At 40.3% G+C, this 139095-nt stretch overlaps 14 protein-coding genes, 1 long non-coding RNA gene and 1 pseudogene across 19 annotated transcripts in view; 9 read left to right on the top strand and 7 right to left on the bottom strand.

Annotated features, from left to right (window-relative positions):
* Positions 1-3118, top strand: part of LOC115664366 (D-aminoacyl-tRNA deacylase-like) — a 3866-nt gene extending 748 nt beyond the window's left edge. Inside the window, exons 4-9 of the mRNA XM_030586304.2 lie at positions 115-178; positions 1000-1052; positions 1739-1794; positions 2101-2175; positions 2368-2556; positions 2788-3118. Of these exons, the coding sequence (XP_030442164.2) occupies positions 115-178; positions 1000-1052; positions 1739-1794; positions 2101-2175; positions 2368-2556; positions 2788-2875 (525 nt within the window). The 3' untranslated portion in view covers positions 2876-3118. The remainder of the gene's footprint in view (positions 1-114; positions 179-999; positions 1053-1738; positions 1795-2100; positions 2176-2367; positions 2557-2787) is intronic.
* An 8516-nt stretch (positions 3119-11634) lies between these two features.
* Positions 11635-15489, top strand: LOC115671843 (D-aminoacyl-tRNA deacylase-like). The gene is made up of 7 exons (XM_056310035.1): positions 11635-11899; positions 12009-12450; positions 12594-12657; positions 13481-13533; positions 14057-14112; positions 14419-14777; positions 15015-15489. The coding sequence occupies exons 2-6, from the start codon at positions 12337-12339 to the stop codon at positions 14495-14497; spliced, it is 366 nt and encodes a 121-aa protein (XP_056166010.1). The 5' UTR covers positions 11635-11899; positions 12009-12336; the 3' UTR covers positions 14498-14777; positions 15015-15489.
* A 2914-nt stretch (positions 15490-18403) lies between these two features.
* On the bottom strand, positions 18404-19500 carry LOC115671844 (bifunctional protein FolD 4, chloroplastic-like). The gene is made up of 3 exons (XM_030593496.1): positions 19447-19500; positions 18858-19196; positions 18404-18538 (listed from the first exon to the last, which is right to left on the bottom strand). The coding sequence occupies exons 1-3, from the start codon at positions 19498-19500 to the stop codon at positions 18404-18406; spliced, it is 528 nt and encodes a 175-aa protein (XP_030449356.1).
* Positions 19501-24922: 5422 nt separating this feature from the next.
* Positions 24923-28631, top strand: LOC115666414 (uncharacterized; annotated as a pseudogene).
* Positions 28632-34458: 5827 nt separating this feature from the next.
* LOC115666024 (uncharacterized) lies at positions 34459-37335 on the top strand. 2 transcript variants are annotated; one of them, XM_056310238.1, is made up of 5 exons: positions 34459-34627; positions 34746-34813; positions 34913-34973; positions 36932-37092; positions 37180-37335. In XM_056310238.1, exons 1-5 carry the CDS (start codon positions 34516-34518, stop codon positions 37258-37260), a joined length of 483 nt encoding a protein of 160 aa, XP_056166213.1. In that variant the 5' UTR covers positions 34459-34515; the 3' UTR covers positions 37261-37335. The 2 variants fall into 2 exon arrangements, with proteins under 2 accessions (XP_056166213.1, XP_056166214.1); XM_056310239.1 differs by having other exon boundaries at positions 36932-37335.
* A 7899-nt stretch (positions 37336-45234) lies between these two features.
* Positions 45235-47028, bottom strand: LOC115672010 (uncharacterized protein At3g28850-like). The gene is made up of 2 exons (XM_030593744.2): positions 46788-47028; positions 45235-46718 (listed from the first exon to the last, which is right to left on the bottom strand). The coding sequence occupies exon 2, from the start codon at positions 46651-46653 to the stop codon at positions 45418-45420; it is 1236 nt and encodes a 411-aa protein (XP_030449604.1). The 5' UTR covers positions 46654-46718; positions 46788-47028; the 3' UTR covers positions 45235-45417.
* A 9593-nt stretch (positions 47029-56621) lies between these two features.
* Positions 56622-62088, top strand: LOC115672009 (uncharacterized). 2 transcript variants are annotated; one of them, XM_030593740.2, is made up of 8 exons: positions 56622-56754; positions 57337-57484; positions 58283-59086; positions 59231-59374; positions 60774-60877; positions 60987-61055; positions 61188-61552; positions 61636-62088. In XM_030593740.2, exons 2-8 carry the CDS (start codon positions 57352-57354, stop codon positions 61685-61687), a joined length of 1671 nt encoding a protein of 556 aa, XP_030449600.2. In that variant the 5' UTR covers positions 56622-56754; positions 57337-57351; the 3' UTR covers positions 61688-62088. The 2 variants fall into 2 exon arrangements, with proteins under 2 accessions (XP_030449600.2, XP_030449601.1); XM_030593741.2 differs by lacking the exon at positions 61636-62088 and having other exon boundaries at positions 61225-61548.
* A 137-nt stretch (positions 62089-62225) lies between these two features.
* LOC115672008 (uncharacterized) lies at positions 62226-72164 on the top strand. The gene is made up of 13 exons (XM_056309394.1): positions 62226-63029; positions 63680-63840; positions 65120-65342; positions 65417-65562; positions 65681-65886; positions 66033-66167; positions 68106-68234; positions 69206-69621; positions 70120-70336; positions 70796-70989; positions 71078-71422; positions 71521-71568; positions 71747-72164. Exons 1-11 carry the CDS (start codon positions 62662-62664, stop codon positions 71271-71273), a joined length of 2391 nt encoding a protein of 796 aa, XP_056165369.1. The 5' UTR covers positions 62226-62661; the 3' UTR covers positions 71274-71422; positions 71521-71568; positions 71747-72164.
* A 3086-nt stretch (positions 72165-75250) lies between these two features.
* LOC115672012 (transcription factor BIM2) lies at positions 75251-79393 on the bottom strand. Of its 2 annotated transcripts, XM_030593749.2 has the most exons (8): positions 79010-79385; positions 78545-78626; positions 78096-78165; positions 77917-78012; positions 76998-77201; positions 76801-76916; positions 75757-75889; positions 75251-75590 (listed from the first exon to the last, which is right to left on the bottom strand). In XM_030593749.2, the coding sequence occupies exons 1-8, from the start codon at positions 79125-79127 to the stop codon at positions 75489-75491; spliced, it is 921 nt and encodes a 306-aa protein (XP_030449609.1). In that variant the 5' UTR covers positions 79128-79385; the 3' UTR covers positions 75251-75488. The 2 variants fall into 2 exon arrangements, with proteins under 2 accessions (XP_030449609.1, XP_030449608.1); XM_030593748.2 differs by having other exon boundaries at positions 76801-77201; positions 79010-79393.
* A 1267-nt stretch (positions 79394-80660) lies between these two features.
* Positions 80661-83154, bottom strand: LOC115672013 (uncharacterized). Its single transcript, XM_030593751.2, has 5 exons — positions 82725-83154; positions 81659-81716; positions 81488-81571; positions 81228-81369; positions 80661-81123 (listed from the first exon to the last, which is right to left on the bottom strand). Exons 1-5 carry the CDS (start codon positions 83116-83118, stop codon positions 80845-80847), a joined length of 957 nt encoding a protein of 318 aa, XP_030449611.1. The 5' UTR covers positions 83119-83154; the 3' UTR covers positions 80661-80844.
* A 7349-nt stretch (positions 83155-90503) lies between these two features.
* LOC115671710 (uncharacterized) lies at positions 90504-93427 on the top strand. The gene is made up of 6 exons (XM_030593333.2): positions 90504-91113; positions 91236-91272; positions 91676-91912; positions 92027-92074; positions 92484-92932; positions 93048-93427. The coding sequence occupies exons 1-6, from the start codon at positions 90812-90814 to the stop codon at positions 93118-93120; spliced, it is 1146 nt and encodes a 381-aa protein (XP_030449193.1). The 5' UTR covers positions 90504-90811; the 3' UTR covers positions 93121-93427.
* A 1338-nt stretch (positions 93428-94765) lies between these two features.
* On the top strand, positions 94766-103101 carry LOC115671918 (heat shock protein 90-5, chloroplastic). The gene is made up of 19 exons (XM_030593616.2): positions 94766-95166; positions 95587-95660; positions 95793-95918; positions 96012-96105; positions 96214-96297; positions 96420-96563; positions 97267-97383; positions 98790-98837; positions 98921-99001; positions 99176-99280; positions 99355-99495; positions 100068-100160; positions 100427-100504; positions 100590-100844; positions 101533-101635; positions 101752-101926; positions 102005-102110; positions 102364-102453; positions 102548-103101. Exons 1-19 carry the CDS (start codon positions 94894-94896, stop codon positions 102761-102763), a joined length of 2403 nt encoding a protein of 800 aa, XP_030449476.1. The 5' UTR covers positions 94766-94893; the 3' UTR covers positions 102764-103101.
* Positions 103102-104452: 1351 nt separating this feature from the next.
* LOC115671943 (DNA-directed RNA polymerase 1B, mitochondrial) lies at positions 104453-116257 on the top strand. Its single transcript, XM_030593643.2, has 19 exons — positions 104453-105350; positions 105917-106144; positions 106240-106373; positions 106509-106575; positions 106701-106759; positions 106999-107116; positions 107362-107475; positions 107568-107699; positions 107794-108210; positions 109938-109988; positions 110687-110757; positions 111568-111652; positions 112396-112548; positions 112624-112698; positions 113300-113389; positions 113479-113526; positions 113796-113910; positions 113994-114097; positions 115372-116257. Exons 1-19 carry the CDS (start codon positions 104457-104459, stop codon positions 115480-115482), a joined length of 3066 nt encoding a protein of 1021 aa, XP_030449503.2. The 5' UTR covers positions 104453-104456; the 3' UTR covers positions 115483-116257.
* Positions 116258-117787: 1530 nt separating this feature from the next.
* Positions 117788-121514, bottom strand: LOC115671868 (putative pentatricopeptide repeat-containing protein At1g68930). The gene is made up of 2 exons (XM_056310128.1): positions 118816-121514; positions 117788-118739 (listed from the first exon to the last, which is right to left on the bottom strand). The coding sequence occupies exon 1, from the start codon at positions 121296-121298 to the stop codon at positions 119067-119069; it is 2232 nt and encodes a 743-aa protein (XP_056166103.1). The 5' UTR covers positions 121299-121514; the 3' UTR covers positions 117788-118739; positions 118816-119066.
* A 921-nt stretch (positions 121515-122435) lies between these two features.
* On the bottom strand, positions 122436-123622 carry LOC130137807 (uncharacterized). Its single transcript, XR_008816248.1, has 2 exons — positions 123385-123622; positions 122436-123086 (listed from the first exon to the last, which is right to left on the bottom strand). It is a non-coding gene; the product is annotated as an uncharacterized LOC130137807 (long non-coding RNA).
* Positions 123623-126577: 2955 nt separating this feature from the next.
* On the bottom strand, positions 126578-131290 carry LOC115671869 (transcription factor bHLH49). 2 transcript variants are annotated; one of them, XM_030593527.2, is made up of 9 exons: positions 131063-131290; positions 129298-130402; positions 128989-129216; positions 128836-128901; positions 128656-128724; positions 128303-128374; positions 127992-128192; positions 127238-127352; positions 126578-127151 (listed from the first exon to the last, which is right to left on the bottom strand). In XM_030593527.2, the coding sequence occupies exons 2-9, from the start codon at positions 130222-130224 to the stop codon at positions 127111-127113; spliced, it is 1719 nt and encodes a 572-aa protein (XP_030449387.1). In that variant the 5' UTR covers positions 130225-130402; positions 131063-131290; the 3' UTR covers positions 126578-127110. The 2 variants fall into 2 exon arrangements, with proteins under 2 accessions (XP_030449387.1, XP_030449388.1); XM_030593528.2 differs by lacking the exon at positions 131063-131290 and adding an exon at positions 130810-130952.
* Between the last annotated feature and the right edge of the window lie 7805 nt (positions 131291-139095).

Raw genomic sequence — 139095 nt, 5'->3', positions numbered from 1 at the left:
ATGATGTTTTGTTCGTCGATATGTTGGGTCTATTTCGTGGCATGTCGTTGCATTGTAAGAGATGGTTCTGGATATGGTTATTGATGTTTGTTTGTTTTCACGGATTATGAGTAGATTACCTTGGAGGGCACTCATCATGGACCGGTGACCGACAAGCTGGCGATGTTTGTGGAGATTGGTATATCCAACTCTCTTTTTATTTCATTCTCCGATTGTATTGTTCAAACTAGATCATCGTTGTCCCTGTTGCTGATTATTTGCTTTAGTGTTATTTCAATCCACATTGGAAGCCTATGGGAATGATTCGATTGAGTTCCTCCAATATGGAAAGAACAGCATTTTTCTCATATTTCAATTTCCACGTGATGAACACTGGTTATGTCCTGTTAACTGAAGACGGTTGTACTTTCACCGTCTACACTTTTCATGTATTTGCCTTTGGTCATCTGTCAATTAATGACTTGCCATCATGTATAAAACCTTCTCTGTCAAAGTTACTGAGATTTAAGTAAAATGAAATCTTTTTGTACCATCCCATTCCATAATGAATTAAGTTTAATAGTGCGAAAGTATCTAACGTGCAAAAGCTTGTCGTTCATATGACTGCTATATCATTGTAGAGTTGCCCCTCCCCTAAAAGATGATCTGATTGTGTTTTCGGAAGTCTAGTTTCTCTGAACTGTCCTATTCCATATGACAACACTATCCATTTGATTTCCACGTCATATCAAGCAACCAAGCTTACGGCAAATAGCTCCTTTCTTTTTTGGGGAACAAATAGCTGTAATTACTTGACAGTATGTATGTTCTTTCTGCTTTCCTTTAACTAATTCTTTTTGTAGATTGCCTTGCAAATGCTCATGGAATCTTGTGGTCGAGTTTAGCTTAGAATGTGGACTTTGTAGTCTGTGTGCTGCGCTCTTTCGTTGCCTATAAGATTGTGTACTTAGCTGTGAGAAATAGATATGATCCACAGTGGTGTTTTTGTGCTTGATTTAGGGAGTACCGAAGAATACTGGAAGAGGCTGGATGCTGCTAAAGTCGTTGCTCAAGTTGAGTTCACAGCTTTTTATGTATAGAGTACTCTTGAGTGGCATGTCCCTGCTTTTAATTTGCCTCTTGTAGTGTTTCGTTTGCACATTCCCGTATGTCATTGCAGTTATCAAGGTGGATATGGTGCAATAGTGGTTTGACTGTATGCAAGATGGATTTTTCTTTTCTAGAGTAAATCATGACGACAAGCGCCTTCATCATACTGAAGTTATACTAAATGAAATATTGGCTGCGGATCTGTATGAACAATCCTATGACAACCCTTCCTTTCGTAACTCTCTCACAGAATTAGTTCTTCTTGGTGAGGCGAAATTCTGTGTTGATCGTATAGCACTGGACAAACAATCGGTACATCATTTCAAACTTTAGGAAGAATAAGTGTACACTGGGGTATCGGGGGTGTTATTATTCATTCCTTCTGTAGTTGTGTAAAAGTACTGATCTTCTTGCCCCTGAATATCAGAGCAAAAAACTATCACTGGCTCCTGAGTTCATGGGGACTTTAATTTACTTAAAATGAACTTCTTTTCACAGGATAACTTTCCTGTAAAACTTCTAGGTCACCTCTTTTAAATGTTTGAAAATATTTTTTACCGTGTGATGAGATGGCAGTCTGGAATCTGATCCTTTTTTTAGATTTTTTTTTTTAATTCTTTAGTCTGACATATCACTTGTTCCGGTGAAGTTGGTTTGGGAAGGTCTTGGGCTTGGAGGAGAGCCTGCAGTTGGGAACTGGAGCAGGTATTCACTCATGCTTTAACTGACGTTATAAGAAATTACCCTTTCTTTGGCAATATCATTTCTAGGCTATTTGTATGACTTTGTGACTGAATTCAACACTCTGTAGATGTGTTTTTTCCCCTTCCAAAGACTATTGGGGAAGCAGTATAACTTCTGTGTTTCTTTACAAAAGATATTCACCTTCGTCGTAGATGTGAAATGCTTAGTACAGGAAACTGAGACAGCACAAGTGCTCGTGACTGTAAATATTAGTCCTTTCTTGCTCTGGACCATGGAATTATATATTTGCCTCTGATGCTGTCTCAGGGATGTTGCTAAGAAAAAAGTCTTGCTTGGGATAGGTGGCGGACATTACGCGCCTCGGCATATGGACATTGTCCAGTAAGACGTCTTTTAACTTTTTTATCCTCCTTAATGCTACAATCTCATGTCTTTTCGTGTGGTTGATATCCATGAATATGCTACCTGTTCTGATTAGAGTTATAGACAGAAGAAAGATAACGATCTTTTCAAGTTGGAACATCAAGTTTATTAGGTGCTCGAAGTTACATAGCATTTTCACGATAATTTCAGGAAAGATGATGTGTGGGTCGGGCACCTGCTTTCCGGATATTGCTTACCCATGGAAGATCCTAGCCAGTCAAAAGCAGAAGCTAATAGGGCAGTTATCGGGGGGGCCTGGAAGCAAGCGATCGAAGTGGCATTCAAGACTACAAAGTCGGCTTTCCCCGGTGGCGACATTATGGCGCACCTTGATCATAAGTAAGTCATCCAAACAGACATACAAGTCAAAGTTCAAACAGCCTATTTTTCAGCTTCCTAATGTGCGCAGATTAAGCGATATAGCTAGGGGGCACAGAGCATCAGGCTATTTTAAAAGCATTGACCTATACACCAAAATCCTGAAAGGATTAAAGCGATAGACTTAGTTCTAGCAAAGCTCTGGTAACATTCAAGCCGTGAGTTGACCATTGCTTATAATATTGTCTGCAGGAGTTTCAAGAGCTGGCAGAAAAATGCGATCACGGCATTCTTAGCTGAACAGAACATCAAAATTGGCAGGCCAAATCACTTCTTGTAATTTGAAATTTTGAATTATTATCTCGGTGTCTCGCTGGACGTCCATGCCTTAGTAAGCCTCTTGACTCTTGAGAACTCGGTAGAATGCTCCGAGTTCTAGAAGATAGAATTTATTTACAATTTACAGATCTTAGCTCCAGAAACTTTCACCGGATGCTGATTTAACCCGAGTGAATTTTTGTAAGGGGTAAAAATAGGACTCGCTATTGTCGAAATAATGAAAGCATTGCGCTGTTGCCGACAATTTTGTGCAATTTTTGCTTGTTTTGCATAAGAAAGAATTCTGGAAGTTCTGATATTACTTTAGTTTTATGAAGTTGTGTTCTGTTCTGTCCTAACTAAACAAATTCTCATGTTCGTCGAGACGGACTGATGAGGCGAAACAAATGTCCGAAAAAAGGGAATGAAAAGGCCAAGTTGACCAAGGCAAACGTGCAAGTGCAGGCCCGAATCATGCCAGCCCAAAATTCGTTATTGGCAGCTTTTAAGTTTTTAATTATTATAAAATGTGCAAAAAAAAAAAATATCACATCGGTCAATCCTAAACTTATCGGATGCCAATTCAGTTCCGATACAATTTTGGGTGTACGGAAATTTCTAATGTTAGTAAGTACGAGGAAGGAGTCGACTAAGCTGTTCGTGAGTAAGCATGAGTATCGAGGACGGGGACCTAAAATAAAATGATTACTTTTGGATATCATCGTCTTTGACTCCATTATTTTGCCCCTAACTTCATTGAATAAAAAAGATGGGCTTACCTAATTATGTGGAAGAACAATTCACGATGTACCCCGTCTAACATTTAATATTGAAAAGATAAAGTAATAGATTGATTTCAGCCTCGGAGCACCATGCCGAACCCCTCTACCATTTCCTTCTGTTCCAATCATCTTCCTCGGAAATGTGGTTTAGTATCATATTCGACAGACTAGACATTTTTCACTAGCTGGCCAATAGGGTATTTTCACTACTTTTGCCGGTTAATGGGTGGACAGGGCGTAGCGTCTTTACTAGATATTTCTTTTGAACATTTTCAGAAGTTCTTAGATGCACACCGCTTTGCCAAGGGTTTGCGTTTTTCTCTGCTTTGCCTTCACTAATTTTTTCTTTTCAGGGCTGACTGCGGAGAGTACCGCTGATAGAAGGAATCAAGATAAGGGGATCTTTTCGGATGTTTGGCATGGCGGAATTGAACGAAAAACGATTCAAGAATGAAATCTCATGGGAATTGTCCATATCCCGTTCATCCTTCGGAACTATATCACATCCCGGATATGATGAAATAGGATGAATTGAGACGTTATCTTGTAAATATGTAATTATCTTGAACAGGGCGGTCTCATCCATAGTGATTCCAATGCCTTTGGTATGCTTTACTTCTTTATGAGTGTCCCGGTGCCGTTGGCTTGTTCAAGCTATGGATCGACTATAGAAAATGAGTGTGAAAGCTAGATACTTTGTTGGGATAAAGTGCACCGAAAGTCTTAAATATCTTGACACGAAAGTGCAACTGAATCCTAAACCTTGCAAAAAGTGCAATTAAGTCATAAAAATTTGTAAAATTTATCCAATCGAGTCCATCCATTAACTCCGTCCAACTTGGCTGACGGAAAATGCAAATACGACTTTTTTTTTTATAATTTTCTCTATCCTACGTAGCAATGATGTAGCTAAAATAACGTCATTTTGATTCAAATCTATTTTTTGATATAATTTTTATTTAATTTAAATTAAAAATAAGCTATATATATAAATAGGGGGGCTTTGAAACCAAACACTCGCCGCTGCCACCCCACCATCGCCGAGAAGGGTCAGCGAGGGTGGTGATGGCCAGCAGGGTCGTCGAGCCTCAACCAGTGACTGGCAAGCCTCACCAACCGTAGACAAGGGCTTAGATGTAACACCCCAGAACGTCACACGCAACACGTGTCTCTTGTTATTATTACTTATATTATTCTTTAAGTATGTGGAGGCATAATCAAACATGCAAATTTACTATATCGTCCAAACAAATACAAAATACCAAAGTTCTGGAAAAGGTCGGGATCACCTATCTCCAACACTACTCCTATGCCCCAAAGGACTGCCTATACAAAGGTCAAGATCGGTGCTATCGACAACCTTGCCCATCGACAGGTTATCGTCACCGTCGAAACCCCTCAACGGGCCAACCAACTCACAAGCGAGGTTCAAGTACCAAGTAACAAACCAATGGGGAATCCACTCCATGAACCCCACGTCAGCCCATACAGGAGAAGAACATTTAGTATATACGGTATCCGATTCAGGTATAAGCACACTTTCATAAACATGCATGGGAGCTCCATAAAGCATTGGTGGTGGATGATCCATCCTACACATCTGAAAAATAAAGGAGTGAGCCGAAGTTCGGTAAATGAAATATGTAGGTTTAAGTTAGAGGATCACCTTACCACTCAACCCGGTACAAAATAACATGAATGCATAACAAACTAGCATGTATGCCAAGTGCATGAATAAATGTTTTACCTTTCCAATTTTGATACGCCAAAGTAATATAATAACAACATTGCATCATATGGCAAAACATATTTTGATGCATGGTAACCACCAATTAGTTCATTCAATGGCATGAGTACTTATATGCATTCATATATGCACATACACATGCATTAGGTTTGTTAATTCTCCTCCCGAACACTCCCAGGGCATCCTGACGTACGGGGTATCTCAACTCTCGAGGCATCCAGACACACGGGGTATCGTCACCATTAATATGTATAGCTAGCGGAAACATATTATTCTCATGCAAGTCATAATAATAAATAATAACATGTATTTCAACACATGTATCTTCCTTCTTATTTCATCACACATTCATAACACAATGAAATCCATTAGTCCAACCATCACGTGAGAAACATGTGGTCATACTCATAAGCGGATATAAGTAGCAAGTGATGATGATAAGATGAATATGAGCAGTAGTAGGTAATATTCAGCAAGTGAATATACTCAATAAGTAAGTATACTCAAGCAAGTATATATGCTCAGGCAAGTGGTATACTCAATACGTGATTATATGATTATAGTTAGGAAGTGGATATATCCAGTGTGATGCCCTAGAACGTCACGTGCGACATGTGTAATTACCGCTTATAATTCATAATTATAATAACGCATGCGGAAGCTCAATAAAATTTCTCCAACAAAATCTTGTACAAGAAAATCGCACGAGTTAAACATGGATATTATCTTTATTTATATTAAATATCAGTTTTACAATTTTACTACATCATCCAAGCAAAATATAAAACAACAAAGTCCTAGGAAGAAGGTCAGGTCAACTAGCACCACTACTCTCATATTAACTCAAAAGCGAACCATCATCCAATTCAAGAGTTGATGGCTTCAGACATCATCATGTCCCCTTCATTGTCATGTCCGGAGGATCATCCTACAAACTGAAAAATAAAGGAATAAGTCGAAACCTAGCAAACGAAATCTCTAGTTTTAAATTAGAAGAATCATCTTACCACTTCATCCGGTATCAACAAACAACAACTGCATCAGAAAATCAATAACATTTCATAAAATTATTCACTCAAATGCAAACAAATGACATATTGTTTCATGATGTATAGATGCCACATAATAAATCACCAATACATACATGTGAAATCATACTTGTCTTTGGCTAGGACCATATAAATTCACAAGGCATCTCGACTAACGAGGTATTGTCACCACCAATTCATGAGAGACGGAATCATTCATAGCCTTTGCCATGCCTTAGCCCATTCATCACATGTGTCATTTACATTAGCGAGGATAAATACACCAGTGTACATCCGCATGATAATGACTTTTTCTTAGCACCATACCACGACTATAAAAGTCATGTCATACCATGGTTATAAAAATCATGCCATACCTTGGCTACGAAAGCCAAGTCATTCCATGACTACGTAAGTCAAGTCATAATATGATTTCATGTCATCTCAATCTTGTAGAGAACCATTATAAACGGTAAAACATATAGCTAACTCCAGAGTCTTATCCACATACTCATACAAGAGAATTCACTCGGTGGCAAATAAGCCATGGTAAAGGTCTTAATCAAATCATTAGCATGCAATTCATAACAATCGCCATATTCATCACAATAATCTGTTATTTCTCATGCAAATAATGATAAACAATCAATTACATGCACTTCCATACATGTACACTTCTTTTCTTCTTATTTGGTCACACATTTATCAACATAATGAAGTACATTAGTCACTCAATCACATAAAGAAACATGCGGTTGCACTCACTAAATTATATACTCATAAGATAAGTGAATAACTTCATATTCAGAAATTAAATATACTTGGGTTCATAATATAAACATATTCAGATTTAGAAAATAAACTCTACTCAGGTTCAAAAGTAAGTATATTCAGATTTGGAAAGTAAAATCCACTTGGATTCAAAAGTAAGTATGTTCAAATTTAGAAAGTAAAATCTATTCGGGTTCAAAAGTAAGTATATTCAGATTCAGAAAGTAAAATCTACTCAGGCTCAGAAGTAAGTATCTTCATATTCAAAAAGTAAAATTTACTCGGGTTCATAAGTAAATATATTCAGATTTAGAGAGTAAAATCTACTCGTGTTCAAAATGAAATATATCCAGATTCAAAAAGTAAAATCTACTCGATTTCAAGAGTAAATCTACTCAGGTTCAGATTTATCATTTATGCTTACCAAATATACAACACTTAAAGAAAGCCAATCACACAACTTTTAAACATGTACAAAACTAGCAAAACGAATCCAACAATCGCCATATCCACAATATCATAGCACATCAAAATGGCATATTTCAACCAACCAAGCTTAAAAGTGTTTAGTAGATTGAACTAACTTAACATTTAGAGTTTTCATTTACCTCTTAAATAAAATCTTGAACAATCGGATGCCCTAACCACCTTCTTGCTCGTGAAAAATAGAACTGAAAGAAGAATCTGCTTCTGAGAATGGAAAATAGAGTGATACCGCTGGGTAGACTTTGAGTCTAAATTACCAAGATTAAAACGATGACCATGGGTAACTATTAGATGGAAGGTTGCATGTAACTCACATGTGGCCATGTCTCACTTAGTTGATGGCCAAATGGGAGAGGAATTTGATGACTAATGCCTTATGGTGATGACACTTAGTGTTTAGGTGTCAAGTTAGCATGAGGTCTCACTTTGAAAGAGACACATGGCTTTGCATGTATCCTTAGAAGGGCATGTGAGTATTATGAGTCATAATTAACATTAAGACCTCAATCTAAAAGAACACATGGCCTTACATGCATTATTAAAAGAACAAGTGGCTTATGGTTAGGTGTCAAATTAATGCAAGAGGTTGAGTTTAAGAGTGGCATGTGGCCATGCATGTAGTCTCCAAATGCCATGTGAGTTTTAGGTGTCTTAAGAGAAGTTTTTGTAAGAAATCATAATGAAAATAGAATTCCATCTCTCTTTAACACCATATTGTAAATAATAAATTATTATCACTAATTATCTAACATTTAAACCAATAATATCACCCATACTAAGACGACGGTAAGTTAATTAGCACCGCTCTACTATCCATGTATACATCGATGTTTATAAATTTTAAATTTTCAATACGTCGGATTCGGAACGATTACGTTCACTTAAATCATCCTCCACGTTCTCCGTACTTAACGGTCCACTAAGTTTTTACGTGTCAACCCCAATTATTAACTACATAATATTTAGCGTTATAACCTAGGCATTATTATTAGACGCCGAAAATTCTAATGTTACATAAATATTATTATGAAAAATCAGGATGTCACACTCAGATAAATGAATATACTCGGTAAGTGAATATAATCATGAAGTGGATATACTTAGACAAGTGAATATACTCAGGCAAATAAATAAACTTAGGAAGTGGATATACTCGGGGAAGTGAATATGAGCAATAAGTGGTCATATTCAAAAAGTGGATATGATCGGCGGATATAAGGTAAATATGATATGCGGATATAAGGTAAATATGATCAACAGGTGAGTATGCCCGGTAAGAGTCAACATTACGAAAATAACACTTTCAAGCCTAATTTCATCATTTTCACATTCAACATGTTACCACACCTCAAGAAAATCCATTAAACACATCTTAACATGGAAGAACTCATCAGTGCAAATCAAATCATCACAAAATCTCAACATACCACTATTTAATATGCTCACACTTATCATCAAATTTTACTAAAACTAAAATTTACACACATCAATCACTCAAGTTCAAAATACTAAGTAGATCGTCCTAACTTAACTCCAGTTTTCACTTACCTCGAACGAGACTTTGCATGTACATGTGCCAAAGTTTTATTTAATCTATGGCTAAGTGGAAGAAGGGTTGATGACTAATGCTTATGATAATGATGGCTTAATTTAGGTGTCAAGAGTAACATATGTGTCTCAATTTGCAATAGGCTTAACATGCAACTCTTAAAATGAGGAGTGATTAATATGTGGCTTAATATAAATAGCAAGAGGGTGATCATGATGAGAAAAAACCCTTCACTTCGGCCAAGTGGGTGGGTCATTTCTTAGTTTAAGTAAATCATTATTAATATTAATTAACTAAGTTTAAATTAGATAATATGATCCATTTCAATGTGGATATTTTGTCAAAACACCAAGATATCTAAAAAATTAATATGTGAAAAAGAAAACTAGTGTTCGTTCTAAATATTGATAAATTCAAAAATATTTTGAATATACTAAATTTATTGATAAATAATACCGGATGCTAGGAAAATTTCGATTTTGTAAATCTAAAACTCGATAATCATTTAAACATATCTTTCGAAGAATATCGATCCCCATCAACAACTATGACGACGGTAAATTAATTACCGTTAGTCTACACCATCAACGTATACGTTAACATTTATTAATTTAATTTCAACACTTCGAACTTGGGATGATTACAGTCACAAAAATCATCCCCCGCATTTTCATACCTCGTAAGATTAACGACTCAATTAAGATTTCTACGTGTCAATCAGAATTATAAGTTAAATAATACTTAGATTTATAACTTATATATTATTATTGGTTACGGAAAATTCCGAATGTCACACTAGGTCCTCACCCAGGTCGCGGTCCTCCCCCAGATCGAGCGAGGATCACCGATCCTCCCCCAAATCCGACCAAGGGCCTCCATTGGCAATCGACCACCTCCAATGGCTGTCCTCGGCCATATCGGTGAGGGATGCAACCTGGGATGGCCCAAGCCCTCGCTTGCGATTGGTGACGCTTACCGACCACTAACAAGGTCCACTGACCCTCGCCAACCCTTTCCCGTGATGGCAGGGCGGCAACGGCAAGGAGCATGGTTTCAAAACCTCCTCTAATGGCACCTTTGGCCATCGCCGGCCATCCCTCACTATCGTCGGCCCTTCCCAACTATGGTGGGGCGGCGACAGTGCCCTCACCGCCCGATTTCATACCCCCTCATCTTCTTTTAAATAAATTTAGCTTATAATTAAGTTCATTTGAATAAAATTTACATTAAAAGTTAAATTTAGACCAAAACGACGTCGTTTTAGTCAAATCATTGCCACGTAGATTAAAAAAATAATAGAACAAAGTCACGTATGTATTTTTCGTCAACCAAGTTAGACGAAGTTAACGAAAAGATTCGATTGCATCATTTTGATAAATTTTGTGCCTTAATTGCACATTTTACAAGTTTTAAAACTAAATTGCACTTTCGTAACAAGTTTTAAAACTTCCAATGTACTTAATTCTACTTTTTTTAATACTTCTTGCTTGCTAGAAGCTACAGCATCCCGTCGGTCCTATCCAAAAGGGTGAGTTGAAGTCTGGCTATCTTAATTGACTCTATGTCTTGCCTTCCTCCCGGCTTGGTAACACTATTCCGGAAATCTCTTATTTTGTTGGTTGGTCTCTCTCTATCTCTATCTCTCGACTTTCCGATTAGCAGGTAAATTAATACCAATTTGATGGTTGGTGGCTTGACTTTGGCCGTCAATTCATCTATCCATTCACATATCGAATCAGATTCATTGAAAGATATTATATGTTTGTCAAATATGCTAATTTAACTATTGGAGTTTGCCTCAGTAGCCACCCTTCCTACTTGGGAATGGGGAGGTGGGGAGTTTGATTTCTCACCTTCTCAGGAGGGCAAGGGGTTCCTAGGGGGGCTAGATGTGGTGACGTTTAATTTTAGATGTGGATTTTAACTCTCACACTCTACAAAGAGGCAAGGCAAAAGACTGAAATTGAGTTGAGAGTTAGAGTAGAACAGACAAAAAAAATATATGCTAATTCAAATTTGTATCGATATGCATAATTCAAAAATAATAAAATATTATTAAAAATTATTCACATCAATGCCGGCCCGTGCTACGTAGGACGTCTGATGTTTACATCAGTAATTTTCGATTAAAATTGATCGGATAACCTTAATTGACAAAATATAAAAATATTTAAAATTTAATTGGCACAATTAAAAATTTTATCAACGAATTGAGTGTACTGACGAAGAAAACGAAGAGACGTTGAGAGCAAGAGTGAGAGAGTAACGAAGGACAGGGAAAGAATTTGAAAAGTGGACCCACTCAGACACTTGGCAGGCAATGAATGGAGGGAGTGACGCACGGGCAAGACCCCTCCGGGTCCCCAACCTAATATTTATTCAGGAGAAGAAGCTGCAGTCGCCGACTGAAAGTGAAGCTGCCCACAACGTTTGGCGGATCGCTTGCTTGACGAAATTCCCATGCTTCATTGATTTTCGTTGCACTTGCGGAGATCGAATTTCGTCGAGCACAGCGCAGGCAATAAAGAAGGAGAAGAAAAGAAGAAGAAGAAGAAGAAGGAATAAGGAAAGAGCGAGAGAGATGGTGATCCTTTTGGTGGCCACTACCACCGACCCTGCGTCCATCAATCCCGCCAATGCCCTCTTGGCCATGCCCGGCTGGACCCCTGGTCCCTCCCTTCAGGTCATCCACGCCTCCATTGATATCGTGTTGAACAGCAGCGTTTGATCTGAGTGGTTTTTTTCTTCTTCTTGGGCCGATGTTCTGATGTTCTGCGAAATGGGTTTTGAAGGGTATAAAAAGTTTCGCCAATCAACAAGTGAGGCTGCTGCAACATGACAAAGGCATCTTGGAAGAAGAACATCTCGACGTGCGTTGGGAAGAAGCCACCGGCGAGGTGGTGGACGAGATCATCTTCTTCAGCAAGCGCACTCGCGTCACCAGTCGCCCTTCTCTCACTGTCCACCCAGCTTGTAATTTTGTTCTGCTTTTCGTTTTCGAGTTTCGAAGCTGGCGGACGTTAAATTTTTGCGTTTGGGAGAGATAGTTCTGTGATCTTGACTTCTCTTGGTGTGTGCGCGTGTGGTGTTGTTGTAGACGGACCTCAAAGCGAAGTTCCAATGCAACGACGAGGGAAGCCGACGTGGGTTCCGCCGCCGCATCCAAGAGTAGTGCCCTGGCTGGAATTGTTGAACAAGATTGCTCAGTCCTATAATTTGGTTCCTGAGTTTGAGGTACGTTCTTGTTTCTTGGGGTCCCCTGTATTATGTCTCGTTCGTCAGTATGTTGGGTCTATTTCACGGCATGCCGTTGCATTGTAAGAGATGACTCTGGATATGTTTATTGATGGCTGTTTGTTTTCATGGATTATGAGTAGATTATCGCGACGGGCACTGATCATAAACCGGAGACCAACACGCTGGCAATGTTTGTGACGATTGGTATATCCAACTCCCTTTTCATTTCATTCTTCAATTGTATTGTTCAAACTAGATCAGCACTGTCCCTGTTGCTGATGATTTGCTTTAGTGTTATTCAATCCACATTGGAAGCCTATGGGAATGATTCGATTGAGTTCCTCCAATATGGAAAGACCAGCATTTTACTCATATTCCAATTTCCACATGATGGACACTGGTTATGTCCTGTTAACGAAAGATGGTTGCGCTTTCACCGTCTACACTTCTCGTGGATTTGCCTTTGGTCATCCATCAATTAATGACTTGCCATCATGTATAAAACCTTCTTTGTCAAAGTTGCTGAGATTTAACTAAGTAAAATGAAATCTTTTTGTACCATCCCATTCCATAATGACTTAAGTTCAATAGTAGGAAAGTATCTAACGTGCAAAAGCTTGTCGTTCATATGCTTGCTATATCATTGTAAAGTTGCCCCTCACCTAAAAGATGATCTGATTGTGTTTCCTGAAGTCTAGTTTCTCTGAACTGTCCTATTCCATATGACAACACTATTGACTTGATTTCCACGTCATATCAAGCAACCAAGCGTACAGCAAATAGCTCCTTTCTTTCTTAGGGTACAAATAGCTGTAATTACTTGACAGTATGTATATTCTTTCTGCTTTCCTTTAACTAATTCTTTTTGTAGATTGCCGTGCAAATGCTCATGGAATCTTATGGTCGAGTTTAGCTCAGAATGTGGATTTTGTAGTCTGTGTGCTGCACTCTTTCGTTGCCTATAGTTTATGTACTTGGCTGTGAGAAATAGATATGATCCACGGTGGTGTTTTTGTGCTTGATTTAGGGAGTACCGAAGAATACTGGATGAGGCTGGATGCTGCTAAAGTCATTGCTCAAGTTGAGTTCGCAGCTTTATATATATAGAGTACTATTTAGTGGCATGCCCCTGCTTTTAATTTGCCTCTTGTAGTGATTAGTTTGCGCATTCTGGTATGTTAATTGCAGTTATCACGGTGGATATGGTGCAATAGTGGTTTGACCGTATGCAAGATGGATTTTTTTTTCTAGAGTGAATCACGACGACAACTGCCTTCATCATACTGATATTATACTAATTGATATATTGTTTGCGGATTTGTATGAACAAATCCTACGACAACCCCTCTTTTTGTAACTCTTGCACAAAATCAGTTCTTCTTGGCGAGTCGAAATTCTGTGTTGATCCTTTAACACTGGAAAAAACAATCGGTGCATCATTTCAAACTTTAGGAAGAATAAGTGTACAATGGGGTTTCGGGGGGTGTTACTATTAATTCCTTCTGTAGTTGTGTAAAAGTACTGATCTTCTTACTCCTAAATCTGATCCTTTTTTTAGATTTTTTTAATTCCTTAGTCTGACATATGACTTGTTCCGATGAAGTTGGTTTGGGAAGGTCTTGGGCTTGGGGGAGAGCCTGCAGTTGGTAGCTGGAGCAGGTATTCACTCATGCTTTAACTGATATTATAAGAAATTAGCCTTTCTTTGGCAATATCATTTCTAGGCTATTTGTATGACTTTGTGACTGAATTCAACACTCTGTAGATGTGTTTTTTCCCCTTCCAAAGACTATTGGGGAAGCAGTATAACTTTTGTGTTTCTTTACAAAAGATATTCACCTTCGTCGTAGATGTGAAATGCTGAGTACAGGAAACTGAGACAGCACAAGTGCTCTTGACTGTAAATATTAGTCCTTTATTGCTCAAGACCATGGAATTATATTTTTGCCTCTGATACTGTATCAGGGCTGTGGCTAAGAAAAAAGTCTTGCTTGGGATAGGTGACGGACATTACGCGACTTGGCATATGTACATTGTCCAATAAGACGTCTTTTAACTTTTTAATCCTCCTTAATGCTATAAGTCTTTTCGTGTGGTTGATATCCAATGCTACCTGTTCTGATTAGAGATATAGACAGAAGAAAGATAAGATCTTTTCAAGTTGGAACATCCCAAGCTTATTAGGTGCTCTTGAGGTGTTCGAAGTTACATAGCATTTTCACGATAATTTCAGGAACGATCCCTGGGGAGCATACGTTAATACGACAGTGCCTGCAGAGTTGCCTTTCCCCAGTGGCGACATTGGTGGGGCATCTTGATCATAAGTAAGTCATCCGAACAGACATATATGTCAAACGTTCGAGTAGCCTATTGTACAGATTCTTAATGTGCGTAGATTAAACGATATAGCTAGGGGGCGCGCACAGAGCATCAACCAATTTTAAAAGCATTTGACCTATGCACCAAAATCCTGGAAGGATTAAAGCGACAGACTTAGTTCTAGCAAAGTTCTGGTAACATTTAAGCCGTGAGTTGACCATTGCTTATAATGTTGTCTGCAGGAGTTTCAAGAGCTGGCAGAAAAAAATGCTATCACGGCATTCTTAGCTGACCAGAACATCGAAGCCGGCAAGCCAAATGACTTATTTTAATTATAGATATTCGAATCATTGAATTATTTAGAGTACAGAGATGTTAGCTCCAGAAGCTGTCACTGGATGCTGAACTAACCAGGGTGACTTATGTAAGGGTTGAAGATAGGACTCACTCATGGTATTCATGAGCCATCAGTGATTTTAAGGACAAGACGGAACTCGCATTTATGAACTCTTAACAAGTTCTCGTGATCGAAGTGATGGACTAACGAGGAGAAAGGAAAAATGACAACAATGGTTCTTGAATTCTGGCCCATTGTACAATTTCATTCCCAAACTTTTAATTTGTTATTACTAAATGAGTAATATAGTCCGTAGATTAGACGAAAGTGTTTAATGTCGTCCTTCCGTTGATTCAAGTCAATGAGAGAAGGACAATGAAAGTGCCAAAAGTTGTGTACGGCGCTCACTTCAGTGCCAATGCCAAAAGTTTTTTTTGGATCATTTAAGTCACATTTAAAAAAAAACGATCACTTAAGTGCCAACTCCGATTTAGATAGTCGGAAATCCGACGTGACCATATTTTATTAATTTCTCAGTCCTACGTGGCTCGTCGGCGTGCTCAATCAGCATATAACCCTTAAACGACGTCGTCTAAAAGTTATAAATAGTAATCATTTGAGTGCCAATTTTTTTTTAAAGTGATCACTTTAATGCTAGTTATTGTTAAAAAATGATCGCTTCAGTGCCAATCGTCGTTAAAAAGTGATCATTTCTGTGCCAAGCGCACACAAGCACAAATATCACATTAATGTTGCTTCACTCTCGATCTGTCACCCTGACTTGTAATTGTTTGTCGCAACCTACACTCGCAGTGCACCACCTAGGGGGTTCAGCTAAGGTTCAGCTAATGGATTATTAAGCTTAGACTTAACTCGGGCTCTCTCAAGTCCTTATCAATTTGCAACTTAGGTTCAAGTTCTTAACATACAAGATCATTTCAATTAGGAGTCACCACTAATCTATTGTTAGTGGGTTGATTAGAAACCCAAATAAAGTATCAGGAGAATTACAAACCAGAGATTATGGATTTGGGGACTTTGTTACACTAGATTACTCTAATGCCCTTTTGATACTTTTTCTCTTTTATTTGCAAAAATATTTTGACAGGCAACTTAGATTCATTTTAACTAAGCCACTAACATGTGAGGCGATCATGCGGGTGCGCAACTATTAATGTAACACTCAATAATCAAAGCAATGAATAAATTGCAAGGAAATGGAGATACACTTACCTTGAAGCAACGAAAGCATATGCAATGTTAGTAGAAAATCACATTAACACCCTAGTATGATTTATAATTAACACGCAATTTCACTCAATGTATTTTTTGGAGTTTTCTCTTATTTAGTGAAAATTAAACTATATGCATTGCATGCTGCTAGTCTAACATGACATGCAACATACGATTTACCTAAATGTCCTAATTATAATGACGATTAAATTGACTATCTCTAATATGGCACGCAATGAACCTAGACATGAGATTTCTAATGACGAGCAAAATTAATATGCAACTATTTTAACATTACACACAATTTCATGAACCTAACATACATTCACTAAATGACAGTTAAGCAATGACCCGGGAAGTTATGATGACGTGGCAAGATGGCAATGTGACATAGCATACGTGACACGTAGTAATAACGTGGCAGTGATGATGCAAGCATGAGACAATTAATCTATATGACATGGGGATGATACTTTTTTTTTTGTTTTTTCAACTAAATTTCGAAATTATAAAATAATGAAAATTTATATCTAGTGCAAGATATTGTCCAATTCATTTTAGATAAACCCTATCTTAGCATGCAATCCATCTAGAGAGGAAAGATTCTAACCTATATTCTACTTAATTTTAAAAGTTTATCTAAAATCTATTTAAACATGCAATGTTATATATTAAAATTTACCTTGATCCTATATAATCTTTTTGGGATTTTTTTAACAGAGAATCAAATCAAAACTGTGATCAATACAAAATCAAAGATAGCATCCATTTACCCAAGATATCATCCATATCCATTTAAAATTGGAAAATAAATTGACAAATCATATCCCGTGCATGAGGATCGGATTGGCCAATTTTCCGTACAATCGCAAATCATATCTCGAGCATGAGATCGGATTGACGACCATTTTTCTATGCAATCGCGAATCGTATCTCAGGCGGGAGATCAGATTGATGATTTTTTGTGCGATCGCGAGTCGTATTTTGGGCATGAAATGGGATTGGCGATTATATGCACTTTGTGAAATTAGGAAAGGATCCTAATTCATGAATTTTGAAAAGATTTTTGGATATGACAATATCGATACAACATCTAATTGAGATCACAATAAACTCAAATTAGACGTCGAAATTAAATCGGATGACAGATTACCTAATTCGAAATATTGCACGAATGACGTTTCCAAATTTGAACGACTGATGGCTCGGGATTGACGATGCTTCACGGTGACCGGCTCACAGACGGCGGCTGGTGGCTGGGGGTCGTTGGAACTTGGTCTCAATGGCTAGCTCGCGGTGTGGAATCAGTGAGGGAGCTTGCGGCTAGCGATCTCGAAGGAACGCTTGCGTAGAACTTGGTAGAGGATGCCTATGGCAGCCATTGAGGATGCCAATCAAACAGAGTGCAACCCATGCAAACGTGTACTTCCTTAGTTCACTTTCCTCAAGATCCACCACTTCTTTATATTTTTCCTTTTGTTTCTTTCGATGTTTCCTCTTTGTTGACCGAAGTATATACACCAATATATGCTCATGATCAAAATAATCTTCCCATCTCTCACACACGAGCCTGGTTATTGCTTAAGCTCTCAAAGTTTTGGTAATGTAGTAGCTTAATTGATTTTTCTAAATTGACCACTCCACGTGTATATTACACGTGTAATTTGGCCAACATGTGTGAAGCGCGAGGTAATTTTCAGCCATGGGCTTGGTTCAATCAATTCAATTAAGCTCAAAACCATTCGCTCGAATCCATCCGCCACCGGTCTGATAAATATGCAAACTATATATGCTTAATTAACTATTAATGAAAATGCTCCTAATATCTATATGCGGTTTAATTATTATTTTTGCTAGGGGTCGGGATTGACCCCTAATTTGTCTATGCAATATATACCTAAGTGGATCGCTAAAATTTAGGTGTCAACATTGTTCTTTTCATTTTTCCCTATTAGGTTCATTCATAAAACGGGGTTCAAAATTATTGAATCAAAACAAATACGTTAAGTGCTTGCCTCTTGTGCAAGTAAAATTGTCTTGCGAATGCCATGACAATAGCATTCAGCCTTTTGGAGTGCAGGGCACAAACAAGGGCTCTCTACCCATCATAGCAAGTTGACCAATGTTCAATGGGTGAAATCCGTCCACATCTTTCTCGATAGTTACTGCATTTAGGATTCTCTGTAAATTCATATGCTGGCAGAGGAACAATTTAGTTGTTAATATTCTAAAAAGAACAAGAAGATGCCATTTAGTTAATACGGCAGATAGGGCCAAGAGGCTTTATTCCTCAGAGTCCAATGACCGCCTTATAGGAAGTTGGTTTTCAGCAAGATTCTATGAAGTATAAAAACTCATATCTGAGGACAAAGGTCGTCATAACTCCTACGTGATCATCAAAATTCACCTTTTTCAACGAATGCTCCACTCATGAGATTAAAGATCGAACCCGAGAAACATAATTTGAGAAGTCTACGTCAATTAATTGGGGAAGAAAGTGCATTTAGATACATACTGAAGGCAGTGGTAACTGAACAAGAATGCCATGAACCGAAGGATCATCATTGAATCCTGAGATAAACTCGAGCACATCTTCTTCTTTTGAATCTGTGAGCAAATGCACTTCAAAGGAGTTAATCCCCACAGACTCACAAGCCTTTTTCTTGTTGCGTACATATGGAGCATAATCCTTCCTGTCGCCGACAAGAACCACCGCTAACCCCGGTACAACCCCAATCGCCTCCTTCATTCTAGATGCTTCAGCTGAAATCTCGTCTCTGATTTGCTTTGCAATGTATTTTCCATCAATCACTTTGGCACAAGCCTCGATCGCAACTGAAGCTTCACAAGCACACTAAATCAATCAACTTCAAATAATTAAGACACGCTTCAAATATGCATCTTCCAAATGCACATAAACCCCCTCCAAAAGAGCTCAAATTGCAGTCCATAACGATGCACACAACAGAAGCATGAAACAGAAAGCAAACACAGCTTACATCCTCAAGGAAACAAAGTTTAATCTATATGTATGCAGTGTGCACGGAAAGCAGAATTCTTCCATTCATTCGATCCAAGTAAAATTGTGTTGCCTCCAGCCTCACCAACTGAAGCATTTTGTCGAACATGCGGCAGGTGGCCATCCTGAATGCCGCCATCGTGAACACCCGCCCCCAAATTCATATCTTCAATGATTAATACTCTTACTTATGTGTTATATGTTCATTTATTTGTATATTCTTGATAACCACGCAAATGAGCACCGATATGATTCCGAGTTTACCGAAATTTCTAGTGTAAGTATGATTCGACTAAATTGTTTACGAGACCACATCACTAATCTTTAATCAAGCACGTGTGTCGAAGTTCGGGACTCAAAACAAAAGGGTTGCGATGGACATAATCATCTCAACATCATTATTTCGTCCTCTAACTCCAATGGAATAAATAAGATGGACTTGATTTATCGTACGAGTTAAGAATAATGATGCAGAATATAAGAATATAGGAATTTTGTGTATATTTCAATATATTTTAAGAGTGCATCAGTCTATCAATAGGTTTTATGAAATAGACTATCCAAGATAACATGTATCGATCAAGATATGCACAGTCAAAAATAGATATACTCGTCAAATATCTCTAACACACAAAATTATCTTAGAACAATCCCTAATTATCTCTAACTATGTGAAAGAACAATCCGGGGGTACCCATCCGACACCTACGTTGAACAAATAAAAGGAACTAATTGATTTTAGCATTATATCACAAATAAGCACGGTAACTCCTCTGCCGGTTCGCATATCAGATTCGAGCCTTTGAAAGATATTATATTTCTATCAAATATGCTAATGAAGTAATTTTACTTTAGAGTATCTATCAAATATCGGCTCTTATAGATATGTAATAAGTTCGTAAAAAGAAAGGAGAGATTGGAAAGGAAAAGGGACTAATTGTGAGAGAGATGGAAAATTTCCCTAGGATGTTATCGAGACATGAGACTAGCGGGTTAATTATACGGAGATGGTTGATCTTGTGGGACTTGCACAAGAAGCGGAGGGGAGACCCACATGATCAACGGTCGCGATGCATTTGTAGTAGTGAACCCACGTCGACTAATCGGGCTAAGTGACATTCCCTTGCACGAATCGAGCCCTTCGCACTCCGTCCTAGTTGCCATTACTTTTTCCGGCCAACGTAAAGTCACTCTCCTATTGCAGGGCACCAAATACAATTACTCTTTACCCTCTTGCCTACTTCATTCACATGGCTCTGCTTCTGCTACATTTAGGGCTCGTTTGGTAACGTGCCAAACAGTGAAAATTTCTGTTCTTTTGTTCCCAGAAATAGTTTGGGAACAGAAATGCGTTTGGTAAACTTTTTGTTCCCGGGCACATTTTTGCAAATATTTGTGCCGAGAAACAGTTTTGGAAGAGAAACAAGAAGTAAAAAAAAGTTGCTTCTTGTTTCTCGGCACAATTTTGAGAATCAGTTTCTTTTTTTTCTTTTCTTCTTTTTGTGTTGCTCTTCTTGGGTTGTGGCCGGTCGCCGGCGATCGGCCACAGCCCAGGGCCGGCGAGGGCGTCACGGCCCTCGCCGGCCGCCCGGCGGAGCGAGGGTCCCCCTGCCGGCGAGGGCGAGGGCCGGACCCTCGTCGCTGGGCAAGGCGGCTCGCCGTCGGTCATGGCGAGGTCGGCCTCGCCCGGATCTGGCGAGGCCGAGCCTCGCCGTCGCGACCCACGGTGGGCGAGGCCGAGCCTCGCCGTCACGACCCACGGCGAGGCTCGGCCTCGCCAGATCTGGGCGAGGCCGACCTCGCCATGACCGACGGCGAGCCGCCTCGCCCGGGCGGCGAGGTCCGACCCTCGCCCTCGCCGGCAGGGGACCCTCGCCCCCCCTCCCGGCGGCCGACGAGGGCCGTGACGCCCTCACCGGCCCTGGGCTGTGGCCGGTCGCCGGCAACCGGCCATGGCCTGGGTAGAAAGAAAAAAAAATTAAACAATTCAAAATATTATTAATAAAAAGAAATTTGTGTGTAGTTACCAAACGCATTTCTGTTCTTTTCTATTCCAGGAATAGAAATTTTGGACAGTTTACCAAACGCCTTCAAATGCACAGAAATTGTTTCCGGGCATAGAATCAAAAAAAATCATGTCTGTTCAAAAATAGTTCACGGGCACAGAATGGTTGTCATGCGAACCCTTAGGGTGCGAATGGTAACCATTCTGCTCCAGAAATCAAATTCTTGCGGAAATTGATTTACGGAATTCTTGCCGAAATTGATTTACGGAGGAGAAATCTGTTTGGTAAAACATGACTAATTCTGCTCCAGAAATTGATTTCTGGAGCAGAAATTGATTTCTGGAACAGAAATCTGTTTTGATTTGTTATTTTTTTTGCACCTAAAAAAATTTAAATTTTACTCAAAGTGGGTGGCCACATGTATTATAAGCCATTCCGTAAAGTTTTGAAATTTTTGATTTTTTTAATTTTTTTGGGCACCTAAAATAATTTAAATTTCACTCAAAATGGGTGGCCACAGGTATTCTAAGCCATTTTGTGAAGTTTTGAATTTTTTTATTTTTTTATTTTTTTGGGCACCTCAAAAAATTTAAATTTTACTCAAAGTGGGTGGCTACAGATATTCTAAGCCATTCTGTGAAATTTTTTATTTTTTTTTAATTTTTTTGGGCATCTCAAAAAATTTAAATTTCACTCAAAGTGGGTGGCCACAGATATTTTAAGCCATTTTGTGAAGTTTTGAAAGTTTTAATTTATTATTATTTTTCTTTTTTTTGGGCACCTCAAAAAATTTAAATTTCACTCAAAGTAAGTGGCCACGGGTATTTTAAGCAATTTTGTGAAGTTTTGAAATTTTTGATTTTTTTTTGGCATCTCAAAAAATTTAAATTTCACTCAAAGTGGATGGTCACATGTGTTTTAAGCTATTCTGTGAAGTTTTGAAATTTTTGATTTTTTTTATTTTTTTTAAAAAAATTCACCAAATTTCATATTTTCCCGAAATTTGACTTTTTTTTATTTTCTGGAAATTTTTATGAATTTTTCAATTTTTATGCATTTTCTGAAAAAAAAATTGTGAGAAAATAGGGAGAATGCATTTCGGAATCAAGAAGCTACAAAAAGTAGCTTCTCTTTTTCTTGCCAAAAACTCATTCCGGAATCAAGAATGCATTCTGGAATCAAGTATTTTTAACAAACGCATTTTTATTCCAGAATGCAAAAATCGCTCCAGAATGCATTCCAGAAATTTTTTAACAAAAGCCATTCTGTTCCGGAATACATTCCGGAACAGAATTTTTATTCCGGAATGCATTCCATGCGCACCCTTAGGGTGCGAATGGTAACCATTCTGTTCCAGAAATTAAATTCTTGCCAGAAATTGATTTCTGGAGGAGAAATCTGTTTGGTAAAACATGACTAATTCTGCTCCAGAAATTGATTTCTGGAACAGAAATTTGTTTTGATTTGTTGATTTTTTTTGCACCTAAAAAAATTTAAATTTTACTCAAAGTGGGTGGCCACATGTATTATAAGCCATTCTGTAAAGTTTTGAAATTTTTAATTTTTTTTTATTTTTTTGGCACCTAAAAAAATTTAAATTTCACTCAAAGTGGATGGCCACATGTATTCTAAGCCATTTTGTGAAGTTTTGAATTTTTTTATTTTTTTATTTTTTTGGGCACCTCAAAAAATTTAAATTTTACTCAAAGTGGGTGGCTACAGATATTCTAAGCCATTCTGTGAAGTTTTGAAATTTTTTATTTATTTTTTAATTTTTTGGACACCTCAAAAAAATTAAATTTCACTCAAAGTGGGTGGCCACAGGTATTTTAAGCCATTTTGTGAAGTTTTGAAAATTTTTATTTTTTTATTATTTTTCTTTTTTTTTGGCACCTCAAAAAATTAAAATTTCACTCAAAGTAGGTGGCTATAGGTATTTTAAGCCATTTTGTGAAGTTTTGAAATTTTTGATTTTTTTTGGGCACCTCAAAAAATTTAAATTTCACTCAAAGTAGGTGGCCACATGTATTTTAAGCTATTATGTGAAGTTTTGAATTTTTTGATTTTTTTTTATTTTTAAAAAAAAATTCACCAAATTTCATATTTTCCCGAAATTTGACTTTTTTTTATTTTCTGGAAATTTTTATGAATTTTTCTAGAATTTTTCAATTTTTATGCATTTTCTGAAAAAAAAAAATTTGTGAGAAAATAGGGAAAATGCATTCCGGAATCAAGAAGCTACAAAAACTAGCTTCTTTTTTTTGGCCCAAAACACATTCTGGAAGCAAAAACTCATTCTGGAACCAAAAAAAGAATGTATTTTTACCAAACGCATTTTTGCTCCAGAATGCAAAAATTCCTCCGGAATGCATTTCGGAAATTTTTTAACAAACGCATTTCTGTTCCGGAATGCATTCTGGAGCAGAAATTTTGCTCCAGAATGGATTCCATGCGCGCCCTTACTTTCTCTCGATTGACGTCCGAGAGAGAGAGAGAGAGAATCATATGCCTGTAGATAACCATTAATGGCCACAGAAAGAAGGAAAATGAAGAACTGACCGTCATGAAATATGAACGTGCTCCGCCTCTCTGTCTCTCTCTGATGTTTCTGTCGTGGAACTAATGGATTGAAGGGTCAACGCCCTTGGTGGTTCTGTTGGGGGGAAATAATTCTCTGGAAAAGAGGAAGTAATCAATATCAACAGAACCCCACTTCAAAATGGCACTTCCACCGGCCAATGAAATGATGATTGGCGCTTAATCTTGGGCGCTGTGATTGAGACAGCTGGGAAAATCCGATATGAGGAGGGGAACCATGAAACGGGATTGGCATGGAAAGTGACAAAAATGGACGGTGAAGTTTTGAGAACACAAGCAAGGGGGGAACGAAAAGGTGAAGGGAGGAAATGGTGGGTGACAAATTACATAAAGCTGTGAACTTTCCATGCACCAATAAACAAAGATAGCTCCCATTTTGGCCACTTACCGGGGAGATAGATTGGTCCTAAGTATAATTTTAAATTGTTTCGTTGAGGCTTCATGCGAATCTCGGCATCCCTTGAACGTTAAGCAACAAAAGATATTCCCCATTTCTAAGGAAGACAAAGATACAGGAAATTAAGGATGCGAGACGTGCGCGCACTGACACGTTAAAATAAGGAACGCATCTGTGGAGCCTGCTATCTCTGCATTACCAACGGACAGGCCGCGGTGGCCCTCATAGGAAGCTTGTTCCCCTTGTGTGGTGCGGTAACCCCTTAACTATGCCAAAGATCTACAGGATCCCCTGGTTAAGGGTTAAGGTAACCCAGACAGAGAGAGGACATAGCCGGATAATCTGTTGTTTTGTTGGGTTCACTGTAATTTCAATTCCATTAGACAATAGGAGAAGAAGAAGAAGCCCTGTTGACTTTCTAGAATATAAGCAGCGTCTCCATGCGCTTATTAAACAAATCTTCTCGTCAACTTTTTAAATATCGAAACAAATCTCCATAAACTTACTTTAATAAGTTACGGGCGGCGCCTGTTAAGAAGAGCTGTTGCTTATTCATGAGAAGTTCTTTGCTTGGGGAAAGATTATTTGACAACTAGCCAATCTATCTTTTGGGCATTTAATACTTCGTCTCTAAACCACTTCCTCTTTCTAGGTGGTGTGCACACTCTCTGCTTTGTCTCTCATCACCGCCATTCTCTCTCTCTCCTCCATGCCGCAAGAACAGCCCAGAATCACGTAGAAGATGGATCAGAGAACATCAAACAAAGAGCCATCTCTCGGTCAAATCAAATCCTCCCTCGGTGGATCATCAATCAGCATGTCTCCTCTTCCTTCTAAGGTCTCTCTCGCTCTCTCTGCATCCACGTTTTGGTTTCTTCTTGGTTTCTGGGTTAATATGTTCTGGCTTAATTTTTCGTGGGTTGCATATTTTGAGGATTAAGAACACATAGGACCCAGGAAAGAAATGAAAAAAATGGAAGAGGAAAAGGAAAAGGGGAAGATATGATTTGCATCGATATTGGATCTCATCATTCAGATATCTGAATCATCAGATTCTGCTTGTCCTGGAGCTTTCTTTGTACTCATTCTACTTCATATTTTCAACGAAAATATTGTACTTGTGGACTAAAATCGGAGGATGGCTGTTGGGTCAATTTTTCCTTTCGGCAAATCAGTACAAAGTCCTTAATTATGCTCTTTGAAAAGTTCGTTTGTGGATAGCTTTTGAACTCTGTTTTCCATTTCATTCTTTTTTGACCCGCTTAGGTTGCTTTCGAGAAAGCTCCCAAACTCATTATTCCTTTGTCCTGTTGAAGTCTAAAAAACCAGTTTAGTCTACAAACTTGGATTGAGGCATCACAGTTTGATTTGTAATGGTGATGATAAGTTTAAGCCCTAATATTCCTTTAACCACCACTGAATTTTCAGGGTAATGGATCCCTTTTTAAGTTTATTTCTTTCTGACATTTTCGCTGGAAATTGGTTGGACCAACACCCCCCCCCCCCCCCCCTCCCCCCCTCTTCTTCTTTTTTGCTTTTTTTGAAAGTCTCCCTGCAATCTGCCTTTTTCTAATACACCAATTATTTAGGGTCAACCTGCACGATCCAAAGGATGGCTTCAGGACTTGGCATTATCTACTTATTTGCAATTGAAACAATGAATTCCTGCACGTCGTGTGTTCTTTTTTGAACATAGATAGTATTCTAACATACTTAATTCAACAGTGCCTTTTGTTGGTTTCGAAAGTTCACCTAATTTACGGCCCCTATTGCTGTAACCTGCCTTCATGGTTGGTCAACGGAGTCGCAATATCTTTTGATGCTCTGCAAAATTGTTCCTGAATTTCATTGTCTATTTGAACCATGAAGTTTGTTGTTTTACTTTGTTCATTCTTGCTCTGGTTTTGTTTTTTCTGCATTGTCCATTGTCTAAGATCGACACCCTCTTACTCAATGCGTTACTGATATTGGCATCTCAATTCATTCTGAAAATGACGTGTTGTGCTGCATCCAGTTGGCCTTCTCTTGAGAGCCTGATTTTTTGGTTAATTTCCCATCATTTTAATTCTTTTCTGGGGCATTTGGCATATTGGACTGTGTTTTAAAGTTGATTGCATTTGCAGATGGTGATGATATGGGGCGTTTCACTTTTCGCCATACTTAAATAGTCCGGACCACCACTCGACTCCACAGAATGAAGTCTTCAACAACAATACTGAAAACAAGATGAGCCAGGAAAAGAAAATCACGATGGCAAGCCCTCGAGAAGTCCCACATGATGTCGAGGGCAGTGCAAGTTCCGGTTTGTCGAGTATTGAGAGCAACGGGTATGGCTTCTGGTCGGTGTTGAAATCTAGTGACTCAGAGCAACTTGACATCCTAAATAGGAGTGGGCTGAGTGGCCCTTCCTTTGCAGAAACAAGGTTGGCGAAGAAGGACATGGATCATCTCGTGGATAGAAATGATGCAGATTTACGAGTTCCTGAGTTGGTGATCTGCTACAGAGAGAGCTCTTTCCTCGAAGTCAAGGACATCTGCATTGATGAAGGCATGAATTCTCATGAAAATGTCTTGTTTGAAACTGAAAGGGACCAAGGCCCAGGAACCAATTTTCTCGGTGGCAAGGATGAAGAGAGCAATTTATCATATGGAAGGATGGACGATCATTTCTCCGCTGCAAGTTGTTTGAACTGTTCAGAATATCATTACTTTAAGGATGCTGTTAAGCCACATGTTCGTGCAAATTTAGTACCGACTGAAACGAAGGCAGATGACGCTGCAGATGCCAAGTCCAAAGTGAAAGATGTAGCCTCGGAAGTTCTATTCTGCGATTCATCTGATAATGCCTGCAACAGAACTACACAATCTTCTTCTAAGGTATGTATTCCTGCACTCCTCGGAGGAAACTACTGCAGTATCTTCACTGATAGTGCTCGGATGTGAAGACTATTTGCAAGGCAAAATAAAGACATTCACAAGACTATCACTTGCTACTCTTATTATTCTGGTCCGACCATGCGGTGTAATCGCCGCTCTTCTGCTAAAATATTTATACTTTCTCAGGCTTGGGCGTATGGCTACCACTGATCGGATCATTAGATAGAACCTTCCTTTGAGTATCTCAGCATCAGAAATTTTTCAATGCGGAAGCCTGTTCAACTCCGATGTGACTTTTTTGTATGTTGTGTTATGATAATCTAGTGGTAGGTTTATGTGGAAGGCATGATCTCTAAATCCTGATACCGAGAATCAGCACCTTACCTTTTAGTTATAGTTGCCCTATGTCGAGTGATCTAATCATAACAGTTTGGCCGGCGCTTCTGCAGGAGTCAAACTCGGAACAGATCACAGATGCCGCCGCTCTGGCATCGGCAAGTGAAGGAATTCACGGTAGCTTGGAAGATGCAAGTGCAACCTCTGAAGAACCCTCTTCAGCTTCTTATTCTGATGATTCTCCAAACCAAAGCCACATCGAGAAACTGCCTGAAAATTGCGAGGCAGACAAAGTGGCATGCCCGCCTGTTTTCAGAGGAACCATCAAGGATGCTCCCGACACTAGCAAGGCAGAATGTAGAAGCACTGCCTCCAACTCCGGTGCTTCGGCCCTTGCATCTACGAGTGGAGAGGAAATTCACACCACTGAGACTCGAAATAATATGAAACATCATGGGGTTTCCGACAGTCAAACAGAGCGTCAAGCTGAAACTTTTAGCGGGGAATCGAGTTTCTCAATGGCAGGCCCCGTATCCAGCCTCATAACTTACTCGGGGCCCGGCGCATATTCGGGCAGCCTCTCGCTAAGATCCGATGGCAGCACTACCAGCACCAGATCCTTCGCCTTCCCCATGTAAACATAGTCTACAAGTTGCGCAACTTTTTTTGTTCTTCTTTCGGCTCATTACTGGAGCCATGACTAACTAATCTTTTTAACGGATTATGATTGTTGGGCGCAGATTGCAGAACGAATGGAACAGCAGTCCCATAAGAATGACGAAAGCCGATCGGAGGATTTTCCGGAGGCACAGGGGCTGGAGGCACGGACTTCTCTGCTGTAGATTCTGAAAAGCTTATTACATTCTTTGAGGTTTACTTGTAGATAATATATGCGCACCATTGTCCACTTGGGATGTCAACGTTGATTCAGCAGGACTTTTGGTCCATGCTTTTAAGTTTTGGCTGCTGATGGAATGAGATGTAGAAGATCATGTCTAGACTGAATTCTTTTTGCTCTTTCAGGTGTCCTCTATTCATCAGTGATTTATTCATCAATCTAGAGAGCAAGTTCTCCTTCTCTAATTGCTTATATGGTGAACCTCTCAAACATTTTTTTGGCTATTTGTTATTCGGAAAATTCTCTTGCATGCACCCGGCGCGTGTGAGTTCAATGGACCTTAGCCGGTAATGATCCAACTGTCAACGTGAGATGGAAACACTCGGATGCCTAATAGGGTAAACCGAGTTAAAGAGAGATGTGCTTAATATGTGTGCCATTCTCTTTTCAATAGAGAAGAAGAAAGTGTCCGAAGTTAATTGTCTGCTGCTGCTATGATCTGTATTGAGTAACTTCCATCTCTTTTTGCTTCTCTTCTGAAAGTTTTCATTTGATGCAACTTGACTTTTAATAAACGCAGGACACTCCAAAACTTTCAAAATATACAGATATGATATGTAAGCCATTGTATAAAGATACTAAGATTTAAGCGATATCCTAAATTTTGCCATGAAAGTAAAAACAAGTACCCTTTTTTCCTTTAGGAAGCCAGGCCCATATCCGCCCGGGTTGCTACAAGTTGGGCTTGAGCTGATCACCAAGCAAGTCGCCCACTTTGGACGACTTGATTGATTCATTGTTTGTCCCTTTCCCTTTTGAGAACTTGGATTATTAAACCGTTGAGAAGCTCCAATGGACCATTTCATTATTAATGTTTGTGCACTAAAGTGGAGGAGCTACTATAGCTTCATTCGAGCGAAGTAAAACTCCTTGTTTCCCTCAATTTTTTTTTGGCAAAAGTACACCACAAGTACCATAACTTGTGTACGGCGATCACTTTGGTGCCATAACTTTTTTTCGGATCACTTTGGTGCCAAATCGGAGGAAAAGAGATCACTTTAGTGCCAATTTGGCCGAAAATCCGACGTGGCATTTTTTATTAATTTTTTACGCCGACGTGGCTCGCCGGAGGCTGAGTCAGCGTGTACAGTCAGCATTTTTTATTTTAAATAAAATTTTCCAGCGTGTACAGTCAACATTTTTAATTTTAAATATTTTTTTCTTTTTTTTTTCTTCTTTCCATTTTCTTTTCTTTTCTTTTTTTTCTTTTCTCCCCTCGCCGGCCGATTGCCGGTGGCCGGCCGATTGCCGATGGCCGGCCGGCCACCGGCGAAGCCCGGAAAGGGCTGGGCGAGGCTTGCCCATGGCCGGCGAGGGGCGGCCTCGCCAGATCTGGGCGAGGTGACCCTCGCCGGCGACGCGGCCGAGGCCGGCCCAGGCGGGGCGCCCTCGCCGGATCCGGCGAGGGCGACCCTCACCGGCGTCGGGCGAGGGAAGCCCTCGCCCGAGTCGGGCGTGGGCGACCCTCGCCCGGCGCCGCGAGGCGACCTTCACCCGCCTAGGCGAGGGCTTCCCTCGCCCGACGCCGCCGAGGTCGCCCTCGCCGGATCCGGCGAGGCGCCCTCGCTGGGCCGGCAAGGGCGGCCTTGCTGGCCGACGGGCCGGCCTCGCTGTCGCCGGCGAGGCCGCCCCTCGCCGGATGCGCGAGCGACCCTCGCCGGCGTCGGGCGAGGGAAGCCCTCGCTGGGCGGGCGAGGGTCGCCCTCGCTGAGTCGGGCGTGGGCGACCCTCACCCAACGCCGGCGAGGGTCACCCACGCCTGACGGGCGAGGGTCGCCCTCGCCGGATCTGGCGAGGGCGACCTTCGTCAAGCGAGGGTCACCCACGCCCGACTCAGGCGAGGGCGACCCTCGCCTGACGCCAGCGAGGGTCGCCCTCGCCAGATCCGGCGAGGGCCGACCTCGCCTGTCGCCAAAGAGGGTCGCCTCGCCCAAATCTGGCGAGGCCGCCCCTCGCCAGCCATGGGCAAGCCACGCCCAGCCCTTCCCGGGCTTCGCCAGTGGCCGGCCGGCCACCGGCAATCGGCCGGCGAGGGGAGAAAAGAAAAAGGAAAGAAGAAAAAAAAAGGAAAAAAAATATTTAAAATTAAAAATACTGACTGTACACGCTGACTCAGCCTCTGGCAAGCCATGTTAGCGTCAAAAATTAATAAAAAATGCCACGTCGGATTTCCGGCCAAATTGGCACTAAAGTGATCTCTTTTCCTCCAACTTGGCATCAAAGTGATCCGAAAAAAAGTTATGACACCAAAATGATCGCCGTACACAAGTTATGGCACTTGTTGTGTACTTTTGCTATTTTTTTTTTATGAATAAGACTATTTTCCAAATCGAATCCTTAGCTAAAGGCAAGCGTTAGATCATTTTCTTCACGGCCCAATCTCCTAAATAAGCATCAACTTTAGATTGAGTCTCAATTCTAGTCCAAAATTTCACCAACTTTCACTCCGTACTTAAATCCGGCACCCGTTAACTTGCCATCCATAGTTGCCGCTAGAGATCCAACGTGACAATTCCATGTTAGCATCAAGTCCACGTCGCGTGCTAACTTGGATTGGGCATTGTTTGTCGTCCCCGACCTCACCCAACAATGCCTCATCCGGATCTTAAGATCTTTGAAGAAATATGTATAATAGTTTTTTCGATCTTAAAATCTTGGAGTAAAAGCAAAAACTATTTAGAAAGATTGGGAAAAAAAGATTGTTTGTGATATCTTATGTGATTCTGTGAAACCTCTTAATTTATATTTATAATTAAACTTCCATTTGGCAAAAGCTCTTAATATATCCATATCCTAGCTCATAGAATCCTTCTTAAACGGACAACAATCTACTCTCTCTCTCTCTCTATTTTACAATGTAATTGGTGATTAATGCCATTCTCGACCAAACTCAAGACTCCTGTTCATGTCAAATGTATTGTCAGCATGACATGAAATGAAAGGGCATCTGATCTTGGTTTTTTTCTTCTTGACAATGATCATATACTGCTGTGGCTAAGCCCTAGAAAAAAAAGAAAAAGAGAATCAAAGAACATCGCCTACAAGGAAGGGAACCTTTCCTCTTCTGTCATTATCACTGGCATCAAATTTCTACTTTTTTTTTTCCTGAGTTGAATTATTTATGATAGCGACTAAGCCTGCCTAGCTGCGAATACTGATTTTCCATTTTTATTGAAGATTCAGTGCTGTTCCCTTCTATTTTCTTCTTGTGATTGCTCTTGTTCTTGTGTGTTCAGCGCATTTCACAGAGTGCACAATTGAAATTGCACAAAAATGGACAGGGTTTCGACCAAAGCCTTGTGAAGTGCGTGGCCATGCTAGTTGGTAGGTGACCGAAAAGTTTCTCTTAGACACAGCTGGAATTTAACCTTGATAGACAGCTTGGTCCCGTATATGTTGTCATTGGAAAGATTGCCATGACCATCCTCACATTCTCTTTAAACCAGGTTGCACCCTTTCATTTTGAAATTACAGTTTTGCATTCTCATTTTCATAATTGAGACTCCGGATTTCATCGATTCACATAGCACAATTATCGAATTGGTGCTTTCTTTCCCGAAATACCCCTTCCCTTGCCACGTCCTATGCCCGACCACGTAAACCCTCTAAACCCAAATGTCCAAACTCTTAGCTCGACCACCAAGGCCGTTTCCCGTTGCCTCGGCTCCGCAAATGGGCCTGCGTGTGCGCATGTGTCCAACATTAGAGCATCACTGCGACCTCAATAATCTAAGGTCACCACAACATCCATGACCTTGATTTGAGGTCATTGAGAGCCCACAACCTCAAATCTAGGTCGCGGAAACCATGGACAGCCTCGATCCGAGGATGTTGACGACCGCGGCAATATCTATGCGATCAGAGAGAGAGAGGTACCAACTTCATTAATTAGATATGGCAGAGTCTAAAATATCAAGTAATCAAACTGAGTTAGAGGAGGTGGTAGCACAAGTCACATTCACCAAAGCTATTGGCGATGCGAAGGGGTTACCAACTCCGTTAATTAGATATGGTAGTATCTGAAATAACAAGTGAGCAAATTGAGTTAAAGGAGGTGGTAGTACAAGTCACATTCACCAGAGCTATTGGCAATGCGAAGGGGGTTATTTAGGTCACATTTTTGTGTCTACACATAAATATAGGTGTCTAAATGTGGTAGATAATTAGGGTACTTTTTTATGATATATACACCTGCAAATAAATAAAACTAAGACTCCATTTATTTCGCGAAAAATATGACATTTCTGAAAAATGTTCTCCAGGAAAATAACAACATTTTTCGGTATTCGACTAAAACCTGAAAATAAACTAGAAAATATTTTCATCCATTTGATAAGAAAAATATGATTTGATTTTTCTGGGAAAAATTACCAAAAAATCCAAATTTTTATTCTTTTATTTTTCCTTCTTCCTCGACCGGTGGCTAGCCACGGCGACAGCCGGCAACCGACCACAGGTGAGAGACAAGCTCAACCAAGGCCGACGAGGTCAAGCTCGCCGACCTCTGGCAAGGCCCCGAGCTCGCCGGAATCTGGCGATCTTGTCTCTCTCCTATGGCCGATCACCGGCCATTGTCATGGCCGGCCACCAGCCAAGGAAGAAGAAAAAATAAAAAAAAATAAGAAAAAGAAAAAAACGATTAAAAATTCTATTAAAAAAATTTATAAGAACAAATGTTTCATTAACATAGAACCCAAGCTTAAACGCCGAGGATCCGTGCTCAACTTTTGTGAACCCGGGCCTGAGTGCCGAGGAAGAGAGCTTGAGCATCAAGGACCCAAGCACAGCATTTATGGGCCCAGGCTCGGGTGCTAAGATATCAGGCACAAGCAACAAAGCTTCGGGCCTAACCTAGATGGACCTGGGCGTGGGTGTCAGGGCATCGAGCCCAAGCACCAGGTGGTAAGGTGTGGTTCATACTCCCTATCAATAGGAAAGCACAAGAGTCCCTCTCTCCAGTGAGTGAGCGAGGGTCGTATGGGACAACACCCCCACAACACCAGAGGGCTTATATATTATATGTCTGTATTATATTGGTAATTTGAGCTTGGGCTTATGAATAGCTACTGAGTATATATAATTTATTTCTCTTGTAATTGAGGGTTGCAACAAAGAGGTATGAGTTGCTAATTATAATGAAATCCTCTACTGGACGTAGCCTTAGTTTAAGGGCAAACCAAAATAAAATCTTGTGTCTCTATTTCTCCTTCTTGCCTTTACTCTCTACTTCGTTGTGTTTGTACGCCTAATCCTAAAACCAAGATCCCAGGCTCAGCCTCAATGGACCCAAGCTCAGGCTTCGGAGACCTTGTCCTAAACGCTAGGAACCCGGGAACCAGAGTTGGGATTTTCATACCTAAGCACAAAGTTTCGTGTCCAAGCATCGATATCTAATCATATTTTGAAAAATATTTTCTAGTTTTTCAAAGATTTTCCTAAATTTAAGCATAAGTTTTTTGTTGAATAGGAAAACATTTTCTGTTGACTCATTTTTCTAAACAAACCAAATGCCAAAAAATGAGGAAAATGTTTTTCGCAAAACAAAAGGAGGCCAAATCATTAAATCTTTTGTTAACAGATGCAGCATCCTCATTATTTACCCCTAAACTAAGAGGATGCTGATATATAGTAATATATCTGTGAACAACACTATAGTGAAAACCTTAAAATAAAGAGAGAATATGACTGACCCACGGAATGTGATGTAGCAAGCGTTGGCATATCTCTTTGATGGGGAAGTGTGTAGAAAAGAAATGTTGCGCGTACCTAAGGCCACTGACCCCACAACGAGTTGGGGACGAAACACAACTCCAAAAACTGCGTGAAAACCTCCTAAAACGAAGCTGAGGCGTAGATTTTCTTGTCATTCTTTTCGAACTCTGCGTTTTGTGTTCTGTGTTTGTGTTGTGGTCTCTCTCTCTCTCTCTCTCTCTCTCTCTCTCTCTCTCTCTCTCTCTCTCTCTCTCGTACCAGTATTTATTTAGACCAGACGCCTGCTTAAGAAACTCTCTCGCATAAGCAAAGTCTACCGTCGAGACAGAGATGGGGTCGATGGTTGTTTCTGTGAGGCTCTGCATTCTCAGCCTGAGCATGCTTATTCTAACCTCGTCCTACGCTCCTCACCAAGTTCATGCACTGCTTTCTGTTCAACAAGGTTCGTTCTCTCTCTCTCTCTCTCTCTCTCTCTCTCTCTCTCTCTCTCTCTCTCTCTCTCTCTCTCTCTCTCTCTGGGATGCGATGTGAACATGGGTTTGCTTGGTAACATTGTCCAGCACAAGAAGCTCATCTGCTTTCTCCCCTCAACTCGCCAAGAAAGCTCAGACTCTTCGAGCAGGTCACTGTAAGCAATCCTACCAAACCAACTGAGATGCTCGTGTTCACATATATGCAAGCTCACCTCTAACTTCCATCTTTCCATCTCGCCTTTAAATGGGAACAGATCAAAGGACGTGACGATGAAGTTTCTACGGCGGCACAAAGGCAGAAAGAAGATAGATCAGGTAATTAGTTGACTATAAATTTCCATGGATCGCATCCTGGCATATTGCTAAATTCCTTTTCGTGAAGCATGCTTCCACATTTTCTTTTCCCCTCCTATCACCTTCACCAAATCACGGCATTAGAATTACCGAATAGCACTAGAGACACAAAAGCAAATTGACAAAATACGTTCGATGTTGTAACAAGACTATTCGGATCATCAAATGAGGCTCACTCATGACTATTCCCATTAACAATTTAGCACGTCGTTGTAGAAAGCAGCTTATCGCGTATCCAGGACTCAAGATTATTCATTTGTACGAGACGTTGAACGACCATACGATATGATTCTCGCCATCTCTCGTAATAAGTAGGATAAAGATGTGGAAATGTCAAAATACATGAAGTCGATCACACGCCAATAATTTCACTTTATATATGTATTTGGCTGGCTATAGCACTATAGATCGTCAATTCACTTTTTTTTTAAGAAGAATCATTTAAATTTTGTCTTCTATTTAAATGTCCAAGAGTTATGGTCGTGTTTCCCTTTCAAACGTGACATTGTTCGACTTTTTCCTTTAAAGAGAAATTAACCGTCACGAGGCACGTCATCCAATTTCATGTTTAGCTTGTGAATATATTTTCTCTTTCTAGTCTGAATTGATTATTTCATGATAATACGAAGCGCAAATTACATGTTCCTTTTGCTAATTTTTCGTTGATATTTCGTCGAAAACGCAAGCTGTTGTCCTTCTACTAATGACATGTATGATTATCAGAATCAGGAACAACGTGATCTAAGCAAAGCAACAATAGAAACGCCAATATGAAAAAATTTGTTGTGTTCGCATCATCGGTCCTTATCACTACGTGTCCATGATTAGGGACCACAGCTTACAACTAGATATAGATTAAGCTCCTCTCTGGCTAGAATATAGGAAGAGGAAATTCCTACTTATCTGTGAAAGTGTAGCTTAGATAGCTTTAATATAGAGTTTCGGTCGACTTGTTATGCTTGCGATCTCCCTTCACCTAGTAATTTGAATTTTTAAATTGGCGTTTCAAGATCATGCTGGAGCTTGAATCCACGTTTCGGATATTTGCATTCCATGTGTGGTTTCTTTTCAATCTCATTCCACGTTCTTCCATTTCACAGTGCAAGACTATTGCCTTGCCATTCTTAGTATCCCAATTTGCACACGTTCAATTTAGGATTATTTAGTATAGCCTGCCGCTGCGAGATCGCACAATGTAGTTCGCATGCAGTTTTGAAAATTTCTATCATATTATTAGGCTTATCTTATTAGAAAGAGGTCTTCAAAACCTAGCATATGAAGTAGCCCGAACGAGCATTTGGTAGACGATGCCGTTTGTGTCAACGTTGACCGTATGAGTTCCTGATCATCGTTATAAACAGGCACATGTGCATACATGAGCAAAGGGATCGAGGTATTCCGTCTCTGTCGTGTCTCAATCTACATTACCTACTTAGGATGATGATGACGCGGGTGACCGATTTATTTAAGATGAAAACCCCTACTCAGATTACTATTCAGGAGTATGTTGTGCCCCCTGTTGTAGTATTGAACTCCTCATGCATCCGCCTAGCACGGAACAATTTAAAATACGAATAAGGCAATGACTTGGAAGATCTGCACGGGGATAGCTTGAATTAAGAACACACTTTCTGGTACGACAAGTAATAAACTAAACCTAGAACCCTAGAAAACCGTTGCTGCAATCGATGAGACCATATTGTTTATCATTCTTTCTAGCCAGGGACGGTTCCGTCCAAGGACAAGCAAGCGAGAAACAGAGGCTAAGAACATAACATGAGGAACGTGTTTCAAGCGGACCTCATCGTACCAACTCCCAACATCATCTCCATCGATATCATTAACTTAATAAGCAGGCATGGATCGACCGACAAGCTGAACAAGCCTTTTTTTTGTGGGTTTGATGTGATATGTCCCAGGTGGGGTTGGCGTCCACGGCAGCGAACCGTCGACGATGCATGGGAAGGACAAGAGAGGGACATGGAGGGAATGGGCGGAGGGGACCGACCCGACCCAATATTTTACCATGGATTATTCCAACGTCCGAAGACGACGCCCGATTCACAACAAGTCCTTGCCAGTCGGTCCGTGAGAAGCCTTTGCCCCCCTTGATTTCTCGCCCTAGGAAAAAGGGTATGTGTTTATATATATAGTCTCTCTCTTTTAGGACACTCGAAACCAAACGACCCCTCGTTCGCCCTACACAATTTTGCGAAAGAAGGAAAGCCATGTCCTTTTCTGCGAGTAGGGAAATGAGGGGAAGTGTCTTGAACATCTCTCTCGTGGCCGACATCGACGAGCAAAACCCTAAGCCTTGGACCCCCACCCCGACCACGAGCATCCCCATGGTGGCCTTTTCCTCTTCGTCTCGTGCATGGAAAAGTTTGCCACAGTTTTTAATCAATTTTAGGGGACAGATTAGGTACGGCCCAAAGCCCAGTCAAATTCAGTCAAAGTGTTCTTTTTTAGCTCATGAAATTACGAGAAGGAATCGAATTTTGTGTTCGTCGTCATCTTTCGTGCAATCCTTGCATGCCGTACGGTTTGGAACGTGTGCATGGGGGACTTCCGGTCCAAGAATGGTCGACACGAAGCGATGATGTTTTTGAACATTCCGATGATTTTACAGAGCCCCAGCTAGTTTTGAAGTGGGATTCAGGTTTTGAGAGTCCTTGGGACTTGCAATATATAGAATATTATGATAGTTCAATGCACGTATTTCACTTGTTGCTGGGCTCGCAGTTTAATTAACACCTATTGGCTATAAATTTTTTTCTTTCGTTAAGAAAGTAATGTTAGGAATTTGGATTTTTAGCCAAAGTTTTGTTCGTAAAGACATGCAATCGCTGATATTGTTTTGATTTTCGATGATCGATATGATTGTGTTAGTTGTTCAAAACGACCTAGCTTGCCAAAATCAACACCACTACGCACTTTGTCACGTCTTTTCGCTGAATGAGTGCCGGCAGGAAACGAAAATCTCTGAGGCTGCTAGTGTTTTATTAATTTTTCAGGAAATATTTCCAAAAAAAGTCATAAACCTATTACATTTGTACAAATTCGGTCCTAAATCTTTCAATTGTATCAATTTAATTATAAATATTTTCACGTTTTCCCAATTGAGTCATTCTGCCAATTTAAGTCGAAAATCACTAATGTAGATACTGGCAGTCCTACATGACATGACGGACATTAATTTACAATTTTTTAATAGTTTTTTTGGTATTTTCTTTTCTTTACTTCTTTTCTTTTTTTTTGGTTTGGACTCAAGGCCAGCAAGGGTTGTCAGTCGACCCTCGCCGCCCAATAGGCCAAGGCTCATGGGCCCTCGACGTGGCCTAGGCAAGGGCCATGATGCTCTTGCCATATTTGGGCCAGGCAAGGGCACCGCATTCCTTGCCGACCCTCAATCCCAAAAAAAAAAGTAAAGAAAATTACAAAAAACTTAAAAAATTATGTAAAAATTATTTTAAAAATGTCAACGTCAGCGCCAATCGTGCCACGTAGGATGCTTGGTGTTCACGTCATTAATTTCGAACCTAAATTAACCGAATAGACTCAATTGGCAAAATGTGAAAAGGTTTAGGCTCCGTTCGTTTGGCGGAAAATATTCTCCTTTTGGAAAATATTTTCCCGAAAGTCATTTTCCTGGAAAATGTTTTCCCGGAACATAATTTTCCGGTGTTTGGAGACCAATATGAAAAAGTTTCGGAAAATATTTTTCGCCAGCGACCGGTGGCGGGCGGCGGCGGTGTCCGGCGGCCGGTGACCGGCGGCGGTCGGCGATTGACGGCCAACGTCCGGCGTCCGGCGACAAACGGCCAACGTCCGGCGTCCGGCCCGTGACCCAGCTGCGGCGGCGACGGCGCGGCAGCGGTGGGCGACCGGCGGCGGCGGCGGCGGGACGGGCGGCGGCGTGGCGGGCGGCGCGGCGGCGGCGACCGGCCGACGACCTTAATGAAGAAGAAGAAGAAGAAGCTCCGGAAAATGATTTCCGCTTTTGAAGAAGCGGAAGCCATTTTCCGTAGACTTAGGCTATTTTGTGAGGGGGGAAGGAAAATATTTTCCCACGGAAAACGTTTTTCGCCCCCGAACACCGGAAAACCAGGAAAATATTTTCCGGGAGACTATTTTCCGCCAAACGAACGGAGCCTTAGAACTAAATTGACACAATTGAAAGGTTTTATGATTGAATTGGTACAAGTGCAATACATTTAGAATAATGAGTTGGTAATTTTGGTTGCGTTGTTGATTAATTGAGATTAACCAGGCAAAGTCAAGGGATAACGTCACCAGTGGTCTTTCTAAACTGTCCATCTACTTCTTTTTCATTCGAAAACATTCTTCTACTTTTTAAATGTTTAGTTCATCCTTTAAATTTTTTTTTTTTACCAGTCAAATTTTGCTAACATGGATTCATATTGCTAATATGGAAGTCGAAGGCACGTGTGATGTTATGATTCACTAAAATTTATTACGTGCCTCATCGGTCAATATAAAAACAAAAAAATAATAATTAATTGAGAGAGAGAGCCCACCAATTAAGAAGTCGTATCGCAGCACCAGCCCCAAAATAAGTAGCACCGGAGATTTCTTGATGGTGAGAGAAAAATTGATCTGTGACAAGTGTTTTCATTGCGCCCACGGTGGTCACTAGAGCTCGAATCTCGCGGCCATGAACATTTGAGCTCGAAGGTCACACCCACTATGACCGGATCTGATTTCGAAAAACTCACGGCCATGGCGGCAGAGGGTGGTCGTGAGTGAATATTTTACGAATTACATGTTTAGAAGAAGAAGATATTTCATATTGTTCACTTCACGTCATGAAAGTCCATCACCGAACTATCTCTATCAAAGGGAGAGTCAACATTTAAAAAAATTAAAAAAAAAATTACAGGTCAGAAAATATTTAAGGGCGTTAATGCCACGTTAGCAAAATCTGTCAGCTGTGTGTCCAAGTCAAAAGAGAGAGTCAACACTTAGAAAAAAGGAAAAAAATTCCAGGTCGGAAAATGACGTCGATGGCACGCCAACAAAATCCGTCATTGGATGGATCGAGGGACGATCGATGAAGCTTCTTAAAAAGAAGAGGGATGCTTTTAAACTAAAAAGAATAGATGAACAATTTGAATTTCAGGCAAAAGTAGAGAGACCACTTGTGATCAATGTACTTAATCTATTGTCTTCATTTAAATTAGTCTTCATTTTTGCCCCAACACCAACCATGAGAAAACCCTGTGGTTATGTTTGGTAGATCGTATTTGAGTCCAAATAAGATAACAAAATATCTTTTCCAATGTTTGGCAACGTATTCTAGACCGGATAAATCCAGATATACTTGGATAAAATGCCGGATAAGAAATCCGAGCTAGGGAGAGAGATAGACCCGGATTGGATAAAAAAGTTTGAAAAAAAAAACATAACAATTTCTTTCCAACGACGGAGTGATGGAGTCCGACTTCGCCATCCACCACGCAGGGATTGCCACCACAACAGCCTATCACTCCCAACCACTGTGCAATCGTCATCATCTCCTAACAACGCCGATCGTCATCACCGTCCAGCCAATTGTCCTTCAACGACTGTCAAACCAAATCAGCTGTTGCTGATAAATGATCCGAAATCAATGGATCAACCCGAAAAGTTGTTTTTGAAAAATATGAAGAAGAAAAAAACCAAAACACACAAAGTTTTGGGTGTTTGTATGTTGGTCCGAAACGGTGGTCACCTAATTTTGCCATGATGCTTTGACGTCCAATCCCGTCCTCTACTCATATATGAGACTCTTCACTTGTAATATTTGGGTATTAAAAAAAAAAAGAGGTCAAAAAGTCAAAAAGCAGAATAGTGGAAGCTTAAGCTCATTTAAGTCGAGAGCATGCTCGGCCGGGAAAAGGAGAAAGGAAAAGAAAGAAAGAGAGGAAAAGAGAAGGAAGAAGAAGAAGAAGAAGAGAAGAGGGTTTTGCGCCGCGGGACCTTGCCAAGCCTATTCGACTTTGTATCGCAACGACCGGTAAGCATTTGCACTCATCGTTCATCCAATCGGAGAAGTTTTCAGATTTAAGGTTTAAATTCGGAATTTTAGAAAATTCAAGCCGCGAAGTCCGATTTTTAAGTCGATGAGCTGCGTATATATATAGAATTGGTAGTTTAAGGTGTTGTGGAGCCGTGAAATTTTACGGATCTTGATTTGGACTTACCGTTTGTCCGAAACAAATTTTTGAAGTTTTCCGCGTGAGGTGAACTGTACACGTCCGGCAACCTTCATGCCATATTTCATCGGTTTTCGGCTTGATTTTGGGACGGCCAAGCTAGGGCTTTTGTAATACTCTGAACGGGCTTTCTTTTAACTATAAGTTTGCTAGAATCAGAGTTCGATGGAGAAAGTTATGGCACAATCAAGTTTCGCGTTCAAATTTCGCGTTACGGATAATTTTGAATACCGCTTCAGTTGTGAGTTTTGTTAACGCGTAGGAGTCTTTTCGTTAGCGTTTAAGCTTACTATAACCGTTTCGTAGTTATCGTAGTATTTTACTTAGTGTTGACGTTGATTCTCGTTTAATTGATAGGATTACGAGATCGTCGGCGAGTTTAGCCACGTTGTTTGGTTATGGGGCATTCTCAGGTGAATGGTGCTATCTCTTCTATGAAATTCTAAACTCATGTCTTGAAAGCGGAAGAGACTTGATATATAATGAGTTGTAAAAGAACATATTTGTTGCATAAAAATATAGATCGGGCATTTACTACATTTTGGTATTTGTAAATGGTTTAAGATGTGTTTTGAGAATGGTGTTGCGAAACGAGATATATATATATATTGATTTGAAATTGGTATGGGAAATGTATTATGGTTTGAGAAACGAGTTCTCGAATGATTTGAGAAATAATTTACAAAAAGGATTGCTGGTGGTTGAGTTGAGTTGTGAAATGTCATATACTTGGTTTGTGAAATGTGTTCGGTTTGACAAAGAAAGATTGTGTTTTGTTTTCTTAATCAATTGGTGATATCGATTGTGGATTATGAGATTTATTATGGATTTGGTATTATGGATTATTGGATGATGTGTGTTTTGTGCTCAATATCGTTGTGAGCCCATTGAGGGGTTTGGGGATATGCATACCGGGTTAGGATATCCTTATGGGCCGAGCCACCGGCTTTATAGGTAGAGACCTTGCCAATGGGGGAATCTTGGTAGTCTTATCACAAGGCTTTGTGTCGTGACCGTAGTTAGGTATTGAGCAATAGATTGGTCGATGGGATGGACCATCAACATGTGATGTGATACAAGATTCATCAATGGAATAGACCATTGATGTGTGATTTGACATTGTCAATGGAATGGATCATTGACGTGGAGATTGATCAATGTACATGACCATTAATGTTTATGATGATTTAAATGAGTATTTTCTGAATTGTATAAAGTCTTGTTGAAATGAAACAACTCTTATATGATTCTGCATATATTTGATATCTTGAGTTTGGCTCCTGAAATTTTGGTATGGCTTTGTGTATTCATGCATAATGGTTGCTTAATCTGCTTAAAAGAGATACGCACTACTTACTGAGTTGTGGTTGTTCACCCCTCTCTTTCCCTAATCTTTTCAGGTTCTTTGGTTGGTAGCCAATAGAGCGAGGGTGATGTTGTGGCAATTTTTGGATGGTTTGAGGCTGCGTCCTTCGAGTGGAAGGACGACCATGTCATCCCCAATCCTGGTAGGTTTCGGGGTGTGACAGTACTGACAATCAGAAGATTTCAAAGGAGAAGGAGGAGGAGGAGCTTCGGCGAAAATGATGATTGCTCAAAATAGTGCTAATTTCGGCCATGCGAGATTACGTTAAGAGGATGCTGCCATAGATTTAGAAAGTATCACCTCCGTAAGCAAGTGAGATTTTCAAAAAGTTTGAATCCTATCTTGAATTGCACCAAAGATGAGAAATGTTTTTAAACAATCCGGAGAATATTTGAAAGATTTCTAATTCCACCTTATCCTATCTTATCCCAATCTAAATCGTGGCAACCGAACGCAGCCTATTCGTTCTCTCTTACTTTCGTCTTCACTCTTTCCTAGACCTGTCAAAATGAGTTAAAAACCCATTTATTAACTTATATATAATGAGCTGGGTTATTATATGTGTTAATTTTATTCAATAAATGGGTCATAAAAAATCTATAATATAAGTGTTAAGTGGGTCATAAATAAATTTACAATTTATTTAGACCAAATCCACTTTTATAACTCTCTCTTCATTCTCTCTCACTCGATCTCGTACTCGCTCGCTCTGCATTCTCATTTCGGTTGAGGTATGAGTTTTCCTACATTTGGTTAAATATGGAAGTGTTTTAGCAATATGGGTCTGTCGGATATGTGTCAATATATTTGTATTACGAATAAATGAGTCATGAAAGGGCCAATTGATCAAGTTGGGTCAGATCATTTATGACTCAACCCAAACTCAACACGACTCACCAATTTGATAAATCTACTCTATTCCAACCTCTGCCTCCACCCACTCGCTCGCGCCTCCAACTCCACCGCCACTATTGTAGCTGTCAATCACCTCTACCACGCCTCTAGCAAGCATACCATTGGCCTCCGCACGTCGTCGCACCACCAAAGTCGCTTGAGTGGCTCTGCTTGCATCCACAATTGCTCTCTCTCTCTCTCTCTCTCTCTCTCAATGGTCGTGCCTCCACGCTTAGGGTTGCTGACAATCGTCGATCACAAAAAATCACCTACTACCACCGCTCAGTCCCATTTTACCTCCAATCGAGCTGTATCGAAACCAGATCTAAAACTTGTGCTCGACCTGACCCTTGGGTCCGGGGCTCATCACCACCCTCGTCTCCTCGTTGAAGGTGGCGGTAATAAACATTTATGTGTATATGTACATTTACATGTATATAACTATCTATTTAGAGAGATAATGTGTGTGCGCGTGATGGTTGCTGCCAACTTCATAGCGGTGGACACCGGATGCATCATATCAAAAGCGACACCAAGCACCCAATAGTGGCTGACATCAAATCTGCCAAACGGTGCCTACAAACTCACCTAACCTGCCGGCAGCGACTGAAGTGGCATGGCGCAAGTATGCCATCGCTGTAAGAAGCTCCGTAAAGTAACTTCTCAGTGTATCGTGCAGAACAGAATCAAGAAAACCTATCGAAACTACTTGTGACGAGGATAAATCATCTAATAACAGCATATTCCGTGATCACAGTATTTGCTCAAATTCATCAATCACCTGGAAGCTGAATTTGTTTCATGTAATTGAATCCCAGAACAACACTCGGTCTATGGTTGGGAATAAAACCCAAAGATAAGCACGTCCTCCCAATATACTTGCAAAAGCATGATCCTGCCAAAAGGGGCTCAAAAGTTGCAGCAATGTAGGAAAGCCGAGAGCCGCCTAGTTTCAATGGAAACCCGGCTCTTGTTGTATCCATTAAATTCAAGAATGAGCAGAAAATTGGTTGATTGGAACAGTTCGGAAGGGAGGGGGCGACTCTTGGAGTTGTTAAAAAGAAAGAATGCATATCTTACCGCTTGCCCTCACGCGAAGATCAGTGAATTCTAAAAGAAATAGCATGCAAATCGATAAATGGATAAAGGGGAAATAGACTTCCTTTGTTAATACCATGTCAAAAGTGCATGCATAACATGTCGGACTCTCACACAACACTTCTTTTGTGAATCAGATGTTCAGAGACATTCTTCTAACTGAACTCTTTGCTGTTGGCACCTCAGCCTACCACTTGAAAGTAAAAAAAAATACTAACTTCCTTAACATTTCATAGCAGCAGAGTAACAGTTTTATTCGCGGTCGGATCAGAAGTACAAAAGACCGCCTTACAACAAGAACTAGTAAAGACATAAAAGCGGAAAACATATTTTCTTCCTTAACCATAGAGTCTTTCCGATCAAAGGAACACAACAGCATCAAATAAGACAATGGTTATGGACTATTTGGAAGTGTAGTGCTTGTCTTCTAACACAAACTGGGATAGCCACAATCACAAGACCATATCGGTGAGAAAACATGCATGATTGTGTACTACAAGAGCGAATTATTCTATGATTCATTTTAGAAATAATATTTCACTTTTTCATCAAATTGCATGTCCTAAACTCGAAAAAGAAACAAAGCAGAGACCAAATACGCAAGCCAACCTCTCCAAATGACCATGAGAAAGAATGACAAAAAACTAGAAATTTAATAGGAGTCTTATTCACGTAGTTCATTAGGGCAAATGAACAATTCTACCTACCAACATTGGTTATTAACATTGGCGATCCACAAATCTCGACAAAGTCCAGCCATATCTTAACATTGCTCGAGCAATAGAGCAGGGATTAGTACCAAAAACTTACACATCGAAGCGATTACCCGAGTTCAGAGGCAGCAACTATAGCACCGAATCAACCCATTCTCGTTGCAATCCAGGCACCTCCGAGTCTGCCCTTCGTCCTCATCAAATATCTTCCTACTACCGTCACAGCTCGAGCAGGGCAAGAATCTTGCATCCCCACAAGTCTCGCAGACGGATCCCGAATCTTTGACCGGCAATCCATCCAAGAGCTTTGCCAGCTCACCAGCCTCATTGAGTTGCTTAATCTCCTCCGCCCCACCAACATGTTTCCCCCTAACAAAAACTTGAGGCAAGCTAAGCGCCTTCCCTCTAAGCACGCTCTGCAGCTCGCTCTTGTACGAAGAATCCATCGAAATGTCCCTCTCGTCCACATGTACTCTGAATCCCTTAAGTATCATTCTCACAGCACAGCAATCCTCATAAGTCTTCCTAATTCCTCTCAAACTAGTGAAATAGAGCAAGACCTTATCCTCTAAGCCCCTCAACCAGTTCTGATCATCACACGCCAAAGTTTCAACACTGGCCGGTCTCACGGGCTTAACTGTTTGTGTTTGGCTCGGATTGCTCTCCGATTGCCTAGAACACAACGCACGCCTGTAACTATACACCACATTGGGGTCCATCTTGGCCAACAGAGCTTCCTCAGACAAATGCTTCCACAACGGCTTCGTCTCTGAAGACGGGCTTATCGCCAACATCTCCGACAACTTCACCGGAAAAGATGACGAATCACGCACATTCCTAACACGCCCATCAAAGCTCGTGTACCTACAGGAACTGGGTGTCGTTGCAAAGCCGTAATCCGAAGAATGCAGCTTACCAGAGGGATTCCCGGAGACGAAATCGGAGTCGTCGAGCCCGTCCATGAGCTCCCAAGTGTTGATGACGGAGTCCGGCGAGAGCGACTCCTTCGCCCCGCCGCCGGCCCGAGCGTCGTCGTCGCGGCCCGCGTTTCGACCGGAAAAATCGGGCCTCGCGGAGGCGAGGGCCGGGGTCTTGGCCGGGTTGGTGAGGCGGAGGGAGCCGTAGGTGGTGGAGGTGAGGCAGACCAGGTGGTGGGTGTCGCCCTTCCGGAGAGGCGGGTGGTGGACGAGCGGAGCGGGAAGCGACAGGGCGCGGGGCTTCTTGAGCGGCGACGAGTCCAGGGAGAGAGCGGCGGCGGTGGCGGTGGAGTCCAGAGAAGAAGAGGACGGGGACTTGTGGTCTTCTTCTGGGTACTTGCTGAGGAGAGCTTCCAGCCTTGAAGCAGAGCAGCCCATGAATGAAACCGAAGACGGAAGAACTTCAAGAAAACGCCTCTGCTCCCTCACACACTCTCTCTCTACTGATCTCCCTTTGGAAAAGTTTGCTCCTTTGGGCATCTGCTTTCGGCTTGAGTTCAGCTCTCCCTCACTCTCTCTCTCTCTCTCTACTGATCTTCTTCCGGAAAAGTTTGCTTTTTGGCCTCTGCTTTCGACAAAAGAGACAGAAAGAGCATGAGGGTCTTGGTGCGTTTATGGTGAGGAGGAGCTTTCGAGAGGGTTGGATGGGAAGAAGAAAAAGACGAAATGAATGCGGTGAAAGCGAGGCGGAGACGGCAAGACGCGGATTCTGGGGAGATCCGTTCGATCTGTGTTAAATGCTTTGCCTTTTTGCCACGGAACGTGGGTGTTCATGGGAGATCTTTCGACCAATCTATAAAAGATAGGCCTGCGAAATTTGCCATTTTTTAATTTGGTTAGCTTAGCTATGTATGATATTGGGTATGCTAGTTTATGATAGTGGATCGTGTTTTGGACCCCATGGTCAGTACGTTTGTGAAAAGCACTTGTGAAATTAAAACTAAACTAGACTTATTGCTTTCTAAATCTAGTATAGTCCTGTTGTAAAAAGTAGATTTTCTCGTCTCTTTATGTTCATCGCCGAGGCCGCATTCGTCTCGTGACAACGGCTTAGATGTCGAATAGTCTTACTCTTCACTACGTGATTAGCGACTGCACCTAAAGGAAACTGTAAGAGGAAGATATTTTTACTCATAAGTGAAAGAAAATTTTGAAAATCAGCACTCGGCTTTTAAAGCGATTCATGTAATTTTATCATGGGTTTTGGTATATTCGTTAGGATGCTATTGATATTCTTCTTCTTTTTATCATTTCCTCCAATATAAGTCTCCATTAGCATAGCCAAGATAGCGATGGTTTCTCTGCCCTTGTGGGAATGGAGCAACGGAAGTTTTGAGAATTCAAGAGAAGATCACGGTGAGACGAACCGTTAGGTGTCAAGTATATATGACTTGAAAATGTCGGATAATGTTTCTTTGTTGCCGTGCCAGTCATGCCATGTCTTGTTTAAACTAATTTAACCACTTATAAGGCATCATATGCAATTTTTCATATAAAAAACATTCAATGAAAATAGCCAAATTTATTAGCACATGCACCTAAAATTATTTAGGATAAATATCTCAAACCAGCACACACGTGTCACGTTTATCTTAAACTAGTTTTCATGTTACAAAAACCCAACCAATACACATGTGCCACAAATAGCAACATTTCAAACCAATGCATATGTGTTGCATTTACCTCAAACCGGTATACTTGTACCACATTTACTCCAAACTTTTAGATTTTTTGTGATTCGAAAACTAGTTTGGGGTAAAGACATCTCATATTTATAAGTTTGAGATTTTTTGTGACACAAAAATTATTTTATAGTAAATGTGGCACGAGTGTACCAGTTTAGGATTTTTTGTTACATGAAAATTAATCTGAGATAAATGTTATATGAGAGTACCGGTTTGAGTTTTTTTGTAATATTAATTCAATTGTTTATTTGTCACAATTTCTCCTTTTGGGTACTGTCTGTGGCATTCGAGCCTTCATCCTTTCTTTTGATCTCTTTTATGCATTCCTCAACAATAAACCTGGAAAAGGTTTAGACCTCAATAGCATTTTCTTACAGAAATTATAAACCCGATAAAATTTTTTGATAAAAATTTAGGATTTGATTGCACCAATTAACAATATAGGACTAGCTTGCACTCTCCAATTAAAACTTTGGACTTTTGATACGCAATATACATGGGATTAGCTGGTTCAACTGGATCTTTCATCATGGTCAGCGAGGAGATATCGAATATCAAATGTTTTCTCTCACGCTTTGCTTTAGGAGTGATCAATTCCAGGGTGGGTATTTCCCATCCCGAAATCGGGAATTGCTCGTTAAGGACCGGTTCTGAAAAATTGAAACCGGGATTGCCTGTTGATTCCATGGATCCACCCAAGAACTGGACCACGCGGTCAAAATGTTCCCAACAAATTCATACAGTGTTCTCCATGATCCTTGCACCATCACGCCCTCCTACCTTTAACGAGCTCCAGCTTTGCCGATGTGACGTCCTCAATTTGGACCAAGACGACAAAGGTAAATAGTAATGGAATTGGCGAGCGGTCCGATCTGAGGGTTGGTAATGGAACGGATAGTATGGTCGGAACGAGTGTACTAAGGGTTAGTCATGGCTTGATCGAAGGATTGTCCATGAATTGGCCAAGGGATCGACAAAGGAATGACTCCCCAATCACGCAAGTCGATTAGAGTGATCTAACCATGGATCGACATTTCAACCATAAGGGTCGTTAGTGGGACAGTCCGGGACTACCATGGTTCAATGTCGTGTGGGCATGTGTCAGTCACGGGTAATTCCGTTCGGCCATGCATCGATCGCAGATGACCATGGATTGATCCCGTAGTACTTGATTCCACGCGGCTACATGACAACCGAGGGTCGACCATGGGTCGTTGATACTCGAACGTGAACCGGTCGCGAATCGGCCATGGATAGTCACATTGAGTCGGGTAGGCCATGGACGAGCCATGTGCAAGGCCAAGAGCCTTGTGGCTTGATTGTAGACCAGGCTTTGTGCTGGCCGCGCAAGCCAGGTCTTGTGCCCGATCATGGACCGACCCTTATGCTCGTCAATTAGGCCACGAACTGGCCATGTGCCCGGCCGTGTGTCAGTCATTATGCCTGACCCTTGCGCCCATCAGATCAAGCTCCAACCTAGTTTCATGCCAAACAAATTTGGCCACGAGCCATGCATTGTGCCTATCCGTGAGCTGATGCATGTGTTGGTCCATAAACTGGTCCCTCGCTCATGTGGCCAGCCTTACGCTCGGTGCACCGTCCGTGCGGCCCAGCACCGCGCTTGTGCACTCCGCTCTGTGCTCGTGCAGTAGGCCCGGGGCCTAGCCATGTGCCTGTGTGGTCCGGCCGTGTGCCAGGCCCTGCACCCGATCAGGCCCTACCGAACATGCCATGCACCTGGTTAGTCCGGCTGGTCTAACCTTGCACCATTCAACTTGGACTTTGGCTTAATTATGTATGGTCATGTTTGGACATAGTTCTACACCGAACCTCGGTCCGAATAAGGTGGTCGATCGTTTTCAAATACGTAAATTCCCATTTACTTAGTTCACCTTTGCAAGTACCATAATGGATTTTGGAGGTACTACTTAATGAAGAAGGCGAACCATAAGTTAGTTGTCCTTAGAAGATTATGGGGTGTTCTTCAAGGACAAGAACAAGTCTCACACGTCCCAAGCTTGGGGAAACAAGAAACCAAGAAGACCAAGTCAAACTTAGGTCAATAATTGAGGGCTAATCATTAGAGAAGATCTTATCTTCTAAGATACCTAATAATTGAGTGTTCTTGAGAGCTCTAGAGAAGCCACACGCCCAAGAAGCTTGGAGAACAAGAAGAATAGGAGACCAAGTCAATGAAACATTATTGGAGAGTCATCATTAGAGGCTTAGGTGTCCTCTTAGTTGTTAACGAATATGATGATTCATATACCCTAAACTTAGAGCATAATGACCTTAATAAGAGACTTGTGACTTGTAGAACAAGTAAGACACTTGTTAGCCAATTAAATCAACAATAATTGGGTCTAAGATTTGGCAAGATTTCCCCTCTATTATTAGGCGCCAACTTGATACAAGATTGATCCATTTGACAAGATCATCATTAGAACTTAGGCTATAAATAAGAGAGTCACCATCCCATTCTTTTTTTTTCCTTCAATCAGCACACACTCTCCACTCCTTCGGTCTCTCTCTCTCTCTCTCTCCGTCACTCCCTTGGTCTCCCTCTCGGTCATTCTCTCACTCGCCCTTCACCAAAATCTTGAACACCCCCTTTCTAGGACCACCCCGTTTTGGCATAGCGGATCGAACCACGAGCCCTATACTGCACCCAGCATAATAGGCATTTTGTCCTATAGATCCTGAAATACACGAGCACGACACGCTTTCAGGCTTGAATGCATGGAATATCATTAACAAGATAAGAAATTAGATTGTTTGATGCTTGTTGCATGATCACACGAAGGACTAAAGCCGTCATCGATGGATTTTGGGACATTGCCGCTACCGATGGAATTCGGGGCGATGCCGTCATCAATGGATTTTGAGATGATGCCGCTACCGATGGAATTCGGGGCGATGCCGTCATCGATGGATTTTGAGATGATGGCGATACCCGATGGATTTCGGATGCTTGGTGAAATACCGGAAGAACCGATGGGTTTCGATTAAGAAATAATGAATTTCGTGTGTTGATCTTGTATGCAACGTTTAAATACCATACTTGATATTCTCTTGCTTGGTGTGCATGACATGTTTAACACATAGGTAAGGTAAGAAGCATTTTGCTATTGATCTGCCATCGACGAGCAAAACGGTAATGGTTAATCTCTTGTTCAATGGCGAGGCTACCTCTTAGCCGAAGTTTAGTGAATTTACTTACTGAGTTGTGACTCACTTTTTATTATTTTCAGCTTTGCAGGTATGGCTACACCACCCCCGGTTCGCCATGGGCTTCCAATAGAAATGCATGTTTCCGTAGTTGACATAGTCGATGTAGAGTGGGAAGTCATGTATCGTAAATTTACCACCACCGTTTGGGTGTAAAAAAATGCCAACGACTGAGTCCCCCACCGCTTTATTGCTTGGTATATTTGGTTTGATGGAGATTTGCTCGAACCCATTTAGAGATTTGGCAAGCTACCTGGGGCCGCCGATGATGCCACACCCAAGGAGGCCGCAAGCAGAGCGTAGTGAGCCATCCGGACTGGAGAAAGACTAATGTTTGCTTTTTGTGGAAGGAACCGTGGTAGTGGAGCTAGGACTACCCTAGCCGCCTGGATAGTTTGTAGGAAACCGGATGCAATCCGGATGTGAATGAACAAAAGGCCCGTAGTGGAAGGGCTTGTAAAATAAGCACGTATCATGTAAATTAGAAGTGTGCTTGTGAAATTTGTTTTCCTAGCTCATGTTGTCGTTCATGTTGCTAATTGTTGTTATATGTAATATGCTTCCGCTTGTACATAACAAAAGATAAAAAGAACGGACTGTCATAACTATAATCCCGAAGCGAGGATGCTCATGACTTCAGACCGGGACGCGACCTAGTGCCATAGTCTTGGTTCGGGTCGTGACAGCCGAGACCTCACGCAGCCGAGCACCACACCGTCGTCACCTCATTGATGACACCGGCCTTTTGTCATGATGACTTCAAGCCAGCCGTGAGCTTTGCCAAGCTACGAAGCAGTAGCCCCGTATCAAACTTTGTTGAGATCTCCATAGACAAAGCTGCTGGTTCTTCACTGCACTTGCTGTCTCTCGTCGCCCGCAACATTGCCTCCGTATGACGTCGATTCAGCCGCGAATCTATGATCAGCTGCTAGATGCTCATGTTGGTCTTGTTCGCTGCCGGTTAATCCTTCGCAATTCTCAGAGTTTACTTAGGGTGCGTTTGGCAAGTTGCCAAATAGTAACTATTTCTATTCTTTTGTTCTCAGAATCAGTTTTGGAACAGAAATCCATTTGGTAAGTTTTTTATTCCCAGGCGCAAATTTGCAAAAATTTGTTCTCAGAATCAGTTTTGAAACAGAATCAAGAAGCAAAAAAAAAGTAACTTCTTTATTCTGGAAACAAGAATCAAAAATGGAAAAGAAAAAAAAAATTTCTTCTTCTTTTTCTTCTTCTTCCTGGCCTGTGGTCGATCGCCGGCTGACCGACCATAAGCCAGGGTCGGCGAGGGCGGCTCGCGGCCTGAACGAGGTCCAGCCCTCGCCAGAGCTGGCGAGGGTGGCCCTCGCCTATAGCCGGTCGCTGGCGCCGGCAACCGGCCATGGCCAAGGAAGGGGGAGGGAAAGAAAAAAAAGAAAGAAATATTAAAAAATTTAAAAAATTATTAAAAAATTATTAATAAAAAGAAATTTTGTGCAGTTACCAAATCCATTTCTGTTCTTTTTCTATTCCAAGAATAGAAATTTTGGGCAGTTACCAAACGCCTTCAAATGCTTAGAAATTATTTCCGGGCATGAAATAAAAAAGAATCATTTCTAAGCAGAATTAGTTCCCGGGCATAGAATGGTTGCCAAACGCACCATTATCGTTGCTCGTTGCCCATGATCTTTGCTATCTATTTCTTGGTCAAATGCAGTGGTCTTCACTATCTAGGTGTCGTCCCTCTTGTTGCCAGGTTGACCTCGTGTTGTTGTGGGTCCAGAGTTGCTGCCCTGTTTTCTCTAGTGAACGAGAGTGACAAAGGGACCGACAAGTGTGGAGGCGATCGAAAGTGAAAGAGTGATCAACGAAGCTGGAGGCCATTGAGAGCGAGAGTGAGAGACGGAGGCGAGGACGTGAGATGAGTGAGGCGAGAGACGAAGAGGAAACTAGGGTTTTCATTTGAAAACATAAAAATTAAAAATATATATGATTGTACCGGTCTGGTTTAGGTGAGTGATTCCACACTTGAAACTGGAAACCGAACCCGTACTTTCCGGTTCTAGTAAATTGAAGCCCGAAATCGTTAGTCCGGTGTGATTCCGAGCGGTTCGAACAATTTTCGATTCTTTTGCACATTCTTACTTTGCACCACTGAGTTTTTGAAGAAGAAAGAAAGACTCTCTTTTTCTCCCTACGAAGCTTTTAAGTGATAAGAACACGATTACTTAAATTTGACATGAGAAACTGCTTTTAAGAAAAAGTATAGTAATAAAAGGTCATCTTTATTTTTCCTCTTGCTCGTGCCTTTTTTTCTTTTAATGTCTCATGATCAAACTGAGACCAGAGAGGAGCATTAATGTTGCACAACCTAAGTTGGTACGTAGTCTTAAATGCATGGATAAGACAGAAAGCAAAATTTGGGGGCAACAGCCGTCACCAATTGCCGGCACATTTACTGAGCATCAAGCGAAGAAAAACAACCGATATCACATTTTTTAATTTCTAATAAGCTTTTTCAATAACTTTCATTTGGAAAGGCATTTATAAAACTATTCCATATTCTACCCTACCATATACAAAATTTAAGGTAACAATAAGTGAACTCTGATTCTGTGGCCAATTTTGTTTTTTGATAAAAACCAGTTGAAATTATGATTGTGGTGACCACAACAAACGCTTCATGATCGCTCGTGTGGAGCTTCAGCGTGCAATTTTCCATTTGATAAGCATGTCCGATACATTCGATCTTGTGGCACGGGCCGATCAGAAGGGATCTAGGGGGCGAGAAGGTACGAACGTTGCAAAGGCAGCAGATTCGTGGCGAGAAAAAGATGTATAATGGAAAAAAAGATCATTCTTATGGGAAAAAGAGGAACTAAAGTTTCAGGGGATTAACATCTTTTGCTAAACATACAAATACAACAGATATAAATACCACATGTACCTGCGATGCAGATTGAAGGGGACTGGTGATGAATTGAGTGGACCATCCGGGTCCTACTGCTGACCCAAGACTCTCAATTAGACCACAAAAACGTGAGCTCAATTTGCTAGCGATGTGGGGTTCCTGAGTTTGTCCGGTCACAGTCACTCCACTTCAGTGTCTCCTCTCTGCCTTTTGAGAGAGGTAAGGGCGACGCGATCGTCGCAAATCACATGCCCAGCGTCAATTGAGGGATCTTTATTGCATGCACTGTCGGCGTGAGAGACTGTTTGCGCATTCCTCGTCGAATGATTGACATGTGAAAAAATCAGATTACACGATCGATATTCAACACGCACGCCACTCATCCAACGAAAAATGCAGAAGAATAATTTCACCTCAGCGATAGACCTACGAGTAATGCATTTCAGGGAAAAGTATTAAAAAAGTTCTAAACTTATTGCATTGGTACCAATTCAGTCCTAAACTTTTCAATTGAACCAATTTAGTCATAAATCTTTTCGCATTTGTACAAATTCAGTCTATCCAACCAATTGAGGTCGGAAATAACTGACATGGACGCCGGGTATCTTACGTGGCACAACCAATATCGATGTTGATATTTTAAATATTTTTTTGAATTTTCTATTTATTTTTATTGAATTTTTTTCTTTTTTTTCCTTTCCATTTTCTTACCCTTTTCTTTTCTTTTTGCCGATGGCTGGCGAGAGCTAGCCTCGCTTGGGCGAGGGCAAGCGCTGGCGAGTCCCCTCTTGCTAGATTTGGGAAGGTTGACCCTCCCCCTAGCCTGGGTAAGAACCGCTTCTCAAGGAGATCCACACCGTTGTCCGTAAGAAACGCCTTGAACTTCATCACCGTCTTCGAGTTGCTGGTTTCTCTACATGGAAAACAACGCACACAAGCACAAAGAGAGATAGAGAGGCAGGAAAATCGGATGACGGGACTTGCCGGGTGTCAACCTTACCCAGGAGAGGCGCGGCGAGGTCGTCCCAACCTGGGTGAGGGTCGGCTTCGCTAGATTTGGTGAGAGGGGCCTCGCCAGCACTTACCCTTGCCCAGGTGAGGCCCAACGAGGGTGACTCTCGCCCAAGCGAGGCCAGCTGTCGCCGGCCATGGCCTTTGGCTGGTGGTCAGCGACTGGCCACCAGCAAAAAGAAAAGGGAAATTAAAAAAAAGAAAAATTTCCAAAAATTTTTAAAAAAATCATTAAAAAATATTTATGTCAGCGCCGGTCATGCCACATAGGACACTTGCCATCTACGTCAGTGATTTTTGGCATAAATTAGCCGGATGAACTGAATTGGTATCAATATAGAAAATTTAAGAAAGAATTAGTACCCGTGTAATAGGTTTAAGACTTTTTTTTGTACTTTTTCCATGCGTTTCTTCGCATATGTATTTATGCACTTTGAGTCATGGTCTATGAAGAAATTCTCACCGCACATATATAATTTTTGTGCGCCAAAAACATTTTCAAACAAGCTTTTTCGGGAGGATAGTGGGTAGTTAATTTCTTTATATTAGCTATATTCATAGTTAAGTTAAAATTGAGTAACAAAACTCAAGGTGCAAAGTGTAAGCATTCGAAGTATATAGTACGCAAAATGTACGTGAAACTTGAGCACGGCATCTTATATTTTGCTTTTAGGTTTTCTTATTTGAATGTTGACTTACAAACTTTATGAATATTTAGTCTTCCTAGAGTTAAGGGGTTAAAATTATTCAAGTTAAGTATATCATCAAAATGAAAAACTAATCATCACTTAACAAGTTTTGCAATATCTGACCAAAAAAAGAAAAACAAGTTTTCCAATAAGTTCTTATACTTTTGTTATTAAGGAACAAAGGCACCAGAAGTCCTTGAATTTTTCTAAAATGTTAAATGAGGTCACTGAACATTATTTTTTTTTTTGTATAATTGGATCCTTCAACTATACATTTTTTTTTCTGTTTTGGTTGGTCCTTCCGGAAAAGTTACGGACAAAAATGCTGACATGACCGCTAAGTCACCGCTAAATACTGACGTGGCGTTTAACAGATAAAAAATAAATCAGACATAAAGAGTAACGAAAAATTATTATTAAAATTTTGGCAGAAAAGGAAATTAAAAGAAAAGACAACAAGGAAGAGGTGAGACACTGCTACGATTCACTCGTAGGCTTATAGCCATTGAGTTTCCAAGTTTCTCCAAAGGCAGAAAGTGTAAGGGACGAAACATACGGACAATCGGGAGCACCGGGGGTGGTTATGGTCTCGATCCCGGCAAAAGTTGACCAGAGGTCGAATGAGGGTCACGCAACCACAGCCCTGTGGTCGCGCGACCCCGGCGAAGGTCGGAAAGTGGATCAGACCAAAAAAAAAAAAAAAAACTTTGGCAAAGTGGGAAAAGAATTCACAATTGCGTTTTCCACTATCGTCTAGACAAGCATGTAACGAGGCCCATCAAAACGGCCCAAATGCTTGCTTCCTATGATCCTATCCAAACAAAGCCTACCAACTAAACTAAGGACATAAGATATTTCTCACTCGACACGCACACACCTGCCCCTCGGGCAAAAATCTCTGCGAGCTGACCGAAAGCGAGGCGAACCGATTCGCGTTCTTCTCCGAGCGATTCCCGCAGCCGATCGCGTCGAGCGTCAGGTTTGAGAATCTTCAGCTCCTCCCTCTCCCCCGTTGTCTTGCTCGCATCGATTCGTCGCGATTTCGCGTGATCGAATGGCGCCGCGGTTTGTCGGTTTTCGAAGGTTTCGATCGGTTTGTCGGATGCACGAGCCACTTGTTCCGGGGGGGAGAGATTCCTCGGGGACGTCCGTGTCGCCCTGTTCTATTGATGTCGTCGTCGAAGAATTAGTTTGCTTTTCAATGTAATCAGCGAAGCTCGAGCTAGGTTAACGTCGTTTGGTCCCCTGAATTCGAAATGGTTCGTTTATTTTGTTCTTTCTTTTCTTGTTTGATTGCTTATGTCGGACAATCGAGCTGCGTTTCGTGCTTTCTGAAGTGCGCGAGCGACGTTGTCTTAGTTGGTTGGTGTTTGGTTGGCCGTTGAAAATGCCGGGAGGCGAAATTCGAGTTATTTACATTGGATAGGTTATGAGAGCTTGGAGTCCTGATAGGACTGAAAGTGTTGTGCATCGGTTCGTGTTCGATTGCATTGTACGCGGCATGTTTTGTTTCCTCCTTTCCATGTGCTTATTATGTTGAGAACGATGGCCGTTTTAGCAGGTGCTGCTGTCGATCATGGACGCCAAAGCTCAGTCTTCGCCTCCAAATAATGCCGACGTGAAGGCTGCATTCCACAAGCCGTCGAACGATGCGTCTAATAGGAACTATCGACGTCATTCTCCGGCAAGCAACTCATCTTCATCCGACGGTCCGTTCCTTTTCCCATCTTTCTATGGGTGGCTTATGGTGTTGTGAGGTCTCGATAGATGTCTGTTATATATGTAAATTCTTGAACTGCTCGTTGTTGACTATGTTGACATTTGTGGACAGTGGTCTGTGCGGTGGTTACGATGAAATTTTTAGTTTGATTGGATCTTCACTGCTCAATATCAGTTTTTTAGTTCAGTGTGGCACTTTCCGAAGAGTATAGGTCTCAGATGTCTCTAACTGATTAGGTCGTATTGCTTGAGCTGTATTGTTGCTTACATAATGTTTGAAATACATCGGCCCAACTATGGCTGCTTGGCATTTGATTTTTCATGGGTAATGCATGCAATTATTATTCAGCAATATAATGATATCATCTAATATGTTGCTCCAAGAGCCATAAGTAGAAAAAAAAAATTGAGAGGTTTGCATAAAAAAACAAAATGACAAGGACACTGTCTACATTTGGCAATATAGAGGAAAGCTTATGAGAAGAATTATTGGTTTAAAAATTGGTGGATGTATGCGTTTTAAAATTTGAATAGTTACTTCTACATTCAAAAGAAAAATCTGCTTTCTGAATCATTCGTGCATGGCGTTCACTAGATATGTCGGAACTGAATTGTTTCTTTGGCTAATTATTCTGCATCAACATTACCTAAGTGAAGTATCATACTGAAAAAGTGCTTCTCTTGCTGAAAACAGTTTGTTACAAAGCAATTCTGCCTAATAAGAATATGTGTTTTAGAATATTTTGTCAGTAATTGCTGTTAGATACGTGTCTCTTCATGTTCTTCAGGAAGTCCGGAGCATGACCGGGCAAGGGATGATGCTTCTAGGCCCCCTGAATATCGAGAAAGAAGGAAGGCTGGTGAGAAGGATTTATACAAAGATTCTGGCCGGAGCCATTACAGCAGGGGTGGTGATTCATATAAGTATGCTGATCGTCATGCCTCCAGGGGTTCTCGTGGTTACTCTAGAATTGATGAGCAGACCAGACATCGCATGGATGAAGAAGAGAGGGATCATCACAAGTCCACTCGTGGGGGTCGAGACTCAAGAAGGGGTTCTCATTCTGATCGTACAAGGCGAGAAAATGACTATAGCAGATCGAAGGACTTCACGCAAGATGAAGACAGATATTCTCGAGATAAGTATGATGACTTAGGTCACAGAAGTAAAGATAGGGAGAAAGAATCTGGGAGGAGAAACGATAATTTTGAAGAGTCAGAGAGGGATCGACGTAAGCGGGATGCAGATGATCGAAGTGAGAGAAGGGATTATCACAGGAGTTCAGGAGATCGCCGAATTGATAGGACTCTTTCTAGAGAAGAATCCAAGGGGTACCATAGTTATTCTACTGCTAGAAGGGATACTGATGGACATCAATCTAAAGAAGGTTATCGAAATGATCTGAGGGAAAAGCTTGCCAAAGAAAAGAAGAGTACTGATGATCGCGACATTATGAAGGACAAGGATCAGCAGAAAAGAGGAGCAGAGAAGCATTTAGATGATGCAACTGTCTTTAAGAGTGACAAGAGTTCCCCAACCAAAAGACCAAAGCTTTTCAGCTCCGAAAGGGATTCTATCTTCACCAAGGATGGTAATTTTTGTCTGTTGTTAATTTAAATCATTCACCACTCTCTTCCCTCAAGATGGTCTGATATCAGTAGGTTTGGTAAATGCGCGTTTTTCCTATTTTCCTTTCCTTATATTGCCTTGCTGAATTTATTATTTGTCATGGTAGATGATGCGAAGCACTCATTAGGCCTGAAAGAATCTCAGGAGACCAGTGTCAAATCAAATGAAGCACAGCCCCATGCCAGTGGAACTGAGGCTGCTAATGATCTGAGTGCTGCAAAATCTGCTGCTATGAGGGCTGCTGAAATGGGTATGTTCAGTCACTGTTTTTGTTTAACATTTAACTTCATTATGTGCGGATCTCTTTGCCTTAACTTGTTATGATCTGATACATCCCACTTTGGTTAGCTAGGATGCTCCTGTGTTCTACATGTTGCATTTCTAACTTTTTCTGGTTGTGACTTATCTTGCTGGACTATGCTATCAAACGGTGGTGGTGATTTATTACGCGTATGTTGGCTTCTTATAAACAACATTAACTTCCTGCTGGAATATCCTCTTGGTAACAATTATAGATCCTTGAGGCAAGCTTCAGTTATTCCTCTCTTATAATTCATATGATAATTTTTCTGTCTCTATGTTCACAAGGGGGATGGTTGTTGGTTTGACTTGGATCTTGTTGATATTGATACGTTTTTTAGGCAAAAAATGCTTCAGTTAATTTTCTCTGCTAGTTAAAATAGAATTTTTCTCCTCTTTTCTCTCTGGGGGATGGCTTTGGATGGCTTTTGGTTGTCATCAATAAACTGATTGATTCTTTGTCAAATCAGGTTTGCGATGCCTGGCATATGCTTCAATAAGGAATATTATATATGTGATTATGAGTTCAAGGATATAAGTTCTGTTATTTGTTCCGCTGTTTGTCTAGTAAAATTTATCTTTCCCCTTTATCTTTCATTTTAGAAACATTGATGACTCCAGTTTGTGGAAAATTGCATTAATTTGTTTTGAGATTTTTTTGGGAGATGATTTTGAAGCATGATTGCTTGGTCTTTGACCTTTGCCTAAACTGTCTTGTCTCTTAATTCTATCGTTCCCTCATCAGAGCTTTCTCTTGATGCTTGTTATTGTACTGTATTTTTCTCATCCTGTCAATAATATAGAACTCTACGTGTCTATGAGCCTTTTCAGGTTTCTTCCGAAGGCAAGGTTATTCTGGGGCTTTATAATTTAAGTTGCCTTTTCATGATACAGTAATATCTTTTCCTGCACAGTTTCCTTGAACTGGTTTAGTGAAACATGAAACCTCATACAAAACTTGTGAAACCTGATTCATTTGTCTTACCCTCCTGGAAGCAGGAGTGGTTTATCAGTCAAATAAAATAGTAGAATTGTCAGAAGCATGGGAAAGTGATCATCCAGCCCGCTCTTGTAGCAGCACATTTCCATCCCTGCTTTTTATACAAAGAATATGCACGGGTTGATTTCTTCTGTTAATTGATATTAAGGATGTTACCTAATGAGAAGTTCTCATTTGCTATCCTCCATCACATTAATTGAATTTTCTGTACTTGGGGATCAATGCATCTTGAGGTGGAATTGGGATAACATATGCAGTGCTCCTTTCAAAGTTGATGTGTTATTGTGATGTTTTGATCTCTGTAACTATAATTGCTTCTGCGGTGATCATATTGTCTCTTTGAATTCAGTAAATAAGAATCTTGCTGGTGGGTTTGGACCAACGGGCTACTTATCTACTGAACAAAAGAAGAAGCTGCTTTGGGGGAACAAGAAAAATACAGTTACTGAAGAGGTATTGCGATATTTTCATATGCTTAGATCTTGCCCATTAGATGAAACTTTCCACACCCGCTTTTGCTGCTTTCTTCGAATCTAATAGTCATGCCTCTCAATCTTTGCAGTCTGGTCACCATTGGGATGTGTCAATGATTGCTGATCGTGAACGGCAAGAAAAATTTAGCAAGCTCATGGTAAACCCCATTTCCCTTTCTCAATGTACATTGTTTCATAAATTTTCAATAAGGACTGTTAAGAATCCTTTGTTGCTTAGCCTTAGTAAGTAAATCCTCTTTCATAGAGTTCACTTACTAACACTTTTTTAGAGTCTGAGGTTACCTTGGTACCTATGGCCAATTGTAGGGTGTGAAGGGCGAGCTCAAGGCGGAGCCAATAGCAGACAGCCAAGATGGGGACAGCCTTCTGCGAGCCGAAAAACAGAAGGAGCTGCAATTGGATTTGGAGAAACAATACACTGCCGGGCTTCGAAGGAGGGATGGCCGAACAGTTGGTCTGGGACTCTAAAGACTTTCAGATTTACTGTGTACGACTTCTTGCTGCGATATTTTGTAAAAGTTATGCTTCTAGTACCTTTAGCTTTTGGTATGACTAAGAAAGATGCCGACTTGCATCCCGGAATTTCAGTATTTCGCTGGGAAGATATTAAGCGCAGCTTTGCTGCGATAACTTGGTATGCCTTGCACACTTTCTTAGCACTTTAGCGCATCGAGCATCTACGATCCTCGGCCAACTAATCTTTTGCTTGGCTCACAGTAACAGTACAATGACTCTGCTAACCAGAAAGCAGGCTTATCCAACGGATTGATTCAAGATTTCTTCAGCTATATGGAAATCTTGTCGTGATCGGTTGTACCAATGATCTGAGCATTGGCGGGTGTCCATGTTAAAAGAGGGGGTGACGCAAATAGGCGACAAATCTCAAGGCTAATGAAATGCCTTATTCGAAGGTTTTTAATATTTCCTTATGGGGTGTAGTATTTTCTTCCGGAGGAGAGAGATGCTTAGTGATACAAGGTCTCTGTGCTCACCTTTTCTTTCTTCGTAGGGTGATCATTATCCACGCGTATAAGAACGAGGCAGGCTTCATTTATATCGCTTAGAAAAATTAGTTGTGGTTAATAGCTGAAGTCATTGTTCTAGCTATTAGATGCATGATTGTATTGCTCAACTCCTGGTTAAGAAGAAATGTTAGGAATGCCTGCTGGATCGGATAAGCCATCGCGAATATTTCCCTTCGCAAAACAACAATAACAATTCAATTGCAAACTTTCTTTCATGGCTCAATTTGTCTGACCGAGTCTGATGTTTCTGCTTTCGAGGGATCTTGTCTCATCCCTTTTCTCAATTTCAAAGTTTCAATAAAGATTTAATGACAATTTCTTTAAGAAATAGCTTGTTAACGCTATCAGTGACGCACCAGCTCGGGTTTGGCTAAGTCGCAACTCTCTACGCGCGATGAACTCGCTCTCGAGATTTGAACTCGCGCTCTTGTGTAGAACCGGCGCGGTGGGATTTCAAACACTATCGCCCCTTTTGAATAGTCGTGGCCGTATCGGAGGGGGACGTTGCGTCGTAGATCCCTGGCGAAGTCCGGCGACAGGAACGTTGAATTTAACAGTAGCAACATCGAGCTGCATCAAACATTAGTCGAACTTGACAGAGGTCAAGGTCGGGGACGCACGCCACTTCAGTCCTCAGAGCCACTCGCAGTGCCATTCTTGAAGAGGACTCCTCCTCCTCCTCCTCCTCCTCCGCGCGCCTTCTTCGCTCGACGCTCTCATGGCGTTCCCCTTCCTCCAACGGACGAGGGCCTCCCTCGTCCTCGCCGTCACCCGCTCATGCCGTCGCCGCTTCACGTCCGCCGTTTGCAAAGGAGGAACGCCTTCCGCTCTCCCTCGAGAGCCATCCCCTCCCGACCCGAAGCGGATCCCTTTCGCCGTCTCGGCCCACGGTCGGACGTGGCAAGACCCCTTTCACTGGATGTCCGACGTCGACGACCCCGAGTTCGTGGAGCACCTCCGCCGGGAGAACTCCTACGCTCAAGCTTTCATGGCCGACACGAGGGAGCTTCAGACCCAGCTGGTTTCTGAAATGAAGAGTCGAGTCCCGGCCGAGGTTCGTACTCCGCCGGAGCGATGGGGTCCCTGGTCCGTTCTCTGTCTTTTACTCTGTTTTTTTTTTTTTTTGTTTAGATATTGATTGCTCGGTCATGATTCCAGACCAGTTGTTCGTTTTTCCATTCGGAGCTTCTGTTGATGTTTTAAAGCGGGAATTTAGGCCTTTGGGCGACCAAGAAGTGTTGTTCTTTATCATGGGCTCGTACTTTTGTCTGCTTCGTTTGGGTGTTCTGGCTGGTTAGTTGCTTGATGCTGCGCTAGCTCATGGATAAATGTTGCTTCTTGTTTCCCAGGGCATAACTGCGAATTGGGAAGCTTGCTTTAATAAATCTGTTTGTGTGTGTTCCCAAGTCCCACCTCTATGGTTTAGTGAAAAAAATCAGCTTTCTAGGCGATGATTCAAATTCATCGGTGTACTTTGTAGTATTTTGAATGCCCGAGGTACAAGGTGCATGCTTTTCCAGATTTCACTGCCCTATCTCCCGCAAGCTTCACAATTGCCTGTTTTACTACATATTTTTATGGGTTGATTGACATTCTCCACCTCAACCTGGACCTTTCTGAACATGCCTTTTGACAGTATTATTTTGACCATTTGGGTGGTTCCTGGTGTTGTTGAAATTGGAAGCTACAAAGCTGAATAAGTGAACTCTACTTACATCATTATTATGGTCAAACAGGCTATATTACCAATACATACCCGAAGGGAAGGAGTTTCCAGTGTTATGTAGGAGGTTGCAAGCTGACAAAGGTTGGGCAGAAGCAATTCTTAGCTATGTGAGAGGACAACAAGGAAGAGAGCAGGTCCTACTTGACTGGAATGAAATAGCAGAGCAACATGGCAAGTTCTCTGTATGCTCATTGATAACTTATATAGGAAAAGAGCGGTGACTTAGTCTGTCGTACTTTTGCTTGATACAAATTTTAATTAATCAAATGTCAGTTTTTTGGGATATCTCCTTTTGGTTATCAACTTGTTTAGAGCCTGCTTCTTTTCTTTTTGCAATGATTAACTCCTGTTGAGGGGGTGTAGGCTATTGGCTGTAGTTTTTTGACTTATGGCTTTCTGAATTTGGTTTTTAACTCTGGGTGACTTTTAGTAGTGGTAGTGTTTTGAAGGTGTAGCATTGGAAGTTAATCTCTTTTGACTTGTTCGAAAGATAATGATATTGTAGATCAGAATATGTTGTTACATCAGATATCGCACTCTAATGCTATTTTTTGGGAGATTGGTGAAAATGGGGGTTACAAAAATTGAGTGGAAAATTTAAATTTATTGTGAGATGAAAAAAAAGGAAAATTTAAAATTATGAGTATTTTCCTCCCAATTTCTTCACCTAGGAGCTCCCAAACATAGCATAAAAGTCAGTTTTGGCAGTTCTTTTTGTTTTTTTTTTTTTTTTTGATGACCCAGGAACCCTCGCACGGCCAACAGCCGGAGGGGTAAACCTGGGATGACGCTAGCGCAGGACCCACCACCACGGCGCCACACTTAAGAATCCCTAACGACTACGCTGGGGTTCGAACTCTGATCCCTTCGTGGGGGGATGAGAGCGCAAGCCAACGGAGCCGCTGCGGGCGGTGGTAGTTTTGGCAGTTCTTTAAAGTTCACTGAAAACCAAAAAAGCATTAGCCAAAAGATGGGGGAGCAGTTGTTGCTTGTCTTTACAAGCTGGCTTGTTAAATTGATTTTGATGCCAAATGGCTGGGGCAAACGCCCCTCCAAAGCAGCTCTATAGCATAGGGCCAAAATTTTACTTTTTTTTTTTCTCCCGTTGGTCCATGAAATAAAGGCTACCCAGAGTATATATGGATGGAAAAGAGGACAGACAAGGTATATCTTTACAAATGTAGTGAATCTTGCAAGATCCCCTTTGTGTCTTTTTACTTTGACTTGGTGTTGGGTGATATCTTCCCATTGATGCATTAGATAATTCGATTCTTACGAGTTCTAAGTTTCAGTCGGTAAATGTCAGAGACCAACTTCTGGAGTAAATGAAACATAGTCTTAGATATAACTTAAGTTGGAATTCACCATGTTTTTCTTACTGAAAGAGTATGTTCTTTTCTCGCAGTAAGCATCTCTTTTAAAATTGAAATGACTTTCTATTCATCTTTAGGTTATGTCCATGTGGGTATGTGTCGAGTTTCCCCAGACCATAGCTTTCTCGCTTATACCGTTGACGTTAATGCAAGTGAGTCGTTTAAGCTTCAAGTCAAGGACATAAATAAGGGATGTATACTTCCAAATATCCAAGTTGAAAGGGTTGTTAGCGTGGCGTGGGCTAAGGATGGCTCCACTCTCTTCTATACTCTATCCGACGAGCATCAACGACCTTACAGGTAGTTATATTGATTGCTGAAGTTGATCAAATTCCGTGGTTTCCTAAAATTTTATTATCAGTTTTTGCCTGCAGGGTCCTCTGCACAAATTTAAGATCAAGTAATTTGGAGAATGCAGTGGTTTTCACAGAAAGAGATTCTAAATACTGTGTGGACATCACAGGAACGAAAGATGGCAAGTTTATAACTCTTAATTCAAGCTCAAGGAATTCGTCTGAGGAAGGACCTTATCTATTCCATTTTCATTTAATATGCAATTTCTATGAATTTATAGAGATGTTAATATGTCTTTTGTCGTCAACGGTGGTTGTCAATATAGCCCGTCACTTTTCTACAGGTTTATGTTATAGATGCTGACAACCCTCTTGGTGGCTTGAGAAGAATATGTAAGCGTGTATCTAATGTAAGGTTCTTCGTGGAGCATCACTATGGTTATTTCTATATTCTCACAAATGCCCCTCTCTGTGAAAGTGTGGACTGGAATGGTCATGGTTATTACTTGACCAGATCCATGGTTGAGGATCCAGAGTTGGGCAAGTTTCAGGTGACTATTTTGTGATGTGCTACAAGTTAGATTTTGGATGTTATAAGTTTAATTTTCTTTTCTAAATTGAGTATCAGATTACATTATTTCTTTTCTCCTTTCGGTTGTCTGCAAATTTTTTATCTTTTGCTTTTGGTTCCTGGCAGAATGTCATCCTTCCTGGCGAAAGTATCACTATAGAAGACATGGATGTTTTCAATGGACATCTGGTGCTTTCCATTGATAAGCAAGGTGTACCTATGTTATGCTCCATCAATTTGCCCATCAATGTTAATCCTGAGGTCCGTCACATCTTTTTGCTGCATTTAAACTCTTTCCTAATAGAAAACATCTCTATATATTAAATTTATCGGATAAGTATACTGGAAAACTTGTCATGAAAGTGCACTTGAGTTCTCAAACTTTCAAAAAGTGCAATCAAGTCCTAAAACTTGTCACAAAAGTACAATTGAATCCTAAAACTTTCAAAAAATGTAATTAAGTCCTAAAACTTGTCAAGTTTGTGCAAACAAGTCCTTCCATTAACTCTGTCTAACTTGACAAACAGAAAATGCTAAAAAGTTTTATGACTTGATTGCACCAACTTGACAAGTTTTAGTACTTGATTGCACCAACTTGACAAGTTTTATGACTTAAATTGCTTTTTTTCTAAGTTTTAGGACTCAATTGCACTTTTGTGATAAGTTTTAGGATTTGATTGCACTTTTTGAAAGTTTTAGGACTTAATTGCACTTTCGTGACAAGTTTTAGAATTTCCAGTGCACTTATCCCTAAAATTATCAACTCAAAGCAGTAATATCTCAAGCTTTTTTACGATGTCTCAATTATTAGATACTTTTGTTCAAAAATTAAAGAAAATGATTGTGCTCAATGTATATTCGCTCATGTCGCTAATACATACACGGAATATGTTTTTATTAAAGATTGTTGCAAAATATCAAACATTTTCGGACAAACAATAGAAATATGAATATATTACATATTTATCTTCTCCTTTCAAATGTTTATTAAAATATTGTTTGTAGTACAACTTTTAATCTTAGTAAAAATATGGCTGAAATAATTGCATGTGGTACAAGTTTATCACTAGTGTATCCATGATCTTGTGTAGGCTTTTCTCTTACGTTCACCTTAATCTGCAAAAATTACCTTGGATAGGAATATAGAACTGGTTTATTCTAATATAATCATTAGAGCTTGTTTGGTGCGTCTTTTCTTTTTGTGGCCTTTAGGCTTGATCGAATTCTTTTGGCAATTGTTTGTCTTTCTTCGTTTTTACGAGCTGGCTTTTACTTCAGAGTTGCATCTTTTGATTTGATTGATGCCTTTGTGCTGCCTCTTGAATTTTTTTTTTTTCAACTTCTTTCTTGACTTGCAAAGTGTGCTTACTTTTTACTTGGTTTAGATTTTCCTCTGTGCCAAAAAGCTTCGTAGCTTCTATAAAGTTCTCTCATAAAAAAATATAGTGTCAAAGTACCGTAAAAGTGGGAATTCTATTGATTTGAGATAACATCTTTTAGACTTACTGGTGAATTGTTAGCAGAACTAGGACTATATCTCGCTTTCTTGTGAAGGTAAGTATCGGCATTTTGTCAATACGAGCTCATTTAATGATCATGTAACTAATGCCTAGGAATCTGCAGAACCTTTGTCTGATCTTCAGGTGGATTCTTGTTGTCAGGATCTATAGTGCATTAGCAACAAGAAAAAATGATGAATCTATTTCTAGTTAAAGCACTCCTGCAATTAGTTGATTTAGTTATCTGGGTCTCGTTTAGCAAGTTCGTTGACTTTGAGTCGTTAGTGCATGTGAGCACTTTTTGTATGCAGTTGCATGATGGTCAAACAAGAGTGGAAGAATAAGTACTATGACTGCATTTCTTTAATATTGTACAGCTTACATGCAATTTAATTATCGGAAAACTAGGGTTTTTTATACATGTCCAGCATTAGCTATTGTGGGGTATGGCATATAATAATAACAACGGCGACGACCATAACAACATCAACAACAACAATTATGTTGGTATACTAAAAATAATTTTTTTTTTTTAATATCTACATAGCCATTAGATAACTAGCTCAGTGTCCATCGTTGAGATGGAAGGCGCTTGTCATGAGAAACATGGATAGATATATTGACTTCTATTGTTAGCTTCTTATTTGTCCCAATTGTAACACTTGTACTAATATTCAAATCATTCCCTGTTGTTTTGCAGCATACAATGATCCTGGAGCATCTAAACCCATGGTTTTTTCCTGTCCCTTCAAATTTCTGCAGCATTCTTCCTGGTTCCAACCATGACTTTACGAGTCAAGCATACCGTGTTGTGCTATCTTCTCCTGTGGTATGCTGTCTTATCTCGAGAGGAAACTTGGATATTCATTATGGATTCTTAACTCGAGGAATGTTTGTTTTGTATCGACCTCTTTTATGCTAGTCAGTTTATGTGTTCTTATCCATGCTAGCTACTCTTAAACTGCTTCGCCTCTGCTGTCCTCTAGATGCTGCGATGTAGTCGGATATTTCACTCTTGTATGATTCAACTTCTTAAGTAGCTAGGTGTCTTTTGATTTGAGCACATTCTCGTTATATCATGCCTTGTTAGTTGAACTTGAATCACAGCGAGATTTTCAGCCTGTACTCAAACCTTTCCTGGAATGTAATTGCGAACTAAAAATGTTAAAATCATTAACTGTTCGCTGCAACGATTGGCTGAAATAGATCTAGTTGCAAGTGTGGATTCTCAACTTGTTGAGCAATAATAGTTAATAATTACCATCAAGGTGTTGGCTTAGTTGGCAGGGGGAGTTTGTTCCTCTCCTTATGATCTTGGGTTCAAGTCTTGTTGAGAGCACTCCAGAAGTCAAATTCTTAATGCACCAGGCCAATGTGGGGGGTGCACCCTTAAAATCACTCGTGGTGGTGGATGTGAAAGCTGGGACGGACCCTACCTAATTTCTAAACTCAAAAAAGTCAATAATTCAATATACACTTTATCATTGTAATGTGTGCACATCTGAAAATCCTTTATTCCCCTAAAAAGTGAATTGAAAAGAATTTCCAAGTGGCTGTATTTTCCTACAGAAAATAAGCATTCGTTAATCTTTTGACATAATGTGAGAGCAAAAGCAAGGATGACATTTCTTGTCTAACAAAGAGCTTTTAATTCTTTCCCACTCAAAATTATATTTTTGTCAATCTTTCGGTATCACGAAGTGCCTTAAACTTGCAATTGTAGTGTGAAAACAAAGGCTTTAAGTTTTCAAAGGTATGTTGGCTACCTTGAATATGATACTTGTTTTGTTTGAAGTGCAGATGCCTGATGTAGTTGTCGAGTATGATATGTCAAGACGTGCTCTCTCCACCATCCAACAGGAGGATGTGAGGCGTGTTTCAGCTGAAATTGGATCGTCCACCACAGACTATGTCAAAAACTTTGTCAGCCCTATAAATGTAGAGAACATAAAGGAGGAACCCAACGAGAACAGTACAATGCAGGGTTGGAAGGACTTTTCGGATGTGTACTGCTGTGAAAGGAAGGATGTTATTTCCCATGATGGTGTCAGGATACCTCTGACAATTCTTTACTCTAAAACATTGTGCCAGAAGGGAAAGTGTCCAGGCCTTTTGCATGGATATGGAGCATATGGTGAAGTTCTAGACATAAGCTGGTGTCCAGATCGTCTAAGTCTACTCAACCGTGGTTGGGTTGTTGCTTTTGCTGATGTCAGGTTGGTTCAACCAGATTTTGTTCATCGATTGTCTGTTTTGATACATATCCATTAGGAGCAACAGCTCTTTTCAGGATTGTCAACATGGCTAATCTAATTGATTTTGAAGTTTTACATTTTTACCATGGCATAAAAATTATGGCTGGTCTGTTGATTAGATCAGATGTGATGATTTATCCCAATCGGAGTACTAGACAGCCGTCCTAGAAAAATATGAAAGAGGATATTTGTTTGCTATAATAGATACTTAGGGGGAAAAGGAAAAATTTAAGGAATAAGAACTCTTTCAAGGTTAATTACCGCATTTGTTATCTGCCGAAACTATATTTTGGATTTGGGATAAAAACTGTTGTCTACACATTCTGTTTATAATCTGTTGTAGTCCAGGCTCTGATTTTCAGTAATTTAGCTGGCATCTGAATGATCTACTTAATCAATTGCGTTTTGTTGAATATTGTAGTTTAACATATATTTTGAATACCATTTTTTATGTAGCAGAGGCGGGGGTGGTGTTAATTCCTTGTGGCATACTTCTGGCCGTGGGGCATACAAGCAGAACTCTATTCATGACTTTGCATCATGTGCTAAGTACCTTGTTCATGAGGGTTATGTTCGTGATGATCAGCTTTGTTCTATAGGACATAGTGCAGGCTGTCTTCTTGTGGGGGCTGCTATAAATATGTATCCAGGTCTCTTTCATGCTGCCATTATGAAGGTATGCACTTTCCAGTGTGGTTCACGAATCACACATCTAGTCTTTTATGTTGTCTACAGAGGTTTATGCCCATTGATGGTTTTAAAGTTGTTTAGAATTCCTGAAGAAAAATTAGTGTATTCTATGTGAGTTATAGACTTAAGAAGACTCTACCAATATTTATCTTTTCGTTGCTCATGGAGCGTCAGTTTCCCCTGATAGACATAGTTACTTCAAACAATGGCAGCAAAGGTTTAACATCATTATGTGTGATTCGTAATCCTGTCACCTGCTGCAGCAGCTTCACGATTTTAAAACTTCTTTTGGAGTAATTGTCTATTGATCTGCTTCAAACTGGAAAGACCAGAGTGTAATCAAATTCTGAACGCTGCTCATTATTGCCACTTTGAGTAATCAGATCATGCTGATCCTTTGCTTCTGATTATTTCGAAGCAATGACACCAAGATAATGTGCCCCAGGTACCTTTTCTTGATATATGCAATACATTGTTGGATCCTAATATGCCGCTTTCCATATTGGACCATGAAGAGTTTGGAGATCCTCGTATCTTGCCGCAATTTGAGTCCATCATGAGTTATGCGCCTTATGATAACATTCGCGAAGGGGGATGTCATCCGTCAACCCTTGTTTCAGCATCATTTCTCGACTCAAGGTAGCATGTCTTCATTATTGTAGACATGCATTTGTTCGCAATTCAACTCATAGGCTTGATGCGGCTTTCTCTGATTTTGTTGATCCAGGGTTGGAGTGTGGGAAGCTGCAAAGTGGGTGGCTAAAGTGAGAGAAGTTGGGTGTTCCCGCTGTTCACATTCGGTAATTTTGAGAACAAATATGAGTGCAGGACATTTTGGTGAAGGTGGACACTATAGGCATCTTGAGGAAACAGCTTTTGACTACGCATTTCTGATGAAAGTTACTGGGGCTTTCAACAAGTGATTTTGTAAGGCTTGAAAAGTGAATCCTATTGGTGAGAAAAAAGAATGTATTAAGGTTTGCACTCAACTAACAAGTTCCTGCTACACGCTCTACGTTTATCACTGGCGTCAAGGGACTGCTGCATGCTGTTACGGGAATTTGGCACATGTGTAAGCTATCCTCTCCTAGTCGGTTCTTATTTTGTTATTTGTATTCGATTTTTTCATTCATGTGAATTATTTTCTTTTAGGAAAAATTTTCACCTGAGTATATTCTTACTGGAAACTATGGGACAGTGGTAGGCACTCCAAGGGAAGTGAGTTTGTGAAAATGACGTGTTCATTTTCGAGATTTAAATATGTATCTTTGGTTGACCTGGGAAACTTTTCACTTGTTCATATATTTTCCTGCAGTTACTTTAGCGCAGAATAGGAAGCCCTAAATTCCTTGTTAATGAAGTCTATTCATTCGATTAGTTGATTGTTACTATGCAGATGGTTCTATATGTGAAGACACCCGGGAATTCCTGTCCCTTTCTCGAGCTTCAGTATGTAGGGCTGCTTGATATGCAGTCACCTGGAACTTATGAGCAGTTAACTGCCCTTCGTGTGCTGGGAGTAGGATTGCCATCTACGAACGCTTATCGAAGTTTCAAAGCCTGTTGTCTTTAAGCTTTAATTTCTATGCGAGATAACGGGCCTCAAATCTCGGACCATTCTTGATCCGAACTAATGTTCCGAGTCTGTTGCATAAATTACACAGTTACATGCTAATCGTACATGTCATTGGCATCCATCAACTTTTGGCCCGGGGAACATTTGCAATCCATTGTTATCCAAGCTATGGCTGCAATTACAGGGAGGGTTGATTTGCAATTGCTCAATCAAGTAAATCGATGGGGTATCGTTTTTGCAGCGAGCAATTATTAGTAACACGGGTCAGTTAAACACTCAAATGTTCTCCCTATTTGTGATTCCGTTTCCCCACTCCTTGCTGGACTGGTGGTGGCTATTCTGTTTTCTTGTTCGTCCCCTCAAATGAGAGCTGCATTTGGCATACTCATACCGCCACCCATCGCCGGAGCTTGTTCTTTTGCAGATGGTCAAAGAAAAAAGGCCCCAAGAAGCTGGATGTGCCTTCTGCATCTGCTTATTCGTGTATGCTCAAACATTTCTTGCTAGATTGTGTTCCTGTGGCCTGTATTTATCCGCGTTAACGAAAGTGAAATCAGCAGTCATCTGATATCATCAAATTCCACCATCTATTAACCCATCACTCTTTTTTGTTCGTCTTCAGTAGCGAATCATTATGGGTAAGTACATGGCACCCCAGCTAAGGAACTCATCGCTAATCGACTTAAGCCGTGTTTCAGTTATTATAAATGCCAATCTGGGTTATTAAGCAAGATCGCACATCTGAGTTCGCAAATGTTATATTCTTTTTCACGAACCCGGGACCTACCCTTTGCCACCAGGTGGATATCAGACGGTGTTTAGTGCAAATTTTAGTTACTCTTTATACTAACAGAGTTGATTGGATTTTTATTTTTTTTTGGTCTCACTCATCTTTTCTTTGTATATATATGTGTGCATGCGCGCGCGCGCGGTACTCACGGGATCGAACCTTGGACCTAGTACTTTCCAACCCCATCGCCCCCTCCCACTCCAAACCAATCCCTTGACCGGCAAGGCTACATTCATGTTGGGAGTTGATTGGATTGATTTCAACAATTTTGCTAGTCCCCAAAACTCCCGTAGCCGCATCGGGCAATCACTTGCTAATATGTTTATTTGTTATTAAAAGCGAGTCCCTTTGTACAAATGTCTTTCTATCCACTAGTGATTAGTCTCAACAACAAAATATCATCAGCACAGACAAGGTTCGAAATCATGCGTGCCCTTTTAAGAAGAAAAAAGGGTCAAAATGCGAGTACTTCATCTTCGGCGCTACGAAGTATCTCGAGACTGGTCTTTCTTTTTGTCCCATCGTCTCCGCATCGGGCGTGAAGGGCCAAGAGAGGGAACAACAGTGGAAAAGCGACGCCAAAATGGGCCACTCCTTTTCGGGTCTTCCGGTTGAGGTTGAGTGCGGTGTCAATTTTTATGGGTGGGTCTTTTTCATATTAATTTATAATTTTAATATAATTTTTAGCGATCATATTAAATTTATTTTTATGTAAACTTGTAATGGGTGATGATCATCCTCTTCTCTCAAAGCTCAAAGTGCTCGAGCTCAGAGCTAGAGTGTTCGAGTTCAGTCTTCGAGGTCGGCATGACTTCGATCTCGTAAGCGATCGCCAAGCGCAATCACAACAATCCAGCAGAATCTATGAGAACCTTACGTTTATCACGTGTTAATGCTCACAGCGACGAGAAATGCACGTGCTCGAGAATGAATATGTATTAACCTTCCTGCAATTTCTTTTCTTTTTTTTTGGGGTTAATTCCAAAAAAAAGCACCAACTTTAGGTCGAGAGACAATTCTGACCCGAACTTTTTTTTGTCCCATAAAAAAGCACCAACTTTAGGTCGAGGGACAATTCTGGCCCGAACTTTTTTTTGTCCCATAAAAAAGCACCAACTTTAGGTCGAGGGACAATTCTAGCCCGAACTTTTTTTGTCTCGTAAAAAAGCACCAATTTTCATTTAAATCCCAAATTTGGCCCCCCCATTGATTTTCTGTCCGAAGTTACCCTTGTTTGAGAAAAAAAAGTTATGGTGGTGAGCCTAGCGAATCTCTTCCATGGCGTCTGTCGACAGGCGATGGTCTACAGTTTCAGATTACGACAAAACGACGAAGTTTGGCCAGAAAGATTCAATCTGGAGATATTTTTGACTTGCCGGTGAAATGAAGGAGACGAACACTTTCACCATTATTCTTCAAGCTGTGATTTAAAGAATAAGACAATGAATAATGCTTTAAATCCAGTCAGCAAGTCATGTGAATTTATTGCTAAGGTGGAATAATCAAGTTGGAAAATCAATGGTTTTAAGTCAATAAGGGCCAGATTTGGGATTTAAGTAAAAGTTGGTGCTTTTTTACGAGAAAAAAAAAAGTTCGGGCCAGAATTGTTCCTCGACCTAAAGTTGGTGCTTTTTTACGGGAAAAAAAAAAGTTCGGGTCATAATTGTCCCTCGACCTAAAGTTGGTGCTTTTTTTTAGAATTAACCCTTTTTTTTTTGGAGCGAAGTTTGCTGATATTTTTAAAAGATGGGCTTCAGTGAAAACTCATTTGAACTTTGCTTTTATTTGAACTCTATTCACTAGAACTCATTTCGATGTATTCGTAAAATCCGACCGACCAATTTGAAACCCAAGCTTGACAAATGTGAAAATGGGTTAATGGATCTATTTTCCTCTCTAGTGCGGGGCGCACCCCACCAATTCAAGTCAAATGTTTATCATGGGATGCTGCATCATCATCATCATTATCAATGCCATCAAATCCGGTAAAAAAAGTGGATCGATGAAGGAGCAATCCGTCATCTTTCTTGCTGTATAAAAATACCAAAGTAAGCGATTTCGAGTCTTCAATAAATCAGTTGATGTCTCGAGTTCCTATTTTTTCAACAGTATATACCCCAACTGGCCAGACTCCGATAAAGAGTCTCGTAAAACTCGACTTTAGTTTTCAAATTATCATCGTCACTGTGATATAGATATTTGGTTCACTCGCGTATTTATAAGCTGGTAGATACAGAAGGATACGTATGGCTCCTCTCGTTTCTTTATAATGCAATAGACGGTTGCTTGACAAGCATGCACGACTTGGATAAGAACTTAAAGTTCAAACAAGTGTCTGACTGCTTCACCTCTCCACTTGAACAACTCTCACCACTTTATATGCTCTCGTCACTCGTTTGCCATTAGTTCCCTGTCCATATTTTGTGATATTTTCTGCAGAATGTGGGTCTAATAGCTACCCATCAACTGAATTGAAGCTAATTCATATTGTTTATTAGCAGCGCGAACCGCATTCAACCAAGAACATCCATATGTAGCACACATCATGGAATTATCTCTGAACCATTAGCTACATCAAACAGTGAGGATTCGATGCCGTATCAGATCATAAATATCCACAAGAAATGACAAGACGGTATCCTTTACCCCACAAGAAAGAAAGAAAGAAAGAAAGGGAAAAAAAAACAAGAGCCGGAGAGAGAGAAAAGAGGTTAAATAAAAACAAAGTAAAGAAGTGATGAAAATGGAGATTTGGAAAGAATATCTAACTTTTCACGTCTTCTGGCGCTTCTGCACCTGATCCAGCCCTTCTTCACCTCTCGCATCTGTAACATGGGCCATTGTTGAATTGCCAGGATTGGGACTGCCATGATCCTGTGAGCAACCAGAAAATGTAGGAAACAAAAAGCAGAACCAGAAGGAAGGACAGACAAGACAGCGAGAGAGAGATGATGAGATCACTGAGGTAAGTGAACGTGACAAGACAAGCATAACCACCAGTGCAAAAGGACAAGAATCAAGTCTATTGCCTGCATCGTACCATGGGAATGGACGTTCCAGTCACAAGCCCTCCCCTATTCGCCCGTTTTCCAAGGTCAATCTGGACTGAGATTCTGGCCTGTGATAGATCCACACCCGCGGTTTGTAGTGCATTTGTCAGTGAATTTAATAACCTGCGGAGTGCATTATACAATTTGAAATCAACTTTTCAACCCATATATCTATATCCAAGAAGATGATGCTATTACAGTATGCCGAAGAATCAGCCTCAACTCAGCTGATAATGGTATGATTAGAACATTCAACTGCTATGAAGTAAGAATACCAGTTTAGATGAGTGAGCAGAGAGATAAGTTTTGGTAGTCTAATTGACATACAACTGAGTGAATAGAAAGAACACCAAATAAGAAGGATCAACGGTTTAGTAAAATAAAATACAATATCGTAATTATATGGCTCAAGTATACTGCTTTAATAATCAACAAGCTCATAATGAATAAAGCACGAATTTGATACCTAAAAAAGTCGTTGGAAGCAATTGCATAGGAACATTTGAAATGAACCAGGACATAGAATAGTGCACATCGTCCAAAACAGACGGCTGACAATGTAAAACACAAAGCAACTGCCAACGTCCAATATTGCAGCTTTTATAAGTTCGGTGGATAAAATCGTAACTGCAATATTTAAAGCTTATATAAGTCTCATACATAGAAATTAAAAACCCAATAATGGAATCGCATATAATGTCAGTCATCATAAACCTAAATTTCCAAGAGGTCTCCTTGATAAAAAAATCTCAACATCAACAACATTAGGAAATTAGAGAATTGGAAGAACCAATCATAGAAGATTTCTTTTACATGAGTTGCTTGTTAGATATGAAGAGGGAAAACTGATCATGAAGAGGCATAAACATCAACAGTTTGTTGACATGAAGAGGGAAAACTGATCATGAGAACCAAAAAACCTACCACCATGGACATCACTGTGCTGAGAAAAGCCACGTACTGATATAGCGGAAAGATAAGGCCCATCTTTGATAACTTAAACATATAGATAAAAGACACAGATCCATACTCACCCTTGAGAGTAAACACTTGAAATGCTGATTGTCCCCCCTTCAATAGTCAGATCTTCCCGGTGATCAGGTGCAGTGTCTGCAGTGCACTCCATCGGTTGGGCATCTGGAAACGGTCTCTGAAGATGATTGGAAATCACATCATCACTTCGGACAGAGACAGGTACAGGAACAGCAACATGCATTGCCTGTTTAGCTACCTCTGATTGCTGAACCATGAATTTGCTTGTGAGATCTCTTCCAGGATCTATTTCTGATGTATTCTGTGAGCTGGCAAGCATGTTTGAGGTTGTGCCAGTGCTATTTTCCTCCAACTTTCCAGGATATGATGACACAGGACCAGAACCATTTTTCATGGCTTGAGGTGGGCTGACGACACTTTGAACGCGCCAATGGCTATTTCTCTGCTTTGAGGAAAAACCAAAAGTTACCAAGAGGAGTCTACTCAGTAAGCAAATTAGAACACATGTGTTCAAAATAGAAAAGTAAATTTCAAATACGTCGATGTGCTGCTTTTTCACACAATAGTGTGAAAATACTCATCACTAGATATTCAACACATAGTTCAGGAGATAATTTCCACATCTGTCATTCTGCTTCTGAAGTAGTACACTTCCAGTAACTTTTCTCGTTGCATTGTGTGGCAATGAGCAAAATGAAGAGCAGTCCCTCTAATTTAATGAAATGTATTCATCAGGAAACTATAACCAAAGCTGCCTTGCCGAAATTCAACAAATGATGCAGTGAATGGAGACAACTTGCAGAATGGGTACGAAACCGCAACAATTAAACTTAGCCATAAGAAAAACTGTGACTTGAGTTCAAAGTTTTCAGAATAAGGTACATCAACAGATGCACCCCACGTTTGTGTTTTAGAACTAATGAGGCCTGTCAACAGAAATTGGGTACAGGATCCAGATTGAAGTAGTGAATAAATACAGGTCTAACAAACAAATGACAGAAAACGGAAGAGTGAAAACACAGAAGGCATATCGAGATAATAATATAAATCAAAACAGAACACCGTGACGAATCACACTGAAGCAAACACACACTAGCCCGCATATAAATACATCAACAAACTATTTGGTTGAACGTAGAACCAGCACGATAACTGACCCACGGCATCAACTTGGTGGGCTCTGAACTCCAACCCTGGTAGGAGTCTTCATGCTTCTGTAACTTTTCCTGTAAATACCGGACATAGTCAATTACCTGCAGGCAGTAAGAGTCAACCAATTAGGCAAACCATCTTAAGGAACCACAAGCAATTGGAATTCTTCAAGAACTCAATTTACCTCTAACAAAAAGGACGCTGTATCTCTCTTTTGGTCACTATGGGGTATGAGCTCTCTCAATATCTGAAATCTGAAACCAAAGTTCCATCAAGAAATATGGTTTCCTATCGATCCAAAAGTTATCATTCATGGTAAGCTACTTGTATGTCGTGGGATAGTAGATGAGCTGACAATGAATCCTGATGGACTAAAAAGAAAGAGAGAAGAAAACAATACTTGATAAGGCAAAGAAATTTGAATGTCACAGAAAAGTAGGACAAAGATTAGGTTCACCCCATTTCTGTGCACAACACAACACAACTCTTTTTGCTAATCACCAATCGAACACAGCGCATCATGGTCAATCTGTTGATGAGACCACGAGGCTCTCACAAAATTCACCATTGGAGGTTGATCATACACGACAGAATCAAATCGGGGCACTCTGATAATGATGCAATAGGACAGACCTCTCATTGATTTTGCTCCTCCTCCGTTGCTCCGTGACCGAATGCTTCGATCTTATGGCATTCGCTTTATCGCTGTTCTTATCTGCAGCACAAATTGCAAATCTCCACAATCAGAGAGGACCAACACCGCTTACTAGAGCTACAATTCAGCAACGAACCGAACTCAACATGTCCATATATCCGAAAGAGGCCGAAGAAAAAACCTATTTTCAGCAAATGAACTGAAAAGAAAATGAAACGCATACCGCCAAAAGGCCCAGAATTTAGCAATTTCCGGATTAACAAGTCAAAACTAGCAAAAGAATTCAACAACGCATGCGGAGTCCCTGGTCCCAAAAACCGGTGGAACAAGCAAGCGTCCCTCTACTAGCACGCTGAACAAGAAATCACCATCCCCGAGAAATTTATTCAATTGGGCAGCGAAAATCCCGACACGGGAAGCGACACGATCGACAAAGCGCGTACCTTTGAGATTCGCACTGTTGCTGCTGTTCGAAACGTTCGAGGAAGGGCCATCTTTCTTGGAATTGAGATCCTCCTCCTCGTACTCCTCGTACTCCTGGCTCCCCTTGCCCGATCTCATCCTCCGGAACCCGAGCTCGAACTCGCGCGAGCCGCGCAGAAACGAGGAGAGAGAGAGAGAGGGAGGGAGAAAACGGAGTTCGCCGGCCGCCCAGATTCCGACGAAATTGGCGCGTTCAGCGGAGACCCAGATGGGGAGACGGGCCCGGGGTTCGACGGGTACGAGAAATGGGAGGTCTTGCGCACGCCGTTGGGACAGCAACTGCTAGCACGAAGAATGCGTCGCAGGTAGCCATGACTGGTTTTTGTCCATGGAGGAGAGAGAGAGAGAGAGAGAGAGGGGGACAGAGGGAGGGAGGGAGGGAGGTGGTGGGGAGGCGATACGGTGCGGGCGAGCTCACGCGACGCCCGTGAGCTCGCAGAGTGTTTTGGGGCCAAGAAAAAAAAAAGAGTTCGCTTTTCTTTACGCTTTCCAGGGACGAGTGCTCTGCGCACACATGTTCGACAGCCAATCGAAGAAGAATTTACGGCTGAGATATTTACAGAAATCCTCCTCCCTTTTTTCTCTCTTTTTTCTTTGCTTTTCTTGCTATGCTCAGATATTTTCGAGCAGCCGGCCGGCGGGCCGAGCCTCGAGGCGAGGGTCTGCCGGGAAGCCGCCCTAAGAGGGCGGGGCTCCGGCTTCGTATCGGCGGCGGTGCGCTCGCCCGGTGTGTCGTTTCTCCATCTTTAATTTGTCCAAAAGAAAAGAAATGATCGCGCCATGGTCGGATACTCTCCCCCTTGGATCATGCCATGGAAGGTGGCTCTCCTCTCCGATCCCACGGTGCCCTATGTTATCCGATTAGGTATCGGTCCTAACCAACTCGATGATTTTCCAACTAAAAAGTAGCCAAAACGACATATCATATGATTTTTGTGTCGTCAAGTATGTTATGTAGTGTCCGTAGATTTCATGCTAACATGGTGTAACAATCATGTGTTATTTATCGTTCATCGCGGGAATAATTAGAAACGAGGCTTTTTTAAATTGAAGTGGTAAACAGAGTTCGTGGATATGAGCATAATATATATCCTCGGATAACTGTATCGGTTGAAATTTTTTTTATAGAAATGTTTTCCTCTTGTTAGTAATATCAATAGGTAAAGCATAATCAACAGGATTTTATTAAAAAGTAATTTCAAGTACCTTGTTATGTAACTAAACGAGAAAATTTCACGATTTCATATTCTCGTGACGTGAAAGTGGTACTTAAAATCCCGAAGAAAGATTTCTGTAACACTCCGTTAAGTTGACATCAATTGAAAGGACTTCAATTGCAGCACATGATCCACTAAACAAATTTGTATGAAGCATTGGCTTTTCTCTAATTTAACTTGCGGTTTCATTCGAGCAGCCAAAAAAGAGACACAGAGTGGTCTATTCTGTCGTGCCCCAGTTGCCGGCACGAATTGATGGGCCATGTGCGCTGCGCATTTCTAACACGGGACGACAACATCGCATGAAAAGGAGCCCCCTCCTTTGTTCAGTTTTTTCCAATTGCTGCAAAGGAACAGAATAGGCGCACGAAATTGGGAAAAAGACAGGAGTCACTGATAAAAAAAAAAAAGTTGTACATAGACAGAGATATCAGCTGCACATTCCACCTTCTGTGTTACTATATCGTATTTCAGTTTCAGAGAGTCGCTTGCTATCTCTACACATTAGTTAGGCAAATTCTTGAAACCAGGTCCTTGGTATGGGAAAAAAGAAAATGGTAACCTCTGGCCGACGTGGTTCATATATGCCGCCATGGCCGTTCGGCTAAGTTTATGCATTCGTTGTATCGGTAACAGTCCACGAGATGGTCGATCGTCAAGCCCGCGGCTTGCATGAAGGAGTACACGATCACGGGGCCGACGAGCCGGAACCCTCGCTTCTGTAGGTCCTTGCTTATGATCTCCGCTTTGGGAGTCCTGAGAGGGACGTTCCTCGGGTACTTGAACCGGTTGATTGTCGGCTTGTGGCTCACGTAGCTCCACATGTAGTTGCTGAACGATCCGAATTCGCTCATGACCTGCATTAAAATTCCAGGTGTGTGTCCGGTTAATTAATCAGTAATCTGTATAATGTGAACCTGCAAAAAGTACGTGACCAATGTGTATGTTCTTCAATGCTTGCCTTCAATATGCATTTGGCATTGTCTATTATGCACCTTACTCTGCTCTCTGCTAACATCATTGCCTTGTCGGAGGATATCTCTTCAACCTCCTCATCTCCCATTTTGGCAACAGAGTTAGGATCAAATTCAGCAAAAGCTTCTCTGCATCAGTAACACAATAATATGGGGCAATTAGTTATGTCGAAACAAATGGAAGTTCAGCCAAATAAATAGATTTTAAGTCCCATAATGAGCTAATTGCTCGATGACCATTACCTACCTATATAATTGCTTTCTTTTCAAAATTTCTGTCCAATTGTAGTCCATCAGCATGCCCGACATGGAGAGTAGCTCGAACAGCTGACTGCGTAGCGTAAGGAATCAGGATAAGCAACGCAACAAAAAATGTTAGCTGGCAATGGAATTGAGAATTGGAGATGGTTTGACATACTGGTCGTCGTAAACCGGGACTCCCCAGCACTCATCGTGAAACGATACGTAAACTTCATCTGTATCCAAATCATATTTGTCATTTAATAATTTAATTACCTCTGAATTAAGTTTAGTATACTCGCTTTTATCTCTTAGATGGATGCATATAATAAAGACCACAAAGTAGGTGCAAGAGAATATATTATAATGGATTATCGGTGTTTGGTACCTTGTCTAGATTTAAGACTAGTCATTATACATCATTGACAAATTTAAGATGCTTCATGGCTGGTGCAGTGGCGTTGCAATATTCATATCAAGATGAGGGAACAAGACAACAGCCAGAACAGGTACCTTCATTAGTAATAAGGTGAGCCTCTTGAATCAAGTGCTTTGTAAAGAAGGCTCGAAAACTCTAAATTTGGGCAAGCTGTCGATTTTATTATAAGGTTGACCATCACTTTCCTCCGTCTCGTTGATTACTCATCTCTAACGACCACAGCTGCTCTTTCTTTGAAACATTTGGGGACCACCCAAAGTCAAAAAAAAAAAATAGAAACATTGCTTTACGACTCCCTGGACTTTGGTAAAATTATAAAGGCAGATCATCTATGCCACAATCTTAGACTTTGCCTGGAGGAATGGTGTTTTGTCATCCCATTTTCGTTTTCTTCTTAAGGCAGGTTCAGTTCTCACGCGTACGACGAAGAGGGTGATGCTGCTTAATCGATAATTGAGTAATTAGCAGACTAAATCTACATCTCGGAAGTACAAAAACCTGAGAATAGCATGATAAGCACCGACTAATGGGGTGAAGAAAGGGTCTTTAAAGTAGGATATCGTCGATGTAATGAACTCATCCAAAACACTGTATTGCAAAAAGATTTTCATTAAATAAATGGTGGCAACGCGTATTAAGTTAGGCATGCAAAGCTGATCTCTTCTCATGCATTATCTTTACTTGCAAAAGGAGTCTGTGTTAACACGTAACACGAGCAATGTCAATGTTTCAGCAAGTAAAAAAGCTTAAAAACTTCACAGGTCATCAGGTGCGTTCTCATGGACATAGTGACACGAAAACATACCACTGTTCTTTGTAATCCAGTTGCATCTCCTCACCTCCCCACCATCACTTGGAGTCGGACTTCCGGGCTGAACATTCATATTCTGTGCTGACCGAACATTCCTAGGAAACAGCGTAGTAACTCCTGATCTTCTCTCCGGTAGTCGGATGAGGCGTAGCGCCAATGCTATCTTGTGATCCAGTGGGGAAGTGGGCTCTGTGAGGGACGAGTCATTAGAGTTCTGGGACAACGACAAGGACAGGGACGAGAGTGAGAGGGATGAATTGCTTCGGTTGAGGCCGATCGGGTATATCTTCTTCAGGTGCCTGGACAAGAAGCTTTGGCTTGACTTATCCTTCTCATTGAGAAATTTGTTCGTCTCCAGAACATTTTTCCTCACACTAGCTCTAGACATTGTCTTGATTGGGTAAGGAAAATATTTGGGGTGGTTCTCAATGGGGACTTATAAAGGGCTTTGGGGGATCTAAAGTGAGAAAAAAGGTGGGTTGATAAAATCAGACCATGAGCAGGTTGGTGAAGGGTATGTTTCCTAGTGTGTGAACCATTTTTGCTACTTAATTCTCAAGCAAAATTCACACAGTTAGGTTGCATTTGATAAATTGTGAGGGCTCTTTTCAGCAAGAAGATGCTTGTGAACCTGCGTTTATATGATGAAGCTGAGAAAATATGTGTAGATTGAATTGAGACTTGCCAATCGTTGCACCTTTGCTATGGTTGAATATCCTAAAGATCAATAAAGAAAATGCAGAAAAGAATGCATGACATTGGACCTCTTAAGTTAGAAAGATGTCATGTCGTCGATGGATAATAGTAAAACTAATACATTTTGAAGAAGTTGCTTTCTTTTCCTGCTACAGTTCTTCAGCTCTGCACCAGCAGTGATTGATTATTGAACTACATCACATAATCAATCATGGATTAAACTTCAAGGTTCAACCTTTTGATTGCAAGATCTCGGCCATTTTGCATACTAACTTGTTTAATGTAACGCTTACATCCATTTAGTGGGTCATGGAATGCCTAAGGCTAAACAATTTGGTTCCTCGTGACACAATACATCGTTCACTGGAGTGATCTGTTTTTGCTTTTGGGGTTTGAATTGTTGGCTAATTACAGTCCAAATCGAGATAGAGCAATAGTTAAGAGGGTGAAGAAGATAATGAAAGTAAAGGTCGAAGGCGCAGGGAATGGGAGCTGCAGAATTTAGTCGCAGTGTTTAACTGCAGTTCCATTATTCCAAATGACAGGTGTGAAGTTCAGTAATTAAGGAAGAGAAGTTTTAGTTGCCCTGTTTGTCTCAATGCAAGTGAAATGGGTCCATTGTGGAATTCTTAACCCCTACTCATAAATTCCAAGTTCCACAAAGCATTGAGGTATGCCTTTTGCCTGCACAGATAAAGAAATCTCATCCATCAGCATTGTTTCGTAGATTCCCTTCACTGTCAACCATTTGACCGTGACAGGTTTCAGAAACAAATGGTCTGTGAAGTCTCGTTTTCAGCAGAAGCCGGAGCCATAACTCCAAGGGCAGCGTGTGCATGTGAATTTGTCGGTTCTATCGCGCAGCACAATTCGTCGCAACCATGAGTGCATGACCATTTTCACACATGGTATTGGAGTTAGGAGAAGGCAAGTGACTGCTGAAAAGGAGAATCCTGGCAAAATTTCCCGTTCAGAAAAATACGTGGGGCGGCCAAGGCCTGTTTGCTGGGCTAAATGGCAGTTCTTTTTCGACGTTCAAGCTTCACCCACTTGAAGATTTTTAGGGTTGATGATCCATTGTGCATCTGGACAAAACTCGACCCGATTGGGCTTCGTCAAAGTGATGTGTTAGACCTGTTTGGCCAAGCAGACTGTTTAGAACAAAAACAAATGGTCATGGTTTGGCTAAACTATTAAGTGTTGATTGAGACAGATTATGATGCAAAAAGAGATGGTTATAACGGTTGCGTCTCAACCTTCCTCACACCAATTCTTCGTTTGACCGGCTTGTGGCTCCATGCACGTTACGCACCACAGACAAGAAAGTCCTCTAGGCATGGATTTTCGGACTCTTTCGATGCCCAAATCAGTTTGAGCTGAAATTGGCAAGAGTTGTGACTAATGAGTATTAGAAGTCTCTTACATTGAATGGTTGATTCCAGGCTATTTATTCTTGTTTTGATAGACTGGCATTCCCAATTTACGAATCAACCGAGGAACATCACGAGTGCATATCCAATATGTGGAAACATCATTGGGCCAATAGATCTTATCTATGAATTGATCATTCGAAGTGCGCGGTTTCATCGATGTGAGCAGACTTGCCAAATGCTGATATTGATCATTGCAAATTGTTGTTGTTGTCTTAGGACCCCTTCGGACCTCCTCGATTGGTATTTGCAATAGCGTCAGAATTGCCGTTGTTAGCCTATGTAGAATGTATGACCGCTGTGGAAGGATTCCCTTTGTGTGCCTTTCCACCTCGCCTTAGCTCCCAATACGGCGGATATCCAATTAACTCCCAACAATGACTCTTCTCATGCATAACCTTCCCATAGTTGTCACATTTTGGTGCTTTTTTGGGCTTGCTCTTCCAACCAAGAAGGCAGCACACCTCTTGATCTTCTCTTCCCTTCCCTGGACAATTGATCGTTGGCGCTCCTCCTATATGATCATAGAATACACCTTACCATGGAACGGGAGTGGCTCGAGGTTGAGAATTTGAGAACAAATATTCCCATAAGTCTCAGCATTGAGGCCATAAAAAAACTGATGGATTTTCAACGCCTCCTTCTTCTTCACGTACTCTGTGGCTATAGCACGGTACATTTTAAGATGTTATCATAGTCATCGAGTTCATCCCATTAGACCTTCAATTTGGTGTAGTATATTTCACCACCGAGAGTCCTCCCTGCTATAGGAGCCCAATTTCGATTTTGATCTCGTGGATGCAAGGTTTGCTACCTTGAGTGAATCTCTCCTTCAACTGTCCCAAATGCCTTTGCTTCTTCTACGTATGCCACACTTCCCTATAAACTCTTGTCGAGGGAATTGAAAATTCATGACATTATCATGGAATTACAGATGTCCCAGACATTAAAGTTGGGTGTCGTTGGATTCGACTTCTCTAGTGATCCATCAATAAACGAAGTTTATTTTTCGCCCGCAATTCACGTCTCGTTGTTTTCGACCATGTTTTACATAGTTATCTCGGGTCAGCACGCATGAAATGAGTATTCTTCTAGGATTGTCAGAGCTGTTGAGATAATATGGTGAGAAATGGTCAATCACCTTCTTTGTAGACACTTTTGCAGCCATATTGCAAACGATGTTAGTCAAATCGTCTGGCGTGTTTAAGTTCTTTAACATTGATGTAATGTGAAATTTTGTAGGACCATTGTCAATTGCTCTAATGTCATGTGAAATTTTGTGAGACCACTAGCAACGCCTCCCAATGACTCCGTTGATTATGTACCAATCACTCCTATTGGCTCCTCTCGACACTCTCTCTCTCTATTTCTCTTCACAGAGCTAATTGGCTTCGCCCCCAACTTTGGAGGATATAAATCTGACTTTGTTGCCTTCGACAAAGCCAATTCTGACTTGATCGAGTTCTGACAAACGAGCTCGGAGCTAGATCTAACTCTACCATGGTCGACTTGACAAAGGTGCCAAATCTGGTTCCGTGGCCTTCAACCAAGGCAGATTTGGCTCCGTCGACAAGGGCAAAGCCAAATTTGGCTCCACCACGTCCGAGTTCATTGTGTCCCAACTTTGGGCAGAGGAGTGCCAATGACGATGAAAGCCAAGGACAACCTCGTTGGCGTGAGGGGACAACACCACCACCACCACCACCACCACCACCACCACCACCACCACCACCACCACGTGTCTTAAAAAAGTAATCACAAAAGTTACTTCGGCTTTTTATGTTAGTCATATCGGACGGAATTAATGGACTTCATTGCATTCATAACTTGATTGCACTATCAAAAAATTTAACACTCAATTGCACTTTCCCGACAAATTCTTTATTGCACATATCCCTCTAGTAATAATGTATGAGCCATACTTAGAGATTAGATTGGTGTGATTAGATACATTAGTACAATAGTGGACAACTTAATCTTGGTGTGAGAATCTTAACCTGTGCAGAAAGACAATCTGTTTTCTTGCTTGTACAACCCGACATTGGTGCTGATGTTGGCAACAATTCAAGTTTTTGCTCGTTCCTGAATTGCATATTAGCTAGGAATCGGCATGGATCATCCGAGACTATTTTCATATTGGAATCCATTATGAGTTGACCTATCAAATGGATGAGGTCAAGTTGGGTAAAAAATGATCCAATCCAAGTTAACCAATTTAATCCGTTTTGACCTATTTTCATGTAATATAAATATAGTAACTCATACCCGACCCGACCCGACCTATATTGGTGAAACACTTCCGTATTTAACCAATTAAGGAAAGCCCATACCCAAACTGAGGCGAGAACTTAAAGTAAGCGAGCATGAGATCGAGTGAGGGCGAAAAAGAGTGAAGAGAGTTACAGAGATAGGTTGGATCTAAGTAAGCTCTTGACTTATTTTTATAACATATTTACTGAATATAATTAACTCATATAACAACACAGCTCATTAAATATGAGTTAAGAAATAAGTTTATGATATATTTTGACAAGTCTAATTATGAGTTGATTGCATCCAAAAATGGTGAGATTGGCCATAAAACGTGAAATGCTCCCTCGACAGATCTAACCATTAGTGGTCCAAGTCCAATGTAGAAGCCATGATGCAAGAGAAGGCAATCGAGAAGAAATGGTCAGGCGAGGTACGTTTGAGTGACTTGAACGGCAAATCACTATACTCAACACCTAACATGTTATAATATGATTGCCGAGGTTTAAAGGCAAAAATATTTTTATACTTTTCAACCAAAAAAAAAAAAAAACTAACCTATACTTCTCTTGGCCAAAAAAAAAATCATATGTATAATTGCTTCTTTTTTTTTATATCAGGAAACCTTAACTACCAATTCTAAATGTTGCGAACCGATTTCTTGAAATTAAAATTAAATTTCCAACTAACCTATCTGTAAGTAAATTGAAGAATAGGTAACTTTTCAATCCCTCAATCACAACTTAGCAACTTCTTTACCTGGTTGACAATATTTTTATGAAAATATAATCTCAAAATACTAAGTAATTATACCAATTATTAAGTAACCCTTTCACCATATTAGTAGCTTTATACAAAAGGTGAGTATGTTTTAGTAACTAATAATTTTTTCATGCGATTAGTAGCTTTCCACTAGTATTCAATATGTTAGGAAACAAGCAATCATAGCAATCACATTTTCGCTGTGCTCGATAACTTTTTATATCGGATAAGTATACATGTGCCTACTAATAATTGCTCTATTTTATTTTGTAACTTTGCATTAGGAAGGGCAAATGGCGACGTATCTATGGTTAGCAACTTCTTGGTATCGATAGTAACCTTCTCATGAAATTGTAAGCTCGACAATTAAAACATTTAGAGAATAGCTTTTAGGATGCCGACGACAAAATAGGCGGTCGACTGGTTATGTCGACATAAACCGTTTGCTGCATCATTTTCCTCTATTGATCTAAAATTAGAGATAATTGGAATTACATTTCTGATTAGAAAAAGCTAAAACCTTTTGCACGTGGATTTTTATTTCCGAAGTAATTGATTTTATCCACAGCCATCAAAAAGGTGTATTTACATGGCAAAGAAAAGGTATAATTTATGCAAACAAGACCAAACCACCTCTCCGTCAGCCATTTCCGGTGACCCCGCGGATGTCGATGCCGGCGAGTAGTTTTTGGCCCGACGTTTCATCTGTTTTTGAGGCAACGACGCGATAGGATTAAACAAGTCATTGATATAGAATCCAATGAAAAATAGAAATTGAAAAGAAAAGGTCATTATTAGTGTAGGAACTAAGGAATGAGAGTACATTCATTCCTTACTTTGTCTTCGTGGGCCTGTAAGGACCACATTCGGTCTTTAATTAAATAATTCGTGGGTTTCATGGGGGAACCACTGGGCCCATCAACCCTTCAATTTTAACGGCAATTAAGCCTCTCTCTCTCTCTCTCTCTCTCCATCGTTTGTATTATGTAAATCATACATTGTCTTTATCCATTCCATTCGAACCGGTTATCGCACGTCGAGTATTTATGAATTTTTCTTTTTCTCTTTCGAACTGACTAGAATTCATGTTCACCGACAGGTTCGATTAGATGAAAGTGTCGCGCTTTACCATTCTGTGTGCCCTAAAAGCTCTCGACGGATGTATGTTACCATCCCAATCGATGTGCATCGAGAAATGGTGAATGGTACTCCGGTAATTTGGCTAATAAGTTAGTTCTTGGGAGTTAAAAGAGAAAAGAATGGTCGAAATCTATCTCTCACAAACTTATAATTAATATGAGACTAGATTTTAATAAGCAGTAAAGAGTGATGTTTAGAATCAAAGCTAGAACTGGTGACGAGTCTAAGGAGGAAATTCATTTTCGCACCTCTCACTTGTTCTTAAATTTCGCAAATTATGAGATTTATCAATTGATTTTCTGAATGGATGCAACGTACCTCACTATCATTCCTAATACTAGAATGAGACCCTTATAATGCATGGGGACATTACGAATAAACAAAAGAAATTCAGCAATAACTCCGATGTATATGTTTCATGAGAGTTTTCTCGTGCCATACTTATAAATTTTGAGCACCTCAAAGATTTTAAAATAAAATAAAAAATTGAAAACATTATTAACGCATGAACACATCTAATGATCACATTAGTATAGCTACTTAAATATGCTTAATAGATAATCAAGGTTTGAGATCCAATGTTTGGGGATGGTCAGCACAAATTACCTTTTTTTGGCCCGTAGCACAAATTACCAAACCAACTTACATAATTTAACTTGTCAAAGAGACGCGATGGAAAAAACAATTGGTAAAGGATGGGTCTTGCATATGTTCAAAAATATTATTAGTAGTATCTATGAAATCACTAGTTGTTAATTAGGAAAAAGTCACCAAAAATCTCAAGTTATGCTCACTGTGATATATTTACCAAAAAAAAATTTTTGTCACATAAAAAATCTCAATCTATGCTCACGGTGACATATTTACCGTAAACTTTTTTTCCTACGACATAAAAAGCCCCAAACTTGTATATACGTGACACATTTACCCTAACTTGTTTTATATGTGGGGGCAAAGGACATTTCGCAAAAAATTGTCCTCAAGCAAATAAAAGGGATGTAAATCTTGTGGATTCCATTCACCACAAGAGTGGGATCTCTATTGAAGAAGATGATGATTTTTCAGCCAAATCAAGGTCGTCTTTATTTCACTTAGACCGCGCGAGTGGAATGTCAACACCATTTGCTCTCGGTGTCCAGGTAGGCAGAGTGCTAATTCACGGAACCTTGACATTGAATAAATATGCCACGCGTGTACAAGATTGGGACTTTCGTTGCCGCCGAAAAAAGTTTAGGGTAAATGTGTCAATGTGGATATAGCTTGGAGTTTTTGTTGGCTTTAATAATTATATATATATATATTTTTGGTCGAAATATTATTATGATTTCAATTGTGGAAAAGAGAGAGAGAGAGAGAGAGAAAGAAATAGAATCATTTATTGGCCAATTTACTGAGCTGGAAAATAGGGGCTCAATTCCCTCTCCAGCTCCGAAACAATTATTATGCCGGAAATCGCTCCCTCCATCCTCCGACAAATATTCTCTCTCTCTCTCTCTCTCGCTCTGTCCGCACCAAAAAAAGTTCTCATTTTTTCCTCTTCTGCTCTGCTCGCTCTCTCCCCTGTTCTCTCTGTGTCTTTTGGTTTGGATTGAAACTGCACAATCCCACTGGTTCTGAAACACGCACTCCCGCACAGACGGCACGGCCACAGCACCGCACACGTCCATCATGCTCCGTCTTCCTCCATCGTCTTCTCCAGTCCAACCCACCTAAGAACACAACCCCAGAAACACACACGCGCACGCACACTGTCTCTCTCTCTCTCTCTGTCCGGGTTTTGGTTTTTCTTGTTTCTAAATATAAATGGGTTCTGCGACGTCGTCGATGGCGGCCAAGTTCGCCTTCTTCCCGCCGACCCCGCCGTCGTACGGACTCCGCGCGGACGAGTCGACGGGGCAGCTGAGGATGAGCGACGCGGGCCAGAGGGACGACGTGGAGGTGATGAAGCTGCGGACCAGGAGAGGGAACGAGATCGTCGCCATGTACGTGACGAACCCGTCGGCCTCCATGACCCTCCTCTACTCCCACGGGAACGCGGCCGATATCGGCCAGATGTACCACATCTTCGTCGAGCTCAGCCGCCATCTGGGCGTCAATCTCCTCGGGTACGTCGAAAAGATTTCATCTTTTGTCTTTGCACAGAGAGAGAGAGAGAGAGACAGAGAGAGACAGATAGCGGTGAACAAAAATTTCGTGGGAAGTGATGAGTTTCTTGTGACGAATTCAGGTATGACTATTCAGGGTATGGACAATCTTCGGGAAAGGTACGATTTTTGTCTTGTCTACACGTTGAGTGCAGAGTGCATGGTGTGATGTGATGGAATCATCTGTTTTTCCAAGAGAAAATAGTAGAGTCTTCCAAGTACGTCAAACCTTCTGATTTGTCTATTGTCAGTGATAGACAATGGACTTTGACTTTGCAACGCTTGTATGATCGAATATTCATTTGTTGCCACTACGGACGTTTTAGTGGACAGATTTTCCTGCATTCCATTTCTATGGCCATTTTAAGTTAATCTTTCTGCGCAAAGCATAGGTTGACACAAGATATATTGTGGTCCACTAGTGTGGGGCTTGAGTTGTAACGCAGTTTCTCCTTGTTTTGCTGAGATTTATCGAGATCTGAATGCCCGTTGAGCTGATTCAGTCTAGTATCTGTTGAATTAGCCAAGCGAGCAGGACACATATGCTGACATAGAGGCGGCTTACAAGTGCCTTCAAGAGACGTACGGGGCGAAGGAGGAGGACGTGATATTGTATGGTCAGTCGGTTGGAAGTGGACCTACTCTAGAGCTTGCAATACGGTTGCCTTGTTTGAGGGCTGTAATTCTACACAGTCCAATCTTGTCCGGTCTTCGAGTCATGTATCCCGTGAAGAGAACATTCTGGTTTGACATATATAAGGTTTCCTTTGTTGTGATATGATTTCTTTTCTCAATTACTTGCGAAGAATTGTTTCGGCTTGCCGAAATAGATCCCCTCATCTATTTGAGTGATACTAATTTTGCTCTGTTGCAGAATATTGACAAAATTCCTCTGGTTAACTGCCCGGTTCTGGTCATTCATGTGAGTTTATACAGTGCTTTCAATTTGTCAGTGCACTCCACAATACACGATTTATTGGCTCCAAATTTGGGAAACAATTTAGTTATAAAGCTATTCATATCTTCTCTCTTAGATAAGAACTCACCAGTTTTATGATTTTTATCTCTTGTGGATATGTCAAAATCATCTGAATCTTGTATGTTTATAAACAAAATGACATAGACGCTGCGGATTTGCTTGAAAATGGAAGCCACAAATAATTAGCCACTTCGAGATTATCAGTGGGCACAAACCACATCCACCGAGGAGCAATTTCTGTGTCTCCTCTTTTATTTTCAGATGTGCCGTAGCACTGAAAACAAACATGATTTCATATGAATGACATCTTGCTGAAGCTTCATGATTAACTTGCGTCTTGTTTTATCCGAAGGGAACTGAAGATGATGTGGTAGATTGCTCCCACGGCAAGCAGTTGTGGGAGCAGTGCAGAGAAAAGTATGAACCATTATGGCTCAAAGGAGGGAACCACTGTAATTTGGAGCTCTTCCCCGAGTACTTGAGGCATCTCAGGAAGTTCATATCCGCCATCGAGAAACTACCTCGTGTTCGCGATGTATCTGAACAAAGTACAGATAATTCTGAACTTCCTCTGATTGCCACTGAAGCGAGTAGAGATAAGTCCAGGCTAAGCACAGATCATAAGGAGAAATCAAGGCTGAGCACTGGGCAGCAGGATAAGGCAAGGCTAAGTACGGACAGCAGAGACAAGTCAAGATCCAGCACTGACAAGAGAGAAAAATCAAGAAAGAGTGTGGATCGGCTCATGAAATCCAGAAACAGCACAGATCAGCCGGAGAAAGCTAGGAACAGCTTTGACCGGTTAGATTGATTGTTTTCTTGTTTACTATGAAATTGCTTGCCATGCAGTTAATGACTACTGTCATTACTTCATGACTGGTCTTATAGTTTTTGGGTTTTGAAATGGATGATGCAGATTGGGAGATATGGTGAGGTCGGTCGGGTTGTGCAATGTCGATTGCTTGAAGCCAACAGCTTTAGAGGCCTGAGCCTGAGGAAAGTGCCAATGCTTGTGACAACTTGTGTACAGATACTCCCTTTTGCCGATCGAGTTTATTTACCTGGTTCCATTTGATATTCAGATATCTTCACGGTGCTTCGGTGCAAACGAATAAAGAGTGGAAGGATTAGATGATTATGCACTTTGCTGTTGCTATGGTGATTGCAATTTCATTTAAAGAATGGGATCCAGAGATCGGGTGATCTCTAGATTCTCTAGTCATTTAAGTACTTGTTTATACACGTACTCAGCATCTTTGTTTATACACCTACTTGGCATCTTTTACTGTTTTCCAATTCTTTCTGCATCTGCTAGCTGGAAGTTCTGTCATGGAAGGTTGTATTGAAGAACATCGCTTTGCAACTTTAAACCGTACAAGGTAGCTGCTTGATTACGTGATCAAAATCAGCGGAAGGAAAATATAGAGGTCTAAAAAGCGAGAGAATCGATCCACTGGAACTCCCTCACGCATTTGGTTCTCTTCAATGGAAATAAGAAATCTGCCAACGTATCCACATGCCACTGAGTTGCAATTGTTATGCACAAGCTGTGAAGAAGATGAGCCATATGCATATGTCATGGGCCAACAGTTTTTTAGCCGCAAAATAGCTCGTGTGACGCCTGGTGAGCCGAGAAGGTTAGCCTTCATTGTATAGTTGTCCCTAAGAACAATATAGCGAATAATATCTTCACACCGAATCGTACCACGTCTAGTTTAGTTTGAGCATTTAGTCCCCTTGAGCGAGACATACAACAAATTTTGTTACAACAACTGATTTCAGTTTGCCATGACCTCATCAGGAGAGCAGTATCAACTCTTGACTAGTTTGTGCACAGTAAGCTAATCTCGCTTTCAGAGTTCCTTAGAGTTATAATTCTCTTTTCATCTCAATACCACAAAGCTCTACTCACAAAGTACTGGAGCACGGGAGAATTTGGTCCGTGACACATACACACTATCAAAAGATTTGTGCAACCAACGTTGAAAACAGAAGAATAAAAAATAAAGAAGAGCTTTGTGCAAGCTTATTCAGTCGTTCTCCCTTTCGGTCATTTTTTTCAAAGCGCTACGTCTTCTGGTCTTTTGGCCAAAGACCAATTATAATCAATCGCATTAGCTAATTCATTTGTTGGGGACCTGTCATTTCCCATATTCATGACTGGATGACCATCAATGATCCAGTAATTACCAAACATACACCAACATGTTTTTTTCCAAATGAACTTTTTTAGTGCAAGGATGCAAGTAAATCCTAGAATATAGCAAACCTTGCACTTGCAGAAAAAAGCCAAAAAAATGTAAAGTAAATGACACAATTTTTGGAGAAATTCTTGTATGCAATTGAAATATGTGAGCCTACTGTATCTTAGACATTGATGATGAAGTAAGATACAAATGATTTAATTATTGATGAAATGAGCTCACGTACATTGAGCTCCTCTCACGTACATAGAGAGGACCCAAATAATTTTTTTTAGTTTACCTAAAATGGAGAAAGAAAGAAAAATTTCAAGAGGATATTGTTACACAGCTGAAATGGCAGCATCTAGGCCTTACAATTCTCCACAGACATACTGCCAAGCAAGCCTCCGCCCTTTCCAATGTCTCAACTTCTAGAACCCTCCTCCTCTTAAGCCCTCCCTCAACCCCCCTCCTCCTATTTCCTCACTCTCTCCCCCTCTCTCTCTTTGTCACACCCACCTCAAAAGATAAGAACTTTGCAGTTCCTACACCATAATCTCTAGGGTTTCTGAGTCCCAAATGGCTCCGGCACTGAGCAGAGGCTTGGCCAATACCTCCCTCGCTTCGCTCCCACCGTCTTCATCTTCGTTCTCGCTGAATAACAGCAATAAAGTTTTGAGCTTGAGGAGCGCCTTTCTGCCGCAGAATGGGCTCAGAAGGGGGCTCTCCTCCGGCGGGTTGAAGTGGAAGCTCGAGAAGAGGGACAATCGGATTTCAATCCGTTTCCAGGCCGTGGTCGCGGAGAAGGAGGCTGGCGAGACTTCCGGCGAGCAGTTTGAGTATCAAGCTGAGGTGGGTTTCGCCTTGCTTTTTGATTGATCACGCAGGATTCTGAGTTTTTGCGGTTGTTTGGTGTGGGCTGAGCAAGAATTGTGGTTTAATTCCACAGTTGACTTCTTGAGTTTACATGTCCGGTATTTCTGACATTGAGAGCATAGTTGGTGACTGAAAGTGGAAGCTTGACTACTTTTTTGGAGTGATTGTTGCTGAACATTGTGAAATACTGAAAGAGATGGGCATGTAGAACATTTTAAAATAACAAGAGTAGTACACAAGGATTTACTCTGAAAGGTATTATGATTGGTTGATTGTTTTGATGAACCTGTGATTACAGTGCATTTGTCACATTGAGTGTGACTTCTGTATTCCAATCGCGTAGGACTGCACCCTCTGCTTCTGCTCTGATAAATTTAAACTTTGCATTTTTTGCAGGTTAGTCGTCTGTTGGACTTGATTGTCCATAGTTTATACAGCCACAAGGAAGTGTTTCTTCGAGAGCTTGTCAGGTGAGTATTTCACTCACACATATATCTTCATTTCTATGTGGAGCGACTTCTAAATTCTCGGTGAAGATTTTGAGCTTTGCCTTTATTTGTGATTTATGGCCGAATTTGGTTTCCTTGTTTCCCCTCTATCAGCAATGCTAGTGATGCCCTTGATAAGTTGAGGTTCTTGAGTGTTACTGAGCCTGCTCTTCTTGGAGATGCTGGTGATTTGGAGATAAGAATCAAACCAGATCCTGACAATGGAACCATCACGATAACGTAAGTCTATTATGGCTTATAGTTGAAGATGGTTTTATTTTATAGTATCTGAGAAAGTCATAGGATTTATAATGGTGTTATATGGGATTTCAGAGATACTGGTATTGGAATGACAAAGGAGGAGCTCATTGACTGTCTTGGAACTATTGCTCAGAGTGGTACCTCAAAATTCTTGAAGGCTCTGAAGGTTCTTGTTTCGCTTTCCATCTCCCTGAACTCCATCATTTGATAGTTTGGTTAATATACAATTGATATCCAAAATTTTGAACCTAACTCACTAATCTTATACTTTCAGGAAAATCAGGATCTTGGTCCAGACAATAGTTTGATCGGTCAATTTGGTGTTGGCTTCTACTCTGCTTTTTTAGTGGCTGAGAAGGTCTCCTTTAGCTAACCATTAATAAACCTTCGTTTATTTGTAATTCTTTTACATTGGCATGGTGTTTTTAATTTTCATTGAGATTATTTTCCTGAGGCAATGGTCTTCTTCCTGGCTAGTAGGTTGTTGTTTCGACAAAAAGCCCCAGATCAGATAAGCAGTATGTGTGGGAAGCAGTAGCTGATAGCAGTTCGTATGTGATCAAAGAGGAGACAGATCCTGAGAAACTTCTTCGTCGTGGAACACAAATTACTCTTTACTTGCGGGTATTGTGATAGTTGGATTGCGCACTTTGTTTGTTTATTGTACATTAAAATCAACATGTCCACCTCAATTAGTTTCCATTAAATTTTGGGCTTGTAGAATTTGCTGCGATTATCACAAATAGTTTTGTGAAGAGTTTGGCGTTTAAATCTAATATGTGTCATAAATCATACTAAAGCCTAAGGAGTCAACATAAGAGGTTATTATACATTTGTACTCAAGAGTCAAAGGATATCTTATTCAGGTAAAGCATTTTATTCTCTGACTTTTCTGTGCAAATTAATTTCTTGAAGCATATTTGGTGCATTGACACCAACTGACTTTGTCCTTCCAGAATTTGGTTTGGGCGGTTATATGTGTAACTGGGAGAATTACTTTAGTGAGCCACATGATCGTGGTTTAAAGTTTCAATACATTCTCCCTTTATCCCAGACATTTGATCTCTTTGTCTGTCCTTGAGAAAGACCTTGGTACTAACTTTTATGTCAACAATAGATGGCATGTGATGGCATTGGTTCTGCTTTATCTTAAATTCAGTTAATGATAGAGTTCTCTGTCTACTATTTCATGTCCCTTGGGAATAATATGATACTCCCCTTGTTATCGTTTTTAACAGTTAGCTTTTTGACTCATGAAAAGTATTTGTTCAGTTACTGCTGATTGCAATGATATTTTAACCCTCTATCAATTTTTTTGTTGTGGCAGGAGGATGACAAATACGAGTTCTCAGAGCCGACAAGGATACAGAGTTTGGTGAAAAATTATTCGCAGTTTGTTTCCTTCCCCATCTATACATGGCAAGAAAAATCGAGGACGATTGAGGTGGGTCCCCTTTGTATGCAAAGTGTATTTTTCTTTCCGAGAATTTGCTAGGGTTGAAGTCGGTGAATAGATGCTCTATGTTTTTTAGAGCTGTTTGGAAATTGAAGGTTAGAATCATGAATGGCCAGTCAATTCTTTGTTTTTATTTGAAATAATACTAGGAATTTTTTGGTATTAATTTCCTCTAAAACTGATACATTTGCCTAGATAATTATAGGCCTAATTCTCTAAAAAAACCCCAACTTTAGGTCAAGTCCCAAATCTGCCCCGAACTTTTTTTTGTCTTAGAAAAAACTCCCAACTTTAGGTCCAGTTCCAAATCTGCCCCGAACTTTTTTTGTCTTAGAAAAAACCCCAAACTTTAAGTCCAGTCCCAAATCTGTCCCGAATTTTGTTATGTGTAAAAAAAAATCACCAAAATTCAATTTATTTTCAAAAATATACCCCCATGATAAAAATGATCCTAGAAACAATGACCATAGGGGTCTTTGTAGTGATGGACAGAATGTCCGTCACTTTTGAAGTATTGAACCAGCTTTTTTGGGACATGGCATTTCCACGTCAATAACAAATCCACATCAACAAAATAATGGGGCTTTTTTTTAGACAACGAAAAGTTCGGAGCAAATTTGGACTGAACCTAAAAATTAAAAGTTTTTTCGGGTGGATTTGTTATCGTCCCTAACTTTCATATCCTAGAATGGTTTTATTTTGGAGAATTTTAACAATTTTTATTGGGTTGGATTTGTTATCGAAGTGGAAATGCGACGTCGGTCTGTACCTATTGCCCCATTACTTTGCTGATGTGGATTTGTTATCGATGTGGAAGTGCCACGTCAAGTTGGGACTGGATCACGGAAGTGTATTTTTGAAATAAATTGAATTTTGGTGATTTTTTTTACACAAAACAAAATTTGGAGCAGATTTGGGACTGAACTTAAAGTTTGAGGGTTTTTCTGAGACAAAAAAAGGTTCGGGGTAGATTTGGGATTGGACCTAAGTTTGGGGTTTTTTCTAAGACAAAAAAAAGTTTGGGACAGATTTGGAACTTGACCTAAAGTTGGGGGTTTTTTAAGGAATTCATCTGATAATTATAGGTGTATAATGTCCATAATGCGTTTGTTTATACTGCAACAACTTTTGGTGGACCGCCCAATATTATCCGATTGGGCAATTTTCTGGTCGATCCTGATGACTAAAAACTGAACCTACACTTTTTATGCTGGTTTTAGCATAGAGAGAAGGTAGGGATGTCCATTTGCTATTAAGCTAGAAGGGGCTTTGTCACTGTAGTACTTTCATGCGAGTTCTATTTTCTCATGGATTTTTTTTTGGTCGCTATTTTTTTCTCATCGATTAAAATGGTGGCATTTCGTGTACTGATGTCAACATCTAAATTTGGCTAGGTCGAAGAGGAGGAGCCACCAAAGGAGGGAGAAGAAGAAAAGCCAGATGTAATTTATGCAGCATTTATACATGTTATACGGTGTCATTTTCTGCTACTATGACATTTAAGTGGATCTGTTTCTTCGAGCAGGAGGAGAAAAAGAAGAAGAAGACAACTAAAACTGAGAAGTACTGGGACTGGGAATTGGCCAATGAGACAAAACCAATATGGGTAAACTGTTTTTTATTTTATTACTTCTTTTGAAAACACATTATCATGCTATTGAAATTATTCGTTTCTGCTGAAATTTTCTTCGAGTGAGGTATTGTTCCTTTGCTCATGTGTCATGTCAGCATGTGCTTGCAAACAATGTCCTGCTGAACTATAGTCCTTTGCCTGCTGTAGATGCGGAGCCCCAAAGAAGTTGACAAGGAAGACTATCAAGAATTCTACAAGAAGGCTTTCAATGAATTTCTTGACCCACTTGCATACACTCATTTCACCACTGAGGTACCGCATAATCTTCTTCCTTCATCTAGCAGAATACTCTCCTCCATGTGGAGCTTGACTCAAAATATGTGCAGGGTGAGGTGGAGTTCAGGAGTGTCTTATATATTCCAGGAATGGGACCTCTCAACAATGAAGATGTAGTAAACCCGAAAACCAAGAACATACGCTTGTATGTGAAGCGTGTGTTCATTTCTGATGATTTTGATGGTGAACTGGTAAGTCTTAACGTGGCTTCAACTAAATAGAGGAACTCTTCCTTTTCTTCTACAGGTTTGTGCGGGGTTTTTGATAACTTTGGCACTGGCATGTTGATTCTTATACTCTCAGCAAAAGCTTGCTTAATGAAACAGCTCTCGAACATTCTCTTTATATTTCTGATTCCAGTAGTTTCAGCACATGGCTCCTTAGACACACACACAAACCCCCACTACTTTATGCCTTCCTGTCTGTCTGTGTCACTTTATAAATTAATGAGCTGATTGGTCTTAGGTTTACTATGTTGAGATATTGTGTTTATTAAGGACTGTTTATGCGTTGTCTAATAAGTAGCAGAGATTAAACTTATTATGCCTCAATTTAGATTAACCCAGCCATCCTGTATGATGGACATAAAGGCTAAAGCGCGATGTTTTCAAGATAAGGCGTGATGGTTGATAACCACATTATAAAATTATTCTGGATCTATGTTATGATGATATGATTCCATATCATTTCCTGTCTGATGTGTCTGAATATTCTGTTTGGGAGAAAATATTATACTTAAATAATTTATATCCTGTATTTGCAGTTTCCACGGTACTTGAGCTTCGTAAAGGGTGTGGTGGATTCAGACGACCTTCCACTCAATGTCTCACGAGAAATTCTTCAAGAAAGCCGAGTTGTAAGTTTTAAGTTGTCAATTTTTTTGTTTCTTTGTATTGTTGTGTTACATATGGATTTGTCAGCTCCCACTTACTCAAGAGACTTTTACGTGCACATGTCATTTGGTTGGTTGTGCAGACAGCTGGCTCCTACTTATTCAGTACAATGTTATGCTTGCATAGTATTTTGTCAACTCCCTGTGAAAACAACGAGCATTATATTCTCCGGATTGGTTCAATTTCAGCATCTATAAGTTGCCATCTGTCTCTTTCGCTCTGTTTGCAGGTAAGAATAATGAGGAAGAGACTTGTAAGAAAAACTTTCGACATGATTCAAGAGCTTTCAGAAAGTGAAGATAAGGAGGTGGGAAGCAATTAGAGATTTCTCTTGTATCTATTTGTTGGATTTGCTTGCCGCATTTTGAAAACTTTGATTCATGTGCTTTCAGGACTACAAAAAATTTTGGGAAAACTTTGGGAGATTTTTGAAATTGGGATGCATTGAGGATTCAGGGAATCATAAACGCATAACACCTCTGTTGCGATTCTATACTTCCAAAAGTGAGGAGGAGTTGATGAGCTTGGACAATTATGTTGAAAACATGGGTGAAAAGCAAAATGCCATTTATTATTTGGCAACAGACAGCTTGAAGAGTGCAAAGAGTGCTCCATTCTTGGAAAAGTTGGTTCAAAAGGATATTGAGGTAAGTACCTGGTCTTTGCTTGTAATGTCATTGAACCTTATCTAGTAGTTCTTTTGTTCTGATGCAGTGGACTTGATAAAAGAAATGGCACTATATATATGATAAAATAAGGGGGATGGGGAGCGTTTAGTCTTCACTTCATCTCTGGTTTGTTTTTTGGTCGAACATCTCTGGTTGACTAACTCTTACTTTTTCGAGAATAGGAAGATGCAGTATTTTGTTTCCTTCTAAAGATTTTAATTTTCTCCCCCAAACATTTTTTCTTTTTGCAATTGCAATAGTGTTGATTTAATCAATATCAATTGAATAATCTGGGCAGCAATTGGACGTCATTTTTTTCCCCTTGATAAGTTTGGGAACTTGATGAATTGATTTGCAGTCCGGTCTTGGACTGCCATAGTGGTAGTGGAGATTACTCTTTAGATTTATGGACCTGTGGTAACACTTCAGTGAGAAAAAAAGTAACGCTTGCAGATATTTCATCATAAGCGGAAAATCTAACTCTCAAGTAATGGATAGGTACCATGAGCAGGGTCTTTTCTTCCTTTTTCATTGTTCCATCCTCCTCCTCCTCGTGGGCCCTTCCTCATCTAGATTTTATCGTTTTTGAATTCTATCTCTTTGTCTCCGTCAGTTCGTTCCTTGTTCCATCTCCTTTTAAAGATTGCTTATGCTACTTTTGCTGCAGGTTCTTTACCTGATTGAGCCTATCGATGAAGTTGCCATTCAGAATCTGCAGACCTACAAAGAGAAGAAGTTTGTCGATATTAGCAAGGAAGACTTGGAGCTTGGTTAGTGCTTGCCCTATTTATGTGTTTAAACTATTTTTGGTGCGCTTTCTCTGTCTTAGCTTCTCTTTATTAGGAGTTGGATTCTTTGGTATTATATCGACTCCTACTCATGTTAGGTGATGAGGACGAGGTTAAGGAGAGGGAGACCAAACAAGAGTATAATCTGCTGTGCGATTGGATAAAGCAACAACTTGGGGATAAAGTGGCTAAAGTACAAGTTTCAAAGCGGTTGAGCTCATCTCCTTGTGTTCTTGTCTCTGGAAAGTTTGGATGGTCTGCTAATATGGAAAGGTTGGTGTATGATCTGAAAGAGTCTCAATTTTCAGTATCATTGTATGTGAGGAGGTGGGCTGATTTCTCTGTTTGCAGGTTGATGAAAGCTCAGGCTCTTGGGGACACTTCAAGTTTGGAATTCATGAGGGGCAGAAGAATATTGGAGATCAACCCCGATCACCCCATTGTTAAAGACCTAAATGTAAGACTGCTCTTTTATTGAATGCTCATACATTCTGATGACCAATTCAAGTTAATCCCGAAGAATTCATCTCTCTTGCTAAGAACTATGGAGATCAAGTTTACTTTCAAACATACCGACTCCATTTGTTATGCTCTCTCTAAATCTAGTTAGACAAGAAGGAAAAGCAACCATTCTTTTCATTTTTCTTGTATGCGAGACTAGTTTATATGTACAAAGACCAGAAATTTGACTCTGGTAATTTTGATTGCAGGCTGCCTGCAAGAATGCGCCAGACAGCGGGGATGCCAAGAGAGCAGTTGACCTCCTATATGATACCGCGCTAATCTCCAGTGGATTTACTGTAAGCTCATATTCCGTCTTCCTCCTTCCTTTTGAGTCATTTGGGCATGTTGCTATCTCTTAACCTTCTCCATCCTCTTTGCCCAATCAAACAGCCTGACAGCCCAGCCGAGTTGGGGAACAAGATATACGAGATGATGGCGATGGCTCTCGGCGGTAGATGGGGGAGACTGGAAGAAGAAGGAGAAGAAGCCACGGAGTCGTCAGAGGATGGTTCCACTGAATCGAGCGCTGCAGAGCCTGTGGTCGCCGAGGCTGAGGTGGTAGAGCCCTCGGAAGTAAGGACCGAGAGTGATCCTTGGAATGACTAAGAGAGGATCTCTAGATTGGAGAAATTTTTGGAAATACTACACTCTTAGGCAAAACTGTGCCACTTTGGACCAAAGTGGTGTGGAAGTAAGAAGGCAAATAAGAGATTTATTACAATTTATGGTTAGGCAAAGACTAGTGAAATTGTGTTGGCCTCCACTTGTTCTCCCACAGGTTAGGTGATTTTAATGGCCTATGAAATTTTGTTATTGGTAATGTCTGTTTGGGGAACTTTATGTATCTTCTTTAGGTACTTATTGGCCTATTGGAAGAATTTAAAAATTTCCATGGTGCTTTCACCAATGATCTTGATGAGATTATTGAGGATTCATCTTAAGCATGATATGGTTCTATGCACTTTACCTATGATTATTCGATCTCCTATTCTAATTTCATTGGAAACAGCATCTTATTTTACCAAATTTGCTACATGTACGCTCACTTTTTCATGTGGAATTACTTTGGGAAAAAGAGAGTATTTTTACCTTAAATTATACAGATGTAGATTTAGGGAGCCGAGTTCTTGCCAAAAATGAAACGAGTGGATTCAAAAAGGGGAGTGAGAAGCTGGTCATTGATGGGAATTTGTTGAAGATTTCACATATTTATTATTATTTTAAAAATTAATATGGAATGGTTTTCAGAAAAAGGAAGAGGCAAGTATCTCCTCAAAATAAAGAAAACACTAATACATGGACTTTTCAATGAATTCTTAATTTCTTAAATTTCATGTTAAACTTCTTCGGTCATGTTTAACTTAAGAACCTTTATGAGGAGTGGAGATTATTTTTGAAAATTAGAACTTCAGTTCTTATTGTACAATAAATTGGCAAAAATGGACACACATATATGGGTTTGCTAAAAATGAAAAAAAGACCGTCGTAATAACACAACAAGAAAAAATGAAATTTAATGTTAAGAATTAGAATTAGAATTATAAAAAAATATAAAATTTGGAAGTTAAAAGAAATTTATGAATAGAAGAATAGAGACTAGAGAAGAAAATTATCCAAAAAGTTTTAAATTTATTACACTTTTGTCAATTTTATTCTAAACCTTTTAATTTTACAAATTGAGTTCTTACCCTTTTTGCCTTTTGCCAAATGAATCTATTCAACTAATTTTAGCCAGAAATTGCCGAGATGGATGTCGGCTGAGAACATTTTTAATAATATATTAATATTTTTTGATTTTTTTCCTTTTTTTTTCTTCCTCCTTCTCTTCTTTAGTGGCCGACGAGGGTCGCAGCCCTCGCCCAACCTTGCCCAGACGTGGGGGAGGTCATAGATTTTTGCGGCGATCCCATGGATGCCTTCACTCGCGGCTGATGAGGCCCTGGCGAGACACAATGGTCTGGGCGAGGGGTAGCTAGTCTCGCCGCCCCGCGAGCAAAGGCGGCCATGGCCTTATCGCCTGCGACTAGCAAGGCTGTCTTTACCAAGATCTGCCGGCCAAAATTGGCTAGATTAACTCAATTATCAAAAAGTTAAAGGGCTCAACTGGTAAAACTGAAAAGTTTATGACCGAATTGATAAAAATGCAATCATCTTATGACTTTTTGAACAATTTCCCCGAGACTAGAGAGATTGCCAAACGACGTCGCATGGCTTATATTTCCGACAACGTTTTGTTTTTTTGTTCGCTTTTCTTTTTTGGGTGGGTTTGAAGAGACATGAAAACGAGGAGCATAGGTTTATGCAGGGTTTTAGAGAGAGGCGGCGTCACAGCCTCCCTTCCTTCCTGCCTTCCTTCTTCTGCTTCTTCGAGCTGCTTTCAATTTCAATTCATTCGACCCAAGTACGAGGAAAAGACAGAATGTGGAGGAACTTGGCCAGGCGAGCTCCTCCCAGGAAATTCAACTCCACTCCTGCCTCCGCTCCATTGTTACCTCCCCCACCAAGCTCCAATTTTTCCAATAAATTCGCACCGGCGGCTCAAAAGGGTCTCCGCTCATGGCTCTCACCGCCGCCGCCGCCCCCGCGGAAGGTCGGCTTCGCGGCGCCCGAGCCCCTGGGCCGCTGGAGGAGCTATGCCGGCGCCGCGGAGGCGATCGTCTCGACCACGGAGGAGGAGCTCTCGGGATCCGAGGAGATCCAGGAGCTGATGGAGGAGATGAAGAAGCACGTTGGGGTCTCTCCCGATCTTCAGCGGTGGCTGCTGCCCCAGCCGCAGCCGCAGCCGCAGCCGCAGAAGAGGATGGGCGGGATGGGACTGTCCAAATACTTCATGCTCAAGAAGAGGCAGGTCAAGATGGAGACCGAGGCGTGGGAGGACGCGGCGAGGGAGTATCAAGAGCTCCTGACGGACATGTGCGAGCAGAAGCTGGCGCCCAACCTGCCGTACGTGAAGTCGCTGTTCCTCGGTTGGTTCGAGCCCTTGAGGGATGCTATAGCGGCCGAGCAGGAGCTTTGCAGAAAAAAGAAGGCGAAGCCGTCTCATGCTCCATTTATCGATCAGTTGCCGGCGGATATGATGGCTGTGATCACAATGCACAAGCTTATGGGACTCTTGCTGTCTACCAATGGAGGGAATGGCAGCTGCAGGGTTGTTCAAGCTGCTTGCCAGATTGGTGAAGCCATTGAAAATGAGGTGTGTGTGTGAAATAATGTTATGCGACTTAATTAGTGCTGAAGGGGGAAAAGAGAAAAAATTAGGTACAAACAATATGAGATTAAAGTTTCCTCTGGCCAAAAAAAAAAATAGAATAGGAGATTGTTCTCCAAGAAATTGCTATATCGTACTTATATACACAATTTCCCACTGGTGTAATATTTCTGCAGTCAGAATCTATTGCATAAGACTAATTGATGTTGGGATATGTTCAAATGTTGAAAGGCAAAGCTTTGGTGTTGACAAGCCTTTGGAAGAGTGTCATCGCTTGGCAGTCTATAATTCTTCTAATTTTGTCTGGATATCGTGATTAGTAATTTAGGGTGCATTGCAACAATTAGATTCATGTACCGAACCAGTCCAGGAGAAAAAGGATCTTTTTCTCTAGTTTGCCGTCGTTTCATCGCTTGTTATCATTAAATCATGTCTAGCTGTCGGAATGCAAAAGACAAGTCATATTCCTTCTAGTTGGTTGGGGCATCATTCTGACACCCAGGGGCCGATACGGTGGTTGGATGTCACTTTGATCATCTTTGTGTGAACAGGCTATGCTACAAAAGTTTTTGGAGAAGACAAAGAAAAAATCCGCAAAAAGTAAGGATCTTGAAGGTGAATCTGATCTTCAGACATCTGAAGGTCAGCCTAATGAAGAACAGGAAAAGCTAAGAAAAAGGGTTTCTACTCTGATGAAAAAGCAGAAGGTGTTCCAAGTAAGGGGGTTAGTGAAGGCACAGGATGAGTCAAAGCCTTGGGGTCAGGAAAACCATGTCAAGGTCTATGTAGTTTCATCCGAAGAAATCTCCTGTTTAAGTACTAAGTGTGAAGGTCCTTTTCCTTGCTAATGGATGCTGATTATTGTGATTTCCAGATTGGCTGTCGTCTGATTCAATTATTGATGGAAACTGCCTATATACAACCACCAATAGATCAATTAGGAGATGGGCCACCTGACGTTCGTCCTGCATTCACACATGTCCTTAAGACGCTAACAAAAGATGCTCAGTAAGAACGCTTTCAAAAATCACCCCCACTCCTCCCTTCTCTCTCTCTCTCTCTCTCTATATATATATATGTGTGTGTGTGTGTGTGTGTGTGTTGCACGTGCTTGTACTAATACTTTGGAGGTCCTTTTTCTAGGAAAGGTAGCAGGAGATATGGAGTTATTGAATGTGACCCGCTGGTTCGTAGGGGTCTTGAGAGAAGTGTAAGAACAACACTACCTCTAGAAAATTTTCACGTGGCTGCATATCTTTTCTTCAGTAATTTTGAATGTGAAGCTTGAGGTGTCTTTAGTAATTGAAATTAGTGACGGGTAATTTTTTATGATAGGCGAGGCATATGGTGATTCCTTATATGCCCATGTTGGTGCCGCCAGTACAATGGACAGGGTAAGATTCTATAATTGTAGCATTCCAAGTTAAACAATCAATATCCTGTCATTTTTCCCTTTCAATTTTGTAGAAAGGGAAAGGGGTAGATTTCTCCTCGCCCTTTCTTAGTAAAGATGAGCCCATTTGGACATAATGTTTTATGCTATAAATTTATTTGCATGAACGTCATCGTTGAGAGTTCTGTGCTGATTGTTGCTTGTTAATTGTTATTTCTCTTAATGCCAATGTTTCTCCAGTTATGACAAAGGAGCATATTTCTTTTTACCATCCTATGTTATGCGTACGCATGGGGCGAGACAACAACGTGAAACTATCAAGAGGACACCAACAAATCAGTTACAACGCGTTTTTGAGGTACGGAATTAAAAGACTTCTTATTTAGTCTCTTTCAGGAATATTCTCTCTACACAAGCCCAGCCTGGTATCTGTCATCTGAGAACCTTGAATGCTTCTGCTTCTGTTTTGCTTGGCAAATACCAATCTTTCTCAAAATACCTTTATCATCCCCTTTGCGGAGGGACAGCTACTCTTTTAACAAAGTCTTAATCTGTTGAGATCTCTATTTAGTTATTGTTTCCTGTTTTAATCCTGTGAATCAGGCCCTGGATACCCTTGGAAACACCAAATGGAGGGTAAACAAAAGAGTACTTGCTGTCATTGACAGGATCTGGGCTAATGGAGGTCATCTGGGAGGCCTAGTTGATCGTGAAGATGTGTGTTACACTTGTTCACCTTTTCTATCTACCTTTTTATGAGCTCAATCATACTTAGATATTAATCTTCCCTTTTCATTTCCTTGATGAAGGTTCCCTTGCCAGAAAAACCGGACACAGATGATGAGTCGCTATTGCGAAAGTGGAAATGGAAAGTAAAAACCGTGAAAAAGGAAAACACTGAGAGACATTCACAGCGTTGTGATATTGAACTTAAATTGGCGGTAAGAATCTCACCTGCAAATTGAGTTCACCACTCATCATTGATTATCCAGACATCTGGCATACTTCTTATCATTTTGCTTTTGGTGGGAGAAGGTGGCACGCAAAATGAAGGATGAAGAGGGGTTTTTTTACCCGCACAGCCTTGATTTCCGTGGTCGTGCATACCCAATGCATCCATATTTAAACCATCTTGGCTCTGATCTGTGTCGAGGCATTCTTGAGTTTGCTGAGGGACGCCCTCTAGGAAAGTCTGGCTTACGCTGGCTAAAGATACAATTGGCAAATCTGTATGCTGCTGGTGTGGACAAGCAGTCCTATGAGGGTCGAATTGCATTCACTGAAAAGCATTTAGATGAGATATTCGATTCTGCAGATAGGCCTCTTGAAGGAAGACGATGGTGGTTGAAAGCAGAGGACCCTTTTCAATGCTTGGCAGTATGTATTAATCTTACAGAAGCATTACGAAGCTTTTCTCCCGAGGCATATCTTTCACATATGCCCATTCACCAGGTACTTAATTAAGAACAGATAACATATTGCTTTAATGAGTATTGAGGTTCAAGACTTTGTATGCTGCACATATTTTTATGGATCTATGTAATTATGTGGGTAATTGGGTGTTGAGTCATGATAATTTGTCCGTGTAAACGATTTTATAGCTGTGCATTGAGTTTAGTGAACTATTCGCCAGATGTTTAATGGAAATTATTTGTTTGTGAGTGGGAATGAGTTCTTTCTGAAATGAAAATACTGCAAACTTTTAGATCCAGCCTTTCTGTTGATGCAAGTTCACTTCAACAGACAGCTGGATTTGATGGCATATGCAGTTGTGATCTGTGCAGTGTCTAGAACTCATTAAAGTGTTTCATTCTGGAATCTTGGAGCATAAGTATAATAAAAAAAATATCATCGAGATGGAGGAATAGTTAGTTACACCAGTGATATAATTCCAAAATATTGCAGTGTACGACGGACCTTATTCGAATCGGCATGACACGTGCCAAATAATAATTGTTGCTGTATATTAGATCTTCATATGAGTTAGGTGCTAAAGATCTTGGTAAATTCTTTTTCTAGTCATTTTCTTCATACTTACCAATGAAAAAGAACCCCAAGGCACTTACTTTGACTGGAGAAACTTTTTTAGTGGTGTAGGACATAGTGTCCCATAGTGAAGCATAAATCTTTAGGCTTAAACCGAAAGCTTCCCAAGCATCATACCTAGGATTTCTTAAGCATCACGCTTAAGAGAAGAATTGCATCACTCAATCCCGAAGCAAATTCTTACAAAGTTTAATTGTACATCTTCTCTATCGAACCGAAAGATTATATAGACTCTCAAACGTTCTACTCCTATTAGAAATAGAGAATCTATAAACAAGAAACATAATTGAAATAGGAAACTTAATGTCCTACTAAAACTGAAATTGGAAACTTAACTCCAAATATGTAAAGAATAAACTTCTGGTCAATTATCGAATCTATCTTTCCTAATTTAACACTCCTTCCAGAGGTCTTCAAACCATCTCTTAGGCATTCTGCATCAACTCTCTCTGGTTTGGAGAAACTTAGTTGAGATTTCGAGCAGACTTGAGGGAAAATTCGTTGCATGTTGCTGAATTGACAGACAATAAGGGGTAGGTAGTTCAGTAGTGGTTGTGTCAATCGATATTAGTTTCTTTTCGTTCACAATGAAATTGCAGTCCAATTTGATATCACAAGGCCATGGCATTATTATAATGCATCAAACTGGTAACTGCATAAGCCATCCAGAAACCCTTACCATAGAGCCACATCTCTCTATATTACTTAAGCATCTTGATATCTAAGTTTCATTTGACTGAATATTCTTTATCTTAACACGGTGCTGGCGTTGTCTGTTATTCTTAGTGTGGCTACCTTTATTCATATTAATATCCATTCTTTTATATTGATAGTGGAAAATATTCTCGGCTTAGCCATATTGAGTGTATTGACATCTGGTTGCATGTACTGCAATTTTGTGAGGAAATTTCTTGCAATTCTATAGTATTCTTCCTAAGCTTAAGTGGCAATCACTAGTTTGTTCATGGCATCAATGTTTTCGTTACATTCAAATTCTTGTCTGGCTGTGTACAAATCAATATATTGTCAGTCTGTCCACTGAAGTTGAAAGTTGATCTGATTATATAGTATAGTATAAACTTTTGTGTTTTGCTACATATACACAACTTAAACTGGGATGTTCTTGGTACAAGGATGGTTCATGCAATGGCTTGCAACATTATGCTGCACTAGGGAGGGATAAGGTAAGAAGATCTTTTAATGTTCTTTGCTTAAAGACTACAGTATCTTTCATGCCATACTTCCATATTGTCCTTGCCTGAGACCCACCAGTGGTCATGCGTTTTGATTTTCATGGCTGGCACTAGCTGTATCTCTTCTAAAGTGAATTTTGTATGAAGTTCTAACTTGAACTGTTTGTTTGAGGGCATTGTGTTGTACATCACAAACTGTACCACGTATGCTTCTGTGCAATTTATACACTTCAATTTGAAGTATCTAGAGTTTGCAGTTGGATTTATCATATGTAGGCACCTAATGCAACAAATCAAGAGATTTTCCTAATTGAAGCACACACTCTGTGCTTTCCACGGTAGTTCCTAATGCTATTTATTGTATTATGCATCTACTTGTCCATCACAATCAACTTCAGAGACGATTCGGAAATGCCTTGCTCTCAATCATGTAATGTTCTTATTGAATTTGGAGTACCACATAACCTTGTCTTCAGTCCAGTCTTCATTCCCTAGAGTATGTAGTAGCTGTCGTATAAAACGAGCTCATTTCTGTGGAATTTGTACTTATTCTTTACCAAATTTGGATAAGTAGCCAATGACTGTGATACGGAAAAGGCTTTGATTGTGCTCTATGATCTATATAATATGTTATTTGGTCCTGTTCATCTGGATGCGTTTCCATGAAGACATACCACTTTATTTTGTAGTTGGGAGCTGCTGCTGTGAACCTGGTCGCTGGAGACAAACCTGCAGATGTTTACTCAGAAATTGCTTCCAGGTTCTCTCTCACTCTCTCTCTCTCTCAACAATGAGGTCGATGACTACTGTAGAAATAGGCCAAGGTTAATGAGTTAGGATGATGTTCAAAACCTTCATCAATGATCAAATAAGTTGGAGGTGCTATTTCAGGGGCCCCTGAACTTGGCAATCTTATAGATAGGACAAGCAAAAACCTTTTAAAAGCATGATCTTGTGAGTATAGCAAGAACCACATCTACGACTAGAGTTATCTCAGATGGCAATATAAAGATCTAAAATGAGATTCCTTTTGCCAACAGTGGTGACATCGGGGAAAGGTATCCATTCGGGGTTACTATGATATCTTTGATACTTTGTTGTGCTGTAGGTGTGTCTATAAAAAGGTTTTAACAGATGATATTTCAAAATGCCATGGTTATAGAAAGTGCTTTTATAATGATCGGCTTGTAAGGCAATTGTGGAGCGGGAAATTGCAAAACCACCCCCTAATTGTTTCTTGAAAATTAGTTTTATTATTTTAGCTTCCAACTGCTATTGCTTTTGAGAGTTTATAGAATACTGTACTGCGAGCTGTTCTATCTTTTCAGAAGAAACCCACTTTTCTTTGGAAGCACTCCCAAACATCACTGAAAATGCCTATATCGATGTTGGTGTTGCTTTTATTCTGTTTGCTAATATTTTCCCTTTCCTGGTTCACCCAGACATTCTGCAGTTTGTCTGACTGTTGCTAAGTATTCTTTCGATATAAATGTCATAATCGGGACAAAATTTTATTGTGACCAATACGAATGTTAGGTCAATCTTACATCCCATTCTTTTCATGTCTCAGGGTTGTTGATATCATGCAGAGGGATGCGGAGAAAGACCCTGCAACAAATCCAAATGCTCGTTATGCTAGGCGATTAATCAATCAGGTATCATGGGTTCATGATTCTGAAATGGCTGGACCAAGGTTTGAGCAGGGAACACTAGTTGAAGCAATGCACTTGGACAAACTAGAAGTTAGATTAATAAAATCAGGATCCGGTCTCTTTGATGGATGTGTGGAGATTTATATCGCCCAAAAAACCTCAATCTTCTATTTTCATCCGGTAGACATTTTATTCATGTTTTACGATAGGTGGAAATGCAAACAGTTGCATACATTGTTGAAAAGAAACCATAATCCAACGACAACAGTTTCTCATGGAAAGCTGGGCACCAGATGTCAGCTGTGCCATGAATAACTAAGGCCAATGGACCCATTGAAAACCAATGGAATGTTTAAGGACTTAGTCACAATCTAAGCCATTGAGCTTTCAAGAGGCGGGAAAGAGACGGGGGAGTCTGGGGACAGCCTGATGTGCAGTTAAGGGTTCAAATCCCAACCTCACAAACATTTAACTTAGTGGAAAATGAGAAGAAAATAATTAATTGTAAATATTCCTTTATGACTCTGTGAAGGAATTTCCTGGGAGACCTTTATGAATGACTTGCGAGACTGGATGCCTCTCTGCTTATAGGATCAGGTCGCACTGTTGAAGTAATTGCCTGATATGATTGTTCAATGATGTTTAAGAAGTCTATGAACAGGCTATTCTCGTTTTCTAAATTTCTTGGTGTTGTTCTGCTAAATGCTAAGACCAACAGTTTCTCACCATGACTTGAATTATTTCAGGTAGACCGAAAATTGGTAAAGCAGACTGTGATGACTTCAGTTTACGGAGTCACCTATGTTGGTGCTCGTGACCAAATCAAGAGGAGGTTGAAGGAACGCGATGCTATTGCAGATGATGATGAGCTGTTTTCTGTATCTTGCTATGTTGCAAAAGTAAGTGAATCTCACACTTTAAGGGTTGTCTTTTCAATGAATTTTCAGTTTCTCTGAGATTTTATGCATGAGCAGACCACATTGACTGCCTTGGGAGAGATGTTTGAAGCTGCAAGAGGCATTATGGGCTGGTTGGGGGAATGTGCTAAGGTGTGCGCTGCATGCAGATTTCACAGCTTTCATTGCCATTTAATATCTGCTTGAAGTCCGATGGAGAATTTGACCTGAAAAAAAAAAAAAAAGAAGTCCGGTGGAGAATAAAACACAAAGTAGATGAAGTAGATTTTCATGAGCCAAGATGAGATTAATGTAAAATAATTTGGTTGGCGGTTATAGACTTCTTCTTTTTCTTTGGTTTGTCTATGTTGAACAAACGCTCATTAGTGTTCTTGTGTTGAACTGATATATTGGTCATTAATGTGTCAATTACATCAATCAATTTAGTCAGCTGTTAAAAGCACTGATAAGAACAATAGAAAAAAAATAACGACAATCCTCCAATTACAAGCAAGTTGTAAATCATAGTAGAAGATCCTCCAATTACAAGCAAGTTGTAATATATATATATATATATATATATATATATATATATATATATATATATATATATATATATATATATATATATATGCTCTCGTTTTCATGTTGCATTTCTTAATCAAGACTTTTTCTTGCTTTCAGTACATGTATGTTTTTGTTAGTTTGGGTGATATTTCTTTTTAGTGCTGATAGTGAACTCCAATTTCAACAGGTAATAGCCTCAGAGAATAAGCCAGTGAGGTGGACCACTCCTCTGGGACTGCCTGTCGTACAACCCTATAGACAGCTAGGAAGGCATCTGGTAATCTTATGAAGGAATGTTTTATTACAGACAGTTCCATATATATTAATCAGTTACGAATAAACAAACTATCCTTGAATTGCATGCAGATTAAAACTTCCCTCCAGGTGTTGACGCTACAAAGAGAAACTGATAAGGTAATTGAGGTGTAGTGTGTCCTTTTTCTTTTCAATTAGAATTAAGTGGCTTGCCATCAGTAAATGTACATGAGCTGCTTCCCGCATCTGGCACCATTGTGAACGTTGACCCCACATGTCAAGCATGCTATTTTAAAGAACCTTTTAAATTGCCTGGCCATGCAATAGGTTGTTGCAAAAACTCCTTTTCAACTGTGATTTAATTTAAAAACATTCATATGAAACAATCTGTAGTGAAATGTAATATTCTTTTTTGTAATTTTCCCCAGGTCATGGTAAAGCGGCAGAGGACGGCTTTTCCTCCGAACTTTGTCCACTCCCTTGATGGTTCACACATGATGATGACTGCTGTTGCATGCAAAGATGCTGGCTTAAACTTTGCAGGTCTTACATATTTACTTATTTTTTGTGGATTTCTGAACCTCTGTGAGAATTATTCTTATTCTTTACCGGCAATCTGGTGACAGGAGTCCATGATTCTTACTGGACGCATGCATGCGATGTTGATGAAATGAACAAGATTCTGAGGGAGAAGTTTGTTGAACTGTATGAGGCACCTATACTCGAGAATGTAAGTACCTTTCCCAGTTTCAACGATCCTGAAATGCTGTCTTATAATGTTTATTACATATTGGCATTTCTTCCTTTCTGTTTTTCGCAGTTTTATGTATGTTGTATGAATAAATGGTGCTAAAATCAATATCAGACTTGTGACTACTTAAATGGGCAGAGTACCCTGGCACAAAACATAAATTGCTTCTAAATTGTTGAAAATATTATACATATAACTTCCAGTAGGTAAAGTAAAAGCAATAAGTGAGAATGTCAAAAAATTGAATTTCTGTTGATCCAGGTTGGGTAAAGCTCACTCTTCCATCTTATATTTGCAATACTGTGATGGGATCCCAAACAATTTTAGCACTTTTAGTTATGTCACCATGAATCAGCAGTTGAAACGAAAGCTGATGGACCAGTTGAGTTAAACATTTGGTCTATCAATTGAACAGTCCATCCACCGGTCCTGTTTTTCGAACTTTGGTAAACAATGCTTACTACATGTAAGCGCATGTTCGTTAACAAAAAAAAAGTGCATGTTCGTTTTTATGCATTCATATCTGTCAATTTCTCTGGAATTATCAGGTATGGTGAAATCAGATAGCTCAGTTATGGAATTTGAGAAAGTTAATAGTTATGTAACATACAGCACAATCGTAGAAGTAGTGTCATGTAAATTTTACAGGAAAGTTGGATGTGTAGCTATTGATAATCAGATTGGAAGACGATTTAAATGGAACATTTGGATTGAAAGTTTATAGTTATGTATCATGCAGCACAACGGTAGTAGTGTCATGTAAATTATTCTGGAAGGAGGGATATGTAGCTATTTATTATCAGAGACCACTTAGATGGACATTTGGATAAAATTGCAAAAAGTATTCTTCCTCAGCATCTTTCTATATAGCAAGCCACCAAAACAGTGGGGAAGTTTGATACCAGGAACTGACTGTATTTTTTGTTTTTCCCTTTTTGGTTGGGATTAACTAGCATCAATGACTGACATTGATGTGTTTAGAAGGTTTCTTTTGAGATACAATTGCAGGTCCTCTTACAACTAGAACATGCTTTTTATCTGTTTCATTTAACACAATAATTGTTTTAGTATATTCTCATTTAGATCTTCCGAAGGTTTAGTGTTTCAGGCTTCTAGTTTTCTGAATAGCAAATGCACCCCGATTTGTGGGTGCATTCCTTTTGGTAGAGTTAAAAGAGCATATTAGAGGCATGACTAACACCGTGTATCGTATATCATGATTCTCTTTTTATTCTTTGGGTCTGTGGGTGCAGTTGTTGGAGAGTTTTCAGAAATCTTTTCCCGAATCACATTTCCCTCCATTGCCTGAGAGAGGAGACTTTGATCTAAAAGAGGTCCTGAAGTCCCCTTATTTCTTCAACTAAAGCAAGGCACGTGTACTGTTATCACTTGTTCTTAGCAACTCTGTCATTCAAGTGAAGGCGACAGCAGTTTGGCATTTGGTTGAAGGCCTGTGATGCAATTTCTTTGCACATAATCGAGGTAGAGAGGAAAGGAGGCCAAAATGTGGCCTCATGAAGAATGTACATGATGACATCCTTGTATATATGTCCGGGAAGATACAGAAAATGCGTTCGAAGGATCTTCATGTTTCCAGCTCGAATATCGAAGTTCACTTCTATCCCTGTTGGACCTAAGGTTCTCGGAGGTTCAAGGGATGCAAGATGTTGCATAACGCAGGGGTTATCCGTGAAGAACTCCAGTGCCACTTTGACATGCTTGGTCTGCAATCGGAATTTGACGAAATCAGTCATGAGCAACTTCAAAGAAAGCTCATACTTCTCGAAGATGATTGTGGTGTTGCAAATGATCCAGGAATTGAACCAGATGGACTTGATTGAAGGATCCTACTGGTATGTAAAAATTGATTACTGCTATGGACAGACGGTCCTATACTTGTTTCCTGCAGATGATGGCGGAAAATAACAGATGGATTTCTCACCAAGTCGTAGGTGATATTTTATAAGTTTTCATTATTGTACCATTCTTTTTAATGGAAACACTAGTGTACCAACTTTTGATAGGTACCTGTGATCTATATTCTTTGCGAACATTCTATTGCCTTCAGATTTTGATACGAGGCATTACTGCCATGCACAGAGAATACAAGAATCTTGAATGTCGTAGCCCCATTTCGATTTGTTTCCACTGTGATATGAGAATTGATTAGTCTCCAGTTTTTGTTTCAACATTACATATAAAGCTTCCTCCAACTACATTAAATGCGGATGTGCTAATTGAATTGGCTAATCCAGTGTGATTCTTGCACTCCGCATTTTGCCACGGATTACTCTTGTACAAAGAGTAATAAGCCCCTTCTCGATTTGAAATGTATAACCTTTGCACTTCAAAATCTTCCAGTTTCACTAGTGAGGAAGGAACTTCCATTAATTGTTAAATGTTGTCCATGAATTTTCCTGTTGTTCAACTTAATCACTGCATGACAAAAAAAGAAAAAGAAAAACTTAATCACTGAACAATGCTCTCTTTTTCTAATCATTTGGGTCCTTGAGCAACCAAACGCTGAAAAATTGTCTTGGAAAAGTATCGTCAATATTATTAAAGATTGGGAAAATGACATAAACAGTCCCTGAACTTTGACCCAATGTGCAATTTGGTCCCTGAACTTTTAATTTATTCAATGTAGTCCCTGAACTTTAGCTTGATATTCAATTTGGTCCCTGAACTTTTAATTTGTTCAATGTGGTCCCTGAACTATTTGAAAATGTTCAATGTAGTCCTTCTATTAATTCAAGTGCAAGGACTACATTGAACATTTTCATATAGTTCAGGGACTAAATTGAACATGTGCTAAAAGTTCAGGGACCACATTGAACAGATTAAAAGTTCAAGGACCAAATTGAACATTAGGCTAAAGTTCAGGGACTACATTGAACAAATTAAAAGTTCATGGACCAAATTGCACATTTGGTCAAAGTTCAGGGACTGTTTGTGTCATTATCCCTTAAAGATTTGCATGTGCTTAACTACACAATCATGTAAAAACTCACTCAAAAGTGCAAAGATTCACAATTAGCTATATACACTTCTCTTTTGAAATAAATAAGAGAAGACTATCAATTATTCTTTCATATGAATCTTTTAAATTTGAAGGAACAAAACTAGCAAACCAAACTTGGGGTCCTCCCATGATGTAGCTATGGTACTGTCTTCATTCTGTTCTTTTATTGGTGTTTGTGGGAGCATTGGAACCAGATCATTCAAAATCACACCCCCTCCAACATCCCACTGCGACTGCAACGAATTATTAGCTCCTTCCAAGAATTTGGGGGAGCAAAATCTCAACGAATTCAGCAAAAACTCCAGGAGCAGCATTCATGGCAGCCGCAACCGCCAGGGCTGATAAAAACCAATTCGGATGCGGCTGTGTTTGACAGCACAAGTTGGCTGCGGTGTCGGTATAATAATCCCTCTCCAGACCCCTGTAGTGCTGGGAACCTCGTCTATTGGAATGCCCATTTTAATTTTAAGGGAGCGTGAATGAAAGAGGACCTTAGCTCAAGGAGCTTACCAAACTAAGTCCAAGCCTCCAAGGGACAACACTGAATAGTCGGTAAGAGACAACAATGAATAGTTGGTGAAAGTTCGGAGATCTGTGGGTGTCATTGTACTAGAGTAAGCAATGCGAACCATGTTCCAACACACAGAAAGTGAATGTAAGTGCACCATAAAGTGAAACTAACATATCCAACTGGTAATCGGCAAGGGTTTCAGACCAAAAAAAAAATCTGCAAGGGTTGAGCGATACTGATAATCAACCATGTTCGATACCATAGAACAGCAAGCGCAAGTTAAAATCACTGGTCAAAAAATTCGGTACCACATTTTGTTTCTTCTTGTTCACTTTTATTCATCTATATCGTTTTTGTTGCTTCATTTGTGCTTGTTTCATAAACAAATAAAGAACTTAACCAGGACTCTCCCGGAGAGACTCAATAATGAGTGACAAAAAATTTGGCTTATGGCGTCACCTTTGCTTGGTGCACTAGAAGAAGAGTTACCCAATATTGTGGTGGTTGCGGCATTGATAGGTGATCATCTTTGCAAGAGTTACTGAGTGTATTTGTGCTGTACATTCCTCTGACATGGAAGCGGTAGACTGCCTCAATGACTCACTGTTATTGTCTCTGCAATCATTCTAATCCTTGGACAAAGAAGAGAAACTCCAAAACGTGAAGACTTCTGACCAAACATTCCCCTACAAATCAGCCCTGCGATAGTTTCTCTCATCCGGAGGAAATTCCCATGACCAGCAATCGCCCATTGTTTAGATCTGCTCCTTCTGTGGCGTTTTTTTTTTTACATGGAAATGAATCGCCACAGGTTAAGCAGCTATCGCTTCAAACTGCTGTCTTAGTCAGCTTTTAACATCCGTAAGGAGTTCGAGGCACATCTGGGTCCATGTTGTAAATCCATAATTTGACAGAGAACAATAATCGTCGTTCTAGCTGTACAGCCAAAAAGTTCAAAAGAAAATGCAAGTAATTCTGATTTGAAAATGATAACCCCTTTCCTTAGTACCTCCATGTCTTGAGAGAGCAAGAAGTAGCCAAAACTATGATTGAAGAAAATCTCTCTTTCCTCTTTCTCAGCACACCTCCTGATAAAACAAAGAGCTTTCTACAATTTATGCACTGCCTCACCAAAATAAGATTATGCTCGCCACAAAAGGTTACCTCGGTTTACTGGGATCAAGTATTTCGCGAGGATCTTGCAGAAAAACCCAACTTTGGCATCAAGCCCAGGAAATTTTCATAGGAAATACTCACTGCCCTTGGCGTGATAGCTTTGAAAAGCTATGAAGATGATGCTGAAAAAGCTAAATGCTTTAGTAACCTTTTTATCCATGTCAAACAAAATCTCTGTCATTCATGGTAACCTGAAAGGTAGTCTTATACCCTCGAACAAATATCATACCGAGAAGATATCACCAGAAATCTCCGCATGAACATGTTCCATTTTTAAAAAGATGGAAACGAACCGCATCTCTCACGATTATTTCTCTCTGAGTGACTTTAGATATGTATTTTGTTGCATTGTGACAATCTCCACAAACCCTAAGATTCTTAAAAATTCGTATTGGGAGGCCTAAAGGGATATATGTTAATCCGAAAGCAATTGCAAGCCTTTCACTATGGCGATGTAGCATCTTCAGTTTCTCTGACTCCTCAACGTCCTGGAGAACTGGGCTCATGTCTGGCACATACCCCTCCTCTATGATTCTAGCAGTCAACTTATCCAGCTCAGCAGTTATAAGTTCTGAATGAGGACTCGACTGATCATCAGCTGAAAAGATGTGTACTCTGTTCTTGTACTTGATCCAACTACATCCTGGTTCCTTTTTGATTGATCTCTCTTTCATACCCCGCCTTAATTGGGCCACAAAGTCCCATTTCCCTCTTGCTGCATAGATATTTGTGAGCAAAACATAGCTCGCTGGGTTCTGTGGCTCTAATTCTATCAGTGAATCAGCTGCCCATTTCCCAATTTCCATATTGCCGTGAAGTCTACATGAGCTCAGCAGCTGCGCCCAACCAATTGCATCAGGAGGGAAGGGCATGTTGTGTATAAAATTTTTGGCTTCTTCTAACCTTCCTGATCGGCTAAAAAGATCAATCATGCACGTATAGTGATCAGCAATCGGGCTAATTCTGTAATCTTTGACCATCGATTCAAAATATACTTGTCCTTTCTCAACTAATCCTGCTCTACTGCACGCTGAAAGAACACCAATGAAAGTGACAGCATCTGGTTTCAATCCCTGGGCCAACATCTTCTCGAACAAATCTATGGTCTCCTTAGCTTTGCCAAACTGAGCATAACATGACACGAGTGCTGTCCAGGAAACCTCATCCCTGATACTCATCTCATTGAACAGCCGATCGGAGTCATCTATGCTTCCACATTTACCGTACAAGGTGATGACAGCATTTGAAACTGTCAAAAATGAAATAAAGCCGGAAACCAAGGCTCTACAATGAAACTGTGCACCCTCTTCTACGCTTGCTAGGTTCGCACACGAGCTAATCACACTCCCAAGTGTGAACTCATCGGGCTCAATGCCATTTTTCTGCATATCACAGAAGACCTTGACAGCATCCTCACTCAGCCCATTCTGACCATACCCCACAAGCATTGCTGTCCATGATATAACGTTCTTAATGGTCATCTTTCTGAAGACTTTTTCAGCATATGTGATCCTTTTACACTTGCAATACATGTCAACGAGAGCACTACCTACGAAGACAATGTCAGTGTGATCAGTCCTGATTGCATATGCATGGATTTGCCTCCCTTCTTCCAAAGCCACCAGACTCCCACAAGCAGTTAGCACACTCCCAAAAGTAAACTGATCAATTGTCAAGCCTTCAAAACTCATCTTTCTGAACCAGTCGATTGCTTCTCTCTCTAAACCATTCTGAATATATCCCGTAATCATTGTCGTCCATGAGATCGAATCTCTTTCCTTCATCCCACAAAATATGCGCTCGGACTCTTCAACCATCCCACATCTCAAAAGCCCTGTCATCACTGTATTATACATGACTACATTCCTCTCAGGAATGCCATCAAAAACCATCTTTGCATCGCGAATCAATCCCGCTTTCGAGTACATGTCCACCAAAGGGCTACCCACGAACACATACGCCCAAAATCCAAACTTTATCACATGGCAGTGTATCTGCCGACCCAAATCCACACGATTCTTACTTGAAGACAATATGAGCATCGTCGAGAGCGTGATCCTGTTCAAATTCGCCCTCCCATCTCTCAACATCTCATTGTAGGCCTTAACCGACTCAATCACCAACCCTCTGTTCGCGTACCCCGAAATGAGACAGTTCCACGACACTCCATCCCTGTTCGGCATCGATTCGAATATCTCTCGCGCTCTGGCGATGTCCCCCGATTTCGCATAAGCAGAGAGGAGGGTGTTCCAGGAGAAGAGGTTCGGTTGCGGAATATGGTCGAACACGTGGCGTGCGTGCTTCAGACTGCCGACTTTAGCGTAGGTGTCGACGAGGGTGTTGGACAGGATGGTCTCGGGATGGGTCAAGGTCTTGATGATGAGGCAGTGAAGCTTCTTCGCTTGCTTTACATTGCGGGTGTCGAAGCAGAGCTTCAGTAAGGAACAGTAGCGGTTGGAGCTTGCAGACATTTTCTACGTCCGTTGGGAGTCGGGCCGGTCGTTCAATGCATGCTGAGATGGAAATAAAATGTTGCAGAAAAGCTCACGAACCCGCCGCGCGCAGTCCACGTCCGTTGCTCAAGCCTCGACTCCGCCGCAACCAAGCGCGACCCGGTCGTCGTTGCTCAGCCTCAAGCTGGGGCGTCCCACCACCGAGAGAGGAAGGGTTCTAACCGGGGGTGATCGATTCCCGGTCCAGTCTGGTTCTAGGTGGAATCAGGAATCAGATCGGAAGGACCGGTTCCTAATTTCTAGGACCGGAAACCGGACCGAAACCGGGAACCGTCGGTCCGGTCCAATCCAATGGAACCGATCAATGTAGAAATTCTCCAACCAAACATGGTGAGATTCTCCAATCATACAGGATATCAGCATGCTCAAAAGGAATAAAAATGTATGCTGACATCATTAAAATGTCTAAACAGCAAAAATCAAAACATCTAAAATAAGAATGTAGCTCACGCCTGCATATATATATATATTGGTTGGTTCGGTCCGGTTCCCACCTTGGAATTGGGAATCAGACCGCTCGGACACCGGTTCCACTTTTTGGAACCGGGAACGGAACTGAATCGGCTGGTCCGGTCCGATTTGAGCGGTTCCCGGTTCGGGCGGTCCCGTTTATATACCCCTAATTCTAACGGGTATTTTAAGCCTTCTTGTCGCTTGCCGACTGCGAATTTGAAAGGAACGATGAATTTGTTAAGGATAGGAAAAGAGATGGTTGCCATAATATTAGGTTAGCTTGCTATTGCTCAAGAGAAGTTGACGATCATTAAGATCTTCGAGTCGTACGATAACTTTGAGTTTAATTTGCAAACTCCAAAGATAAAGTAGTAATTTACCATTTAGATGGATTTACAGGTGAGTTACGATTGTCGAGGTCAATTATTGATTATGAATTGGGTTTCTTACGACGATTTCAGGTACCTTACTGTATAGGAATTTCTTATGCCGAACCGACTTGATTCAAGTCTGGAAAAAAAAAATACAACAACGATACAACAACTAACAATGATAATAACAACGACAGCCTATTTGCCGGGTTATATCTACTTCGAATGGACGGCTATCATACCGTGTGAGCGTACGAATGGACTCGAGATATACCGAATTAGAAACGATTCAAAGGCGATCATCAATCTCAGTTTTCGACAAATAATTATGTTCCAAAGTCCTATCCATTAAAATGGGTGCTGATTGCACTGTGATGCTATATAGTTGATGGAAGAACACATGGCCAAAGTCCAAACTTTGCCGCATGGCAGTGTATCTGCCGACCCAAATCCACACCATGCTTACTTGAAGACAACATATTAGCATCGTCGAGAGCGTGATCCTGTTCAAATTCGCGCTCCCATCTCTCAAACTTCTCATCATAGGCCTTCGCCGACTCAATCGCCAACCCCGTTGTTCGCGTACCCCGAAAAGACACAGTTCCACGACACTCCATCCCTGCCCGGCATTCAATTCAAATGCCTCTCGCGTCCACCCGGTATCCCCCGATTTCACATGAGCAGAAAGGAGGGGGCGTTCCGGGAGCAGATGTCCGGTTGCGGAATATGATCGAACACGTGGCGTGCGTACTTCAGATTGCCGATTTTCGAGTAGTTATTGGCGAGGGTGTCGGATAGGATGGTCTCGGGAATGGTCGAGCTCTTGATGGTGAGACAATGAAGCTTCTTGGCTTGGTTTTTACTGAGGTTGTCGGAGCAGAGCCTCAGTGAGGACAGGTCTGGCAAGTCCTTCTATTGCACGCTGAGGCGGAAGAAATATGCTTAGGCCGCATAACGGGAAAAAAAAATAAGTAATTTCAAGAAAAAAATACCAAAATTATCAACGAATTTACATACCGATTTCGAAAATTTTTTTGAAAATGTTTTCCCTCGAATAAAATTCAAATAACAAAAAACTCGAAAAATTCCAAGTCTAATTTAACACCCTACAACTATTTAAGATTTTAAATTTGAAATCAACTAACTATTTAATTACTGTGCAATTCAGATCTTTTACCAGTCCTCTAACAAGTTAAGGTCATCGAGATTTGTCTCCTTACCTTTTTGTGATGGGAATGAATTTTGCTTTGAGTAATTTTCGAGAAAACCCGGCGACCCAATTTAAGTAATTGGTCCATTCTTGGAGTTGTCTTTCAAGAAAATCAAATGATGGGACTTAATTTGGCTTGCCAATGAGCATGGCTATCATCTATGTGTCCTATGTTGGCATCCTAGGAACAAGAAGGGCAGAGTTTTCCTCTAGATCTCTCTAATAAAATTGTGATGAATCCAAGTAAATCTTCCACACTATAAACATAGTAACACATATAGCTATTTTAGTCAACTTTTCTTTTAAAGTTAAAAGGCTGCATCATTACAATCTTTTAAGGCCTAATTCCCAAAAAAAACCACAAATTTTAGATCAAGTTCCAAATCTGCCCCGAATTTGTTTTTGTCTAAAAAAAATCCCAAATTTTAGGTCCAGTCCCAAATCTGCCTCGAACTTTTTTTTATCTCAGAAAAAACCCCAAACTTTAAGTCCAGTCCCAAATTTGCTTCGAACTTTTTTTTGTCTCGGAAAAATTCTCAAACTTTAATTCCAGTCCCAAATCTGCCCCAAATTTTGTTGTGTAAAAAAAATCACTAAAATTCAATTTATTTTAAAAAATATACTCCCGTGATCCAGTCCCAACTTGACGTGGCACTTTCACGTTGATAATAAATCTACATCAACAGAGTAATGGGGCTTTTTTTTAAACAAAGAAAAGTTCGAGGCAATTTTGGACTAAACCTAAAAATTGGGGTTTTTTTTTAAAATTAAAAAATGTTTTTTGGGGTGAATTTGTTATCGTCCTTTCATATCCTAGAACAGTTTTATTTTTGAGAATTTTCAATAATTTTTATTGGGTTGGATTTGTTATTGAAGTGGAAATACAATATCGGTATGTACCTATCGCCCCATTACTTTGCTGATGTGAATTTGTTATCGACGTGGAAGTGCCACGTCAAGTTGGAACTGGATCACAGGGTTATATTTTTTTTAAAATAAATTGAAATTTGCTGATTCTTTTTTACACAAAACAAAATTCGGGGCAGATTTGGGACTGAACTTAAAGTTTGGGATTTTTTCTGAGAGAGAAAAAAAGTTCGGGGCAGATTTGGGACTGGACCTAAAGTTTGAGGTTCTTTCTAAGACAAAAAAAAGTTCGGGACAGATTTGGGACTTGACCTAAAGTTAGAGATTTTTTAGGGAATTCACCCAATCTTTTAATGAATAAAGGAATCCTTTTTTATTATTTTAGTTAATAGATGATCCGATCATACTTCTTGGCTTTATTCACAAGGTTATTTAATATGAAATATGGCCATCATATACTGTATTATATTGTGCCGAAGATTGCAGACCATATAATATTGTAAATATTTTTAAAATCCATAAATAATTATGAAAAATTCGAAAAATTACATGAAAAAGGTTCCCGCAAGAAAAAAAATTGAAGACGGCAGCGTAGCATTGGAAGCTTTACTCACCATCGGTATGATCAACCATTGAAACAAGGTCCACTCTAAACCTTTTCTCTCTATGATCAACCATTGAAACAAGGTCCACTCTAAACCTTTTTTGAGAGAAAGGCTCCCACTTCAGATTCTTATTTGGAAATTTTCTTTTGTTTTAGCCAAAATAAGGATATACTTGAATCAGAAAAAATTTGGTCAAGACTTCCAAGCCTATTCTTCATAGTCTCTCTCTTCCACTACCTTGTTTCACATAAAGGATAGCTTTCTTGCACCTTCATTGTGCCTAAGAAGGTTTATGCTAACTTTTAGGGCTAATGTTTTCATCCTTTCTACAGTTGCAACTTGCGATCATATGATAACCCCCGATACTCTAAAGCTCCACCATGAGATTGAATCTGTACCCTCGCGAAAAGGTAATTTTTCGCGAGTAGCACTCGTTCAACCAACACGAAATTGAATCCGAAAACATTTAAAAATGCAAAGGTCAATATCATCTTGCCAACATGTTTGAGTCCTAATAGACCTGTTAAACGGATGGGTCGGGTCGGGTCATAAATGGTCCGACCCAAATTGACCCATTAACCCGTTTATGACCCATTTATTCATAGTGTAAATATCTCGATCCATACCCGACCCGACCCAACCCATATTGCTAAAACACTTTTATTTTTAACCTAATCTAGGAATACTTGTTTCTTATGATTTTTTTTTAAAATTATACTGCTAAAACATTTTATGCAATATAAAGCTAGTGAAAAATTTTTATAATTTTTTTTAAAATTGAGGTTCTATTTGTTTTACGAAAAATGCGACATTTCTAAAAAATATTGTCCATAAAGTCATTATCCAAGAAAATAAAAAAATTAATATTTTTTAAATCGAATTTTTAATTATTTTTTCTTTTTCCTTTATTTTTAGCCGATCCCTAACCGCCGTGGCCGGCGACAGACCACAGGCGAGGCTCCAGCCTCGCCGATCTGGCGAGACTCGAGCTCGCCGTTCTCGGGCGAGCTCGACCTCGCCGGATCTAGAGAGGTGGAGCCTCGCCCGAGGCCGGCGGCTCGAGCTAGCTAGCCGCCTCGGCGAGGCTCGACCTCGCTAGATCCGGTGAGGTCGAGCTCGCCCAAGGCCGGCGAGCTTGAGTCTCGCCCTTGGCGAGGCCGGAGCCTCGCCGGGATCGGCGAGCCTCGAGGTCGCCGGAATCGGTCGAGCTCGAGGCTCGCCAGATCAGCGAGGCTCGAGCCTCGCCCGAGGCCGGCTAGGCTCAAGCCTCGCCCGAGGCCGGCGAGGTCGTCCCGCCCCGGTGGCCGGGGCCGACCACCGGCCGAAATAAAAAAGAAAAAAAGAAAAAGAGAAAACAAATAATTAAATTTCAATTTTTTTTAAACATTTTTGTAAAGAGGGAGAGAGCGTGTGGATGGGTCTAGTAGGTGGATTGGACATGGGTTCCAAACTCAACCCATTTAGACCCATTTATCTTTAAACTTTAAAATTTAAAACCCATTTAAGGTTGACTCTTTAAAATTAAAGTGACCCATATATGACCCATTTATTTTTAAATGGATCATATATGGATTTAAGACCCATTTTGACAACTCTAAGTCCTAGTATTCAAGGGATGCTCTATGCAGAGAAGCTACTTTATAGACATTCTCTATAAACCATACTAAAAGATCAGTCTTCATTGCAGTATCGTAAACAATCATGCAAAAGTGATCAATCAACTGAATCAGAAATCAGAATGCATCTCTCATCTCATATATATCATCATTTAAGAATTGCCAAGATGGGCATGATTTGCATAGCAATCTCGTAGAATTTGCCGCGGCTCACTAAATTTAGCGTTGTTACCGAGGAGAAGAGAAGCCCCCCAGTTAAAAGTCCTGATTCTCCCCACGTCATCAGAAGATCAAACCACAACCTCTCCGAATCCACTCCCTGGCCCCCGACGGCAAGTATCATTGCATCAATGTAGGACTAACCCAATCTTACGAATAATCAAAAACTTGATGCAATTTGTGGGGCTAAGTATCGGAAACCACTTCACCGACAATCTGCTAGAGGTCGTATGCTCGAACTACATAGTGATCCTCCATTGTTTTGCGTGAGGCGACATCAAAAGCTTGATCCTCCAATATGGGACAATATAATGGTGAAGCCAACATAATTGGGAGGCCTAGCAAATTCTTCCACCTCCTGTGGTTGCTGTTGAGTGTAAGATAAGCTGTACAGGATGTTATATGGCATAATATATAGATGCAATCACATCACAGTTCAACTTTTGTGTGACTTGGTGGTGGGAGAGGCCCTGCAAAATGAAGATTGGGAGCTTCGTAATTTGCTCAAAAGAGGTGAGAGTAAGTAAGTTTAGCTGAGATGAACTCATAAGAATACCCTCTGCATCTTGACCACTCGGGGCAGCACCAGAACCACCACCACCACCACCACCACCCCCCACAAAGCTCATCTGGACAACATTGTTCAGCTCATCCTCCCATGGGTGTGGCAGCTGCAATAAAAATGTCATGGAGTAAGAATAACCAAATTGTGATCATGGAGACTTCGGCGACAATAAGTACATCATAAGAGCAACCTGAGTGGTTCAAATTAACAAGACTCTCTTGGAACATGGAGATTGCTTTTTTCTATGTAAAAATCTAGAAACACAGATCTCATTGAAATGAGTGGCACCAATTTCTCTAAATTCGTCAAGCAGATGAAAGATTATTAAGCTTAGCAGGTGATTTCTCACTGGCAGTTGAGGCCCTATTACTGTAGATGGACAGAGATATTGTCATCGACTCAAGCCACTAGTTTGTTCCCCATCTGCCTGTGAACTTAAAACTACAGTATAGGACACCTAGCTCTTTGGAAATAGACAAAAAAATAAGATTCAAGTGCAGAAAATTTAGTTGGGCATCTTCTGGAAGGAGATCAAAATTTTCAAGCCTTTTCTACACTAGAACAATATGAAAACAACAGCAATATCAAAGCCTTTCCCACTAATCAAGGGCCGACTTCAGGGATAACTTTCTAGATCATTGTCCCACACTCTATAGTTCACAATCAACACTCTCATAATTGCCAAGAAAAGAGAGTACATGAAATTGAAGCAACACATCATGGAACTTCTTAAGAGAGTTAGTACCTGAGAAGGCTCCTTAAAACCTCCAGCCAATTGTGTCATCTGGTTCTGCATGGCTCTCCGCAATGGATCAGCAGGTCTCCCAATACCAGTAGGACCTCCTTGAATAAGTCCGGGTGGTGGTAAATGCATTGGAGGAAAGGGCATAGGCATGTCATGCGAAAGTCCCAAAGTAGATGAAGGACCAGCTCTTGAATGAAGAAGCTGCATGGAATTTCATATTCGGATAAGAAGAAAGAAGGTTATTGAAGAGAATTGAGTAGATCCCTGAATCACAGTAACAGTACAGTAGCATCTGATATAGCATCACGTACATCTTTAGCCAGGAGTCCTTCAATGTTAAATTCCAGCCTTGGATTCACCGTGGCAAGTTTCATGGACAAAAACTGCAAAACAGGAGACAACCAAACCAAGTATGAGATATAAAACCATGAAATTTCAGACACCCGGTTCATCTAAAGGACTTATATTAATCACGAATCATTTGCAGTAGCTCAAAAAGTATTAACTCTCATCCTAAGAGCAAGCCACTTAATGTCAATGCTTCTAAATACACAGACAGATTAATCGCTAAGACATATAAGAAAAGTAGATGTCAAAGAGACGACTGTAAACAATATTGTGTAATGTAAAAGAAAACTTATGTCAACATGTCCTCTTCCAGTACCTCAACCTGTCGTTGAAGTGATTGTACATAGTTGATTATTTCATCCAGCATTACTGCCTTGCCAGTGACCTGAAAAAACCACACAGTTCTCTTGTTACAAGCCAGAATGGCAACATAAGAATGTAGTGGCATTCTTTGAGTTAAATAACCGTTGAAGCGATTTCCATGAAAAAGATTTACCTTACTGCATCCAGGTACCAGATCTTGGAGAAATTTCATCCTTTCACTGATCTTTTCCCTTCTCACCTTCAATCGCCATAAACACTAATCAGTCCAACCAAGTTTCAGAAAAAAGTTAGCTTTAATGGATTTACTTCTTTGTTGGAACCTTACTCTTTCAGCAAGACTGTGGCTATTAGTTGCCTGGCCTCTTCGGGCTCTGACATGAATATATTCTTCCTTTTGGGGATCTGAACCCTGATTTCCCGGTTTATTATTCTTTGCAGTGGCCTTGCTGGTGTTCGAGCTGGGGTTATTTTCTAGTTTCTGTTGAGTTCTACCGTCATCTTTTGCGGTTTCAGCAAGCTGAGGGGCCCCTTTCGCTTTATCAAGTTCGGCATCCTATTTGCAGATCAATTAAACCATGCGGGTGAGATGACTTTCATATGAAACAAATGATAAGTATTAGTAGCAAAAAATTACCTCTCCACTCCGTTTCCTCTTTTTACAGTCAAAACCCTTAGCAGAATCTTCACCACCGGTACCCTCTAACATGGACAGATTATCTTGACCACCACCTCCACCGCCACTGAACTCAGCTCCATCAGATGCATTACTGGACCCAGCGGTGGCACCTTGTTTTGCTTCACCACGAGATCTAGCAAAGCTCTCACTTTCACCCTCATTTTTTAAGGGGCTCCCTTGAGAAGTTCCCTGAGTAGCAGCCAAATAAACATCTCTACAAGTTTCAACGTTCATCTCATTCTTCTCGCTTTGTGCACCAGGCACAGGCTTTGGGGAGCCAGCCGGGAAGATATCCCGTGGCCCGGGCACCAAACCCCCAGCAATTGGGTAAAGACCAGCGTTTTCAGGAATTCCAAAAGGGTTCACCATACTACTGAAATTTCCTCCACTAAAACACGAGAAACGAGCTGCACGCTCTATAAATCCAGAGTCGGCGGGAAAATGAGGTAAGCCATCTGGGATTGGGAGTGTTCCGAGTGCACTTGGCACAAACAAGCCTCCTTTGAGCATGGAGCTCGGTGGATTCCATCCTATATCGCCTCTAACAGATTCAAGAGCAACTTTACTAAATCCCAGAAGGTTTGAAGTGCTTAAATTGTTTTGGGCACAGATATTAACAAAACCCAAGTTTTCCATGGTGGAGGGGTGCTCCCATAAGGCTTGGCCAAATGAGTTTGCCATTGGAGCAGAGGAACAAGAAGAGGAACCAATCAGATCTTCCCTACAAACAGCCATTGAATTGCCTGGTCTAACCAAATTCATTGGCGCGCTTGAAAGATTTGCACTGCAGAATTGCCAGTCCGAGGAAATGCTAGCTGAATTGAAGTTCATAGGATCCTCATTCTGTTTAGCCGGCTCAAACTTATCCTTGTCATCTGAGTCCATCAGTGTTGGGCGATCAAAAGAGTAGCAGCCAGCACGAGGTCTCTGTCCCGCCTAAATTTTTCAGGTTAAGCAACCCGGAATCTATTTCTTATCTCTCTACCTCCAAGGTTTCTCTTGTTAAGAGAAAACCCGGAATCTATTTCCTATCTTTAGGCCTCTAGCAGAACAAATTGCGAACCTGGAAATTAGATTAACACCCAGTTAACCAACAATACGCACAAAAAGACATAGGATGTGAAATTTTGGAAACAATACATTGTAAGAACAACAAATTAAACTTCAACCAGACAATGGAGCAACAAGAAATTCAGGAAAAGAAAAAAATGAAACTGGAAAAGTGGGATGGGACCATATTCCACAAAGACAGAGCATATCCAGAACACACAGTATACAAGAAAATGTAACAAGATGAAGCAAACCAAAGGGACAAGGGCTGTGAAGGCATATGCATCAAAGTTACAAAAGAAACACGACTGACTTGTGTAAAGAGATCACAGACTCGTCACGAACTTTTGAGTGCAAACATTTTTGAAAAGCTATGTACTGAAACATTGAAGTACCAAACGACATAAATGAAGCCCTCACCACGAAAAAGATAGGCGAACTCAGAGAAAAAAAGATGATGAACACAGACACAGAGCCTGAGGGAACACAGAGGAAAAGTCCAAGGAAGCAGTCAATCGGTGAAAAAACAAAAGAAAGCCACACATTGATTTCAGTACAATAAATGCAGCCTTCAAAACCCTAGTCAGAATTTTAACAGAACCCTTAAAGCAGAGAGCCCCAAGAACTTTTTCTTTTCAAAGAAAACCGGCCAAAAGTAGCCAGAGAGAGATACCCATTTCAGATTCTGCTCTGCTTTTGTTGATCTCTCCTCCATTTTCAAAAATCTTTCCACGGAACACTCCATCGAATTCGAGCTTTTCGCCACTCGAAAACCCCCCCACCCTCCCCTGTTTCTTTTCTAGCTCAGAGGGAAGGGGAAAAAGAAAAATCTGCCACAGGCACTGTCAACACAAAAAAGAAAGTGAGAGAAAGTGAAGGAAGAGAGAGAGAGAGAGAGAGAGAGAAGGAAAGGGAAGCCAGCAAGCGCAAAACTCCCTGCATTTATACCCACGCTTGCATCAAAAAGAGAGCTCTTGATGATTAACCACCGCCACTGTTACTGTAAACTAAACAAAAAATTTATCAATTAAACTAATGAACAATTGAGCCAAAGCCTTCTTCACCACTCTTTGCTTTTGTGTTTTAAGCTTTTCCTTTGAGGGTGGTCCTTTCATTTTTTAACTTTATTCAGCATAATAATAATGGGGGATTCTGTTTTTTAAACATGTAAATAGTAATAATGCCAGTTCGAGCTAGGGGAAGCGACTGACATTGCCAACTCTGCCCATTAGGTGCTTTTTTCTCTTGCTCATCTATCTTTTTCACATTGTCCTGCAATTTTAAAAAAGAAATATTTGTCTTGGGAGATGTGCAGAACAAAGTTGCATTTGGGTTTTTAAATTGGGTGTGTCCCTTGCTTTGCTCAGCTGGTCAAGAGGGAAGTGAGGAACCGAAGATCTAGCTCTTCGTTGGCTATATTAAATGAAAGCCCTGATACTGATTAGTTTAATTGTAGGAAGAAGCCCCAGGTTGCCATACGGGTCACGCAGCGTATCTTATATTGCTTCGTGAGGAGAGAGAGAGAGAGAGAGAGAGATCTAGCGGTGTATCTCTAGACATGATGATAACTTGACCGTCTTATCTGTCCTCATTCGTGCTGTTTGACTGGAGGGAGATGGCAATTTGTCAGCGTGATTAGTGTCCCAAGAGCTGTTGCTAATGATCATTATTTCCCCAGTGTTCAGAAAATTTCTTCCCTAAGCCCTGTAGCTTAATCAATACCTCTAAAGACATGTTTAGTAGCCCCGGATAAGGAGTGGGATTGGTTAAAATTGACCATATCATGCGGATGGCAGCGCACTTTAAATGAGAAATGTCTCGCTAAAATCCCGAATAAGTTATTCGAGTTTTAAGAAAGATTTCGAAAAATAAATCGTTTTGTTACCATAGCAAGTGACCTCGGCTTCGTCACTACAAACTACAAACACAAAGAAATAACCATTGTGGGACAATCATCATCGCATTAGGAAATGCATCTCTCTCTGACATTCATGGTGGATGTCGTCACCTTATATTAGGGATTTATTTTTTCTTTGTTTAAGATATTTTTGCAATATTTAGCTTTATTTGATTTGTTATCTATGCTGAATCTCATCCTTGGTCTATAAAAACTTTAACTGAATATTCGTATACCCACACTTATATTGCCTTATCCCATTCAATACTATTTCTTGATACGCCAAAGCGAGAAATCAAAGCATCTCCTAAAGCCCTTAGCATCATGCCCTAGTGCCATCTTTGTAATCGGCACTGCAAATTAGATATGGGGATGTGTATTAGAGATCACAAGATAGGTTTTATACTCCAGAGTTTCAAAATCGGTAAGCACAAGCAAGTTTCAGGATTTGGAATCATACCACGATGTACCTTGTAGAAAGATACACGGTTCCATGTAAAGTATTTAGGTAAATACTATGTATTGAACTTTATATGATTTTCTCTTTGCTATACAAATCTTTCGTAAAGGTGTAGAAATGATAAGAAACATATTTATATTTTTACATTTGATGTTATTATATCTTAGGATTGAGTTATTATTAGATATGAATATGTATTTTTGGATATATTAAACGGTGGGAAGACGCGAATAGAGCTAACAATTCCCTCTAGGTGTGAGCATACGGGTCCTACACCCAATATGAAATTTATGCATACAACCTTCACATACTATATATAAAGGTGCGTGTTGACCGAGCAAAAGGGTATCTAACAAAGAAAGTTAGAACACCTGGGGGATTTCGATATAGAGAGTACATGTTGCAATTTGGAAACATCAATAAATGATGCCCGGAGATTAGGTCCTTTGTTGTATGATTCTTTTTTGTTTATAGATTAATAAATCATATTCTCACTGTCATTGTCAGGTTAAATAAACCTCTGTAGTAGACATGTAGGTCTGATTAAACTTGGATTAATTTATAGTCCACTTATATACGAGTCAAATGTAATCCTTTGTTAGTATTTATAGTGAATCTGAACATGCCAACTCTAAGTAGGTTGTTCTAATCTAAGAAAACTAGGCAACCCACTAAATTTGACCTGCCCGAGTGAGGAAAATTTTCATTTCTCACACCACATCTGATGATGGGACACTAGCTTGACTTGCAACTCTCAGGCTTGACCATATTAATTCCTCTTTTTTTAAAATATGATTTCTGGTTCTTTAAACTAAGCTTTTCATGGATGAATTATTCCTCTCCAAAATTACATGCATTTTACATCTCATGCCACTGAAGGACTTGTCCCTTTTCCTTCTCTCTTTCTCTCATGTCATTATTAGTTGGCATAGGGACTTGCAATCACAGAGACCTAAGCTTTTTAAAATAATGGAATCTCTCTCTCTCTCTCTCTCTCTCTCTCTCTCTCTCTGAAAACCCTAACTTGTATTTGAACTCCCCACACACCCTTTATAAAACTGACCAAGTAAGGACCCAAAATGATTTGTAGTGATTGGGTTAGCTTCACTAGGAGTATTAACAAAGAAATGGGGAATAAAGAAAGCTAAGTAAGTATTGTTTTTGATTACACAAACCCATGCATGCAGTCTCATATCATTACAATTCTGTGCATTGTACAAGAAACCATGAACAAGGATCTTTGAGGAAAGAAGAGTCCAAAGAAGAAGACAATAATGATATAAGAGACCCATCAGCCCCTATTAAAGAAAAGAGGATCAGATTCCTTTTGTACCAATTTCTCCAATTAGATTATGAGGAAGCCAAGAGCTTGGCCAGTAAGGCATTGCCACGTGTGGTGGTGTGCCCTTTCATAGGAGGTCCCTATTGATTTATATGCCCTATAGGTAAACGATGAAAGATAACAGAATTCTTTAGTGTTTGTTTAAGCAGGTTTTGTGCATAATTAAATTGGTGAGAGTTGGTTCATGGTTGGCATATGGCTCTGCTTTTGGGAAAAAAGCTATACAATTACCCGAGCAAAAAACCAAATCACATCACCAAAGCAAACATGGGATGGAGTTGGGGATTCGAGATCTCTTAACAATATCTTAAATCTAACTCCTTGATCATTACTCTCTCTCTCTCTGCGCGCAATGAAAGTTTATGTTTTTTGGTCATAATCAACTTTTTAATCAATTGAAAGAGATGCACGTTTTCTGCTTTTGATTATTTCAATCTAGGTAGTATTACAGTACTTGCTTAAACTCGTCGATTGATTTGCATTCCTCCATTTGTTTGAATTGGTTGTAGTTCTCTATGGCGTGTCCATGAAAAGGTTGTGCAACTAAAGAATCGAAACCTAGATCATAACAAAGCTTTGCAGACCGTGTTGTAACCATATCATGTACGACGTGGAAAACCAAATTAATAGTTTGGACGAGTAATAATCTATATGGAGTCGCCTCATTCCAAGTTTGAAAAGTTAGTAATCGAAGCCGCCGAACCCATAAATAAAAGAGAACCTCACAGTTAAACAAAAGTGAATTTACTTAAGCTAGATTAAGCTAAGAAAGGTAGCTAGACTATCATTTCCAGGGATAATAAGATATGCCCACTGTAATTGTGGAGATGACTCGGTCAACCCCTATGGTTTTGATTTCTTTCCTCCCTATTTTGCCCTAAACTTAACCATAGTGAGTACTGCATATAGATAGTCTGATAATACTTTCCCCTTTTTATTCTTTTCACCAAACAAAAGGGTATTTGAAAGTATGGTTAGCTCCTAATTATATTCTTAGTGATGATAGGCCTAAATTTTCAAACTCGAAAACAATTATCCCAAGCTAGCTACATGTGTGTTGCAGGGGCTTACTTACTCCAACCATAATTATACAGTTTTTGTGACCTCTTCAATGAGTTGAAACCTTTATGTCTTAACACTATTTTTCCTTCGACGGCGAGCAAAAGAAGAGTCTAGTTTCGATCTTCCTAATATGTCAATGAGAGATTGCAAAGACATATCGATTTGAATGGTAGAGAGGTGGAATGTCCGTTGGATATTAAAGAGACTGCATACCAAATTGCAATGATATCATCTTCCTTTTTGCATGAATTTCATGCAAGCATCATTGCGGATCATGAGAAGATTTCTAAGAATGATTAACGTCTTGCAAGCTTTTGCAGTCTCTTTTCATTTATTTTATCTTTTTCACTAGATAGCTTTTTCTTCATTTACCATATAATATATTCTTTTCCTTATTGCAGAAATGATGTTGCCTAAAAATGTACAAAGTTCGTCCACTTTTTCCTTAGAAACCTAATCCTTTTTCCATCTCCCGTTTTATGGTGGCCAGCGTGAAGTAAGAGATTAATGGGAGATCGCTTTAGTCTTGTTGAGGTAACATAGAGTTGAAGACTCTTTAGCAAGAGGATTGCTAGATCTTAGGCTCCGTTTGATTCAGCATTCCAAAAGGGTTTTGCAGCTCTAAAGTCTTTTGACCAAATGGAAATGATGTTTGGATCATTTTTTGCTTAACTTTGGGAAAGTACATTTGCATTTCTAAAAGCCAAAGGCATGTCCACAGGTACTTTGGCAAGTAGCATCCTTAGAATACAAATATACTTTTTTTCCTTCCAACTTTGTCTCCGCTCAGCTTTTATAATTTCGGAAATGTTCTCAAAAACCTTAGCTAGCCGGCAAAGGCCTCAACTACTAACGAGCCACCGCCACCCTTGCTTGAGGTCGGCGACTCGGGCTTCGCCTAAGGTTGGCCGGTGGACAATTTGGCTCGCCAGCAAATAGTTTGAGACTTTTTTTTTTTAAAAAAAATAGCAAAAGTTCTTTACAAAGTGTAGTTTTTACTAAATGGCATTTCGGTCAAAGTTGCTTCCCAATGTATTTTTAAAATATATTTTACAAAACATTATTTGTATTTCGAAAAATCCTTTTAACCCAAATACTTTTTGCATTTCCCCAAAATTGAACCAAATAGAGTTAGTAAACGCTTCAAACTAGTGATCTCTTTTGAGAATAGGACGTGAGTATGTCTATAGCTTATGTAGCTTGCGGGTAGAGATAGACTTATTACACACTCCCAATAGGATAAATTCAACCATTGCAACTCTAAAACTTGAATAAACCTTGGTTCGTACATGAATTCTATTCGAGATGGAGTACTTACAGCTATAACAATCCAAATCCCCAATCGACTGGATGTCTAGCGAAGTGATTATAAGTAAAACTCATCTTCGAACGATTGCCATCTTACTAGGAGGGATTAATTCATATGCAACGTGCTAGATTGTTGTACCTACACTTGAGTCTATTAGTCAATTAATCATTATATTATTGCTTGTACTAAGCAAAATTATGGCAAAACCAAACACTAGGTCTCTCCATTTATATGAAGATCCCACAGTACATGTCTTGGTTTCCAAATATAGAGTTACTGGGAAAGTTCATGCCTTGTAAAATTCGTTGCCACGTATTTGTCCTCCTGCTGATCTTCATCCGAGGGATTGCCTTATCAAATTTTTCCTCTTGCTTTGTCCTTTCTTTGGGGTCAAGATTGCCTAATCGATTAAGGACAAGTCCCATTGCGACAGCATCCCCTGCAGAGCTAATCAGATGAATATGAAACACATGGGCAGGTAAATGTCACTTGTCCATTGAATTTTTGCTACTTATTCTCAATCATTTCCCATCAACGTGGCCATCATTGTTAGGCACCCGTTTTTGTCCATGATATAAAAAAATTAAGGAAAATAAAGGCAACACAAAGTCAGCCTTCTTTTCTTTTCTTTTCTTCTTTTACAGCTCCAATCCATGCTCTTCATGTGTCCATCACATTGATCATTGACATTGGGTAGAGTTTGCTTTATATAGAGGGCCTTCAATGCTTGCCATGCATATATTTGAGTGCAAAATGACTGATTTTGCAATTTAAATTTTCCTTGATCAACAAAACAGAAAAAACAGGAACTAAAGAAACTTAATTGGGTCACTTGTAACATCACATGTGGCCCCAGTTCTTATAAAGCTGGCTTAAATCTTAGAAGAAAAGGCCATCTCAAAAGCTAATGTCTTTGGGACACTTTTATAGTACCCCAATTATAAAGTATAATCATATATCCCGCAGTCCTAATTAAGTATAAAACCGTTATAACACATGGAATTATTTTATGGCATTATGAAGGGTTCTTTTAGTCAAATGTAAAAGTGCTGTGAAAAATGAGGTTGTAGGGTAGACTATTGAATTTTAAAAATTTCTCACGTCTCTGATATGATTCTATACTAACAAGCTTTCCAATGTCGGGGGACTTAATGGGCTCTTTTAGAAGTTTGGAAAAAAAAAAGATATTGCCTATCCTATCCTTCGATGTATTTGCTTATTAAAGTTACCACAGATAATATCCACTAAATGTGAATAAGCTTTTGATGACGAAACCTTATACAAAGCTTATCAAGTCTATCACTAAAGGAAATACACACTAGAGATATGATTATGTGACAATCTTTAATCTACTGTGATAATAATAGTTGTTATGATGAAATCCCAATTTTTTCGGAATGATTATCTTCTTGGGTGGTATATTATTAGCTTTTGTATACTAGACTAAAATTGCTCTTGTGAAACTTCTTACCTAATTTTGAGCCTCTAAGGGCGCGCATGGAATCCGTTCTGGAGCAGAAATTTTGCTCCAGAATGCATTCCGGAACAGAAATGCGTTTGTTAAAATAATTTTGGAATGCATTCTGGAGCAATTTTTGCATTCTGGAATAAAAACGCGTTTGGTAAAACTTCATTCTTTTTTTTGCTCTAGAATGAATTTTTGCTTCCAGAATGAGTTTTGGCCCAAAAAAGAGAAGCTACTTTTTGTAGCTTCTCTCTTCCAGAATGCATTCTAGCCCAAATTTCCTTTTTTACAAGAAATAAAAAATTTCAAAAAATGAAAAAATCAAAAATTTCAAAATTTCACAAAATGGCTTAGAATACCTGGCCATCCACTTTCAATGAAATTTAAATTTTTGAGGTGCCAAAAAAATCAAAAAATCAAAAATTTCAAAATTTCACAGAATGGCTTAGAATACCTGTGGTCACCCACTTTCAGTGAAATTTAAATTTTTTTAGGTGCCCAAAAAAATAAAAAAAAATCAAAAACTTCAAAATTTTACAAAATGGCTTTGAATACCTGTGGCCACTTACTTTGAGTAAAATTTAAATTTTTTGAGGTGCCAAAAAAAATCAAAAAATATAAAATATAAAATTTTACAGAATGGTTTAGAATACCTGTGGCCACCCACTTTGAGTGAAATTTAAATTTTTTTAGGTGTAAAAAAAATAATAATAAAATAAAAATTTTCAAAACTTCACAAAATGGCTTAAAATACTTATGGCCACCCACTTTGAGTGAAATTTAAATTTTTTGAGGTGCCCAAAAAAATAAAAAATTTCAAAACTTCACAGAATGGCTTAGAATATCTGTAGCCACCCACTTTGAGTAAAATTTAAATTTTTTGAGATGCACAAAAAAATGAAAAAAATAAAAAAATTCAAAACTTCACAAAATGCCTTAGAATCCCTGTGGCCACCCACTTTGAGTGAAATTTAAAATTTTTTAGGTGCAAAAAAAAATTTTTTAAAAATAAAAAATTTCAAAACTTTACATAATAGCTTATAATACATGTGGCCACCCACTTTGAGTAAAATTTAAATTTTTTTAGGTGCCAAAAAAATCAACAAATCAAAATAGATTTCTGTTCCAGAAATCAATTTCTGGAGCAGAATTAGTCATGTTTTACCAAACA

The sequence above is a fragment of the Syzygium oleosum genome, unplaced genomic scaffold, assembly GCF_021117445.2.
Source record: "Syzygium oleosum isolate NSW1041296 unplaced genomic scaffold, Sole_v2.1 Sole_v2.03, whole genome shotgun sequence".
Lineage (NCBI taxonomy): Eukaryota > Viridiplantae > Streptophyta > Magnoliopsida > Myrtales > Myrtaceae > Syzygium > Syzygium oleosum.
This window is presented reverse-complemented; position numbering and strand designations above follow the sequence as displayed.

Excerpts from the sequence above, each read along its gene's own strand:
- LOC115671843 (XM_056310035.1), top strand. The coding sequence starts at position 12,337 with ATGCAACGACGAGGGAAGCCGACGTGGGTTCCGCCGCCGCATCCAAGA. Across the intron at positions 12,451-12,593 it reads ATTTGGTTCCTGAGTTTGAG|ATTATCGCGACGGGCACTGA; the intron begins GTACGTTCTTGT and ends GATTATGAGTAG. Across the intron at positions 14,113-14,418 it reads GCAGTTGGTAGCTGGAGCAG|GGCTGTGGCTAAGAAAAAAG; the intron begins GTATTCACTCAT and ends ATACTGTATCAG.
- LOC115671844 (XM_030593496.1), bottom strand. The coding sequence starts at position 19,500 with ATGGCGGCATTCAGGATGGCCACCTGCCGCATGTTCGACAAAATGCTT. Across the intron at positions 19,197-19,446 it reads TCGACAAAATGCTTCAGTTG|TGTGCTTGTGAAGCTTCAGT; the intron begins GTGAGGCTGGAG and ends TGATTGATTTAG. Across the intron at positions 18,539-18,857 it reads TTCAGTTACCACTGCCTTCA|CATATGAATTTACAGAGAAT; the intron begins GTATGTATCTAA and ends TTCCTCTGCCAG.
- LOC115666024 (XM_056310238.1), top strand. The coding sequence starts at position 34,516 with ATGGGGTCGATGGTTGTTTCTGTGAGGCTCTGCATTCTCAGCCTGAGC. Across the intron at positions 34,628-34,745 it reads ACTGCTTTCTGTTCAACAAG|CACAAGAAGCTCATCTGCTT; the intron begins GTTCGTTCTCTC and ends AACATTGTCCAG. Across the intron at positions 34,974-36,931 it reads GCAGAAAGAAGATAGATCAG|GTGGGGTTGGCGTCCACGGC; the intron begins GTAATTAGTTGA and ends GATATGTCCCAG.
- LOC115672010 (XM_030593744.2), bottom strand. The coding sequence starts at position 46,653 with ATGGGCTGCTCTGCTTCAAGGCTGGAAGCTCTCCTCAGCAAGTACCCA.
- LOC115672009 (XM_030593740.2), top strand. The coding sequence starts at position 57,352 with ATGGACGCCAAAGCTCAGTCTTCGCCTCCAAATAATGCCGACGTGAAG. Across the intron at positions 60,878-60,986 it reads AAAATACAGTTACTGAAGAG|TCTGGTCACCATTGGGATGT; the intron begins GTATTGCGATAT and ends CAATCTTTGCAG. Across the intron at positions 61,553-61,635 it reads AGCTTTGCTGCGATAACTTG|TAACAGTACAATGACTCTGC; the intron begins GTATGCCTTGCA and ends CTTGGCTCACAG.
- LOC115672008 (XM_056309394.1), top strand. The coding sequence starts at position 62,662 with ATGGCGTTCCCCTTCCTCCAACGGACGAGGGCCTCCCTCGTCCTCGCC. Across the intron at positions 68,235-69,205 it reads TTGTGCTATCTTCTCCTGTG|ATGCCTGATGTAGTTGTCGA; the intron begins GTATGCTGTCTT and ends TTTGAAGTGCAG. Across the intron at positions 70,337-70,795 it reads TTCATGCTGCCATTATGAAG|GTACCTTTTCTTGATATATG; the intron begins GTATGCACTTTC and ends AATGTGCCCCAG.
- LOC115672012 (XM_030593748.2), bottom strand. The coding sequence starts at position 79,127 with ATGAGATCGGGCAAGGGGAGCCAGGAGTACGAGGAGTACGAGGAGGAG. Across the intron at positions 78,013-78,095 it reads CAGCGTCCTTTTTGTTAGAG|GTAATTGACTATGTCCGGTA; the intron begins GTAAATTGAGTT and ends TACTGCCTGCAG. Across the intron at positions 75,591-75,756 it reads CTGGAACGTCCATTCCCATG|GATCATGGCAGTCCCAATCC; the intron begins GTACGATGCAGG and ends GGTTGCTCACAG.
- LOC115672013 (XM_030593751.2), bottom strand. The coding sequence starts at position 83,118 with ATGTCTAGAGCTAGTGTGAGGAAAAATGTTCTGGAGACGAACAAATTT. Across the intron at positions 81,370-81,487 it reads AAAAGAAAGCAATTATATAG|AGAAGCTTTTGCTGAATTTG; the intron begins GTAGGTAATGGT and ends TTACTGATGCAG. Across the intron at positions 81,124-81,227 it reads ATGCCAAATGCATATTGAAG|GTCATGAGCGAATTCGGATC; the intron begins GCAAGCATTGAA and ends ATTTTAATGCAG.
- LOC115671710 (XM_030593333.2), top strand. The coding sequence starts at position 90,812 with ATGGGTTCTGCGACGTCGTCGATGGCGGCCAAGTTCGCCTTCTTCCCG. Across the intron at positions 91,273-91,675 it reads ATGGACAATCTTCGGGAAAG|CCAAGCGAGCAGGACACATA; the intron begins GTACGATTTTTG and ends CTGTTGAATTAG. Across the intron at positions 92,075-92,483 it reads GCCCGGTTCTGGTCATTCAT|GGAACTGAAGATGATGTGGT; the intron begins GTGAGTTTATAC and ends TTTTATCCGAAG.
- LOC115671918 (XM_030593616.2), top strand. The coding sequence starts at position 94,894 with ATGGCTCCGGCACTGAGCAGAGGCTTGGCCAATACCTCCCTCGCTTCG. Across the intron at positions 99,002-99,175 it reads ATGAGACAAAACCAATATGG|ATGCGGAGCCCCAAAGAAGT; the intron begins GTAAACTGTTTT and ends TGCCTGCTGTAG. Across the intron at positions 99,281-99,354 it reads ACACTCATTTCACCACTGAG|GGTGAGGTGGAGTTCAGGAG; the intron begins GTACCGCATAAT and ends AAATATGTGCAG.
- LOC115671943 (XM_030593643.2), top strand. The coding sequence starts at position 104,457 with ATGCAGGGTTTTAGAGAGAGGCGGCGTCACAGCCTCCCTTCCTTCCTG. Across the intron at positions 110,758-111,567 it reads TACTCAGAAATTGCTTCCAG|GGTTGTTGATATCATGCAGA; the intron begins GTTCTCTCTCAC and ends TTCATGTCTCAG. Across the intron at positions 113,390-113,478 it reads GACAGCTAGGAAGGCATCTG|ATTAAAACTTCCCTCCAGGT; the intron begins GTAATCTTATGA and ends AATTGCATGCAG.
- LOC115671868 (XM_056310128.1), bottom strand. The coding sequence starts at position 121,298 with ATGTCTGCAAGCTCCAACCGCTACTGTTCCTTACTGAAGCTCTGCTTC.
- LOC115671869 (XM_030593527.2), bottom strand. The coding sequence starts at position 130,224 with ATGGACTCAGATGACAAGGATAAGTTTGAGCCGGCTAAACAGAATGAG. Across the intron at positions 128,902-128,988 it reads GCCACAGTCTTGCTGAAAGA|GTGAGAAGGGAAAAGATCAG; the intron begins GTAAGGTTCCAA and ends TGGCGATTGAAG. Across the intron at positions 127,152-127,237 it reads GAGTGGTCAAGATGCAGAGG|GGCCTCTCCCACCACCAAGT; the intron begins GTATTCTTATGA and ends TTCATTTTGCAG.